At 36.3% G+C, this 125,860-nt stretch overlaps 7 protein-coding genes across 9 annotated transcripts; 1 reads left to right on the top strand and 6 right to left on the bottom strand.

The window, feature by feature from the left end:
- Positions 1-15,325: 15,325 nt before the first annotated feature.
- Positions 15,326-22,965, bottom strand: LOC137006257 (axoneme-associated protein mst101(2)-like). The gene is made up of 35 exons (XM_067366892.1): positions 22,902-22,965; positions 22,751-22,798; positions 21,914-21,961; positions 21,724-21,771; positions 21,591-21,638; positions 21,350-21,394; positions 21,078-21,122; positions 20,921-20,968; positions 20,783-20,830; positions 19,625-19,687; positions 19,496-19,543; positions 19,350-19,397; positions 19,201-19,248; positions 19,052-19,081; positions 18,915-18,962; positions 18,747-18,794; positions 18,608-18,655; positions 18,462-18,518; positions 18,052-18,096; positions 17,904-17,951; positions 17,769-17,810; positions 17,596-17,640; positions 17,421-17,468; positions 17,283-17,330; positions 17,096-17,143; positions 16,958-17,002; positions 16,795-16,842; positions 16,656-16,703; positions 16,475-16,522; positions 16,305-16,352; positions 16,160-16,204; positions 15,911-15,958; positions 15,772-15,819; positions 15,492-15,666; positions 15,326-15,373 (listed from the first exon to the last, which is right to left on the bottom strand). The coding sequence occupies exons 1-34, from the start codon at positions 22,963-22,965 to the stop codon at positions 15,593-15,595; spliced, it is 1,656 nt and encodes a 551-aa protein (XP_067222993.1). The 3' UTR covers positions 15,326-15,373; positions 15,492-15,592.
- A 1,837-nt stretch (positions 22,966-24,802) lies between these two features.
- On the bottom strand, positions 24,803-49,835 carry si:ch211-266g18.10 (axoneme-associated protein mst101(2)). The gene is made up of 64 exons (XM_067366891.1): positions 49,527-49,835; positions 48,085-48,285; positions 47,882-47,986; positions 47,033-47,128; positions 46,826-46,930; positions 46,537-46,653; positions 46,243-46,347; positions 45,947-46,057; positions 45,372-45,491; positions 45,160-45,279; positions 45,040-45,069; positions 42,678-42,704; positions 38,560-38,625; positions 38,275-38,442; positions 37,953-38,036; positions 37,365-37,397; positions 37,209-37,256; positions 36,978-37,010; positions 36,741-36,788; positions 36,615-36,659; positions 36,299-36,346; positions 36,173-36,220; positions 34,122-34,169; positions 33,222-33,260; positions 33,088-33,129; positions 32,942-32,989; positions 32,660-32,698; positions 32,404-32,442; positions 32,242-32,289; positions 32,102-32,149; positions 31,909-31,956; positions 31,773-31,811; positions 31,442-31,471; positions 31,214-31,261; positions 31,085-31,129; positions 30,708-30,755; positions 30,537-30,584; positions 30,414-30,461; positions 30,274-30,321; positions 29,974-30,009; positions 29,844-29,885; positions 29,574-29,615; positions 29,396-29,437; positions 29,111-29,161; positions 28,917-28,964; positions 27,767-27,808; positions 27,563-27,610; positions 27,416-27,463; positions 27,271-27,315; positions 27,107-27,145; positions 26,813-26,854; positions 26,640-26,684; positions 26,459-26,503; positions 26,309-26,356; positions 26,164-26,211; positions 26,057-26,089; positions 25,915-25,971; positions 25,747-25,791; positions 25,578-25,625; positions 25,406-25,453; positions 25,274-25,306; positions 25,149-25,193; positions 24,983-25,030; positions 24,803-24,879 (listed from the first exon to the last, which is right to left on the bottom strand). Exons 1-64 carry the CDS (start codon positions 49,543-49,545, stop codon positions 24,803-24,805), a joined length of 3,675 nt encoding a protein of 1,224 aa, XP_067222992.1. The 5' UTR covers positions 49,546-49,835.
- Positions 49,836-52,562: 2,727 nt separating this feature from the next.
- fyna (FYN proto-oncogene, Src family tyrosine kinase a) lies at positions 52,563-69,664 on the bottom strand. The gene is made up of 13 exons (XM_067366505.1): positions 69,563-69,664; positions 68,406-68,493; positions 66,828-67,084; positions 66,209-66,305; positions 64,734-64,832; positions 64,449-64,552; positions 61,477-61,626; positions 61,219-61,383; positions 60,832-61,011; positions 60,470-60,546; positions 60,205-60,358; positions 59,096-59,227; positions 52,563-54,010 (listed from the first exon to the last, which is right to left on the bottom strand). The coding sequence occupies exons 3-13, from the start codon at positions 67,072-67,074 to the stop codon at positions 53,802-53,804; spliced, it is 1,614 nt and encodes a 537-aa protein (XP_067222606.1). The 5' UTR covers positions 67,075-67,084; positions 68,406-68,493; positions 69,563-69,664; the 3' UTR covers positions 52,563-53,801.
- Positions 69,665-74,691: 5,027 nt separating this feature from the next.
- On the top strand, positions 74,692-77,392 carry marcksb (myristoylated alanine-rich protein kinase C substrate b). The gene is made up of 2 exons (XM_067368019.1): positions 74,692-74,992; positions 75,815-77,392. Exons 1-2 carry the CDS (start codon positions 74,906-74,908, stop codon positions 76,424-76,426), a joined length of 699 nt encoding a protein of 232 aa, XP_067224120.1. The 5' UTR covers positions 74,692-74,905; the 3' UTR covers positions 76,427-77,392.
- Positions 77,393-78,955: 1,563 nt separating this feature from the next.
- Positions 78,956-83,270, bottom strand: col10a1a (collagen, type X, alpha 1a). 2 transcript variants are annotated; one of them, XM_067367960.1, is made up of 2 exons: positions 83,129-83,270; positions 78,956-80,796 (listed from the first exon to the last, which is right to left on the bottom strand). In XM_067367960.1, exons 1-2 carry the CDS (start codon positions 83,253-83,255, stop codon positions 78,956-78,958), a joined length of 1,968 nt encoding a protein of 655 aa, XP_067224061.1. In that variant the 5' UTR covers positions 83,256-83,270. The 2 variants fall into 2 exon arrangements, with proteins under 2 accessions (XP_067224061.1, XP_067224060.1); XM_067367959.1 differs by having other exon boundaries at positions 78,956-80,784; positions 83,123-83,255.
- Positions 83,271-106,178: 22,908 nt separating this feature from the next.
- si:ch211-266g18.9 (transforming growth factor-beta receptor-associated protein 1) lies at positions 106,179-117,087 on the bottom strand. Of its 2 annotated transcripts, XM_067367315.1 has the most exons (14): positions 116,960-117,087; positions 116,766-116,874; positions 116,051-116,176; positions 115,161-115,885; positions 114,651-114,845; positions 113,081-113,235; positions 111,719-111,801; positions 111,082-111,426; positions 110,937-110,994; positions 110,711-110,854; positions 110,177-110,317; positions 107,564-107,723; positions 106,908-107,329; positions 106,179-106,805 (listed from the first exon to the last, which is right to left on the bottom strand). In XM_067367315.1, exons 4-14 carry the CDS (start codon positions 115,822-115,824, stop codon positions 106,659-106,661), a joined length of 2,514 nt encoding a protein of 837 aa, XP_067223416.1. In that variant the 5' UTR covers positions 115,825-115,885; positions 116,051-116,176; positions 116,766-116,874; positions 116,960-117,087; the 3' UTR covers positions 106,179-106,658. The 2 variants fall into 2 exon arrangements, with proteins under 2 accessions (XP_067223416.1, XP_067223417.1); XM_067367316.1 differs by having other exon boundaries at positions 115,161-116,176.
- Positions 117,088-121,788: 4,701 nt separating this feature from the next.
- On the bottom strand, positions 121,789-124,563 carry fhl5 (four and a half LIM domains 5). Its single transcript, XM_067367191.1, has 5 exons — positions 124,405-124,563; positions 124,035-124,209; positions 123,746-123,915; positions 122,149-122,335; positions 121,789-122,036 (listed from the first exon to the last, which is right to left on the bottom strand). The coding sequence occupies exons 1-5, from the start codon at positions 124,561-124,563 to the stop codon at positions 121,885-121,887; spliced, it is 843 nt and encodes a 280-aa protein (XP_067223292.1). The 3' UTR covers positions 121,789-121,884.
- Positions 124,564-125,860: the final 1,297 nt, after the last annotated feature.

The following is a 125,860-nucleotide window of genomic DNA, read 5'->3' as shown; positions in this document are numbered from 1 at the left end:
CACCCGCCAGCTCCTTGCTGATGTCACAGTCTTGTTGGAACGTGGTGGCCACTCAACAACCATCCAGAAATCCATCCACTGGGGTACGGCTTTCGACAGTGAATAAAATGATTTAAAAAGGAGTCTATTTAAAACCATTTAAAACATTTATTTCTAAACCTACTGAAAACATTTCTGTGAACTTTGGTTAGAGATGGTTGAAATGCAACTTTACACACAACAGCCAGCCTGGAGAGCTTCTTGAGACACCAGCAGATTTCAAATACTTGTTTGTTGCTCAACAGTGGGCTTTTTTTTTTATAGCTGTCCTTTTTATGGACAGGAACTTTCCTTAATAAGCATTATCTGAGTGAGTTCTCTTGTGCAGTAAATCACTCACAAATTTTATGATGGACATTATCGTACTTTTCAGTTTTCACACAATATTACTTGTTTTCATGCCATTTCCATTCATCCTAATTCATCTTCAGAAAGATCTTTCTTCCTCCCCAATATGCATGAGAACAGTGATTTGCTTAATAATGTGAAACAACCTCTTTAAATAGGGTTTCCATCCTGGGAAACTACAGTAGTCAACATTTGAAGTGGATCAAAACATTTCATCACAGTTGTCCTAAAACCTTCTTCTTAGGACAACTTTTTTGACTTCAACATTTACTATATTTAACAAACCTGTCTGAGATTGATACCGGTTATCTAAAAAGATATGGAGAAATAAAGCAAAGACTTTCTTTGAAAAACTAAAATCGGAATGTTTATTGTACTGAAATCCTACTGATATGTCACTTCTATAATAATTTGGAACAGTATATATAAAATAAAATGCACAACTTATCCTTGCAAAGGGGATTTTAGGATAGGCTCAGTTAGGAATAGCCTCTGTTGGCATGGAGATATTTAAGGTTTTTTTTTGGATGCTTGAATAGCTCTGGCAGAAACCTTGAATAGCACAAAGCAGGGTGTGCATACCAATGCAGTTAACACACAGAACTATTGGCAGCTTTTTGTAGGAAAGATTACAAAAACTGGCATATTTCTGAATCCTTAATCTTTTAGAATCATCTCAATTATTTGAAATAGCTATTCAAATGTAGTCATTTCATTATACATTTACAAATCAGTCATTTAAATGTAATTTGTGGTATCACGTAATACTGTGAAACATTGTTTAATGTGAATACACTTATTAACATGATATGTTATTAATGAGTAACTGAATTTAGATGCTTACATTTTAACTTGCCTTTATAGGAAAATTACAAAAGGACCAGAAAGGTAACATGAGAGCCTATTGCAGTAATGCCACCTACTGGTGATAGTGGATGTTGACATAATGGCCTGGGATTTATTGAAATGACCTGACCAAAGAAAAGATAAAACAAACATGTGAATAACAAAAAGCCTGTAAGTAGTTCTTTTTAATAATAAATAAGGAATTCTGTAAATAATAAATAAATAAAACTGCAAACAGTTGGTTTGATTATTGCAAACATTTATTTAGAGTCTTAGAGTCTGTATTACCGTTAGAGTTGCATTACAGTTCCATTGGCATTACAGTTGGCTCTTTTTTTTCTTTTCAAAAAACCTTTTTTGACCAGTGACCATATTGTTGATTCTTTTGATAGCTTTATACATCTGATTTCAGTTTATGGCTATAACTTTTACAGAGAATATACATATTAATACAGTTAATTTTCTTTGCATTTTGAATATCTGACCACAAAACCATGCAAAAGACAAAAAGAACCCCCACAATATTACATAAGAAATTATATAATTCCAATTACAAAAACAAATTAAATATGGTCTGGTTTAGATACGTGTTTTTAAACAATAAAATTCATAAAAACATCATGCAAAACTATCATCTTTAAGGAGCATTAATAAACTGAATTAGATTTAAAAGTATCACTATGCAAAGAAGTATTTGAACTATGGAAAATTGCAAGTTATTCATTGCTGCAGAGTCTGACACGCCATTATCTATGGTTAAAGTGAGTCTAAAAGAGACCCATTTCTGCTACAATTGAGCACTGCTGTAATATGCATTTGTACAGGTTAATGTACATCAGAGAAAAAAAGAAAAAAAAAAAAAATCACATACTTGTGAAGATCTTTGTACAGACATGAGTTTATCCTCTATGGAGCCACATGCTGAACTCCTGGAGGAAAGATCGTGGCAGTAAAAGAAATGGCTCCAGGGCGGCCTACTGGCACAGCACACTTTAGGAGTCTCATTAGTTCACACTATTAAACACTCACTAACACATTAAATCAAGTAAAGGAGAGCTCTGCTAATGAGCTGATGACAATCAGGTGCAGTGCCAGGGATCCACCAGGGGCAGTGCTGAGAAACATGCAACACATTTCATCTGGCGCAGAATTTTATCCCATATACTGAAAATAATCTTCTGTATGCGTATAATGTGAAATACAGACTATTTTTATACACAATTAGAATGCCATTTCATTGGCTCTTCTTTATTAGGTAGGTCTATCCATGTAATATTGCAAAAAACACCCACATTTTTACTTACATAAACTAATAATGTTCTGTGAAGAAATGCGGTAGTGTTTGCAATTGTAAAAAGAAAAAGACGTGCATTCGCTTGGATTAAAACAATGCAGTTTCTTTGATGTTTAATCCATTTTCCTGGATTTAGCACCAATGATTAGTTTCATTTCTTTATGCAAAATCCAGTGTGTTCATTTTATACAGAGCACTGAACAAAACATTTGTTTCATAGAGCCTGAAGTATAGATTTATAAACATGTTTGGCAAATGATATTAAATAAAATGTACGGAAAAATAAAAATAAGAAAAATAAATAAGAAAAATAAATAAAATTATCTATACATTCAGAGGAACTGAGCTTACTGTCCAACGCCCTTATTTCTCAGTGCAGTTGTTCCATCTGTAAACGGTTTAGTAAACGGTATTACTAAGAAAATATATATGAAATATTTGTTTCCATATCTATTCCTCCCTTCCTGACAGAAAACACAGTGGAATGCTTTGAATTAGCACCCCATCAAAATGAGGTAAATGTACCTTCTATATAAAAGATTGTATGATCCTGAACCCCACTGCAGTGTTCAGACAGGAAGAAAGTTGTTTCATTACTTCCTGTCAGTGATGTTTGGACAAACTATACTCAAATCCACGGTATCAATTAAAAGATGGATAGCCTCAAGATAATTTGAGAAGGAAGTTTTCCAGTTTTGAAATCCAGGAAGTAACTCAAATCTCTTTCAGTTTTCTAGGTCGTTGTTGGTGTAATGTTGTAGGACCTACTGTGAACCTCTACGCTGCATTGCATTAGCAGGTTCCTCGTTCTTCAGAGGTCTTCTTCAACTGGCTTTGCCATGTTGTTTAGCGTCAGACTCCGAGGTTTGGCAGGACTCACCACAGCGGTGGTGAAAAGGGGAAGAACGGATACTGAGTATCATCCTCATCCACAAAGAAACACTGGAAGTAGGGAATGTCCTCTGTAGTGGAAAAGAAATTAGTTGTTTTTTGGATTATTTTTTAGGAACAACACATACAAAGAAAAAGTACAGTGAACAGACTTGTCATTTGACCTTTGTCACTGACTTTGAAATATTTCTGTTGTCAAGATAGTTTATAAATAAAAACAAGACTGCTTTTTTAAAAAAAACAGGCATATGCTGTATTTATTTTATATATGGCTTGATCATAATTCAGTTTGGAGTCCAAACAAGTGACAAAAACTTACCCTCCTCTATCTCTGGAATATCTTTGGTGACATCAGGTTCTTCTCCTACAGAGAAAAATACATATTTTTCATTTTAATCTTAATGTAACTATTTTACACTTCACACACACGTTTGGGTTTTATTGTTTTATGGACTTTCCATAGACATAATTATTTTTATACTTTACAAACTGCATGTATATCCCCTAACCCTAAGCCCAACCCTCACAGAAAACTTTATGCATTTTTACATTTTCCAAAAAAAACATCATTATATATGATTTACAAGCTGTTTTCCTCATATACACACAAATACATACAAAGGCAGTCATGGCCTAATGGTTAGAGACTGGTAACCCAAAGATTGTGTGATTGATTCGAGCCTGATCACACAAAAATGCGTATCAATAGTACGAGTTTGTAATCTCGTAGAATATATACGCCAAAATGAGTTTTGGTGTGCTTAGGGTACGCATTTTTTCGCGTGCATATGATACGCACTTTAAGGCGTATTATACATACGAACCCCCCACCCCCATCCTAACCAAGAGCGTATCATATACACGCCATAAAGTGCGTATCATATGCACGCGAAAAACTGTGTACCATAAGCACGCCAAAACTCATTTTGGCGTATATATTCTACGAGATTACAAACTCGTACTAATGATACGCATTCTCATGTGATCCTGTTGTTGATTCTCAATGCTGGCAGGAAATGACTTGAGCAAGGCACCTAACCCCCAATCACTCCCTGGGCACCACAGCAAAAATGGCTGCTGCTCCAGGTGTGTGTGTCTACGGTTTGCAGTGTGTGTGTGTGTGTGTGTGTTCACTACTCACTGCTCCTGACGTGCATGCACTAACTTGGATGGTCAAATAGTATGGTTTACCGTACTACCGTCTTAATGTCTTACCTTTTACTTCCTTGTCTATGACAGCTTCCTTCTCAGTTGGCTGGACTACTGATTACAGAACATTAAAAAAAAAAAAATTAGGTAAAATGCACTTTTTACATTTGGGTTGTAAATAGTACAATATGTTGGCCATAATCTGAATACGTGGACTGCACAACTATTAACTATTAAATTGAAAAGAAAAAAGCAAATACAAAAAGCACACATTAAAAACATATAAGGCCGAGGCAGTCAAGGATTAAGAAAATATAAAAGGACTCTATTCACTCATGGCTAAAAAAGCATACCTTTTTCTTTGACCTTCTCAGGTTCTAAAAAAAAAAAAAAAAAGAAAAGAAAGAAAAAAGTACCTTAAAAATGTTGACATGTACTAAAGCATGAAGTATGCATTCGTTGTTTTATTGAGAAGGTCTGCTAAGCAGATTCCTGTACATTCTGTGCTGGATTGTTCAGTGGGAATAATGCTTTCAATGTTTCTTCTCAAGGAATATTTGATTGCAATTCATGTCTACAATTTAGCAAGTATGTAGAAGAAAAGATTTCTATACTCCTAAGTCAACTATTATATACTAGCCAGCTATCAGCTATCATATGGTCAACTATAAATGTTACATCTGTTAATGAATATTATTCTTAGAGTGTAAAAATACAGAACTATTGCTGAAATGAAGAATGACATTGTTAAAATTCTGTTAGAAAATAATCTTTCTGTGCAATCAGCCATAGTACCTTTCTGTAAAGGTTCCTTTACTTCTTTGACTTTTTCAAGGGTGATTTCTAGCATCAGGAGAGAGATTTTTAATCAAACAAACACTGATACAACAACTTATCTGTTTACTTAGTATCCCTTACAAAACTAAAAGTCAATGTGGCAGATGCAACAAAATTCATCAGTCTTTCAGAGTAAATAAAAATGTACCTTTCTTTTTGGGCTCTGGTCTGATCTTAGCTTTTGGAGCCTCTTTGTCTAGCATAGAAAAGTTAATAATTTATGTCCCAGATAGCACACGTACGTCTGCAAGACGTCTGTTAAAGATCACTTCATCTGGAAAGCATCTGCTGTTTACAAACATCTGATAGACGTCTTTAAGATGTCAGTTTTACATACATTCTAAATCATAAACATCTTAAAGACATCTTCTAAACGTCTATTTGACATCTGACAGGATACGTCCTATAGACGTATTCCAGATGAGCAAACAACCTAAATAATACGTCTTCCAGACGTAAACACACACATCAAATAGACGTCTCTGAGATGTATGTGTGCTATCAGGGGTGTATATAAATAATTAGTTTTAATAATGTTTCAACTAAATAATAGTTTAAGTGCTTTACAAAGAAATTAGAATAACTAGAATAGCTTTCTAACATAGAATTAGAATAGCTTTCTAACATACCTTTCTTTGCAGGTGCTGGTTTAGTGATGTTTTTCAATGCAGTGCGTTCTGTGTTGTGAAGAAGAAAAACTGGTTCAGCTGCATGCAAGCTTCAATTTCATAACTGAACTGGATATAATTATACATCTTGTACTGTATATATGCAAAATACAGTGCTGATGTAAAGACAGTTACATAAAAAAGCAGCAGAGCCAATATGATTGGAAGTGCAACATTGTAATATTTCATTAACAAATTGTCTCTGGCAACTTCCATAAGAAAAAAACATTCCTGAGAATAAACAAGTAAAATAATAGGCTGGATAAGAGAATGATTGCCCATTACCTGTTTTAATATGTGCTGCCTTAGTAATGTTCATCAGAGCATCACGATCTATAAAAGAACAAGTTTCACTCACTCACATGTGAACACTGCAGTTGGAATCGCACTTTATAGAAAAACTTGTACAGTCTGGTTCCTGTTTAGTTGTAGCTTGATGACTATAATTCATGACCATCTTGTGAAATTAAGACATTTTGATACCTTTTTTGGATCTTTCCTTGGAGACCATTGGTTTTACTTTCACACCGACAGTCTCCGGTTCTGTAAGAGATACAAGCAGCATGCATGTCAAATATTATTTGTACTGTTAGCTTTACTTTGAATTATAACTGATGGAAATACAAGTCTATTTGCAGCCTGATAATGTAAAAATTCAAAATATTTCTAACATAGACCAAATACCTTTGATTGTTCTGTTGTCCATCCGTAAAAGTGTAATTTGATTTTGAGTGGACTCCAGATCACTTCTCATTTCACCAATGTCCTTCCTCAGTAAATCCAGAAGAGACAGTTTTTGGTTGATGGAGTTCAGGAGCTCCACATCCAGACCGATAAGACCAACATCATCTGTGTGTTCACAAGTGTTTTGAAATGATCAGTGGCCATTCAGACAGACTCTTATCAGTCACACTTTATTCTGATAGACCACTTTAGACATCTTTCTAAATATAAGTAACTACATGTCAAATAACTCTCATTAATTTGCGACTAGATGTCAGATATTTCATTGTATAATGACAAAACAGGAAAATTCTGTAAAAAATAAATAAATAAATAAATAAATACTGACCATTACCTGTTAATAGAATGTCTAAAGTGGGCGATCAAAGTGTGACTTCTGTGCATTTGATAATGTGCAGGGTAACATGAAAATAAATTGTGCAAATAAGCTTTAATTATGCAGTAGCACTATTACAAAAAATAGTATAATTTCAACATTTCCTAAAAGACATCTTTTTTTTGGGGTTCTGGTGCCTTTTCTTTAGCAACTTCAGGCTCTATTCAAAGGTACTTTTTCATGTGATAATTTTATACAAAAATTATATTGCAGAAATATTTCATTTGCATCCATACCTTTCTTTACAGGAGGGCGCTTAACTTTCTCCTTGATGACTTCAGCCTCTGAAAAGCAAATGATGTGAAAATATTTGAAGAATTACAATAAATAAATTTAAAGGTGCCCTAGAATTAAAAATTGAATTTACCTTGGCATAGTTGAATAACAAGAGTTCAGTACATGGAAATGACATACAGTGAGTCTCAAACACCATTGTTTCCTCCTTCTTATATAAATCTCATTTGTTTAAAAGACCTCAGAAGAACAGGCAAATCTCAACATAACACAGACTGTGACGTAACAGTCGGGATCATTAATATGTACGCCCCCAATATTTGCATATGTCAGCCCATGATCGAGGCATTACACAAGTCAGGCAGTATTAACGTCTGGATCTGTGCACAGCTGAATCATCAGACTAGGTAAGCAAGCAAGGACAACAGCGAAAAATGGCAGATGGAGCAATAATAACTGACATGATCCATGATATTTGATATTTTTAGTGATATTTGTAAATTGTCTTGCTAAATGTTTCGTTAGCATGTTGCTAATGTACTGTTAAATGTGGTTAAAGTTACCATCGTTTCTTACTGTATTCACGGAGACAAGACTGTCATTATTTTCATTTTTAAACACTTGCAGTCTGTATAATTCATAAACACAACTTCATTCTTTATAAATCTCTCCAACAGTATGTAATGTTAGCTTTAGCCACGGAGCACTATCAAACTCATTCAGAATCAAATGTAAACATCCAAATAAATACCATACTTATGCGAATAAACATGCTGCATAACGAACACTTTGTAAAGATCCATTTTGAGGGTTATATTAGCTGCGTGAACTTTGTTTATGCTGTTTAAGGCAAGCGTGAGCTCCGGGGGCGGGGAGCATGAGAATTTAAAGGGGCCGCAACCTGAATCGGTGCATATTTAATGATGCCCCAAAATAGGCAGTTAAAAAAAATGAATAAAAAAAAAAATCTATGGGGTATTTTGAGTTGAAACTTCACAGACACATTCAGGGGACACCTTAGACCAGGGGTCTCAAACTCAAATTGGCGGGGGGCCGTTTCTGTGATTGACACCTCATAGGAGGGCCATATTAACATTCAAGCGCAAGAAAGTGCAACATTTCAGAAAATTTACTTTCCTTTGCATTATTTCTCATTTACATCAAATTTGCCTACTAAAATATCTTTATACCTATTATATAAATATTTTATTTACCATACTAAATGTAAACAGTAGTATATCTCTCATTGTTACAGAGTGTAACATAGGCTTATTATATTAATAATATAATATTACTAATATACCAATATAATACTACTAATATACTATTAATTGCAATAGTCTGGTGCAACGTCTCACATCCAACAAGGTGCATGGAATAAAAAAATTAGTAATTTAGGAACAAAACCATCAACACTTGTGGCATGGAGGGGTCAGAAATAAACAAAAAACTATCAACTTTATTTTGCCAAAAAATAAAAATCTCTCATTGTTACATACATTATTAGTTTTTAATATTTAGTGGAATTATTTTCCCTTACTTTATGTAAGCTTAAATAACATTAATTTTTTGCACTGACCAACACTGTAGGCTACTGAACAAATACAATCCCAGAATACATTTGTACACTCTTCTGTTTCTTGACAGACACCTGGCAGTGTATTTGTCCAAGATGCCGTTTGAGCATCGGTAACGTTTAATGGCTGCATCGGACGCGTTTCGGTGGTTTAAATCGATGCTCGTGACTTAAAGTCGAGTGCTTTTACTGTAATTTAGGCAAGCGCGCTCATAATAGAAGTGACGAGGTTGAGAGCGTGGCTCATGGTTGCATAGCAACGACAGACGCCACTGGAGCAAAAGCGCATTGGAAAGGAGAATGCGGCGCGGCCGCTTATGTGACGTGATATGTGAATGCCCCTTAGAACCGGATTGTGTTTTATTTTTGAAATCATTTGCGGGCCGGGTAGAGGGGGAGGGCGGGCCGTAAATGGCCCGCGGGCCGGCAGTTTGAGACCACTGCCTTAGACTTATATTACATCTTTTGAAAAGACGTTCTACGGCACCTTTAAAATAAATAAATACATTTTCTATAGATTGGAGGTAAAATGTTGGTAATGGTAACCTTTTTTCTCAGGAGCTGGTTTAGCTTTCTCCTTGATGACTTCAGCCTCTATGATGTAGATAAAATAAAAAAATACAGAGTAAATACAGAGTAAATAAAAAATAATGTAGCATAATATAAAATTCTGCTTGGAAATAATGTTAATTTGATTGTTACGGTAAATCAAACCTTTCTTCTTGGGGGCTGGTTTCACTTTCTCTTTGATGATTACAGCCTCTAAAACAGCAATAATAATAATAAAACAGAAAAAAGGCACAAAAAAATGATAACTGAAATAACCTTATTATTTCAGGAAACCTGATTTGCTGAAATCACACTATGCAGTATATCACACTAAAAATGAAAGCATATGAACTCTTACCTTCCTTCAGGGGGGCTGGTTTAGCCTTTTCTTTGATGACTACAGCTTCTGAATTAGTGATGATGGAAAAACATATTTAGAAAATGTAAAACAGAGCTAAGGAAAGTTGTTGATTTAACATTATTTTTGACAGATTATTAAATAGCTGTAGTTTAATAAACATTAAAGTTCATTCTAACATTCAAATGGCATTCATCTCACAAAAATACCTTTCTTTGGTGCTGGCTTTGGCTTTTCTTTTATTTCAGGTTCTGTAATGGAACATGGAAGTAGAACTTTATGATAGGAAAAGAAATAAATGGACAGTTGTGTTTTTGTGTTTTGTGATTTTGAATTAAAACGTCAAGTAGACAGGTACCCTTTTCTTCAGGGACTGGTATTGCCTTTTCCTTGGGAACCTTGACTGAAAAAGAGAGAGAGGAAAAAAAGGATTTGTTTCTGAGAAAACCTTGAAATATGAAAACATGCATATGGTATTCAGTTTTGTATTTGCAAATTTTAAAATACAAACATAGATTACACTATATATTAACACCTTTCTTTGTAGGTTCTGGCACTGGTTCAGGTGCCTTTTCCTTATGAACTACAGGCTCTGTAAAACAGCATTGTTTCATGTGATGAATGACCGTACAGTGGGAAGCAACATCATTACAGGATGATTTCATTGACATCTATACCTTTCTTTAGAGGAGCTGGTTTAACTTGCTTGATGATTTCAGCCTCTACAGTGATGATAATATAAACATTTTTAGATAAAGAACACATTTTAGCTTAGGGATAATGTAAATTTGGTAACAGTAACTCAAACCTTTTTTCTCAGGGGCTGGTTTGATGACTTCAGCCTCTAAAATGATAATAAAAAATATTTAAAATATTAACATCAACTTAAAACTGGCCAAAACAGAAATTTGTTTTGACATTGTTCCCTTTCGAAGTGGAACTTCAATGCTGCATCTGACGCTATGGGGAATGCCATCAGCATGACCGGTGTCTGAAGCACGTGTGAGAAACACGGCAATTTATTGGCTGACATGATGTCACAATTGGAGTGCCCGTAAGTATAAAAGACCATTTGTAATACACGTCATCAGATTTTTTGTCTTCAGGAGCCACTTGTTTGTTTGTGATTGTAAGATAACACTCTGTTGGAGTGCGTTTGACTCCCGAGGGTGCTTGAAGTGCTCATTATCATGCATTACTGGTAAGAAGAGCTGTTCTTGATTGATTCTCTCATGAGTGTTTCAACAAGGACGTTAGAGGCGAGCGTCTACACCTCGTGTTTCGGGTCCCGCAGTCGCAGAGGTGGAGTGGCGGGTTCAATCAAAGGGATTGTAGGCGGAGGTGTGGGAGGAGCCTGGAAAGACATTTTTCTCTTTTTTGGGCTTCTCCTGCTAGCTCAGTTGCTTTCATGTTGGTTTAGGAAGCCGCTCTGTGGCAGATTCCAACCTGACTGATTAATGTGGCATTCTGAGGAATTAGATACAGAGTTGAGGCGGTGCTGTTAATAATCAGCCTCCTCCACTGTCCCACATATAAGTTGGGGCATATAAGGTGAGCATTTTTATTCCTCCTAGATCTCCACATTGAAGTGTCAAGATAATGGAGAGCTGCATGCGAGCCATTCTCCCCTGGTGCTACATCCTTTTGAAGGGTCCTGCCTTGCCAATGAAGCGAGCGTCTTTGGCTCTCAAAAATGCATACCGGCGCATTTTTGGCAAAGGTATTTCAGATGAGGTTATAGCATAGGCATATGTCTGAGGACATCCTGCCCCCTTCACATGCCCTCCAAGATGATAGTGGCATTGAACAGTGGTTGTGGGCAGAGGTTGATTGTCTCTGGCATCTCTTTTTCTCCGCTCTGATATGTATCTTTTCCAGGGTTGAGCTATATTCTCTCCTATGTTAGCATCTAACGTAGAATTATACACTCCCCTATGGATGGTTACTTGGTAGTTACCCCCTTAGGGCTGATGCAGGGTAAACGGAGTTATGTAGGGCAGTATAACTCTACTTCGTTCACCTCCCTCCCCAATTACTGTTGGGTCTTGAAGTAGGATGTATGCTCCAATTTGGATGGGTGGTTTATAGGCTTCTCTAGTGTGACCCAGGTTCAAAAACCTGACAAGTAGAGGCAGACTGCCTGCGGGGTGTCCCTCCTGGTTATCTATTGCATGCTATAGTTAGTGCTGGAGTAAAGTGCTTGCAATAGCAGGTACCGGAGAGGCCTATATTTAAGTCAGGGTTGAGCTGCTCTCCTCCATTGTACTTGGGTTTTTATGTAGGGTATATGCTCCCCTGCGGCCTCCTTGGGGTTGGCGTATGCTGAATGAGAGTTATTGGCAAACTAAAGAAAAAGCTGACTGCCTTTTTCTTGTCTGGGACATATCTCCCCTTTCGATAGCCCTAAGGGTCAATGTTAGATGAATGGAGTTATGTAGGGTGATTAGATTCCCTCTACTTCATTTACCTCCCTCCCCAACTGCTGTCAGACCTTCAAGTAGGTATGTCGCTCCCCTTTGATGGGTGCTGTACTGTGGCTTGGTTTGACAATGCTAACATGCAGATGAAATTTGTCAGCAGGGCGTTCCTCCTCGTTTTGTGTCACATACTATGGTATAGTGCTAAAAGAAAAACACAAAGTGCTAGGTATAGCGGGTCTTTGGTAGCGGGCCTTTACTCAAGGCAGGGTATGAGCTGTTCTCCCCCAGTGTTCTGGAGCCTTTAAGTAGGGCCTGAGCTCACCTTTGGGTCCCCTAGGGTTTAGAGCCGGGGTGATGAGAGTTACTGGGCACACTGCGTTATACCCTGCTCTCATTTTCCTCCCTTTCCTGAGTACGAGCAGGGATATAGGCCCCTTGAAGGAATGGAGTGGCAACATTGAAGGTTGTAGCCTGAAGGGCCAATAACTGAGGTTTTAGCACCTTGCATGCTCTCTTTGGTAAGCTTCTCTTTAGGATTTAGGTTCATTCAGACTCTGATGAACCCAAGGTGCTACATGTACTTTGTCACTGCAATGCTGCAATAAACTTCTTCATCAAGATCTTCAACATCCACATCATTTTTCTTACTTTTCTTACTCTTTAGGATATCCCTTAGGGTTGAGTAAGGTGAACTGAAATACGGTGGGCACTTTATATTCCCGTTTAATTGAACTCCCTCTCGAACTGTTAAATAGGGTATTTTACTCTCCTTTAGTTAGGATCTGCGTGAAGCCTCTCCCGTATGATCCATGTTCAAAGAACCTGATAAGTAGAGGTAGTTTGCCTGGTAGCATTCCACGTCATGGAGTCTTTTTTGGATCCAGGAGATGTACAAACAGGATGTGAGCACTCTCCCCTAATTGTTCCAGTGTATTTAAGTAGACTTGAAGCTCTCCTACAGTTTTCCTAGGGGTTGAGTTTTAATGGCGAGAGTCTTTGGCAATTATATTATGCTGCTCACTTATTTGAATGCTTGAAGTTGAGGATTGCATCCCCCCTTGGAAGTAGTGGTAATATCGAAGGTCATAGGTGACACTTTGGTCAGATACTCCCTAACGGCTTTGACAAGGTAAAAGAATCTGATATAGCTGAGTCATTTTTTTCTTTGAGCTCTGCTCTTGGGGCCTTATAATGCTGACGCCTGTCCTGTAAGGGAGGGAGGAAGGTTGTAAAGGCCAGGACTTCCTTTGCTATATAACATAGAAGCTTTGGTATATAATATTGGAAGATATTGACTTAGGGAGTAGTGCCACTATGTAGTCTATATGAGTCATTTTGGATGCGCCCTAGGGGTTGACATGCTCTGACTCCGGCTAAGTAATCTGTACAGTCAATTTATGCTATGCCCATTATGTTTGTGCATATTCACAGCTTAGTGAGACAGGCATTTCCGCAGCAAGGCGTAGTGGGTATTGGTTCTCCATAGTGTCGATATCAGACACGGCGACAAAGTTTCACTTTGAAAGGGAACATCTAGGTTACATATGTAACCTTGGTTCCCAGTGAAGTTGAACAAGACGCTGCATCTCATTACCATGCCTAGGGCTTGCTTGCGTGTCTCTTTTAGACAAAAGAGTTGCTGATGTGCCTTTTTATACTTGTACCTTTTATAATTAGTGTCAATATCAGACGCCCCGTCTCATTCCCCTTCTCAGGGAACCAGGGTTACATACGTAACCTAGACATTTATCAAATATAAATTGCAGTACCTTTCTTTGGTGCTGGCTTTGGCTTTTCTTTAGGTATCTCAGGTGCTGCAAAATATGGGGGTTTAACTTTAAAATATTTCTGAATATCAGGCAGATATTTCAGTTTCAAGAATGCCTAACAATGGAGTCTAACACATTACCCTCATGTTTGCCATGGGGAAATCTCACCTATTTTTGGTGTGGTTTCAGGGGCCTTTTCTTTAGCAACTTCAGGCTCTACAAAACAGTTTTAATTCATAATATGAATAATCAACATAAAGCATAAAAACAACAGCACATGCAGGATGATTTCAATGACATCCATACCCTTTTTTACAGGAGCTGGTTTAACTTTCTTTTTGATGACTTCAGATTCTGAAATATTAAACATATTTAGAAAATGTGAAAAACTTGATTTATTTTGAGATTAAAATTTGAGATTGGTCTTTAACTTGAAAGCACACATCAAGCTACATTAAGTAACTCGGTAACACTACAATAAGGCTCATTAGTTAAACATTAGTTAATGTATTAACTAACATGAACTAACCACGAGCAATACATTTGTTACTGTATTTACTAATCTTCGTTAACGTTAGTTAGTTAGTTAGTTAGTTCACAGTACCTTAACTAATGTTAACAACACTTTAATAATGTATTTGTAAATGTTGAAATTAACATTAACAAAGATTAATAAATGCTGTATAAATGCAGTTCATTATTAGTTTATGTTAACTAATGTAGTCAAATAATGAACCTTATTGTAAAGTGTTACCAGTTACTCTTACCTTTCTTCACAAGAGCTGGCTTAGGTTTCTCCATGATGATTTCAGCCTCTGAAGAGTTGATAATATTAATAAAAAGTTTTTTTTATTATGATTTTATATTTTATAAAAGAAAAATTGCTACATTTGAAAGTAAATCAAACCTTTCTTCTCGGGGGCTGGTTTTACTTTCTCTTTGATGACTCCAGCTTCTGAAATTGTGAAAATGTAAACATATTTAGATGTAACTAAATATATATAATAGAGTATTAAATTACTACTCAATTTACACATTTGCATTAAAGCACAATTATTTGCTAGTGTTTAGAAAAAAAAAAATCTCACCTTTTTTGGGTTTTGGTTCGGGAGCCTTTTCTTTAGAAACTCCAGGTTCTATAAAACAGTATTTTTTCATGTGATATTTGAATCATTATACAGTGGGAAGGCAACAGTACACACATTAAGATTTCATTAACATCCATACCTTTCTTTACAGGAGCTGGTTTAACTTTCTCCTTGATGACTTCAGCCTCTGAAATGGCAATGATACTAATTAGAGATTGTAAAATATCTTCATTTCATGAGAACAGAATCTTAACTTTATCCTTAATAAAAAATAAAATCATGCAATGAAAAAAACAACAACTTGCCTTTCTTCTCAGGGGCTGGTTTAGCTTTCTCCTTGACTTCAACCTCTGAAAAGATCATTTTGTTTATTGTAAAAAGTTTTTTTACAACTTGTAATGTTAATTCAGTAATTAACACAGTAAATCAACCCTTTCTTTTCAGGGGCTGGTTTTACTTTCTCTTTTAAGATTTCAGATTCTAGATTCAAAAGAAAATACATATATTAGAGTACTATTCTAATCTACAAGGGAACAGTTTAAAGCACATATTATCTGCTTGTGTTGGGATAAAAAAAAAAAAGACCTCTTTTTAGTTTTGGTTCGGAAACCTTTTCTTTAGAAACTCCAGGCTCTATAAAACAGTATTTTTTCATGTGATATTTGAACCATTATACAGTAGGAAGGCAACAGTACACACATGGTGATTTCATTGTCATCCATACCTTTCTTTACAGGAGCTGGTTTAACTTTCTCCTTGATGACTTCAGCCTCTGAAATGGCAATGATAATATTTAGAGACTGTAAAATGTCTTAAATTTATGAGAACAGAATCTTAACTACATCTTTAACACAGAAAAAAATCACATTGAAAAAAGCTAATATCTTCAATTTATGAGAACAGAATCTTAACTTTATCCTTAATATAAAATAAAAAAATCACACAATGAAAAAAAGAAAAAAAAAACCCATACCTTTCTTCTCAGGGGCTGGTTTAGCTTTCTCCTTGACTTCAGCCACTGAAAAGATAATTCAGTTTACTGTAAAAGTTTTTGTTTGTTTGTTTGTTTTTTTTCAAACTGATAATGTTAATTCAATAATTAACACAGTAAATCAAACCTTTCTTCTCAGCGGTTGGTTTTACTTTCTCTTTGATGACTCCAGCTTCTGAAATGGCAATGATAATAATTAGTAAAAATTTAAAAATTACTGTAAAAGGTTTTTTTTTTTTTCCAACTGATAATACTTTTTTTCCAACTTAATTAAATAATTAACACAGTAAATCAAACCTTTCTTTTCAGGGGCTGGTTTTACTTTCTCTTTGACGACTTCAGCTACTATAATATTGAAAATATAAACATATTTACAGAAAAGAAAATACATATATTAGAATACTGCTTTAATCTACAAGGGAAAAAGCTTTCTTTAAAGCACATATTATCTGCTTGTGTTGGGATAAAAAAAACGCACCTCTTTTTGGTTTTGGTTCGGGAGCCTTTTCTTTAGAAACTCCAGGCTCTATAAAACAGTATTTTTTCATGTGATATTTGAACCATTATACAGTGGGAAGGCAACAGTACACACATGGTGATTTCATTGTCATCCATACCTTTCTTTACAGGAGCTGGTTTAACTTTCTCCTTGATGACTTCAGCCTCTGAAATGACAATGATAATATTTAGAGACTGTAAAATATCTTAAAATTTATAAGAACAGAATCTTTATCCTTAATATAAAATAAAATCACACAATGAAAAAAAACCAAAACTTACCTTTCTTCTCAGGTGCTGGTTTAGCTTTCTCCTTGACTTCAGCCTCTGAAAAGAAAATAATGTAAATCTTTCTTAAGCATAATTTTAGTCTTTTTTCTTAAATAAAGTTAATTTAACAGATAAAACAGTAAATCAAACCTTTTTTCACAAGGGCTGGTTTTACTTTTTCTTTGATGACTTCAGCTTCTAAAATGTTGAAAATATAAACATATTTACAGAAAAGAAAATACATATATTAGAATACTACTCTAATCTACAAGGGCAAAAATCTTTCTTTAAAGTACATATTATCTGCTTGTGTTGGGATAAAAAAAAAAAAACGCACCTCTTTTTGGTTTTGGTTCGGGAGCCTTTTCTTTAGAAACTCCAGGCTCTATAAAACAGTATTTTTCATGTGATATTTGAACCATTATACAGTGGGAAGGCAACAGTACACACATGGTGATTTCATTGTCATCCATACCTTTCTTTACAGGAGCTGGTTTAACTTTCTCCTTGATGACTTCAGCCTCTGAAATGGCAATGATAATATTTAGAGACTGTAAAATATCTTAAAATTTTGAGAACAAAATCTAAACATTATCCTTAATATAAAATAAAAACAAACAATGAAAAAAAAAAAACAAAAAAAAACTTACCTTTCTTCTCAGGTGCTGGTTTAGCTTTCTCCTTGACTTCAGCCTCTGAAAAGATAATAATGTAAAATTATTTTGTGGGGAAAAGACTTTCTTTAGCATAATTTAAAATGTAATGTAAACGTTTTTTTTCCACCCCCAACTGATAATGTTAATTCAATAATTAACAATCAAACCTTTCTTCTCAGGGGCTGGTTTTACTTTAATGACTTCAGCCTCTGAAAAGAAAATAATGTATATCTTTCTTTAGCATAATTTTAGTCTTTTTTCTTAAATAAAGTTAATTTAACAGATAAAACAGTAAATCAAACCTTTTTTCACAAGGGCTGGTTTTACTTTTTCTTTGACGACTTCAGCTTCTAAAATGAAAGAATGATATAAAAGCATTAGCATTATCTTAAAACTGACCAGGGACTTTTTCTTTTCTTTTTTTCCCTTCTTATTAATAAATTGCCATACCTTTCTTTGGTGCTGGCTTTGGTTTTTCTTTAGATTTCTCAAGTACTGCAAAACATGAGAGTTTAACTTAAGAACTTTAACTTTAAAATAGCAGCTGTAATGTTAGCTAAGTTAACATGTAAGTTGTCATCCTGTAATAAACATATGGGTAATATTAGCAAAGCAAGCATAGTCATAATTGTCAACATTTGCTCATGTGCTTATCAATCATCAATATTAGGTCATATACTAGATATGTACATTTTTCTTTAGAGACTAGTTTTGCTTTTCTTTTTTTTTGGAACTTCAACTGAAAGGGATTAGAAGATAAATAGATATGTTTCAGAGCAAAACTTACCAAATGAAAACATGTATATGATATTCAGGTATTCAAAACTGCACAAGTCACAAGAAAAACACACATATAATACCTATCTTTACAGGTTCAGGTGTTGGCTCAGGTGCCTTTCCTTTAGGAACCTCCGGCTCTATATAAATCGTACGGTTTGGTGTGATAAATGATCATTATACATTATGAAAGTAACTTTATATGCTGATTATTTCATTCATTGTATACCTTTCTTTATGGGAGCTGGCTGAACCTTTTCCTTGATGATTTCAGCCTCTGCAATGATGATAACATATACATGTTTAGAGAAAGTATAACATTTTGCTTATAAAAAAGTGAAATTGATCATTAACACAGCAAATCAAACCTTTCTTCTTAGGGGCAGGTTTAGCTTTCTCCTTGACAGCTTCAGGCTCTACAAAACAGAAAACAAAAGGATTATTAGTTTCATCATGTCAAACTATGAAGCCTTTTTGCTATTAATAGACTGATCATATTTTTTTAAAATGTTTTAAAAGGGCTGAGAGGAAAACACCTTTTTTTGGTTTTGGTTCAGATGCCTTTTCTTTAGCAACTTCAGGCTCTATAAAAAACAGAATTTGTGATAAATGTGATAAATTATCATAATAACGTGGAAACCAGCAATTCCAGATGATTTCATTGACATCATACCTTTCTTTACAGGAGCTGGTTTAACTTCCTCTGAAAGGAAATTATGTGAGAATATTAGGGAAAAAATAATAGCTTATCTTTTTTTGTGGGAAAATATTAACTTCATCTTTAACCTGGGGGTAATTGCACATATGAAATAATAACTTTACCTTTTTTCTCAGGGGCAGGTTTGGCTTTTTCCTTAATGACTTCAGCCTCTAAAATGTTGATAAAATAAAAACATTTTAACATAATAGTAGCATGATATAACATTTTGTTTAGGCATAGTTATTTTGATTGTTGACACAGTAAAACAAACCTTTCAACTTAGGGGCTGGTTTAGCTTTCTCTTTGACAGCTTCAGGCTCTACAAAACAGAAAACAGAAAGATATTTCAGTTTCATCATGTCAAACAATTTTAATAGAAATTTAAAATGTTCTAGAAGGCCTATGTGGAAAACTCACCTCTTTTGGGTTTCGGTTCAGGAGCCTTTTCTTTAGCAACTTCAGGCTCTATAAAACAGTATTTTATGCATGTGATAAATGATCATAATAATGTCAAAATCAGCAATACAATATCAATGACATCCATACCTTTCTTTATAGGAGCTGGTTTAACCTTCTCCTTGATGACTTCAGCATCTGAAGAAGGTAATCCTGTGAAAATATTAAGAGAATGTATATATACACTGTATACACATACATACATGTATATATGAGTGTATATATATATATATACATATACACACACACACACACACACACACATATATATATATACAGTACAGTCCAAAAGTTTGGAACCACTAAGATTTTTAATGTTTTTAAAAAAAGTTTCGTCTGCTCACCAAGGCTACATTTATTTGATTAAAAATACAGTAAAAAACAGTAATATTGTGAAATATTATTACAATTTAAAATAACTGTGTACTATTTAAATATATTTGACAAAGTAATTTATTCCTGTGATGCAAAGCTGAATTTTCAGCATCATTACTCCAGTCTTCAGTGTCACATGAGCCTTCAGAAATCATTCTAATATGCTGATTTGCTGCTCAAGAAACATTTATTATTATTTTCAATGTTGAAAACAGTTGTGTACTTTTTTTTTTCCAGGATTCCTTGATGAATAGAAAGTTCAAAAGAACAGCATTTATCTGAAATACAAAGCTTCTGTAGCATTATACACTACCATTCAAAAGTTTGGGGTCAGTAAGAATTTTTATTTTTATTTTTTTGAAAAGAAATTAAAGAAATGAATACTTTTATTCAGCAAGGATGCATTAAATCAATCTAAAGTGGCAGTAAAGACATTTATAATGTTACAAACACTAGATTTCAGATAAACACTGCTCTTTTGAACTTTCTATTCATCAAATAATCCTGAAAAAAATATTGTACACAAATATTTTGTACAATTGTACACATTAAATGTTTCTTGAGCAGCAGATCAGCATATTAGAATGATTTCTGAAGGATCATGTGACACTGAAGACTGGAGTAATGATGCTGAAAATTCAGCTTTGCATCACAGGAATAAATTACTTTGTGAAATATATTCAAATAGAAAACAGTTATTTTAAATTGTAATAATATTTCACAATATTACTGTTTTTACTGTATTTTTAATTAAATAAATGTAGCCTTGGTGAGCAGACGAAACTTCTTTTAAAAACATTAAAAATCTTAGTGGTTCCAAACTTTTGGACTGTACTGTATATAATATATATATATATACACGATAAGTTCTACCTTTCTTCTCAGGGGCTGGTTTAGCCTTTTCCTTGATGACTTCAGCCTCTAAAATGTTGATAATATAAAAACATTTTAAAATCACATTATATTTTGCTTAAGGATTGTGTTAATTTCATAAGTGGCAGTAAATCAAACCTTTCTTCTCAGGGGCTGGTTTAGCTTTCTCCTTAATAACTTCAGCCACTACATTTTTATGACATAAAATATGAAGAGAAAGCAAAATGTTAACATTACATTATCGTATTATCAACAAAAATGGTCATTTCTCACAAATAAATGCAAGTAGACACACCTTTCTTTGGTGTTGGCTTGAGTTTTTCTTTAATTATCTCAGGTTCTACAAAGCATAGAAGAGTTTAATGTTTAAAAAACAAAACAGATTTTTGTGAATTGTGTTACAACTTCTCTCATGACATTATTGGTCATAATGTTCTTTGTAATATTTATAAACAGCAGTCCCACGTGGCTACAGTCAGACAAATGGCAGAACTTGCTATGCATCAAGTCAAATCAAATCAATAGGTCATATAAGATGCAAATCTGAATTTTGAACTAGATTAGCACCTTTTATTTCAAGAACTGGTTTTGTCTTTTCTTTTGCAACTTTGACTAAAAGGGATGACAACAAAAATTATGATTTGTTTCAAACATGTGGAATATAGCATAAATTGTAAAGTAAATGAATACTATACTTTGTTGATACAGGTGCCTTTTCTTTAGAAATTTCACGCTTTATAAAACAGCATTGTGTTGTGTTATGAATAAACATCATACAATGGAGAACAGATGATTTGTTTGACCTCACCTTTCTTTACAGGAGCTGGTTTAACTTTCTCCTTGATGAAATCAGCCTCTGAAATGATAATATTTTAAATATGTTTAGAGAAAGAATAACATTTTGATAATGACAAATCAGAAGTCAACACAGAAAGTCAAACCTTTCTTCTCAGGGGCTGGTTTAGCTTTCTCTTTAGCAACTTCAGGCTCTACAAAACAAAACAGGAATTTCAATCATGTCAAATAATACAGTTAAATGCACATATGAAATAATAACAAGCACAATCTTTAATTTTTGATATAATTTGATTGACCAATGTCCGAAAAAGGGACTGTGGGGAGACATTTCACCTTTTTTGGGTTTTGGTTCAGGAGCCTTTTCTATTGCAACTTCAGGCTCTATAAAACAAAATAAAATTGATCTGATGTGATTAGGGTTGTAAATCGCACAGAAATCGCAAGCACAGAAAACGTTATTTTAATGCGATTTTAAACCATTCAAGTGCAAGAAGACTTGCAAGCTGTAGAGACTGCACATACATCCAAAACGTGTGCACAGACAGCTACCTATCATGCTGAATAGTGTGCGATACTGTTCTCTTCAGTGTCTTTTTGCACTTAAACGGACAAATACACACAAAAAATGTCAAAATATTCTCATAAACGCAGTCGGTTATGTCTTAAGTGAATGTAAACAGTTGAGAAAGAAAACACATGTGTAGAAGTATATTGGATCCGTGCAGCTCTTAAAGTGACAGCAGCCTAAAATTCCTGCTGCCGTCTCTGTAATAACGTTAATAAAACAACAAATGACACAGAGAAAATTCAGTCGCTGTTCTTGACTGAATAACTTCTGTAATTATATTTGTAATGTATATTTTATTTATAAAGTGCAGTGTTATTTTACATTTGATTTCAGTTTCTGTAACTGAATACCTGAAAATCTTAAAACGCTGTTTATTTCAATCGTATCTTTGTTTATTTGTCTTTATTTGTGCAATTGCTTATTTTTTATTCATTCTTTTTAAATTTAAGAGTGCTTAATTGTCTTTAATAATGCTTGAAATTTATATTAGTTAGGCTAGTTGTTTTTGTTATGGTATTTTTAAATAATATATAGTCAAAAGTTCATTGTACAGCAGAAAGCTACAGCATGTGCAGGATATGATTTCATTTCATTTCATTCACCTTTCTTTACAGGAGCTGGTTTAACTTTCTCCTTGATGACTTCAGCCTCTGAAATAAGATTGATTTAAAAAATATTTAGAGATTGTTGATGTCTTCTTTGCATTATCACAAAGTGAAATCATTCATGATGCAAAGTAATGGTAACTCTTACCTTTCTTCTCAGGGGCTGGTTTAGCTTTCTCCTTAACAACTTCAGCCACTGAAATGATGATCATGCAAAAATACTTAGAGGAAGCCAAAGAAATCCTTTCACATAATATTACATTTTGCTTGAAGGAAATGTTTTAAATATTAACATAGTAAATCAAACCTTTCTTCTCAGGGGCTGGTTTAGCTTTCTCCTTGATGACTTCAGCCTCTAAAATGATGATAATATAAAATATTAAGACAAACCAGCTCTAATTTTTTAGAAGGCTTATGACCATATAATAGTCATTATTATTATAAAAATTAAACTTAATGTTGTGTGCAAAATACACAGTACAAGCACACAAACTCCTACTTTTCAACCTTTCTTTAGAGGAACTGGTTAAGCTTTTATTTCTTTGATGAAAAAAAATGAAGAGAAATCATTAAATCAGTATTATATTAAAAACTAGCTAAAAGAAAACATTAAAGGTCCCGTTCTTCGTGATCCCATGTTTCAAACTTTAGTTAGTGTGTAATGTTGTTGTTAGAGTATAAATAAAATCTGTAAAATTGTAAAGCTCAAAGTTCAATGCCAAGCAATATTTCATTTAACAGAAGTCACCTACATCGAACGGCCAGTTTGGACTACATCCCTCTTCTTCCTTCTTTAATGACGTCACTAAAACAGTTTTTTGACTAACCTCCGCCCACAGGAATACACAAAAAAGGAGGCGTGGTCTTGTTGCGCTCCCACGGAGAAGAGCAAGAGTTGCGTTTGTAGAGTGTGTTTGTCACCATGTCGTCAAAACGGTGTTATTTTCATCCCGCAGTCCAATCACCTTTGTTTGGCCTTCCCAGGGACGCTGTACTTACAGATCAATGGTTACAATTTATGTTTAACTCGGTTCCCGAAAATTATAATTGTGGTATCCTTACTGCAATAGTTAATGTTGGACTGCAGTGCACATAATGGCCACAAGAGGGGACTATGTTTATGTATATGGCTGTTTTCCATATGAGGTACTCTTCTGAGTGAGTGCTAACGTTGTACATTTTCTGTCGCTGCTTGTGGAGATTAAAGAGTTCAGTCTCTCGGGAATTATTGTCTTTTGTGTTCATTCGGCACAACACCACAATAATCCACATGTAAAACTATGTGCAGCACACCTTATGGTAAGAGGCGTGACCTTTCCGGGCAAGGAGCCCTAAGCTGCTGTCGAATCACAACACAGGAACCGCTGGTACAATCAGAACTCGTTACGTATTTCTGAAGGATGGACTTCATAGAACAAGGAATCAGCCCATTTTTATGACAGTGGAAACAGCGGCATACAGATAAGTAAATTATGTGAAAAATACTGTGTTTTTTTACACGCGAAACATGAACACATGTTATATTGCACACTATAAACACAATCAAAGCTTCAAAAAAACACGAAAAACGGGACCTTTAACTCTCATTGATAACTATTCCTTTCTTTACAGGAGTTCTAAGTTTTCTCCTTGATGAATTCAGTCTCTGAAATGGCAATGATGTAAAAAAAATTTAAAGGGTTTTAAAAAATGTATTATCTTTATAGGTTTAGGTGCTGCATTAGCTTTTTCTGATTACTTCATCTAAGATTACTTCAACATTTAGGGGAAAAATGTAGATTACTTCAACATTTAGAGGAAAAATTAACATTATTCTAAACTAGTTTGGCAAAAATCTGGGTACTTTCAGTACATTAATACACAAAATAGAGTATAAAACGATGATAGGATAGATGATAGTCATGAAAATTCATACCCAGATTTTTAGTTCTAATTTCTGATTTGAATACACTACCTGGAAAAAGATAGTTGTGGGATAATGTATTTTAGGAAAAGAATCTTCAGGTGCCTATTCCTTAGTAACATCAGGCTATTTCATGTGATGTATAATCACACAAGCATTTCATTCACATCCATACCTTTCTTTACAGGAGCTGGTTTAACTTTCTCCTTGATGACTTCAGCCTCTGAAATTGTGATGATTATAAAATGTTTAGAGGTTTTGATGTACAGTATTTTCTTAAATATTAAGAGTTTGTAGAGAAAGTTTCTCAAAACATTCAATCAAACCTTTCTTCTCAGGGGCTGGTTTGGCTTTTTCTTTGATGACTTCAGTTTCTGAAATACGTGAAAATATAAAATAAAGAAACAAAAGTCATGAAACTTTAGGTTCCATAAGAAAGTAATTTTAATATGATGAATAATCATAAAACAAAAGCAATTTATTGACATCCACCTTTCTTTACAGGAGCTGGTTTTGCTTTCTCCTTGACTTCAACCTCTGGAATGGCAATGATTGTAGAAGGTATTTTAAATATTATCTTTTGAATTTGTCTAGATAAAATATTAACATAAACTCACCTTTTTTCTCAGGTTTAACCTTTTCCTTGACTTCTAAGATCATAAAAATGCAAAACATATTTAGATTTTTTTTAGTTTAATCATAAATGCTGTTGAAAATGGTAATTTAATTCTTAATACAGTAACTCAAACCTTTCTTCTCAGGGGCTGGTTTAGCTTTCTCTTTAATGACTTCAGCCACTAAAATAAAAAATAAAAAAATTTGAAAAATGCAAACAATTAGCATTATCTTACAGAAAATCTTACAAGGCCAGTGGAAAAAACATTTAAGCATTCTTCTCACTAATAGATTGAAACAGTTTACCCTTCTTTGGTACAAGCTTGGGTTTTTCTTTAGTTATTTCAGGTGCCGCTGCAAGCATGACATGAGGGTTTAACTTTAGAATTTGCTGATGTACAGATAAATCAACAAGGCACTGTATTACATAATTTGTAAAAGTGATTTTTAATTGACAGGTAAACTCGATATGTACCTTTCTTTTCAGGGAATGTTTTTTCCTTTTCCTTTAGAACCTCAGCTGAAAAGACATCACAAGTCAAATTGATATTTGTTTCTAAAAGTTCATATGAAAATATGTGTAAGGCATGCATTCAAAATTGCTCATTTTAAAAGATAAAAAGCAACTATAGAATATTAACACCTTTCTTAGTGGGTTCTGGTTTTGGTTCAGTTGCCTTTTCTTTAGCAGCTTCAGACTCTATGAGACAGTATCACATGATGAATGATCATCATACAGTAGAAATCAAAAGTATATGATAATCTCATTCACATTCACACAGTACCTTTCTTAACAGGAGCTGCTTTAACTTCAGCCTCTGAAATAAAAACATTTAGTGATTGCAGATAAAATTGATAAAATATAAAACGTTAAAATAATAGTAACTCTTACCTTTCTTCTCAGGGGCTGGTTTAGTTTTCTCCTTTATGACTTCAGCCTCTAAAGATATTAAAATATACAAAAAAGGTAGATTTTTAGCATTATCATTTTTGCATGGGGATAATAATAATGATTTAATTGTTAAAGTAAATCAAACCTTTCTTTTCAGGGGCTGGTTTAGCTTTCTCTTTGATGGCTTCAGCCTCTAAAATGATGATAACAAAATATTTTAAGCATTAGCTTTTGTCTTAAAGCTGGCTAGGGAAAATGTTTGGCATTGAACAAATGAACAAATTAACCAATTAACCTTTCTTTGGTGCTGGCTTTGGTTTTTCTTTGGTTATTTCTGGTGCTGGAAAACAGCAGTAATTGAAAAGTCCTTCATAATTGACTTTTTAAAGTATTGTCAACATTTGCAGATATGTTATTTAATCAATGATACAGTATCTCATAATAAATAAAGGTGCTTTTCTGTTTAAAAGTAATACCTTCCTTTTCAGGAACTGGTTTGGCCTTTTCCTTCAGAACCTCGACTGTAAGGGTTACAAGGTAATTAATGTTTTCAAGAAAAACGTGTCTGTATAAATATCTGTATGAAATTCAGTCTTATCCAGTATTCACTGTTGCAAATGTAGATAAAGAAATTAAAGTATCTCACTACCTTTCTTTGAAGGTGCTGGTTTCTCTTTGAAAACGTCAGGCTCTAAAAAACAGATGGATATTTCACCTTCAATAATGTCAAGCAATGCAACTTCAATACAGCTTCAACTTCTAAAATAGTAGGATAAAGTCTCTCTCTCTATGGAAAAATATTTAAAATGTTCCGTAAATGATTTTAAACATTCAAGAACTGGGTTTCGGTTCAGGTACCTTTTCTTTAGTAAGTCTCTATAAAATAGTGGAAAGCGAGTGGAAAGCGTCAGCATATGCAGGATGATTTCATTGTCATCCATACCTTTCTTTACTGGAGCTGGTTTCTCCTTGACTTCAGCATCTGAAATGAAAATGATGTGAAAATATTTAGAGATTGTGTTTAAATGTCCTTGGCTATTTTTTTTATTTATATTTAACAGCATAAAAGCACACATCAAGCTAAAATAAAGATAAAATAATGAAAACCTTTCTTCTCAGGGGCTGGTTTAACCTCTTTGATGACTTCAGCCTCTGCAATGATAATAATATAAAAGTGCAAGGGATATATAATCTTTTTTTAGCATTCATTTTCTTATGTTTTGCTTGGGGAAATATTGATTGATACACATACCTTTCTTTACAGGAACTGGTTTAGCTTTTTCCTTGATGACTTTAGACTCTGAAATGGCAATTATGAGAAATACTTTTAATACTGTAAATGGTTTACTTGAGCATTCTCTTAAGCTGTGATTTTGATTGTTAATGTTGTAAATGAAACCTTTCTTCTCAGGGGCTGGTTTAGCTTCCTCCTTGATGACTTCAGCCACTACATTGTGATGAAGAAAACATCAAGAAGGCGAAATATTAGAATTATCATAAAACTGGGTAGGAAAAGATGTTAGATTGCCATTAGCAGCACATAAAATTGTAATAGTTTACTTCACTGTAAAATGTCATTATTCTCACAAATAATTTTATGTACCTTTCTTTGTTGGCTTGGGTTTTTCTTTAGTTATCTGAGGTTCTGTTAAATAAGGGATTAATTAAACATAAAAAATCTGGGAATATAACACATGCATGAGTGTTGTCTAGTAGGGGTGTAATAGTACATGTATTCGTCCCGAAACGTTACGGTACGGCCGTCACGATTCGGTGCATACAGTCAGACAAAGTCAGTCACAGGCGATCTACACTCCAATCCAGAAGGGGGCGTACTCAGTAATGCAATGCTGTTTGCTAACCACCACAACAGGAAAAAGAGCAGAAGAAGAAGAGACTATCTATGCACCAACCCAAAACAAGAGTTCAGATGACACGCAAGAACTTGCTAGTAGCCTATATGCTGAGTTTCGATTAATTTTTATGTGATGCTCCACAAGCTTCACAGAAATGAAACTGGGACTGCAGAAAGTGGCATCCTGTTTGTTTTCTTTATTTTAAAAAAGCACAATGTTTTGTTTTTATTGTTAGTGTAGAGTGAAAAACAAATAAAAACAGAACCTTTACAGTTTCAAATAATGTATTACGCTGATCTGTATGGCCTTAAGTGATGGAGTATTTTAAGTTGTTTCCGCTGTTGTAATGACACAAAATCATTTGGCATTGTGCTGATTTGTGTCGTGGCTCGTGGAAGTTTCACTACTACAGTCCAGTGATGAAATATGTGTCTCCTGAAAATAGGAAGCCTCAAATGCCACTTCACTCACTGTCTCCTTGTGGAAAGGTGAAGTAGGCTTTTGTTCGCCTTCTCGCTCATCTTTCCATGATTTCTTGATAAAGCGTAATATTGAACTTTGAGCATCAACCATTGTCACCACGTTAATGAACTCTCATTAACAAAGAAAATGAGAGAACAGGCTACACACAACACGTTAACCAAACCAATAAATTTGAAAACAGCCGTCACATTTTACCACCCAGCATTTGTCAATCTATCAATTAGAGTGCAAATCAACAATTCCTTAATTATTTATTTTAAGCAATCAGGAATCTGGAGAGGGGGCAGACATGTAAATGTAGCGAACTTGTATCGAACCTTGACTTCTGTGTACCATTACATCCCTATTGTCTAGTATTTATTTTTAAATGTTTGCTAAATTTAACATATCATATACTGCATACTAATGTAATACCTTTCTGTGGAGGTTCTGCTTTAGCCTTCTCTTTGGTAATTTCAGTCTCTATAAACAGAATGATATTTCATTTTTTAAACAGTTGAGTAAATAGATTTCTTTATAGCAGCTTCAGGATCGGAAACTGTACTTAGAAAAATTGCTGTTGCAACTTTGCAGTTGTGTCATAAGACCTTTACAAAGAATATCTCTACCTTTCTTTGGTGCAGGTTTTGCTTTTGCCTTTTCAACTGGAACAGAAGGTTCTGCAAAATGTTGAAATATAATATCATAAGATTATGTTTGCTTGAATATATAATGGTTACTGATATATTACATTGTAAAAATTATTATTTAAATGATCAATTATTTATTAAAATAGTTTTCCCAGATTGCCAGGTTCGGTTTAACATTTACTGTTGTCTTTTAATCTTGTATAGCAATTATACTGCATAATATAATATAATTTAATTATAACATAATGAAAGACTCATTCATACCTTTCTTCACAGCGACAGGTTTACGTTTGTCCTTGGCAACTTCTGCATATGAAATATATAATATTATTTAGAATATATTATTTACAACATTAAAATAGAAAAAAAGAAAACACTGTACTTAAAATAAAACACTGACCCCAATTTTAATTTCAAAAACATTATAAACTAGACAGTTAACCTTTTTTGGAAGGTACAGGTTTTTCTTTCTCTGTTGGAACTTCTGTGAATGGATGGAAAAATCAACAGCATATTCAGTGTTGTGTTTCATGTACAATAGGTGTTCATATTCAGATAAAACATAATTATTAATTATTATTAATTATTAAATAATTATTATAAAACTTTAATAATAATTAAAGGTCACTACTTTCTCTTGATATCAACAGATAAAGTTTTAACTTATGAACTAGCAAGAAACAAACAAACACTTGTTATGTATTATAAATACCTTTCTTTACAGAAGTAGGTTTAGGTTTTTCTTTTACAGCTTCTAAAAAAATATTAAAAAATATAACATCAAAAATAACATGAACACAAGAATTGTACTTTGTGCTGGTTTAACATTTGCAATGAATTACCCTTTTTTGGAGGTTTCTCTTTAGTAATTTCAGGCTCTGAAAATCAATTCAAATCATATGGTTAAACATTTATGTAGAGCTAATGTACATGCTTAAGTAATGTAAAATATTCAGAAATTCAGGAAGTTTTCTTCTCCATAGAACCTGCATTAGGATTAGGATTTACAGAATAATACTTCAGAAAATCAACTATCTTATTGATGAGTGCATTAAAAATACATTTATAATGCATTATAAGGCTTTAAGCAAAGTTTTACCGGAAAAATATTAGTTCTTGAATACAGAGCTTGAGTACTGTACCTTTTTTAGTCAGTGTTGGTTTTACCTTCTCCTCAACAGCTTCAACCTCTGTGCAAGATTCAATAATTTTTCTAATGTGACAACCAATTCATAATATGCATGTACTGTTGAACGATTAAAAACAATTGCATTCATTTTACCTTTCTTTGAAGGCTCTGGCACAGCTTTTTCTTTAGAAACCTCAGGCTCTGTACATCAGTGGATGCAGTTAGCATCATATAAACATTGCAAAAATGTACAATTGCAATAAAATCAAACTGTACCTTTCTTAACTGGGGCTAATTTCATTTTCTCCTTAGTAGCTTCAGTATCTGAAATTATTATAATTGCATGCCTTAGAAAGTGACATAATATTCAAAAACCTAATGTCTGATAGGTATTTATGTTCTATCTTCAGGATATTTTGCCTCTGAATAACATTTAACAGTTTTTACCTTTCTTTGAAGGTACCAGTTTGACTTTCTCATCTGCAACTGCAGGCTCTACAATTCAAGGAAAAATAGGTGTAAGATGGACCAATGCAGTGATCAATACATTTAAGAAAGAAAAATTACAAATGTCCTTTTTTTACAGGAGTGGTTGTTGGCTGATGCAATGGTTGATGCACGTACATATATATTTAATAAATTATATATATATCTATATATATATATATCTATATATATATATATATCTTTATTTATATATCTATATATATATATCTATCTAATTATTTATATCTATATATATATTTTTTTTTTTTTTTTTTTTTAATATACAATATATGAGACTGATTTTGAGACTTAAATTGATCAAGAAAAGTCCACATTACCTTTCTTGGCAGTTGGTGTTTTTTTCTCCTTAGAAACATCAGGCTCTGAAAATGAGTCAGCAGGCTCAGTTAATGTCATTGAAAAAATACTTTTAAACAAAATGCTATGTTACTGTATGTGCACCATACCTTTCTTCAAAAGGGCCGGTTTAGTTTTGTCCTTGGGAGCTTTAGCCTCTGAATTATTCAAATAATGAAAGAGAGAAACATTTAAAATTGCTGATGTGCACTGTCCTTTTCAAACAAAACTACAAGCTTTTTAACTGACTGTGGATATGGGAAGTTAATACTATGAACATTTTTTTCTAGTAAAAATAAAAATTTCTAGTATATCATTTCGAGTTAAAAAAGTGATACCTTTAGCTTTCTCCTTGGGGGCTTCATCCTCTAAAAGTATGACATGATATGTTTTGTTAAGATTTGAACCACAGGTTTAATCCACAGTTGTCTAAAATCAAGCACCTTTGTTTTCTGGTGCTGATTTTCAGTCTATGTAAATCCATATTTTTACATAAATGTACACTGACAGTTCAAAACAAAATACTTGTCTTTTTTTTTTTTTTTGTGAATCTATATGCGTAAGAGCAGGACTGTAGGAACGTTTTGAAACAACACATTATACTATAGACACGCAAATGTGTCTTTGAAAAAATTATTAATGTAAGATATTTAATAGCAGGACTTATACCTTTTTTCACAGGGACAGGTTTTTCTTTCTGTTTAGCTGCTAAAAGTTATCAATAGATTAAGTTATTGTTCTCTTCAAAATTTGATGGTAGTTGAAATAGTAGATAATACAATAATAAAAGAAATAAAATGAATACCTTTTTTAACCTGAGCTGGTATTGCTTTTTCTTTAACTTCTACAGTATCTGAATGAAATAAATATGAAATTAAATAAAAACAAAAATTAAAATTGCTGCAAATATATACACCTTCACATATCTACAGTGTGTGATATATAAATGAGAGTGATAGAAAAACACTTCTTGAAAGAGTTGGTTTTGGTCTTTTTACCTTTCTTTGAGGGCTCTGGTTTGGCCTTCACTTTGGAAATCTCTGGCTCTGTAATTTTATTAACATCAGCAGTTTATGCCACATTGAAAAAACACTGCATTGTGTTTAGAATGCCATTTATTGTCTGTGGAATGCCATACCTTTCTTTAAGGGAGCTGGTTTTACTTTTTCAACAGGAACTTTAGCTACTAAAAGTGAACAAAATTAAAATACATAAGAAAAAATACATCAAACAAGCATTTTTTTCAATTGAAAACAATTTTATTACTTTTTTGAATTTGAAAAGCACTGCCATTAAATACCTTTTTTAACAGGTGCTGGTGGTTTATCTTTGACTTCAGCTTTTGAAAGAAGTGAAAAATGTATGTACTTTAAATGAATATTTCTTTTTCAAACAAACAAAAAAAAAACTTAATAAAAATAACACTTTTTGCTTTAAGGTTTTTTTTTTTGCAACTTCAGGTTGCAATACTGCATGACATGTTATATCATACAATAAAACTGATTCCAAGAAAATATTTAAAGAGAAACAGAAAAAATGTTGAATTAAAAACACACCTTTTTTCACAGGTTTAGCTTTTTCCTTAGGAACTTCAGCTGTGATATGAAATAAGAAGGCAAAACACCTGAGTGAATCTTAAAATGTATTATAAGAGAAATTTATGTTTTTTGGCTTGCTTAATCCACATAATCCGTATGGATTTTAAAATTGAATAAGCATGGGTAAGGTGAGGAAAGTTGTGATCATTAACCCCAAAGTTATAAAGAAGGGGATCTCTAACTCGTAAAGGACATATTTCAGCCAAAATATGTTTACAGGAGAACATGCAAGCCTGGTACCTTTCTTTGAAGGTGCAGACTGGACCTTTTCTTTAGTAACCTCAGGTTCTGGGAAGCATTTGAAACAAACTGTTCATATAATCTGTTCATTTACGCAAAACATTATATATGGTAACATATTAATAAATAAACATGCAACAAACTACCTTTCTTTACTGGCTTAGCTTTTTCCTTGACAGTCTCAGCAACTAAACAGACAAAATATGTTATCTCTAATTAAAGAATATGGATTTATCAATGAATTATAAAGTTTATTTTACTTTTAGCAGGTCAAGCATACATTTTTCTTTTGGAGCTGCTTTTGCCTTTTCCTTGATATCTTCAATTTTTTTGAAAGAAAAAATTCAATTTTATACCGTTGTCTGAGCAAACATCAACACACACCATCATTACACAGAACTGTACCCAAGTAAAAACCAAAAAAAAAAAAAAAAAACCTATACCAAAATCTATTTAAAATGCAATTTCATACTCAGTACACTTCAAATCCATTAACATATTTATTTACATATCACTTAAGACTTTCTGATATAAAATTAAAATTAAATTTATTTGGAGCATTTCTTTATTCCACAATGCACGTTTCTTAATATTATGCCCAAAAAGGGTTTTAATATCACTATTAATTTAAAGTATACCTAAAGTATATTTGAAATAGTTCCACTTCAATCAAATATACTTAAGTATGTTTAGTTAGACCTCAGCACTACTTCCACACAATAAAAGTGCATTGTACAAAATTAGTTGTTCCAATTTAGCAGACTTTAAGTATACCAGTTTAGTATACCAAAAGTACAATTGCAGGGTATTTTTATTTAGCACATAAATATGTAAATGTATTTGTAGTATACTTAGCACAAAATAAATGTATTTCAAATACATTTAGTATATATATTTTTCACTAGGGTAACAGTGATTGCTTAAAGCAATTGTTCCCCTAAAAATAAACGTTTTATCATCATTCAGTCCTACATTATTTACTTTATTCCTTGAAACACAAAATTATATTACACAGAATGTAAAAGCTGCTCTTTCTGACATAAAGAAAACACAAAATACCATAAAAGTAGCATAAATGTATAAACTCAATTTGGGTTAACTGTTGCATTAAGTGCATTTATAATAGTTTGAGTTTTGTACTTTATTTTATAAAATGTGAATATTTCAGACTGGAAAATACCTTTCTTTCCAGGATGTGGTTTAGGTTTCTCCTTCACAACTTTAGCCTCTGCAAAAGACAAATACAAAAGTGGCAAATAATTAAATTTATTACGCTTGCAGCAAAAAAACACTTTAGTTCCCTGATGCTGTGTCAGAACGGTACTTTGGGAAATGCTTCCAGCGTGAGTGTCTGAAGTACGCATTGAACTATCTTGATTGGTGTTGCGTCATGACGTCACATGTGACGACGTATACGGAAGCTACAAAGGGGAGCGGACACACAACAGTGTTAGCTTCTGCTCTTCAGCAAGCGTTCTGTGTTGCTATTGTCTGCCAAGGCAGTCGCAGATGGAGCTGGTGGAGGATGTTGAGTGGCCCTTTCTCAGCTTTCAGAAACCAGCTCCAGTGTTCTCATTCAGTGGTCAGAAGCCCGCTCTGCGGCTTCTTCTGCCCAGGATGAGGACCCGGTGCTAGAACTATCTGGTTCTGAGGAATTAGATGTTCTAAGCATCAAGGCAGGTGAAATTGATGACTTGCCAACTCATTCTCCTGCTGTTGAGGAGCTGCTGGGTATTGTGACCACAGCAGTGGCCAGAGTAAACACTGAGTAGCCAACAGAGAAGTAGGAAGCGCAAAAGAAAACCTAATTTATTTACGCTTCCTTTAGTCTTGGTCGCAGCCTTCACGTCGGAGTCTGCCATTTTCGAGGTGTCGAGATCGTGGAACAAGCTGTTCACGTCCAGATTATGAAGCCCTACTATCCATTTTAATTCCTTCATACTGGGCTCAAGAGAGAACGGCTATGGGGTGACGCTGTGGGTTTGGCCTCATATCTCACGCCTGACGCTGCGTCATCCCTTAAGGCTCAGACGCTGCCCACCAAACCCTGCCGCACTACATCTTCGTTGGTTTGTAAGTCATATAAGGCGGCAGGTCAGGCTGGTGCATGCCTGCACACGATGGGCATCATGCAGGCATACCAGGCTGACCTTTCTAGTGTGGGGCTACTAGTCAGTCTACTCCTAATATTCCAAGCCAGGGTTCCTGTTTGGGACCTGGCAGTGGTTCTTGAGGGGTTATCCCTGGCACCCTTCTAACCCATTGATGAGGTAGCAGAGAAGTTTCTCTCTTTCAAAGTGGCCTTCCTGCTGGCTATTACATCCCTTAAAAGAGTTGGGGACCTGCAGGCTCTTTCTGTTGCTTCCTCTTGCCTTGAGTTCACTCCTGGGAGGGTCAAGGCTATTCTCCACCCTAGGCCGGGCTACGTGCCCAAGGTGCATCGAATGTGGCTCGGTCTGTTATTCTGCAGGCTTTTCATCCTCCACCACATGTGTCGGCTGATCATGAGAAGTTACATTTATTATGCCCTGTTAGAGCCTTGGAGGCCTATGTACGTAAGTCCCCAGGTTGGAGTAAGTCAGCCTCCACAAAGCACAGCCAAAGCACACAAGTAGCTGGTCTATATCTTGAGCATATGAGGCGTATAATTTGCCCTTGCCTCTCCTGACCAAAACCCACTCGACTAGAGGAGTGGCATCCTCCAAGGCCCTGCTATCGGGGGTTTCACTTCAAGAGGTGATGCAGCTGGCTGGGCCTCCCCGCACACCTTCTTAAGTCCTCACGTCCTGATTTGTGCCTGACAAGCTTCACACCAGGATAGGCTCTAGTCGGTGTGTCGCAGTGAGTATTTCGTTCCCCAAAGTGACATTCAGATGCAGCGTGAGTTCCCTTGAAAGGGAACGTCTCGGGTTACGACTGTAACCCTTGTTCCCTGAGAAGGGAACAAGACACTGCGTCCCTTTGCCACACCTCCTGAATACCTGAGAACGACTTGCTTCGACCTTTCAGAAGCTAACACTGTTGTGTGCCGGCTCCCCTTTGTAGCTTCCGTGTACACCATGATGCAACACCAATCAAAATTGGATTAGTTCAATACGTACTTCAGACACTGTCATGGTGGAGGCATTCCCCAAAGAGTCATTCCAACGCAGCGTCTCGTTCCTTTCTCAGGGAAGAAGGGTTACAGTCGTAACCCGAGACATTTTCATACAAGAGTGTGCATTGTGATACCTTTCTTTGAAAGAGCTGTTTTGGCTTTTTCTTTTGTAACTTTAGGCTCTGCAAATGAGTGAAGAACAATTAAGAGTACTTAAATTATAGCAAATATGAAAAATAGAATATGGGTGTAAATCATACCTTTCTTAACAGGGGCTGCTTCATCCTTTTCTTTAGCAACAACAACCGCTGGAATGGAAATAAAACATATTTTTAAAAAATGCAATTTAGTGACTTGCTAATTGAAAGGATTCTCTGATGAATAGAAAGTTCAGAAGAACAGCATTAATTTGTTACTTTAGATCAATTTAATGAATCCTTGCTGAATAAAAGTATCAATTTCTTTTTAAAAAATTACTTAATGAACCCAAACTGTACAATGGAAGTGTACTGTACATAATACTGTTCAATTATGAATTTTCTTTGTGTGTTTAGTGAAGCAAGAACAACACAATACCTTTCTTAGATGGTGCTGGCTTGGTCTCTTTTTTGGTTTCAGCTTCTGTAAATAAACACTTACATTTATTTCCTGTTAATTTAGATTTAACCAAACAGAAAGTCACTTACCACACAAGTTACATACCTGTCTTTACATGGACTGCTTTGGTTTTGTCCTTGGCAATCTCAACATCTATGATACAATAGATATTAATGCAGCTGTGGATGAACTGGCTTGTTACACATACACATGAATAAAATACTTCCCAGATCTGCAAAGATATGTCAACCACTAGAACTGAGCCTTCAGTTCACCACTTGGTTACTGTCAGTTAGTAGCTGTTATGGAAATACTATGACTGATGCTTTGAATCTTTTTTACCTTCAGCTTTGGCCACCTTCTTAGTAACATCCTCTGAAAGACAACAGAGGGATTGAGGGTATGAAAGCAACAACAGATTGATTTTGTTGAAGCATTTGCTTTGCATTTAGACATGTAATCATCAGATTTTGGAGTTGTTTAGTTAATATAAAAATATACTTGTACCATTGTACAGAATTACATTCACATGTATGGGTGCATGACACATGTTGGCATGTACTTCAGTGTTACCTTTAGAAATTTTCACAGCCTTCACTTTTTGTTTCACAGGTTCGGCTTCTGTATTAAATGGAATTTAGGAATGTTACTTCATAGAAATCATTAAAAAACTGAAAGATATTGGCCATGAACAGGAGATTTATCATAATCACAGGATGTGTGGATTACCTTTCTTTGCTGGTTTAACCTTTTTCTCAGGTCCTGTGCAGATGAAATTGTACACATTACATAGAATTTTGTGATATTACATTTTGTAAGCATGCTTGAATTTTTTTTCTCTTTAGAATCAGACGGTTTTGTAAAGGACAATTCAAACTGGACCAACAGACACCAACCAAAGGCAACAGACACTTGTTGGGTTTTGTCGGATCAGTGTGTCAACCCTATCGCCGTCTGTTGCCAACGCTTGGCATTTATTTTTCATGGATTGAACATGTTAAATCAGCATTTGTTGGGTCTTGGAACATCTGAGAAGTGACATACTGTAATCTGCTGATTGTCCATGTTAGTCAGCATCTGTCTGTGCAATGTGAATTGGCCTCAAAAGTGACTTTTAATGATCATGACATTCCATATAAAAACTACTGCAGCAATATATCCTATAATTATAAAAAAAAGATCAAATATTGAAAATATAATGGGCTATAGCTGCAATAAATAGTTTTTTTTTAACTTAACATTAACCCTCAGACAGTGTAATGAAGAAAGAGAGCTTTATTTATCTATTCTACTGGTGTTAATGCATTATTTATGTACCAGACTTCTTCTTTTTTAGAGGGGGTTCCTCATGCACTTTAGTCACCTTGACCTTTTTGTCAGGTTTTTTCTTGGCATCTTTTTCTAGAACACATAATAACAGTACAAATTCATTATCTTTTGAAAGAGAGTTGCAGGGTTTTACATCTAATCTATAAAAAGCAACTGTATTGGAGTACGTCTTGACCACAGCCTTCAACCTTCCCCTTGAGGAATAGAGCATAATCTAGAGTTTGTGTACAATCTAGATGTGGTAGTTGAGCTTTTTACATATGAGAAATTAGATAAATGAAATAAGTTAAATATGTTTTACCAGTCTTACCTGTTGGTTCTTGAGTCTTGACCACTTTGGATTTTTCTTTTCTTTTAACCTTTTCTATCTCCTTTTTGTCATGTTCTTTTACTTTTTTCCTGACTTTTTCTACTGTTATGTTTATTTGTTGTAGCGTTATCTCTTCCTCTTCACCTTCGCCCTTCTTTTCCCGCATATCTGGAATAACAGAAAAGATCATGCGTCACATTTTTCTCATAAATGCAGTTTACATTCTGCACAAGCCCTTTATTTTCTACAGTTTGCAAGCACTGATGAAAATAACAAACCATTCACCTTGAATGATTTTGTATATCTCCTCTCTAGCTTTTTTCTCTTTGGCTTCTTTCACTTGTTCAAGAACTGAAATCATGAGTAAATGTTAAATGAGAGTTACATGTTTTAACATCCATATGATTAATGATTAACAATGGGAATTAGTGCACTATAAGTGTGTTAACATTAATAGTACTACTAAGCAGGTTGTCAGCCATGTCATTGTGTTAGATGTCAAAATGAAATTAATAATGTATAATGGATGAATTAAATCATTAATTGTCTTAATGGAGCCATTTAGGTAAGCAAAATAAACGGCTTCACAATAATTATATGCAGCTTTTTTGAGTTATAGTTGCATTTTTCTGCCATCAACGTTAACACATAAAGACTACCAGATACTTCACAATACTTAATAAACAAGACTGTAATTCTTTAGAAATATTTTTTCCCTAATGATTTGATTTGAGAAATTAAAGTCATTCTAAATTACACAAAAAATTTATTCAATCAAAAAAAAAAAAAGAACAGAAAAAAATGGCCAATAAAACTAATCTATAAGCAACCAATTACAACAGCAGAGCCCATTAGAGAATCCTCCAGCTGTGTTTTGCTCCTCTTTTAAGTATCTTTCCAGAAGCAGAGGTGAAGTAAAAGCATCAGTGAATGAAACTTCATCTTCATCCATCAATTTGTTGTTCTTCCCAGTCAAAATTGTAAGATACTAGAGATAACACAGTGTTCTTCAGAATGTATGCAATATTAAACAGGCAAGAGTGCTATTGCACTGATTATCACTCAAAAATACAGACATATAGCCTACAACTATTTGTGTTCTATAGAAAATAAAGAGTAGCTGACATTTTTAGATGCGTTATGGCAACCTATTTAGTTAATTTGTATTTGGCCAACAAAAATAGTTCAGTTACAATGATGTGAACCATAGAATTTAAACAAGAATTTGCTTAGCCAACTATTAAAGGGATGGTTCACCCAAAAATGAAAATTCTGTCATCATTTACTCACCCTCAAATTGTTCCAAACCTGTATGAATTTCTTTCTTTTGCTGAACAACTATGAAAGTCAGTGGGATCCATCAACTGTTTGGTTACCTACATTTTTTCCAAAATATCTTCTTTTGTGTTCAGCAGAAGAAAGAAATTGATGACTGAATTTTCATTTTTGGGTGAACTATCCCTTTAAATATCACATTATTTATACAGCTGTAATTAATAAATTATTTTCAAGTGCAATTATAAGAGTCATAGGAAAGCATATTTTTTAAAAAGTTAGCTATGTTAAGATATTTTTATAAAAAATAAAAATAAAATTATTAATCAGTTAACAATGATTTTAAACAAACAAAATAATAATAATGAACAGTGTATTTATTTTAGTGATTAATTTTCCCATGGTCAGTGAATTATAATGTGTTATTAAGGTCATTTATTGAGACATTGGTTGCCACCGGTCAACTATCACTTTTTCCTATTTGTTAATTATACAAAATGTTGCTATACCTTTGTCAGACTCTTCATGAAGATCCATGTGCGCTTCTTGGTCGTCTGTTTCAATGGAATGACTATCAGATTTTTTTCTCCTGCTCAGGCCTCTTTTTATGGCATCTCTCTTCCTGTCGTTGTTATTGTTATTTTCATCATCTTTGTCATGTTGGACAGTAAGAAGGACAATCTCCTCTTTTTCATCATGGTCATCTTCACCAGCAGTGGTTACCAAGATAGTTTGATCAGACTCTTCAATCTCCTCCTTTAAAACCTCAACCTCATCTTCATCTACCTCACTCTCCAGGTCCTTTGTGCTCTTTTCATGATCAGCAATTGCAACGTCTTCCTTCTCCTCCTTGGCTTCTACTTCTAAACCATCCTTACTGTTGACTATGTCATAATCATCAAGTTCTGCCGCTTCCTCTTTTTCCTTCACACAGATGGTATCTGGAGTAGCTTCACCCAATTCAGGTGGCTGATCTTCATCTTCTTGTGCTTCTTGTGCAATTTCAGCTGATTCATCTGTTATGATGCTTTCTTCATCTGTTTCAGATTCTTCATCCTCCTCTGTAACACTGGGGACATCTTCAACTTCCTTTTCATCTGTATTATCGGATTCAGTTTTGGTTGTAACATCGGAACTATCTTCCGCTGTTTTGATTGCGGGTTCTTCAATTGTTTCTTTCTCCTCTGTAACTGCATCATCTGAGGAAACATCAATGTTTTCCATCACATCTGTGGCATCAGAGGTTACTTCAGTTGATTCATCCTCTGCAAAATCAGAGATATCTTCTAACTTTTGAGTTGCCATTTCCACATCTAAGACATCTGTCATATCAGAAGGCTCCACCTCTGTAACATCTACAATATCTTCAATAGTTACAGTTACTTCCTCCTCCTCTGTAACAGCATCTGAGCTATCGTTGATGTCTTTCACATCTGTAACATCAGAGGTAATTTCAGTTGATTCATCCTCTGCAAAATCAGAGATATCTTCTAACTTTTGAGTTGCCATTTCCACATCTAAGACATCTGTCATATCAGAAGGCTCCACCTCTGTAACATCTACAATATCTTCAATAGTTTCAGTTACTTCCTCCTCCTCTGTAACAGCATCTGAGCTATCGTTGATGTCTTTCACATCTGTAGCATCAGAGGTAATTTCAGTTGATTCATCCTCTACAATATCTTCAATTGCGGTTTCCTCATCTATAACTTCTGGCATATAAGGTTTCTCGTCTGTAATATCTGCAATATCTTCAACTGTTCCAGCAGTTTTTCCTTCCTCCATGACATCGGAGGACATTTCCGTGTCTTCAACTGTGATGTCCGTGTAGTCTTCAGCCGTTTTATCCTCCTCCTCAGCAGCTTCGACCTCATCAAGTTCCTCCTCAACCTCTTTATTGCTGTCGGTCTCCTTCACTGTGGATCTCACAGCAATGTTGGCAGCATAGGTAGGGTCCTGTTTTTTGCCTAGTATTTCTGCAACTGTTTCATGAAGTCATTTTTCAATTCAGGTTTATGACAGAACTGAGCTCAATTTGCAGATAAAAACAAATTTACCAGTTTATGTATGAGACATTACAGTTTGTTCTGATTGGAAATTCGGTTACACATTACATCACATTGATGACCTGAACAGTATGCACATGTTGCACCCTGACAAAAAACTTCAGTTGAACTGTTTTAACTCTTTAAGATCTTGATTTCTTGTGTGTACATTTAGATACAAGCATTTAGCAGACGCTTTTATTTAAAGTGACTTGCATTGCATTCAAGGTATACATTTTTTCAGTTCAAGAATTACCTTGTTGGCAAAAATCTCTAGTGTTTGAGCTACAGGAAACATGCATCTAAAGCGCAGCAAAACCAACTGAAAATTCTTTCTTTCCACAACCTCAGCTTAAAATCTCAGGGCATTAATATTGTGAATGTCACAATATTCTTGCAACATGTGCGATACCCGTGAACTCCTACATGCTTTATGTTTGTGAATATCAACTGACGAATGTTTCAGAGAAGGTTAGACGTTGCACTACACCGCAAGAAGGGGGCAGGAAATCAAACAGCAAGAAATGCATTTGACATAAACTTTTTATTACAGTACTTGGGAAATCTGTCATGCACCTTTTAAAACATTCTGGAAAAAGAAATGCAAGCACTTTTACATAATATGAAGTATGAACATGATATGAAGTATTGTATGAGAGAAAGTGCAGGACATTAACATTCACACTATAGTACAGACAGGAAATAGAAATGACAATCATCCCTGTATGCAGTCATGCAGGACCTTTTCATGCACCATATTACATAACCTATAACACTGTTTTGTAAATCTTCTAATTACTGGGCTGAAACATGGTAAAACACAACAGTATATGGGATGACAACGAGTCAGGAAACTTTTAGGAAATTTTAGTCAATTCAAGATCTTGCATCATATGTTACATAAAAACATCTTTTTCACATGCTCTCGTTCCTTTCCAAGTTAAAAACAACACATTTGAAGACTAAGTCCTGTTTATTAAGTTTGTCAATGCTGTTTTAGTAGTAATCAGGTTTGAGTACTAATGTTAGTTTTGGTGTTAATCTATAGCTTTTATGTAAATGAAAGTATGTGCAGTTACTAACCTTTTTCCATAGGTGGCAGAAATTCTCCTGAAGAAGATTTAGAAATATTGTTAGTTTAAGGATCATGAAACCCCAGAACACATTTTTTGAGCTGTGAACAGATATGTATAGGCTGCACAGCAAAATCCCCAAAGTTAAATCAACTCTGCTCAGAGTACATATACTGTAGTCCCTCTCTAAATAGTGTTAAAGGGATAGTTCACCCAAAAATGAAAATTTGATGTTTATCTGCTTACCCCCAGGGCATCCAAGATGTAGATTACTTTTTTCTTCAGTCGAACGCAAATTATGATTTTTAACTGCAACCGCTGCCGTCTGTCAGTCAAATAATAGCAGTGATTGGGAACTTGAACAATAAGAGTCGAAAAAACTTCCATAGACAAATCCAAATTAAACCCTGCGGCTCGTGACGGCACACTGATGTCCTAAGACACGAAACGATTGGTTTGTGCGAGAAACCGAACAGTATTTATACAATTTTTTACCTCTAATACACCACTATGTCCAACTTCGTTCAGCTTCCGGTTAGTGAGGTCTGATCGCGCTCTGACAACGGAAGTGATGTCTCACGCTCATTGAAGTATATGGGCGAGACATCACTTCTTTCTTCAGAACGCGTTTTTTGACCTCACTAACAGGAAGCTGAACGAAGTTGGACATAGTGGTGTATTAGAGGTAAAAATTATATAAATAATGTTCGGTTTCTCGCACAAACCGATCGTTTCGTGTCTTAGGACATTAATGTGTCGTCACGAGCCGCAGGTTTTAATTTTGATTTGTCTAAGCAAGTTTTATTTACTGTTATAGTTGAAGTTCCCATCTACTGCTATTATTTGACTGACAGACGGCAGCGGTTGCAGTTAAAAATCATAATTTGCGTTCGACTGAAGAAAAAAAGTCACCTACATCTTGGATGCACTGGGGGTAAGCAGATAAACCTCAAATTTTCATTTTTGGGTGAACTATCCCTTTAAAATAACACTGAAGCAGAGTTAAATTTAATGAGATAATAAAGTAATTAAGTGATGATTGTGCATTAGTGATGAACACCTGCTGTAAACAAGCAGAATCACTGAAGAAATAAGAACACAAGAACTACAAGTGACAAGTCATAGCCTTATTAATTGCTTAATTATCTCATTAACTTTAACTCTGCTTCAGTGTTACTTTAACACTATTTAGAGAGGGACCATATGTACTCTGAGCAGAGTTGATTTAACTCTGGGGATTTTGCTGTGTGCACATCATTGAAAACACTTAAGGTACTCATTAATTTTATTTAAATTTGAAATTAGTTATTTTTGCATTTTTGCATTTTTCAGAGCAATTTCTGTCTTCCGGTTTGAAAAGCAAAGTCGGAGCAACGTCACAAAATCTGACGTCATCATGTAATACAGGCAAGATCTGGAGTGATGATTGGCTCCAGTATGGGCTGGTCGAATATGCTGACGTCAACAGTTTCAAGTGGTTCTCTGCATTTATTCATGATATAAAGCTCATGCAATCCAATCACTGCACTGTAGTATGCATAAGATTATAATTGCGGTATTATGCATGAGGAAGTATCACTTCTCTTGCCTCTGTCTCTATTGTTGTCATTCAGAGACATGGGTCGGAGGTGCTTGTTTCCAACACAAAAATGCATTTTCCTGCGACGCAACCAAAGCAGAAGTTTGGGGGCATGTGGATTGTTTTGCTGTAATCTACCAGCACAAATGGAAAATATGTTCGCATGAGATCGCATTACAGCGTTGAATTCAAATGTCTCAAAAGTGCAGCTCATTCACCTCTGCGTTCGGACACACGAGCCGTGTGTATGTTTCCCCCAGCACAGCTAGCACACGAGTGTTGTCTGTATTTTGCCCGCAATGCGGTCAGAACTGGAGTTTGAATACGAACAGATCAAAAATAGAATTGTTATGATATACATGCGGAGCGCGCATATGATCGGTTTCAGAGCGGAGCTCAGCAATGAGTTTAACAACACTAGCCACGTGGATCATAGATCATATACAGAATAAAGTATCCATGTTTAAAGTTTTTATAGACACATTTCACATATTATCCTGCACCAAACATGAACCAGGGTAAAACAGGGGGGTTTCATGACCCTCTAAGACAGACAGACAGATAGATACAGTAGATAGATAGATAGATAGATAGATAGATAGATAGATAGATAGATAGATAGATAGATAGATAGATAGATAGATAGATAGATAGATAGATAGATAGATAGATAGATAGATAGATAGATAGATAGATCGATATGCAACATGCAACTTTATGTTTCAACAGAAAAGATGGCAATAGAGAGGCCGAAGTTTCGTAGTGTCTCAAATTAATGAACACTGACACAAACCTTTTCGTCTTATTACTTGTGGTGTGTCTTCTGAAACAGAGAACAATAGGGATAGTTAAAGATATAAATGTATTTTAAGATGCAAGAATACAATTGTGATATACTTGATATTATGGATACTTTTGTCTTCCATGAGCATGTTTGAGAGGTAGGCCAAGAACATATCCCTCCTGTCAACAAACTCCTCAACAGTGTCTGTGACAACTTTCATGGGATCAAAGCTAATGTCAGAAATACCACCTGGAGAAACGAAATAATATAACACAAATTAAAATTGTGTGGGCAAATGCACAGATCAAACACAATGTTTCGAGCTGATAAATGAACAATACCTTCATCCCCTGAAAATAGACTGGAAAGGTAATTAGAGACAGTGGTCTTTACGTCTGTGACCTCCTCTACAACAATTTCAGCCAGTTCCGTGGGATCAGTGCTCATTTTGGGAAACCAAGCTGAAATATTGACAAGGTGCATTTAATATATAGAGATATTTTTTGATATACATACACTACCATTCAAAAGTTTGGGGTCAGTAAGAGTTTTTAATGTTAAGTCTCTTATGCTCACCAAGACTGCATTTATTTGATTAAAATAGTAAAACACTAATATGGTGAAATATTATTACAATTTAAAATAACTTCATATTTTAAAATGTTATTTATCCTGTGACAGCAAAGCTGAATTTTCGGCATCATTACACCATTATTCAGTGTTAAATGTATGATCCTTTGGAAATCATTAAAATATGCTGAATTGGTGTTCAGGAAACATTTTTTTTTATCATCATCACAGTTTAAAACAGTTGTGCTGCTTATGCAAAAAAAAAAAAAAAAATCTTACTGACCCCAAACTTACAGTAGTGTAAATTATACCAATGAATGTCTAAAATAATATGAGAAATCAATACCTTCAAGGTACCCGAATATGGTTGAAGAAATGGTCTTGATCCAACTTAAAATTTGCAGACCTGCTTCACTCGCCATGTCTGCTGGATAAATGATCACTATATCCAGGATGTCTATGTAGCATGGAAAGCATTAAACAGAAATCAGTGACTTCAATGAAACGCCCAAATATGATTAATTATTTCTTTATGCATGGAAATCAGTGGCAATTTCAAATGTTGATTGAAACATGTACTGAGTTAGAGCACATTGTGAGACTCTGATTGCATGTCAGCCCTCAGAACAGCAATGTTAGTACCTTCAAATAAGAGGAATAAGTAACCCACTGGGAATCTTATCCATTCTGTAACCTCATCCAATACAGTGCCACCAAGTTTCACTGTTTCAGTGATGCCTGTATCCCCTGATAAAAAACAAATGCAAGTCAGAATAAAAAAAAATAATAATAATAATCTGACCAAATGCAGAGGATCGGTGCTTATTTTGAGAATTCACGCTGGAATATTGACAAGATGCACCTTATAGATGATATAGATATTATGAGTGTATATATAAAATTCTGAGAAGAATCAATGTTGGTGGTTAGCAGTACCTTCAATGGCCCCGAACATGGTTGAAAAGTATTGTATAACGGTCTTGATCCCACTTAAAATTTGCACAACAGCTTCGCTGAGCATATCCACTGGAGTAATCACTATATCCAGGATATCTATGCAGCATGGAGAGTATTAACAGACATTAGTGCATCTGGCATGCACTCAAATGTGACTAATAATTTCTTTTTACCATGTTAAGAGTTATTGTACATGAGTCTCTGATTGCATGTGAGCTCGCAAAACAACAATGGGCACATATTTAAGTAAGGTCAGTAATGCAAGTACCTTCAAATAAGTGGAATAAGTAGCCCACTGGGGATCTGATCCATTCTGTAACCTCATCCATCACAGTGCCACCATATTTCACTGTTTCAGTGATTCCTGTATCACCTGTAAGGAAAACAACATATTTATACAGCATAAGCCTATAGATACTAAATAAACAAATAGTGTTTAAGCTTTTAAAGGCCATAAATTAATACATTTACATACCATCAGCACTAAATATTCCTGTCAGATAAGACACAGATGAATCTGCTGCTAAATTAACAGCTTCCCTCGGATTATATATTATTTCAGTGATGTACTCTGTATTCAAAATGGAAGAGAATATATATTAATGGCATATAAAATACACTTTTAGAAATCATCAACAAATACAAAATACTTATCAAAGGATTGGCTTAGTAAAAAAAAAAAGAAGATTCTGTCATTGTTTACTCACCTCATGTCTTCAAACCCCGATTTTATTCTTCCACAAAACACAAGTTTACTCTTTCGCATGCAATTACAATGAAATTGTCTTTCAAACATGAGGCAAAAGCCTCATAAAAGTAGTCAATATTACTCCCACGCTACATTTCAAGCCACATCATATTTTTGTGAGAGGAAAAGTTCAAAATCAAAGTTATTATTCTCTGGCTTCCGCCTCATTTCGCTCTCATTGGCGCGTTCATGTGAGAAGTAGCGTTGACCGATTCATAAATGGATCATTCTTTTGAGTTGAATCTTTTCAGCGAATCGGTTGATACGGTCCGAATCGTTCGCGAATCGAATTGATCTGATTCTCGTGTTAAAGATTAGGCTATATGTCTGAACAATGACATGGTCTTCACACAAAGCTACTGTACAAATTTAGATGACTTTAAATATAGCACATTTGTCTTTTAGACTACTTGTATGACAGGCTTTATTTGTTTTGTACCCTTTTTGAGGACTGAAAGCTTCAGCCACTGTAATAGCACTGAATAGAATAGGCTAAACTATTCATTCAGCAACAAATGACATAATTTGAAAATTATATCTACTAAAAGAAACTTTTTTTTTGCTAAGAAATCATACCATGAGCATCATTAAACATATTGTTCATGTGGTTTATCTTGTTTTCAATCCCTTCAATGGCCTTGTTCACTGCTAGCACTGGGTCAGAACCAAAATCCTGGATGCCTGCAGGAAAACAGTTCAGAGTGAACCCAACAAATCAAATAACAGCACAAGTAGGCCTATAAATAAAGTAGGAACTGTGAATATTATTTAAAACTTACTTGCAATCTGATCGTCACTGACAAAGTCGAACATGACAACACCTGCTATTGACCAAGAGATCAGAAGTGTGATGATGACCACCCATTGTGCCGGGCGATTCATGATTCGTAAAAATCCATGGGTCCCAGCCATATGAGAGACTGAATGCAGAGCCCTAGCCGGAGCATCTACAGCAGTGGGAGGGATGGACTTCACTGGACCTGGAATCACATGCATGGTCTATAGTAAATCTTGGAAAAACTTGCTCCTAAATGTCACACAAGAGAAAATATTACCCATAGGTTGCTTACTAAATAGCTATAGGCCTACTATGTCTACATATTTTTTTTGTATTTCTATATAAATACAGCACCATAGAGACATGTACTGATATTTGTTGCAGCTGTTCTCTTGTGTTAAGTGCAGTCTAGATACATACTTCACTGACTTCACACTTGCAAGAATAAACTGTATCTCCATCTTGTGTTATTTTCTCCCTGCTGCTTGAGTTTACTGACATCATGAACTAAATAAAGAAACTAATTACTAACAAAAAGTCTTAATATTGTACTTGTCGTTGCAAATATCAACCATGTTTGCTAGGTTCACCAAAATTTTGAAAAGTCTGCAGTCAGTAATATTTTTGAAAGATGTGTCTTATGCTCACCAAGGCTGTATTTATTTGATGATAAAAAAAAAAAAAATCAATAAAACAGTAATAATGTCAAATATTATTATTAATTTTAAATAGCTGTTTTTTCAGCATCATTATCCAGTCTTCAGTGTCACATGATCCTTCAGATTCTGATTTGGGGATTCGGTGCTCAAGAAAAATTTCTTATTAGTATCAATGTTGAAAACAGTTGTGCTGCTTGATATTTTTGAGAAAATATTTTTTAAGTTTGAAAAAACAGCATTTATTTGAAATAGAAATCTTTTATGGTATTAAATATGTCCTTACTGTCACTTTTGATCATTTCATGCACCCTTGCTGAATAAATTGTATTTCTTTTTTAAAAATATCTATATATCTATATATAGAGAGAGAGAGGGTTCATAAATCTAAAAAAAATCTATACACATCAAAGGATATGAATTATTTTAAGTTAATTATGGACTTTTCTGTATTAGTCTTATAATGTTCTAAGCTACATAAATGTCATGAGTACAGCATATAATTTTTCTCACCAGATTAAAATTAATTTTAGTTCAGTTTTATATAGCATATAGCAGCATTTATTATAATTCAGTGTTTTATTATTATAATGTTTTATTATTATAAAATATTATATGTATTTTTATCTATCTATCTATCTATCTATCTATCTATCTATCTATCTATCTATCTATCTATCTATCTATCTATCTATCTATCTATCTATCTATCTATCTATCTATCTATCTATCTAATTTGTTAGGCTCTGTCTGTCAATCAAATGCATGAGTAGAAAACCTGCAGTACCTTTAGTTGCCTGAGCCATGGTGTAGTTCTGGTGGTTCTTCGGCTGAATGCCCTTTGATTTTGCTTGTGTAATCTTATTTTGCTGGTTTCACCCAGTTGATGTTAAATCCCACTCAGGAAATGATGTTCCTCTTTGTCGTCCCCATCCAACCCGGGGGTGAAACCTCACAATCTTGTGAAAAAAGTGGGATGAGGGTTTTCAAAGTGCCGGATTTGGGATCATGGCTGTGGGAGAATGGGATGTTAGGTCAGGGACGTAAACAGGGGAGTTCAGGCTCAGGCAGGGGACGCAGCAAATAGGTGCTGGTAATTTAGCCCATGTTATTGGTGCCTCACATGGGTGTGGGACGGGAAAAGTGCTGCGGTGCTTCAAGGTAACCTTATCCATTGCAAGCCTGGTTTATTCTTAGACAGTGTAGAGTTTACCAGCTGCACTCTCTCTTGCCTTTTTAGGTGGTAGGGGGTGTGAACTATTGGAAGCAAAAGAAACGTTGACAGCTGCATGTTCATAGACATACTGTCAATGGTTTGTGTTATTTCACATCATATCATGCATGTACCATCAATAACACAGCATGCATCATATTATGTAATATTGCATCTCTACAGTAATTTATTCAACAATTTCGTTTCCAAAATTAAGTGTCTATTTAATTTATACTAAATGGTATCAGGAATTACACTTTATTTAAAGTTTATTAATCGTTTTTTATTCAAATCTCACTGCATACGGTTTCATTGGTGATTTCGTAGAACATATCTGAAATATAGAAGCATGACTCCTATTTTTAACAAGGGAACAAACTAGCTGAGACGTGGATCTATGAGACACGGATGGTCTTGTTTTGGCTGGAATGCAGTGGCCCTCCTCTGGACATGAAGGGAATTACAGAACTGTATTGCTGAAGGTGGCAGCAATTTTGAAGATGAGCACAGAACGTGTTGCTGCCTGCTTGCAAACACACACACACACACACACACACACACACACACACACACACACACACACACACACACACACTAAACAAATTAAGATTTCTATTCAGGACGGATGTATTAAATTGATAAAAAGTGACTTTTACAAAGTTAAACAATTCTATTTCAAACAAATGTGGTTCTTCTGAACTTTGTTCATTAATATTCATAACAAAAATAGTAAGCAGCACAACTGTTTTCAACACTGATAATAAGAAATGTTTCTTGAGCAAAAAATCCAATATTATAATGATTTCTGAAGGATCATGTGACATTGAAGTCTAATATTTCACAGTATTACTTTTTTTTTTTTTTTTTTTACTGCATTTTTGATCAAGTAAATGCAACCTTTGTGAGCATAAGAGACTTCTTTCAAAAACATTAATAAATCTTACCATCCCGAAACTTTTAAACGATAGTGCTGCTCAAAAACATTAAAGGAACACTTTGAAAACACATCAGATCTCAATGGGGAAAATATCATGCTGGATATTTATACTGTTATGGAGTGGGTAATGTATTAGGAATTTCATCGTTTGATGAAAATGAAAATTATCAACCTACAGAGGAGTGAATTCAAAGACACCACGAAAATCAAAGTGAAATAATGATGCAGCAAGCTAGTCCATTTTGCTGAAATTTCATTGCAGCAACACAAAATGGTACTCAGTAGTTTGTTTGTCCCCCACGTGCTTGTATGCATGCTGGACAACGTTGAGGCATTCTCCTAATGAGATGACGGATGGTGTCCTGGGGTATTTAATCCCAGATCTGGACCAGGGCATCACAAAGCTCCTGGACAGTCTGAGGTGCAACCTGGCAGCGTCAGATGGACAAAAACACATGTCCCAGAGGTGGTCTATTGGATTTAGGTCAGGTGAGCGTGGGGGCCATTCAATGGTATCAATACCTTCATCCTCCAGAAACTGCCTGAATACTCTCGCCACATGAGGCCGGGCATTGTCATGCACCAGGAGGAACCCAGGACCCACTGCACCAGTGTAGGGTCTGACAATGGGTTCAAGTTCTTCATCCCGATACCTAATGGCAGTCAGGGTGCCATCATCATCTAGTCTGTAGAGGTCTGTGTGTCCCTCCATGGATATACCTCCCCAAATCGTCACTGACCAACCACCAAACTGGTCATTCTGAACAATGTTACAGGCAGCATAACGTTCTCCATGGTTTCTCCAGAACCTTTCATGTGTCAAATGCTCACGGTGAACCGCCAGTGACGGACCTGCCAATTCTGGTGTTCAATGGCAAATGCCAATGGAGCTACAAGGTGTCGGGCAGTGATCACAGGGTCCACTAGAGGACGTTGGGCCCTCAGGCCACCCTCATGAAGTCTGTTTCTGATTGTTTGGTCAGAGACATTCACACCAGTGGCCTGCTGGAGGTCATTTTGTAGGGGTCTGGCAGTGCTCAACCTGTTCCTCCTTGCACAAAGGAGCAGATACCTGTCCTGCTGATGGGTTAAGGACCTTCTACGAATGTCAATGGCCTCCACCTGTAAAACCACTCCTGTTTTGAGGGTCGTCTTGTTGTTGCCCATCTACAGTAGTTCACCTGTAGTTACTTTCATTAACACCAAAGCAGCTGAAACTGATTAACAACCCCCTCTGCTACTTAACTGACCAGATCAATATCCCAGGAGTTTAACTTACTTTTTGAGCAGTGTATTAAATATCAAAGTGGTCACTAATGTTTGACAACCAGAAAGTGTCCAAATACATTAACATTTACTGTTTTATCATCGAAAATCGAACATGTTTGTTAATGCATCAGTAGGAATGTGTTTTAAGACCACTTTTTCTCATAAATATCAAATTGTGACTAAATAAAAAAAGTTAAATCTTGAGAATTTTAAATCTTGAAGAACCTGCCAAACTTAACAAAAAAGATATTCAATTATAATCCGATGTCAGGTGGAAAAAAGAAAGGTTGATAGAAATGGATTTGAATGACACTTTATTCTAAAAGTGTTTGTGCATAAATGAAACAAAGAAATTAAATAAACACAATATTTATGAATTAATCCAAATATAGATGGTACAAAAATAAATGTGGAAATTATAAGGTTGGATTTTAACACAAATGCAGCACATAATTTAAATGATAGGCCCTGATAAAAGCAACCCTCAATTGAACCCCTTATTCTACCCAAAACATTGGCTGAAATCATGAAGAGTGGGTGAATAACTGCTCTTGGAAAATGGCTCATGACTTACAGAGAGGTCTGTCACTTCTTAAAAGCGAAAAAAGTAAAGAATGACCCAATAATGAATATTCAGACATACGTATCATTTTATCATGAAAGACAAAACGAGGGGCAAAAACAAACCAGCAATGAGTTATCTTGAGTGAAATTCTACCATTTCATAATATTTCTCTACGTATTTAGTCGTGTTATTTTATAATGCATGATATTGTGAGATACATTTAATGGACTCCTTTTATTTTCTCTCACAACAGTAAGGATGTTAGCAGTCATTTTATCTCATTTGCAGGAGAGATGCAAGTATGGTCAAGCATAATGCCCACTTGGTCTCATACTATTCTGATACATACATTGCTCTATTGTTAATCCAAAGTGACTAAATAGAAAATGCACTCGTTCTAAGAAGCAGAAAACAAAAGAGAGACACTGAGCGCTTGCTAAAAGCAGGTGCAAAATAATTAGGCCCAGCAAACTCACTAAAACCAGTGCAGACATCATTACCCTCTGTGAAAGTCACAATAATGTGTCAGAAATGCTACCTATGCACTGCTGTATGTCTCGGCTAAAAGGGAATGTTTTGACATGTACAGTTAATTTAATATACAATTGACAGAATTCCCTTAATATTTAAAAGAGGCTGGTCAACATCCTACTGGAAGTGTCTAAGAATGATTTCCAGAATCATTGTAAATTTTTAAAATGTTCGATTTCGCCTCTGTCGATCATGCTTTCCTCACAGCGTCGATTCTTTCCCGGCCTGGATAAGAACGCAAAACAGCATTATAAAAGTAATAAAACAAGCCAAATACAAGGGAAAACTAAACACACTATTTACACTACATACAAACAAGCCATTCTTATCATTAATCATGACTGATGTCTCTCCACAGAACACTATTTTTGGCTTTACTGACAGATATAATGCGATTGCATGTCCTTTGTTCAATGGAAGATGGATTGTGTCAGATATTGGGTCGAGATGGCACAAAACCTGGAAGCTTTTCTCATCAAACGCTCTTTTGATCAGTCTTTTGAAGGGCAGTCTGTTGTGGCACTCTCTGTACTCTGGAGCTCTGTGTTTAGAGGTTGTCCCCGGGTTGATACTGTGGTTCAGTGGCAGTGAAGTAATCCTCCAGGAAGGCTTGCAGATACTCAAAGGTGGGCCGCTCCTCGGGGTCCCTCTTCCAGCATTGGAGCATGAGCTCATGCAGGGAGCTGGGACAGTCCTGGGGGCAGGGCATCCTGTAACCACGCTCTACTTGCTCCAAGACTTCCCGGTTGTTCATGCCTGAGGGACAAATGCAAAGCATGTGTTCTTTAACTGAGAAAAAAGTTGTAGGGCCGTTAAATTCCTGTGTGATGCTATGTTGTACTTCATACGTGGCGCAGTTGTGGCCTAATGGTTAGAGAGTCAGAGCAGGGCTCCCACTCTAAGCCAAATTCCCTAACTTTTCCTTGGCTTTCACTGACTAATAAGCTGAATTTCCATGACCTATAATGAACGGAAAAACAAGCCTGAGCAGACAAAAATCCGCCACAGACAGTATTTTAAATCCATCCATTTGCAAGCTTTATTTATTTGTTCACAGACATTTTTAGTACAAAACTAAGTTAAACATGCACTTTTATGTTTTTCTGTACTATTTCTGCAGAAATTAATTTATAGTTTTATGCTTTCAGGGGTTAAACGCTTTAGAGGATTTTCTGATCTTTTGATTTCTTCACATTTAGTTTTTGCAGACCATCTTAGACTGTTTAATTAATAACTAATTAATAATTATTAAATAAGTAAGTCCCATAATAGTTTTCCTTCAGAAGTACTGTTGGTAGTTTATCCAATGTGCATTTATTAATTTATTCATATTTATTCATTCTACCATGTTGAATAAACGAAGGTAACGGCTACGCACGACCAATTTGAAAATTCTGCGCGACTGCCACTAGGGGGCGAAATGCAACAATTGTGCAGTGAAATATAGAATGCCAATTGTGCCAAAATTAAAAATAAATAAATAAATAAATATACATAGAAAAGCAAAAAAAAAAAATAAATAAATAAATAATTATTTATACATTTATTTCCTTATTTATGTATATATACATTTTTTTCCACATTTATTAATTTCGATTTTAATTTTTTCCACATTTATTTATGTATTTATTTATGCATTTATTTCCAAATTTATTCATTTCTACATTTCTTTATTTCTACATTTCTTTTTCCTTAGAGTAATGTGGAGGGCGTGGTTTACTCAGACATATCAATCAAGCTCAGAGTAGTGTTGTCAAAAGTACCGACTTCGTTACCTATCGGTACTGAAATTTTAAAAACGTGACGCTTTGAGCGCTGTTGAGCGGATTCATAAACATCTCTGATTGGCCATTGTGTTGACGCGCTCATCGGATATGCCTGTGATTGGCTACAATGATCAACGCGTGGGAGCATTTGAAAGCACACGGAAGTGTTTGAATTTGAAAACGTTTTGAAAGTGGGAGCGCGAGCGACTGAAAGCAGGTGTCTAACAGTGGACCGATAGACGCCTGCTTTCAAACGCTCCCGTGTGTATCTGTGTAAGCGCTTAGTGAAGAGATTAATTGATGACTATTTACAACGTTTTTACAGCGTTGATCATTGAAGCCTATCACAGACATATCCGATGAGCCGTGAAAACAACGGCCAATCAGAGATGTTTACGAATCCACTCAACAGTGCTCAAAGCGTCACGTTTTTAAAATTTCAGTACCGACAAGGTACCGAAGTCGGTACTTTTGACAACACTAGCTTAGAGTAGGCGAGGGCGAAACCTAACCCCCAATCGCTCCCCGGGCGCCGCAGCAAAAAAGGCCCACTGCTCCGGGTGCGTGTTCACGCTGTGTGAGTGTGTGTGCACTTGGATTGGTGAAATGAGTCTTTTAAAGAGATAGTTCACCCAAAACATTACAAAATTTCTAGCTTCTGCGAAACACAAAAGAAGATATTTTGAATGTTTTAGCTGTTACTGTCCATACAATGCAAGTCTATGGGGTCCAACATTTACATGCACTAGGGCTGCATGATTAATTAAAAATAAACTGCACACGATTTGGCAACTGGCTGTGATTTTTTTATGCACAGCTTGCCAGTGAAGTACTGCTAAATGCTACTCCATCTGAAAGCCAGAGGGCGCTCTCGCTCAGAAACTCCAAATATGCCCCTAAGAAGAAAGATAATGCACATAGTTCCAGGAAATCCCTATGGGTTATCATACTATCACTGTAGCTGAATAGATGATTGAAGCTCTGATTAAACACGACTAATAAACACATGACTACAACAATATATGGTTTATCTGAGTTCTTTAAGTCTTCTTTGGTATTTTCATGAAAATAAAGTATATTTACAATGCAAAGCTAATCGACATAGCCTTTACCAGTATCACTGTATAGAATACTATGAAACAAATAATATTATTTTATTCCTTGTTCTGAGTAAGAAGCCATACCATCTCACAGAAGGATGTTGTTTCAAACACTCGACTGACATTATGAAGTGAGTTTAGAGTAAAAACATGCTATTAAATGTTGTCTTTTGTTGGAAAAGAGGTTCATAAATGCTTCTCATGTTTGGAAAGATGTTTGATGCATGTTGCTTTTTTCAAAAGCACATTATAAGCGAATCAAACTCACAGTGCTTTCAGATGGAGCAGCATTTACTACTGATCACAGAGGTGCGATTCACTGACAAGCTGCGCATAAAAAAATATTCGCAGCCTTTGCAATTTCATAATCGCACTAAGCCAAGCGGTTTAAGCACGATTTCAGGTTAATTGCAATTAATCGTGCAGCCCTAACACGCACCTAAATAATTAGTTAGTAATCAGAGTGATGGCTCAATCGGATTAAAATGGCTTCATCTAAACACCAAGTGTGCCGCACACTTCCTGAAAAGTGAAGCCAAAGCATTTCGATCGCCCACTGGTGGCTGGCTGCAGTATAGGTCATAAACCTCACCCACTCCCTGCAGTCGAATGGGACGTGAGCCAAACTAAAAAATCCAATTACACTTCAAATAATTGTTTTTTTCCAAACAACATTTCTGTCATTTTAGGTAGTTCTTATCATGCAAACATATGTTCAAATGTTTGTTTTTCCAAGTAAGTTTGGTTTTAGTTATTTGATGTAGTGATTGACCGATATTGACTTTTTAGGACCGATACCAATAATTTGTGTGTTTATGTGCCCGATAACTGATATGCAGAACCGATATGTATTTACTGTTATACTTCTGTTTTTGACACGATTACAACACCACTGAACAAACCATTTTATTTATTACAGTCACTCCCTCCTTGCACGGAAAACAAAACAAATCTGAAACTGCAAAAAATAAAAAAAGTGCACTGATACTAAACTGTTTTTGTTGAAAATTAGTAGTCTTTCATGTTAATTGTAATATTCATATTACAAAAATTATTTTATTTATAAAAAGCATCAGCAGCAACACTAATGTTAACAATAAGCAAAATTTAAAAATTTAGAATGTCTAATGTTTTCAAATGGAGAAAATAACTTAAAGACAGGAGTCATATCAACTTTGCAGAAATGTAATGCTTCATTTTAAACTACAGTTTTAGTAGATTTATAAGCTGTTTAATGGGCTAAAGAGTGAAGAATAATTTGCTGGATAATGTTAAATAACTGAATAATATTCTCTGGAATATTGGAATATAACAAACAAAACATCGTATTTTACTGCATTTCTCAACTGGTATGTTATATCAGAATTATTAATAATGTTTTTGTCATTCTAGATTATGAAATATCTGCAGACAAAGTGCTGTTTATCAATGCATTTACTCAGATCTATACTCGATTGGTTGCGGAGATAATAAATAATTAATTTCCATAGAGTTGTTTACTTGGATATTTATTAGCATATTAATGTAAATGGTTATATAATTACGGTGTTTTAAACAAGTGAATCTTGTTAAAAGTTACATTCTTAGAGATAAGCTGCATAAACTAGCTACATTTCAGGCATTTATGTAACACATCTAATTTGTGCATTAATGGCTGTTATGTTAAATAAAGTTTACTAATTACAGCAAAGCAGGTATTATGCGTTACATGTGCACGCCGTTGTCTCGTCTCCCCTCAGATGCGCTGTAATGGCGATCTTGCGCGCAATTCTCAAAACACCCACAAGATGGCAGCGTTTATCAGTAAATCCGATATAAAAAACGATATCCGATTATGGTAAAATGCTTAAATATCGGGAAAATATCGGTAAATCGATATATCGGTCGATCTCTAATTTGATGCTATAAAACGGGTTGAAACATTATGATTGACAGCTGTGCTTCCGATTGAAGCTGCGGAAACGGGAGGGACCTTGATACCGCAGCTCCACCTCAGGATCACTACTGCACAGACTCAGCCTTTGAATGATGTAATCGGCAACGACTGTTTCTGGGATATTTTGGCTTCATTTTTCTACAGTAGAAGGAAGCGGAGAGCCGGAGACACATCATCCATCTTTTTTACACTCTATGGAAAACACCTCAATCGACCCGACTGAGCTTTATCTGAAAAAATTTTCAATCGGATTAAAGGGGTGATGTAGACCTTAAATAATCTACTCAATAGGACAAAAATAAGCTTGTAAATGCTTGAATTCATATATTCTCTCAATCGGATTCAAAAATACCTTGCTCAGTACTGTATGTTTACCATAGCACTTTTATAATAAGATCTCTGAGGTTTACATATGTTTTACATGTTATGAACCTGAATTTGTTTATTTATTTCTTACGAACTGGTCAGAGGAGGAGACTGAATATTTGACTTTCATTATAAACATGTCATCAAGGCAAAAACGACAAACAAATATATACTCATGGTAGCTCCGGTGACTTTATCACAGTGGCTTTATTGTTCTGAACGCAGCGACTGAGCAATGCGCATATGCTGAAGTTTTGTTCAGAATACATGTAATGCATGTATTCTGAACAAAATTTAGGGTTCATATAAACACAACTTTCAGAATCTGAAATCAGACTGGAATCATTTGGATTGACAAAAGTTAATGAATAACTAAGGAGACATTGAGACATACATATATATATATATATATATATATATATATATATATATATATATATATATATATATATATATATATATATATATATATATATAAAGGTTTGTATTGTATTGACTTGACAGTGAGTAAATGATGATAGAATACTAATTTTTGAGTTAATTGTCCCTTTAAGAATTCATATTGTATCAAATGGCAAACTTTCAATAAAAATGAATGGATTTTTGGTCTTTTTTTGTCAGCTGCCGTCAGTGATAACAATCTAAGAATGTTCCTTCCACCATTAGATCTCACCTGGATAGGGCACGCGTCCTTTGGTGACCAGCTCTGTGAGTAGTATTCCAAACGACCACACATCAGACTTGATAGTAAACCTTCCATAGAGTGCTGCCTCTGGAGCCGTCCACTTGATTGGGAACTTGGCACCTACAACGGAACACTGGATTTATGGATCTGATCTCGAAATGTGGCCTACTTGTGAACTGGGCAATGTTCCCAGGGAAATTGCAGATTTAACTCTGTTGAATACGTGCATAAGGAAACAAACATTAGTAGATAAAACACAGCTTAGTCATAAATTATATGACCTATATGGCCACGTCATCTAAACTACTTTTGAGATGTTGCCATTCTGAAAATGTTGCCACATGGCAACTAACTATGGTTAAAAAACAAGTTTCTCATATGAATTAATATATTTATTCATTTGGAACCCCTACAAACAAATTATTTAAAAATATATATTAATTATATTCTTCAATGAACACATGAAATATTTGTATGCATAAAAACAATTGTATCACTATAAACACATAACCACAGTAATACAAGTGATGCAAATATGTATAAAAATGCCTGGTAAGTAAATGGATTATTGCAATTATATTAAACACTTGTCATATGTTAACATTAATATTTTCTCAGTTTACTGTAAAACTATGTTAGACTGTGAACTAAAATATCTATTTTCATAATACAAAATGCAGCAAAATATCCAGCTGTAGTAGGAAATTTGAATTTTGCATCTTGCAGTATCATATGACTTAAAAACAGCATATTAATTGTTTTTATAAACTCTGATCTTTTAACTCCAATAATACAGTTTGTTGTTCTTTTTTTTTTCCTGAATGGTAAGTGTTAAGTGTAAAGTGAGGGAAAATAATGTCACCATATGGCAACATTTTGGATGTCTCTCTCATCTAACACACCTGATTCAAACTCATCAGCTCATTAGTAAAGACTGCAAGACCTGAAGTACTGTAGGTGTGTCAGATAAGGGCAACATACAAAATGTGAAAGTTCTGGGGGTCCTTCAGGACAGGTTTGGGAACCACTGCCATAGAGGGATAACTAAGTCTATAAAGACAGAGTAGATAAGCCTGATTTGGAATCGCATCCCTCACCTTGTCGAGCTGTGTATTCATTGTCCTCTATTAGTCTGGCCAGTCCAAAATCTGCAATCTTGCACACTAAACTATCACCAACAAGTATATTGGCAGACCGCAGATCTCTGTGGATGTAGTTCATCCTTTCAATGTAAGCCATGCCTGCAGCAACCTAAAAAAGGAGTGTGCAAGCAATTAAATATTTAAATGTCCCGTGGTCAGGTAAGTGCTTACTGATACCAGATACCTTTAACGATTATGGGTTTCAAAACATTTGACTAACCTGAGCAGCCATGTCCACTAAATTTGGCAATTTAAGCCCACGTCCTTCACCATCCTTCAAGAAATCCAGCAGGCTTCCTAAAAGACCATTAGAATATGTGTGAACAAACCTATGTGACTTCTTTGGAGGAGTAAATATAAATATATATATATAATAATATATTCCTATGATGGCAAAGCTAGATTCTCAGCATCATTACTCCAGTCTTCAGTGTCACTATGATCTTACAATGATCAATGTTGAAAACAGATATGCTGCTTAATATATTTGTGGAAACTGTGATGATTTTTTAAGGATTCTTTGATTAACAGAAAGTTCAAAAGAACTGCCTTTATTTAGCAATTCTGTTTGTAAAATCCTACCTTTGCTCATATATTCTGTCACAATGTAGATGGGTTCTTCAGAGACGACCGCATAGAGCTGCACTAGCTTGTCATGCCTCAGTTTCTTCATTATCTGAGCCTCCTCCAGGAACGACTCTGGAGACATTGTGCCTGGTTTCAAGGTCTTCACTGCCACTTTAGTATTGCCATTCCAAGTGCCTGCCATTCAGAGACAAGACTTCATAGTGAGTCACACAGCCCTTGAAAGGAACCACACATAAATCCTTCCAAGACAGCTGGCTTTCTTTTGACAAGAGGAAATGTTCTCTGCCTCCCTGACAGGCCTAGATTTATACCCCTAGAATTATAAGTAATGCATGAATATCAAACTCTTTTATTGGGCATGTGGTTAAGCTAATCACTTACCCATCCAGACCTCTCCGAACTGTCCATTCCCCAATCGTTTGATGAGCTGAAGTGACTCCCGTGGGATCTCCCATACATCTTTGGTTTTGACGGACAGGTCGGCGAGGCGGGGCATGCCTTTATGGCATGGGACTATTAAACGGCAACAGAGTCCTGCAGCCCGGGCTGAATGCAGAGATATTAATAGCATGTACTTGTACTGTCGTTTTATCATCAAGATCAACTCATTTTCGTATTTAGAGTTTAATACAGACTTACCAGAATAATGATGCACAAGCTGCTGCAGAGTTTCAAATTGAGCTCTAGTGGTGATGTAATATCCTCCATTGTCTAACTTGCGTATCTTGTAGTGCTTCACATGATCGCCCTTAGTTTCATCCCAATCCTGTATGGACAATGAATATGCTCCTGGAATAAACATGAGAGAACAGAAAATTAGATAGTACAGGAGTCTGAAATATCAGTTAATATTTTAGAGAAAAAGATGTAAAGTTTGCAAAACTTTCAACTAATATACACTACTGTTCAAATGTTTAGAGTCCGAAATTTTTCGTATTCGTGATCCTAAAAATTTGTCACGCAGAGACCTTGCACACTGAGACCGATGCGTATTAATGAACCCATTGCGAAAAAATTTGCAAAACATTACAAAATGGAGTCTTCAAGCAGTGAGCATGATTTAGTTGTCCTCTCTCTTCTTAAAAAGAGAAAAAGAAAGAGGAAATATTGGATCCATCCAATCCCGAGACTGCGTAGAGAGGAAGGAGAGTTCCACCTCATCAAGGAGCTGCGTGATTATCCTGAGCGTTTCAAAGTTTACTTCAGGATGTCCGTGGCTCAGTTTGATGCTTTGCTAGCGATACAGGCACATTCTTTCTTTATATTCTGTCTCTTTGTATTCCGCACTTTGTCATACAGTGCTGCTGCTTTGTGCTGTAGACGGCATGGATTAACTTGTCAAATGGCATTCGGTATTTTGGCGTTCGCTTGTACGGTGGCTCTGAATTGTCTCTCAAAAACGCAGAAATTTTTATGATGGACGAAAGCTTCGGAGGCAGTGTGTAAACGTGATTGACACAACGTGAGGTCGTATTTATTTTTCAACCTGCGAAAATTTTGGATGCGAATTTCGGACTCAGTGTGCAAAGACCTTAAAGCAGGGGTCTCAAACTCAAATTGGCGGGGGGCCATTTCTGTGATTGACACCTCATAGGAGGGCCATTAACATTCAAGCGCAAGAAAGCGCAGCATTTCAGAAAATTTACTTTCCTTTGCATTGTTTCTCATTTACTTCAAATTTCATTAGGCCTACTAAAATATTTACATATAGCTATGCTATAAATATTTTATTTACTATACTAAATGTAAACAGCAGTGTCTCTCTTATTGTTACAGAGTGTAAAAATTATATAATATTACTAATATACTAATATAAGACTACTAATATAATACTATTAATTGCAATGGTGCAACTTCTCACATCCAACAAAGTGCATGGAATAAAAAATAAAAAAATAGTAATTTAGGAACAAAACCAACACTTGTGGCATGGACTCCTGGTCAGAAATAAACAAAAAACTGGAGCTATATATATCAACTTTATTTTGCCAAAAAATAAAAATCTCTCATTGTTGCATACATTACTAGTTTTAAACATTTAGTGGAAGTATTTTCCCTTACTCTATTTTAGCCTAAATGCATTAAAATCTTGCACTGAACAACACTGTACTGAACAAATACAATCCCTGAATACATGTGTACACTCTTATGTCTCTTGACAGACACCTGCAACGCTTGTGCTCACACAGCTGAGACACGTTTGTCCAAGATGCCGTTTGAACATCGGTAACATTTAATGGTTGCATCGGACGCGTTTCGGTGGTTTAAATCGATGCTCGTGACTTAAAGTCAAGAGCTTTTACTGTAATTTAGGCAAGCGCGCTCATAATAGAAGTGACGCGGTTGAGAGCGCAGCTCATGGTTGCATAGCAACGACAGACGCCACGGGAGCAGAAGCGCAATGGAAAGAAGGAGAATGCGGCGCGGCCGCTTATGTGACGCGATATGTGAATGCCCCTTAGAACGGCGACTTTTTCTTTGCATATCAGACAAGTAGCAACTAGAGAAAAATTTTGCGGGCCGGATTATGTTTTATTTTTAAGATCAGTTGCGGGCCGGATGGAGGGCGAGGGCGGGCCGGCAGTTTGAGACCACTGCCTTAAAGGATTAGTTCACTTTCAAATTAAAATTTCATGATAATTTACTCACCCTCATGTCATCCAAGATGTTCATGTCTTTCTTTCTTCAGTCGAAAAGAAATTAAGGTTTTTGATGAAAACATTCATGTATTTTTCTCCATAAAGTGGACTTCTATGTACTCCAAATGGTTGAAGGTCAAAATTACAATTTCAGTGCAGCTTAAAAGGGCTTTACACGATCCCAGGCAAGGAATAAGGGTCTTATCTAGCGAAACGATCAGTCATGTTCTAATAAAATAAAAAAAATAAAAAAACACTCGTCTTGAACTAGCTCTCTTCTTCTTCTCTATTCGAATTCCAGCAGTGTAGACACTGCTAAATGTATTACTGCCCTCCACAGGTCAAAGTTTGAACTAATTGTTATATACTTGCACTAACATATCGTTAGCATCATAGCATAATTGCCCAGATCATATTTCAATAGGCAGATATCACAATTTGGCCAAAAAAAGACTTATGCTATGAGGCTAACGATATTGTATATGACAATTTAGTTAGATAGATAAGACCCTTATTCCTCGTCTGGGATCATTTAAAGCCCTTTGAAGCTGCATTGAAACTGTAATTTTGACCTTCAACCATTTGGAGTCCATTGAAGTCCACTATAAGGAGAAAAATCCTGGAATGTTTTCATCAAAAACCTTAATTTCTTTTCGACTGAAGAAGGAAAGAAAGACATGAACATCCTGGATGACAAGAGGGTGAGTAAATTATCATGAAATTTTAATTTGAAAGTGATCTAATCCTTTAACACATTTTTTTCTGAGAGAAATTAATATTTTTGTTACATTTTTTGTGTTAAACAAATAAATGTTCTTTTGAAATGTTTATTCATCAAATAATCCTAAAAAGATGCATCACGGTTTCCACAAAAATATTAAGTACCACACATGTTTCCAACATTTTAAAATATATTAAAATATACAGTTATTTAAAATGATCTGTGAATGGGTTTGTGCAAATGCGAATTACCTTTCGTGGTCTCACTCTCCCTTATAAGGAATGTGCCTCTGGGATTTCCATTCGACAACAGTTGCCTTTCTGCATCTTTACGGCCTAGTTTTCCAAAATACCAACTACAAAGGAATACAAAGTGTTTGGTTTAGTTAACAGTGTGACCACATGACAAAGTTAAGTTATTGTGCTTGCCCCAATGAAAACACATAAGAGTAATGCAAAAAACAGACGTAGTTCTTCTAGACAGTCCTACTATTTATATTTCACTTTTGTCTATTTTAGTACTAAAACGGAACTTACTCTTCTGCCTGTATGGAGTCGACTGGAGCCACATAATTACTGGGTATGTATCCTGTTCCACCTGTAGTGAGAGAGCGGGCCTCCCACCAGTCTCCTTCCCTGATATATGGCAACAGGTGCAAGGGAACAAATAAACAATGAATACATTTCTAATGGGTCAAGTTTCAATTATTTAGAAGAAAACTGGCTGCTCTATAATGCACATATAAACCTCCCCTTTTTTTTGTTCCCAAAAGATAATGTACACAAACACTACTGTTCAAAGGTTTGGGGTAAGATTTTGTGACAGACATTTATAATCTAATAAATTATTTATATTTCAAATAGAAAGTTAAATAGAACAGAATTTATTACTGATCAAAGAATCCAGACAACCCAGTGAAAATCATGGTTTCCACAAAAATTTTAAGCTATGTTTTCAACATTGAGAATAATAAGAAATGTTTCTTGAACAGCAAATCAGCATATTAGAATGATTTCTGAAGGATCATGTGACGCTGAAGACTGGAGTAATGATTCTGAAGCTTGCCATCACAGGAATAAATTACATTTTCAAATATATTAGAAGTAGAAAACAGTTGCTTTTATTAATTCCACAATTTTACTGCTTTTTGGTCAAATAAATTCAGCCTTGCAGAGAATAAGAGACTTCTTTGAAAACATTAAAAAATTACCAGGGAAAAAAATCTTACCAACCCCAAACTTTTAAACAGCAGTGTATATTAAAAGTACTTTATAAGGTTGGTTCACCCCAAAATGAAAATTATCCCATAATTTACTCACCCTCAAGCCATCCTAGGTGTATATGGCTGTCTTCTTTCAGTCAAACACAAAGCGATACATTTTTGTAAGAAACATATCCATATACTATATATATATATATATATATATATATATATATATATATATATATACATATTTATACTTTCACGGTTCAAACAAGTAAGCTCCTCTGATATTTCTCTTTAAAAATTCTCAATTTAGACTTCTAATTCGTGACCGGTGTTTTGTTTTGCTCTCTCCTCTGCGCTTCCGCGTTCGTCAGTACGTCATGTGTCGGGTCATAGTTCACTATTCCGCCGGAATCAACCCGCTTATGGAAGCCAGTGATTCTAGTTTATAAAGTTATAAATATGGATATTTTTCTTACAAAAACACACCACTTCACTTCAGAAGACATTTATTAACCCCCTAGAGCTGTATGAATTAGTTTTATGATGGATGGATGCGCTTTTTGGGGATTCAATATCTCGGTTACCATTCACTCCCATTATAAAGCTTGAAAGAGAGAGAATATTTTTTAATATAACTCTGATTGTGTTCATCTGAAAGAAGAAAGTCATATACACCTAGGATGGCAAGAATGAATTGTTAATTCGTGGCCACTATATATACTTTATTACCTCATGTCATATGCGGGGCTCCAAATTATTATTTTTTTTTAAATAATATGTTAATATGACCAATAAACTCACGTGCTATTTAGAATCTGGAACTTTTCCCCTTTCCTGAAGCTGAGGTCATCTTCTGACCTTGCCTCATAATCATAAAGTGCTACAAAGAGTGTTACTCCTGCAAAGTAAATGACAAATGACATCAGCATACTGACTAAAAAAAGACTAAAACAATACATAGTTTTATAGAAATACTACAATGTCTCAAAAATGTGCTCCGAAGTAGAAATATTTGGGATATTTTTAAAAAGGGATATGTTATTTTAAACAGTCAACATTAAGCAGTATTCACAACTCATTTTACAACTCATTTCCAAATAAAACAAGATATTCAATGAGAAAAAACTTGATTTTAGCCAATAAATTTGATTGGATCACCAAAAACGTGCATGCTTGATACCAGAATGGAGGCTGGAGCTGAAAAATTAGAGGCCTTGGTGATGTCAGCCAAAAAGACAAGTTGTTTTAACAAGGAAGACAAACATTTTTTTATTTGGAATGATGTGGACCAATCCAGCAGGCACAATAAAACTAAGAAAGAGTAGGCTAATAAATAAGGATGATTTTTATGTCATGTTGACTTCAACATTCAGGACAGTTTGAAGATGAAGTGCCAGAACAGCAAAGTGCCTCATTTTACCTGTTCCACCCCGGGATCGCAACGTTCCTGAGTGTGAAGAAGAGTTCACTCCACCAAACACAGTCACTCCTTGACTGACAGGCGCATGGAAGTTGTTATAGTTGGGTATGGTGGTGACTCCGAAGCTGGGGTAGTGCTGAGGTGTCGGATCAGCCCCATATCGATATCCTGCATGCTGTGAGACACTAGTTTCTCTGTCATCCGTGAGTTTGGTTGCCTCTTTGTCCTTACATTGCACACAGCCCATTATCTATATTCTTTGAGGTGAAGAAAATGAACATTCATTTACAGACATGTTGACATATACACTTCTGCTTGGACATTTTATTGGTTTGAATCTAATCAAATGAGCCATATTAAAGACGAGGTTCAGATTCATATTCAGAACAACTGACTGGAAGTAAACAAATACCCCTAAGTATTAATTACTTGAAAGAGACATAAATCAATAATAAATTCGACAAGTGATTCAGCAAGACCTCTTGCTTTTTAGCACTAAAAAAAGGTCTGTAATTACAGAGAAAACAAATAAATGTGTCATTCACTGAATTTGTGATTCATTTAATCTTATTTGCATCAAATAGCATAATGATTTGGATAAGTGAGTCAATTGTTAATGTGACGCCAACTTCACTTTTACTAATAACTATTATGCTACCATAGCCAGTTTTCCATTCTGTTGATTGAACATCATGATTAACAAATGTTAAAGGGTTAGTTCACCCAAATCTTCATCTTCAGTTCATCTTCAGAGCACAAATTAAGATATTTTTGATCAAATCCGATGGCTTAGTGAGGTCTGCATTGCCAGCAAGATAATTAACACTTTCAGATGCCCAGAAATCTACTAAAGACATATTTAAAACATGTGACTACAGTGGTTCAACCTTAATGTTATGAAGTGACAAGAATACTTTTTATGTGCCAAAAAAACAAAATAACGACTTTATTCAACAATATCTACTATTGAATGATTTCAAAACACAGCTTCATGAAGCTTCAAAGCTTTACGAATCTTGTTTCTAATCAGTGGTTTGGAGCGCCAAAGTCACGTGATTTCTGTAAATGAAGCTTCGTTACGTCATAAATGTTTCGAAATTTCAATGGTTCACGTGATTTTGGCAGTTTAATACGTGCTCAGAACCACTGATTCGACACAAAAGATTCGTAAAGCTTCAAAGCTTCATGAAGCAGTGTTTTGATCACTAGATATTGTTGAATAAAGTCGTTTTTTTTGTTTTTTTGGCATACAAAAAGTATTCTTGTTGCTTCATAATATAAAGGTACTCACATGAACTGATTTAAATACTTTAAATACATCTTTAGTAGCTTTCTGGGTATTAAAAGTGTTAATTGTCTTGCTGGCAATGCAGGCCGCACTGAGATTTCATCAAAAATATCTTAATTTGTGTTCTGAAGATGAAGGAAGGTCTTACAGGTGTAGAACGACATGAGGGTGAGTAATTAATGCCAGAATTTTCATTTTTGGGTGAACTAACCCTTTAATATGAGTAGCTTGTTTGACAGAAATGTAACACATGCAGGAAGTAAACGAAAACATACATTCAATAAACATACCAAGGCGAGCACTGGGCTACCACAGTGGAGTATTCGCATTCCATTCAATTAAAGATGGGGTGAAAACATCTACGATTTACTCCTTTGCCTGAGTGGGCAAAACAAAAGCCAGAGACAACGTTATATTCGCAAACAACTTCTGGGTAACTATATAGAATACTTGAGGTCTTATGTCAGTATGTTTTATAATCTGCAGAAAACAAGGAAAAGTGTCTTGAGTCTCACCCACAGAGATTATTCATAGTCAAAGAACTATTATCTCCCTAAAAAAACAAAGTTATATACGTTTATACTCATCACAACATGAGACCCTAGGATATATATTTAGTCTGTAATAAAATTACATCCATGGTTTTTATCAATGAATTTGCAAGACATTTTGTTCATGATGACTGGCCAAATATATAGATATTGCTGTGAGGATTTCAGGTACCAATCCTTTAAATTAAGAAATTTAAACTATAAGAAGGATTTGACTTTCTGAGACTCAAAGCAAAACCACAGAAACATAATGTACACTAGAAACAATTCCATGATGGTTTATTACTTTCCCAGACTACTTTAAAATACCCAGATTTTTCCCAGGTTTTCCATGACCATGGTTACCCTGTATTTATAATTCTGCATGCATAAAGAAAGCAATAAGAGGGGAAAAGGGCTTTTTGTGCCTGATGTCCACTGCATATATACATTCGAACAGACATAAAACAACCAAAAAAATCAATAGACAGATTGTACTAAAAATAAAAAATCTTTAAGTCACACAAATACTTTTCTGTTGAGATTGTAAACCCCGATAAAGGGTATTGTTTGATTTCATTCTATCATAAGATGACTACTGTCCAGTGACAGAGGCCTTATTCTTCCATTCAATTGTGTACGTAAGGCTTTTTCTGCTGCGCATCAATCTTGCTGCCACAGACGAGCGCCTCGGAGCAAAAGCATCACACCATCCCTACACAAAACACATTCGTTCTCGATATTAAACATCCCTAAACACCAAGCGGCTGATAAAGCGAATGCATTGTGGTTAGTCGGCTCGCACTGGCATTATAGTGCCTCCATCTCCCATCATTTTCATTAACCACAATATCCATTGGAAACACATCGGCTGCACCAAGTGTATCAAAAACGCCAGACCATCAAAAAATGCTTACCAAGAGAGGGGTTGCCCGAAGTGTTTTGTATTTCACCGCAAAGAGAGAATCGAAAATAGGTCATTTGCAGACAGCTTTTCCTATTAATAAAATCTCGGTGAATTATGAAAATAACAACATTGGCCCTGACGGCTCAGGCTGCTCCTGTCGCCGAGTGTAACAGATGATGGCGTTGCTGAGGCGGATTCTCTCTGGGGACCGAGGGTGTGATTGACAGGGCCTTCAGCCAATCGGGTGGCGCAGAAGACGCCTGCGTGCGTGCGCGCGCATATTTTGCCTCCTCTATGGTCCTTTCTTGCTCCTACTATGCAGCGTGGGCACAGCTGTGTGGTTACTATAGGAAAACAAGGACTGTCTGGTCATGCTCCACAAATCTCTCTGTAATCGTCGACAGCCTGTGACACCAATAATTTTGGTGTGAGTTTAAAAAAAAAAAAATTCTAATCCATGCATGTTGTGAGGTACACCTGCTTTTCTAGACACTCTCTGTTAGATTAGAAACGGTATGGGTGTGAAACGTTTCCTTTCATATCGCCTGCCACAAGTAGGCTCAGTCTAGTGTTCATCCTAGTCGGGTGAACCAGACACCTTATTTTTTTCTCCTGACCATAGATGGCACAAAATCTTATCTCAGCACTTTTGATGAACGGCTATGCTATTTTTAATTTTGTTTTATATGTATGAAGACTTCAGATGCAAAAGCCTCCAAGTGCCGTCTGAAATGTTCTTCTAAAATGAGCATTTTTATCAAGCTTTTATGTTTATGTTCTTATTTCACTTCACTTTAAAGGCAATGAAAATGACCTATTAAAGGTGATAGAGAGGATTTTTTCGTCGACTGAGAAACCAAAGACTGTTACTGAGTTTTTCAAATGAGCGCATGCGTAAGAACAGCCCCCCTCCTTCACAGCTCACTTCAAAGGAACGCCTCCCAAAAATCATGCACGAGTATTGGAACACGAGTGTTTACCACCGGCATTCGCTGTGTCATGTTTTTTGGATTCATTATGTCGGACTCACCGCAGGTAACTCATAATCTGCAGTTGTTACTCCTGTCTCCTGACAAAAACATGCATGCGGCGCCTGTGGAGTGTGGAAAGTTACTGGAGCGCGCAGCCGCGCTCGTCTCTCACAAGGAACGTCACGGCAGTGATTGACAAGCCAGAGGGCCAATCGTTTACACGATGATCGCGTAAACGATTGGCTGATGGTTTTAAGGCCCTACCTCGTGCACAGATGATGTATATTAATATTATTCCTTTCAGTGCACCTAATAAATAGTCTTTTATCAGTTAGTAAAGACAGTTTCAAGTAATATTGCAAAAATGTATAAAACAAAAATCCTCTGTAGCACCTTTAATTGCCATTAAAGTGAAATAGTGAAATTACTGAACCTAAACATACAAGCTTGATAAAAATGCTCATTTTAGAAGAACATTTCATATGGCACTCAGAGGCTTTTGCATTTTATTTTCTAATTGTGTTTTTCTGGAAAATAGTGCTCTATGACACTGTATTATGTTGAATATCAAAGTTTTTTGTGTCTATTTGTTAGTGAAGGATTTGTGGACACATCAGTGTTTTTACTTGTGGAGTAAAAGTTACAGTTTTTATTTTTAAGTAAAAAGATTGAGAATTGGCACAGGCCCCGAGTGCGTGTTGTTAGTGTTACTATTTTTAAATGTAATAATTGGCTATTGTAATTAATTAAAGTTATTATTAAGTATTTCAATGAATTAGATGTACATTTCAGACATCTTCATTTTCATTAAAACCTATAGATTAGTTGAGTGAAATCATTACATTTATATTCATAGTGTTGTTTTATGACATATCTTCAATTAAAATATCGGCAATAAATAAGTAAATATTAAAATGCCTGGATATAAGTCATAGAATAATTCCACCTTTCAGATTGATCTCTTTTACTGCATTCTGCTTTGTCTCAGTTATTCAACTAAATTGTCAAAATAAAATTTTGATTTTAATAAAATACAATAGTTTATTTAGTATTTTACATTGATGACACTTATATATTTATACATTCTCCACAGCTGCTGTTGTCTATTCTGTAAAAGTTTATCCAGGGGGGCCATCTAATCCTTCTTTTAATATCTGACATATGGTGCTATAACAACTAGCAAATGTTTCTATTTATTTGCTATAATAACATATTTGCTGATGCATCATCATCCTGCACATTCTAAACTTAAAGGTTCCCTAGAACTTTTTTTTTTTAAAAGATGTAATATAAGTCTAAGGTGTCCCCTGAATGTGTCTGTGAAGTTTCAGCTCAAAATACCCTATATTCATTTTTTTAACTGCCTATTTTGGGGCATAATTAGAAATTAGCCGATTCAAGCTGTGTGGCCCTTTAAATCTCGTGCTCCACGCCCCAAGAGCTCGCACTTGCCTTAAACAACATAAAAAAAGTTCAAACAGCTAATATAACCCTCAAAATGGATCTTTACAAAGTGTTCGTCATGCAGCATGTCTAATCGTGTAAGTACAGTGTTTATTTAGATGTTTACATTTGATTCTGTATGAGTTTGAGGCTGTGCTCCATGGCTAACGGCTAATGCTACACTGTTGGAGAGTTTTATAAAGAATGAAGTTGTGTTTATGCATTATACAGACTGCAAGTGTTTAAAAATGAAAATAGCGACGGCTCTCTTGTCTCCGTGAATACAGTAAGAAACGATGGTAACTTTAACCACATTTAACAGTACATTAGCAACATGCTTACAAAACATTTAGAAAGACAATTTACAAATATCACTAAAAATATCATGTTATCATGGATCATGTCAGTTATTATCGCTCCATCTGCCATTTTTTGCTATTGTCCTTGCTTGCTTACCTAGTCTGTTGATTCACCTGTGCAGATCCAGACGTTAATACTGGCTGCCCTTGTGTAATGCCTTTAATAATGTTGGGACCATGGGCTGGCATATGCAAATATTGGGGGCGTACACCCCGACTGTTACGTAACAGTCGGTGTAATGTTGAGATTCGCCTGTTCTTCGGTGGTCTTTTAAACAAATGAGATTTATATAAGAAAGACGAATCAATGGAGTTTGAGAATCACTGTATGTCATTTCCATGTACTGAACTCTTGTTATTCAACTATGCCGAGGTAAATTCAATTTTTGAATCTAGGGCACCTTTAAATCTAAATATGTTACAGTTTAAAGTAAATCCACATTGTTCCTAAGGGAGGCATCTCCCCCATCCTACCCTTTATAAATGCACGCTTTTGCAAATCATTTAACTGAAAGGTTGCAATGTGTTCTATTGTTCTAATGCGTTTCATAGATGTCAGGCTGGAGCATTACATGTTTCATTAAATATAATATTCACTGACCTATAGGTTTGACATTGTACCTTCTTTTGCTGTTTCATGAATTGTTTACCTGAAAAGCCAACAATGGGCATTTAAAGTTACGTTCCATTATGATAACACACAATCATAAATATTAGCACAATGTATTCAATGCAATCTTTTTTTTTATCAGGCAATAATGTTGAAATCACTTAAAAAGGATTGTTTGCCGTAAATTTCAATTCTGTGAATGATATTCTTTCTTCTGTGAAAAACAAAAGGATATGTTTGACAGAATGACAGCCTCGATCTACAATTCTCCCCAACATCTTCTTTTGTGTTTCACAGAGTAAAGAAACTCATACAGGTTTAGAAGAACAAGAATAAATGATGATTTTATGGGTATGTGATTGCATAAAATTGACTTTTGTTACCTGACTTGACTACAAGGAGACCTTTATCTGAATGATCATAATTTGGTACATCTAAAAAGCCAATGGTACTACCATGTCTCAAAAATATCCCTAATATCCCAAAGAAATGGCAATGTGTGCATATGACTTACAGTGTTACAGATGTAGGCCTATTCGTTATCAGTAATCAGCAAAGATCAAGGTTTGGGCTGACTTTCAAGCATTTTCGATATTATTAGTTTTAATCTTAGGAAATGAAACTCTGCCAGAGGACTCTCGCCTTAAATCAACATCTGTTGCTGCAGAGTCAGCCAACCGTAGTGAGATTTTGAAATATTTTTATACATTTTATAATCATGAGCATTTTGTTGAGTCACTTCATGCAGAGAGCTGACTTTTCAAAATGTTTTTGTGATGTTTCACTGGTTAAATTATAGATGATTATAAATATGGTGTGTTTTTTTAACCTCTGAAAGATCGTTGTTGATCAAATGCCATAAATATGTACATATTACACAGTATGAAATCTGTTTTGTCCTGTTAGGTTGCTTTAATTCTATGATACATTTAAGTTTTTTAAAGATAAATGTCCAGTTTGCACAAACCAGTTTGGTGTCGTGAATAGGTTTAATGATTTAGTTTGCAATCTATATCTCTCCTTACTGTTTCTTGGATTACTCAGACAGATCATTCACGCATTCAGAGGTAAACACATATTTCAACATTGCACATTGACAATATTATTATTGTTTGTGAGCAATCTGCTGTGACGTTGAGCAGTTGCCATGGTGACGTGAGTTAGTATGGTGTGTGAAAGTGCGCTTTAGACTATTTCAGTGCATTGAAAACAGCTCCGTCTGGGCTGACAATAAACTGTGTCTGAATCTAGGTCACCAGGATTCCTCAGAATGAATTCATCAGGCATGCAATATGTGACTTCGATGTTTATATTGGAAAAATGTAATCCAAGGTTGGAGCGTTGGGAGTGAAATGATCACATAGGCCTATGTAGTGTCTATTTAGATAAAGCGCCCTATAGTGAATACCCAGCCATTTAAATCTCTGATTTTTGCTATCTCCCTTCAGTTTTGAGAAACCAAAAGATTTTTTAAAAGACAGGTTTGCGGAGAAAAAACATAAAAGCAACTCCCCCAAAAAAGAAATAAATAAAAATAGCAAGAAAAAAAGCCCTTTGTGACTGGATTCATTTGTACCGAATCACCAGTTGCTGGTTGCGCGCCCTTCCTCCCCCTCCAGTCAGTGAGTGTAGCCCCTCCCCTCAGCTTCACGGAGGCGTCTGATTGGCTCACACAGCTCTTCTGTGACGTCAGGGGTATTTGGGCGTTGTATCCCGCATCTCATTATCAAAAGAGAACAATTTCATTATCTCCATCTCGTATCCCAAAATAATATATTTTATTTGAGAGAGAGCTATATTTATTATTTTTTTCTGATCAGTTGATCACATCTTTGCCTCTCGTTATCTCTTTTCCGCGGTTTTATTTGAAAACAGACGCTCTTGAGAGCGAGCACGCGACGCGTCTGAGGGAGAAGCTCGCGCTCTTTGTTCATTCATTTGATCTGCGATTCTTTGTTGCGTGTGAAAGCATGGGAGCGCAAATCTCCAAAAACGGAGCAAAAGAGGAGACTGCTGCCGAAAAACCAGCCGAGGCTGCGAATAAATCAAATGGACAGGTAATAACTTTAATTATTATCTTTGTACAGGCGTGTGATGTTTTGAGGGGGTGTGCAGTACCAAAAATCAAGTCGGTTCAAATGAACAATGAGCCGATCAACAAAGGGGGCTCTCCACTTTCCACAGAAAATCAACACTTTGTGTTAAATATCGACGTTATTATTGAATAAATATTGAAAACGTGAGCATAAATGGGTTATGTTTGGTGTAAATTGCATTTTTCTCATTTGAACGTTGATTATAATAACGTTAGACCCCCCGTGGTAAAAAGTGCGTTTAAACGCCGAGTTAATTTTTATTTTTAAATCATAAAATTACAATCACGTTGAATTCGGTGATTCCGTTCCGATTTTTTTTAAAAATGGGAAAATTTTCGTATCTTTATCAAGCTTTTCCGTCGTGCAAAGCCATTTCGGTAAAATCACCACGCCTTTTATTGCATCTTGTTGATAAAATGGAAGTACAAATAAGCCACGAGACAAAATCCATATATTTAATAAGAGAAATGGCTTTAATATGAGAAGTATATCCTTGCAAGACCGCTTATGTACTCAACACGATGATCTCCTCGGCTTGATCAGCGCTGGTGGATCTACTCGTCCATCTTGCAACGCTTTCACTTAGATGGCAACAGCATCAGCCAGACAAAGTGCATGAGACTTCACCCACGTGGCGAACCTATAGACTCCAGACAGTGTTTTCATATAGCCTTTGCTATTTTATAGATTGAAAATACGCTAAGTAAATGCAAACAATTGTATTTAAAATTTTTACACCATGCAAAAACACAGCTTATATGAAGCATTTTCTTATTCCCACAGGAAAATGGCCATGCTAAAACCAATGGGAATGCCTCTCCAAATGCAGAAGCAGCCACGGAGGACGTGCAGGCCAATGGAAAGCACTCTGCTGATGGGGAGGTAAAAGCAGAGGAGGGAAAGGCCGAGGAAGGAGGCGCAGAGAAGGCCGCTCCAGAGGGGGATGCGGAAAGTTCCGCCGTTGCGAATGGCGAAGACTCGGCCAAGACAGAAGAAAACGGTTCTACCCCTGCGAGCGCTGAGCCTGCCAAAACCAAAAAGCGCTTCTCCTTTAAGAAACCATTCAAACTTAGTGGTTTCTCCTTTAAGAAGAGTGCCAAAAAAGATGCCGAAGGTGGAGAGGCGGCGGCGGCAGCAGCCGTGGAGAATGGAGAGCAGAAGAAGGATGCTGAACCTGAATCTGAGGAGGCCAAGCCTGAGGCCTCCAGTGAAGAGGCCAAGACGGAGGCTCCAACTGAGGAACCGAAAGCTGACCAACCAGCCGAAAGCAATGAGGAAAAACCATCCAGTGAGGTAGCCGAAGAGAAGCCAGCTGAGGAGAAGCAAGCAGAAGCTGCTCCTCAGGAACCAGCAGCCGCAGAGAGCTCAGATGCCCCAGCCGCTGCCACAGAGTAAGATGGAGGTGAAAAGCCCATTTTTAGATGAAGTCCGAGGAGCACAAACATGGAAAATTTGTACAAAACCAATGACATTTCAAACCTTCTGTTTTCTCCCATACTTTCATCCATTCTTGTTCCATCCACTACATTGTATATGGCATTTTTGAAGAAAGGAAGTTGGATGGAATGATTGGAAGCGAAAGGCACATTTTTCCCATGTTTTTCATAATTTTTTTGTAGCAGTTTTGTAAGTTGTGTGGGTGTGTGTGCGCATGAGTGAGATTAATAGAGCATTGCTTGTTTCATTTTTTTTTTTTTTTTTTCATTTGTTTTCTTTTGTAGATGAAGTTACATTAGTGTCGTAAGGACATTGAGTTGAAATGTTAGTTGAAGGTACTGGTGCCATTCTATTGGGTAAATCAAGCGTGTGGAAAAAGGAGCTATCAGAAACAACATCATTGAACTATTTACAGATGCTATTGGTCCGGTTGTTTTTTTTTACATCAATCATTAAAATAGGTGCTCAAAACCTCAGCAGCTGCGTTGTGCAATTCCCCGCAGCATTATGTATTGGTATTGGCTTTTGTCATTGCTGGATTTCACAATGTTGAAAATGGCTTTATCTTGTTTGTTTTTTCTTTATATCAGTGGTATCAATTGAAGTTTTTTTTTTTTTTTTCTCTCTCTCTTTATGGAAAACTCCTGTTTCATTGAGAATCATGTTCTGAAATGTTTAAGATCACAACATTTGGCCTGTCATGTGTAATGCAGTCAAAGTGGTTTTTATTCCAGCAGATTTCCACAAATGTTTGAAAAAAATGCCGGTGCAATCGTCAAGTAGATTTTTCTTTTTTTCCTGTAAATACTTCAGCACCATCTCTACTTGATTTTTAAATGGAATGTAACTGCGTGCAAATCGTTCACAATGCTTCTTTTACCCCTTCATTTTAGGGGCACTCAAAACAAAAATAAAGGATTTAGACAGACAATATACGAGTGGTTTTGTTTGAGCATTGGTTGTCTTTGTAATGCCTTCGCATTTATGTGATAGAGCAATTTTGCGAATTTTACAAGAGAATAATGCAAAACGTTTCTAACTTTACTTTCATGTTATTTTGGTTGAGGTCTTCCAAAACTGAGTATTTCTATCCTCAAACCCATTGTGCCAACTCCTACTGAACAACAGTACCATGGTAAAACACCTAATTATGTAACTATATAAGGGTTTGTAGGTTTTACTCCTCTTTCTCATATCAAGTAGACCTTGAAGTATGAAAAACTTTTCATTATGTTTTGTGTATTTACCCTCAGCACTTGTAAATGCCGTTCTTCTAAGTCCCAAGAAAAGTCAAATACCTTCCAAGTATAAGATAAATGTTAACAGACACTACTCGGATGTTTTTAGCCTACCACAGAAGCTAAAGATAATTTAGAACCATGCATTTTCTGTGCTCCAGGATGAACTCCACCACTAATCTAGCAACCACATGATGGGTGTGTTTTCACCCAATATTCCTGTTCCTAGTTTAGTTTCTGGATATTCATGTTGAATACCAATGTTAAACTTGTGGCTCCCACCCTCTGCACTCACAGATGGTAACGACTTTACCCTCCAGGTGCTCTTGTCTTCTTTTTTTTTTTATTCAACCACATCCCTCAAATCTTCCAAATGCAGTGCCTGCCTGTGGCTTGTGGCTCCTTAGCTTCTGATTGCCTCCACCCAGCGGCTTGTGTTTGACTTGTCCCTCCACCTAACCCACATCTTTTTGGTTGACTGGTTAACTTAACAGTTATCAAAGCATACTCCTTTACTTCCCTAATCTGTTTTAAAAGACACTACTCTTGGAACTAAAGGTTTTTGGTTTATTTATAAGGAGCATTTTAAATATGTGTACTGTTGTAATTCTGTTGCATTGTATTGTTAGAAAGAAAAAAAAGCAAGTGAAAAAATTACTCAGCACACTCAAAAACACAAACACAGACAAAACTTTAGGATTTAGGAAATATTTTATTTTTAGCCATTATGTTTTGCAGATAAAAATTAATATTTTGGGATAACATTTAAAGATGTTTATTTGTTTGCTTGTGAGTTTGTTTTTCACCATTTTCACCATCTCACAATATTCAAGTCAGAAATAAGGATGTCAGGAAGAGCATTCTCTGTTTAATCAGTAAGGATACAAGAACAACAATAAAAACAAGACACAAAGATTTGAATTAGCCACTTTGATCAGAAACAAAAATACAAAAAAACAAAAAAAAGGACAATTCAGGAAAAGGTGAGAAATTATCAGAACACAACTTCACATGCTTTCTCCACACACAAAAATTGAAATAGTTAAGGTTTTAACTGTCTTGCTATCCCTGATAACATATTACATAACTTATTTCCTTCTTATAAGCACCACTGCTTGGAATTTTCAAGTTGAGATGCTTGTATTTCTCAGAACAATAGCACAGTCTGTTGTGCATTGAGGTTTGCAGAACAGGATATTTTGTTTGAGAAATAGTGATGTTTTAGAAGTGACATGGTTTGATCACCTTATCACGTGGAGGCAATCAGGAACCCAGAGAAAGAGCAATGGACATTATCGGCAGCAAAAACACCATTAGCCTCATCATCAGGGATCTGAATATAAACAGTGTCCTGCTCATTGAGCTGAAGGACAGAACTACCAGACATCTGATCCACAAATCCCTTGTTGTACTCATCATAGGTAAACATGACTGGATCACTATTTTTATAAAGTGCCACTAAAGCATTAGCTCCATTCACATGCATGGTATAGGAGAAGTAATAAATTCCTGGAATCTGGCAGGTGAACAGACCTGTCTCGGGATCATAGTGCTGCTCTGCATTATACACAATCTGATCAAACTTAATTGGGGTACCAGATGGGGGATAAGGTGTCACAGTTGCAACAGTGAATGCAGACACAGGACTTTTGACAAGAACTGGGAATGCAGTTTCACCATGGGCCTTCTCAAACATGACCTCACCAGGAGGACCAGGAGGGCCGGGAGGTCCAGCAGGACCTGGAAGTCCAGCAGGCCCATCAGATCCAGGAAGTCCAGGTGGACCCTGAGGTCCAGGAATTCCCTTGGCAGCCAAACCAGCTGGGCCAGGTGGTCCAGGAAGACCTGGGTGGCCTTTAAGGCCAGGTAAGCCGGCAGGACCTGCTGGGCCAACGGGGCCTCTTGCTCCAGGAGCTCCTTCCTCTCCTTTTTCACCAGCTGCTCCAGGATATCCTGGAAGACCCTTTGGTCCAGCAGGTCCTGGTGATCCTGGGGTACCAGGAGCACCTGTGTTTCCAGCATCTCCTTTGTTACCAGGAGCACCTGTAGCTCCTCTTGGACCAGGTTGTCCTGTTGCTCCTGGATATCCCTGCTTGCCCTCAATACCTTGGGCTCCCTGTTCTCCCCTGTGCCCCTTCAGCCCTGGAGGTCCCATTGGTCCTTGATCTCCCTTATCGCCTGTTGCCCCCCTCTCACCTGGGAAACCTCTTGCACCTTGAGGACCAGCAGGACCCACAGGCCCGGTAGCACCTGGATATCCAGTGTGCCCTTTAGCACCTGGCTCACCTTTCTGACCTGTTGTACCTGGGCTACCAGCTACTCCTCTCTCACCTTTTACACCAGGTTCACCTGGTTTACCATAACCTGGAGAACCAGGAGAACCAGGAGCACCAGCTGCGCCTTGTGGACCTTTGGGGCCAGTAGGGCCAGGCATACCTGGGGCACCATTGTCACCTGGCTTGCCAGGCATTCCAATTCCAGGAGCACCCGTTTGACCTTTTGGACCTGGTGCACCCATTGGTCCAGGTTCTCCATCACGGCCAGGTGAGCCTGATTTACCTGGTTCACCAGGAGATCCAGATTTGCCTGGTCTTCCAACACCAGGCTCACCAGGCTTCCCTGTAGGACCCATTGCTCCTGCTGGACCTCTCTCACCTGGTGGCCCCTGAACCCCAAAACCTCTTTCTCCTTTTTGTCCTGGCAGACCAGGAATACCTGGATGTCCTTTAAGACCTGGCTCTCCCCGTGGTCCCATTGCTCCTGGAAGACCTGCTGCTCCAGGTTTGCCTGTTGAAGAAATGCCTGCAGGTCCAGGGCTACCAACAGGACCAGGCATGCCTCTGGGGCCTTGAGGACCAGTTGCACCAGTATCTCCTTTAGGTCCAGGTGCACCTGTGGCTCCAGGTTTGCCAGGTCCACCTGGAGAACCAGGTTTTCCAGGTGATGAGTAACCAGCAGGACCAGGTGGTCCAGGGGGTCCCTGTGGTCCTGGTAGTCCTTCACCATCTTCTCCTGCAGGTCCAGGGGGACCAGGAGGTCCAGGTGGGCCTGGCTCACCAGGGATACCTGGTTCTCCTGCTACGGATACCACTGGAATAAAACAAGAAGTTTATCAGAGGCAATACTCATAATCAGTATGTATGGCAGTGGCAATAACTGTATTCATTCAATAATTAGTTATAGGTGGAATTGGCATTTTGGAATTTACTTAATGTAATTAAATGTTTTTCATGTAATTCTATAGTGTATGTTAAAGAAATTACATTGACTGTATATACTAAATGATCTGAAAAGTATAATATACTACAAGTACAATATACCAGTAAAAAAAAAATGTTAGAGGACCATACCAGATAAAATTTAGACAGACCTCAGAAATGTATGACTAAAATTTGTTCCTGTAAACAAATGGTGCCTTTCAAACAATTTCTGCATTGCTAGAAATTGTTTTATTGAAGAAGAGTTCATACAGGTTTTTTCCAATAGATCTGTTTTCTAAAACAACAGGAAGTCAATATCTTCAATTATGTTGAGTATGAGTATATGAGTATGCACTCAGAGGATGCTCTACAGATCTTATATCAGATTTTATCCAAGTCCCTTTTATCAAAACAGTGTTCAGACATCAGAATTAATACATTTGAAACTTCAAACCTTGTGTATCACTGATGCATAACAAATCTATACATATACATTTGTGTCAAGTAAAATATTTTTTCTTATCTTTTTGTCATTTTTGTGCTTGCCTCAAATGTTTAGGTTTTAACTTAAAATGTTATATCTGTGATTCTATTTTATTCTATTCTCTGAAGCCTTCAGAATAATTTCATTCCTACTACAATTACAGTTGTAATCTTTATTGTTTTTGCTTTATTGTTGATAAATAAACTTGACTTGACAAAGGCCTCCCAGAATATCTATCCGAAGACTTAGTGGGTGTAACTCTTTCCAAATATTGTTTGTGAGTTTAACTTAAAAGCTGAGGTACTTTAGTATTATATGTAATTTATATATTTCTATTCATACTATACAAATTCAGAACCATTCATTTTCAGGATTGCATTACAATATAATTTTTTTGTGCATTGTATAATTCCACTATAACAGGGATTAGATTCTCCAGAGAGAATTATAAAATGCACAAAAATAATTTATATTGTAATGCAATCCTGAAAATGGATGGTTCTGAATTTGTATAATATGAATATATAAATGCGGCTAGGGCTCCGGGACTCCAGTTTTATAATTGCCTTCATGTGGTCAAATCTATTGGTTTATAAACTACATCATACCAAAGGTCATTCCTGGAGGCACAGCTTTAATGAACCAAAACAGATGTGTCTAGATTTTATTCTGACACACCCAGACAAATCACTTTTCAACATGTCTCTAGAGACTAATTCCAAATAGCTGTTCATAACCTACAAAAGTTTGTTGGTTTTAACATTTAAAAGCTAAAACAACACTGAATCACCTCTTCTCAAATCATATTAATCTGTGTAGTATTTTGTTGTACAATATCACCAATCAAATGATTATATTTGAACTTTGAATATTTCATCAAACCATGCAGTTAAAGGGATAGTTCACCCAAAACTGAAAATTCTGTCATTTACTCCCCCTCAAGTTGTTCCAAACCTGTATAAAGTTCTTGGTTCTACACAGAGGAATATATTTAGAAGAATGTTTGTAACCAAGCAGATCTCTTCCCTCATTGACTGCCATAGTATTTTTTTTCTACTATGGTAGTCAATGGGGGGTGAGATCTGCTTGGGTACAAACATTCTTCCAAATATCTTCCTTTTTGTAAAGCAGAACAAAGAAACTCATACAGGTTTGGGACAAATCAAATTCAGGGGAAGTAAATGATGACAGAATTTTCATTTTTGGGTGAACTATCCCTTTAAGCATGATATAAGAAAATGATACAAGATTTAACATATCGAATCTTTCATACATCCTTCAACTTATTGTTCCGTACTCCAAACTGGATTAGGTTGAAGGATGTGTGGAGAAAGATTACAGATGCACTAAAAAAGATGCACTAAAAGATCTTTGCTATGTAAAATGCATTTTTACTAACTAAACTAAAAGAAACAATGTCTAATATGTAATCAGAGACAGCAAAACAGACTTTATAGCACAATGCATCTGTAGAGGCATGACATGAATCTACAATTTGAATATTCAAAAGCTTAGACAGGTTGCATTGTACTATTGGAGGAAGCACTGTGTATCAGTAACCAATCAGTGTGCTGGACTACCCATGAGACTTTTTTATGTGCATATCTAATTGTTTAGTATTTCCTACATTTAAACTGAGTATGTGTTAATCTAATACGTTTTTAGATTAAACATCAACACAGATCTTCAGTACACTGCAGAAAGCAAAGAAAAGCATTTTACATTTTTAAACACATACCATGGCTTTTCACTGAGTAAGGCTGGTACTGGGGGGCCTTCATCACCTTCTTGACAACATATCTCTCACCATGGGCGGCCGTCAAGGCAACCAGGAGAAGAAGAATGCTTGATGCTCGTAGTTCCATTTTCTGAGGTCAAATCTGCAATGGAATTGAAAGAGTTAGATGTGATGATGTAAAGAAAACTGCTGCTGATGAAGGCTGAAACATTCTAATGGAACAATTAGTTCATTAGTCCATTTTTTAAGTGACAGCTAAACTATGATTTCAACTTCCATTCTATTATTATAATATTGTTTAAGCCATAACTCAAAGTAGTATACAAGAGCAGCCTCCCATTTGCACCTGCTGATAGATGTCCCTCAATATCAAGGCCTTGTTTCTCAAAAAAAAAAAAAAAAACAAAGGAGAAGAAAAAATGGACACCTACCGGCATACTTGGGTTCCAAATAAATAAGAAGTTTAACACAGCCGCAGCTCCCACTTCTGAATATCCTTGTGGTAGGAGCCAGACAGAATCTGCTGCTGCCTAGCACAATGATGAGGGTTTTTATACCATATCTGGCCCTTGCATCATTAAAAAAGCACCTACCACACTAGTACCTCCCCTCTCATTGCAAGGCTGTAATTACCAAGCAGATTTTGCCCACTGTTGGCATGTCACTTCAGGATGGCTTTTGCTTTGAGTGTTTAGACCCATGATTAGATCTTGTTAAGCTCCCCTCAAAGCTGCAAAAGATGCATTTTAGTCCTAAATTTGGGTAGAAAATGTCATTTTTAGAGTATGGATGGCCTGTATGATGTGTACTTCCCTATGTAATGTTTTTTATCTTTAGAAACATGATGTAAACAATAATTGACATAGAAGTTAGTCACTTTTTTAAGTTTTGCATTGTATTTAGCATTGCATTGCAAATGGGATATTTGGGATACAAATCTGGATATTTGAAAGAATTAATGCTGTACTTCTTTGAAATATACACAAATATTATATTATATTATATTATATTATATTATATTATATTATATTATATTATATTATATTATATTATATTATACACAAATATATATTTGTGAGTATCTATCTATCTATCTACACTGTAAAAAGTAATTGTTAGTTTAACTTAAAAAAAAGTAAGTGAGTCCACTGAAATTAAAAATTTGAGTTAATACAATGAAGATGATTGGTTTAATCAACAGAAACTCAAAATATGATGTTTTATGAACCACATTAATTATTTAAGTTGATTTGACAAAAGAAAATATGATGTGATAATAAATCATGAAAATAAATTTATCTATCTATCTATCTATCTATCTATCTATCTATCTATCTATCTATCTATCTATCTATCTATCTATCTATCTATCTATCTATCTATCTGCACTTTTTATCTTTTTAAAAATGTTTGCTATTAAAAGCTATTGAAAATTGTTTGAACAATTTCTGCTTTGTCTTTCTGGTTGTCTTTCCAAATACCTCACTTTTTTTGGACTGTCTGGTGAATTTGAATTTCTCCCAGAAAAACATATACAAAAACATAAGGGGGAAGACAGATTCAGCAGGTTGGTGTGGGAATTGAAAACCTCCTGCTGTCCATGACAACAAACACGATGGATCCAAATGTGTCTGACCATTAGAGAACACATTTAACTCTTTTCCTTGAGAAATGCTCATACAGGAGCCACTTTGACTCTGTTTGTTCAGCGTGTCTGTTCTGAGAGTGTGTGAGGCTTTCATAAAATTTACTATTTCAGGCCAAACAAGTTTATGGTTCTTTACGTGTGTATTTTTGTAAGTGCTTCACCCAGAAACAGCTAATAAAGAATATATAAAAAGACGTTCTGGAAAATACATCTGACTTTGACTTTTTTACCCTCTTGTGTGAGGGAGAGATGATGATAATTTCTCACAGCGTCCAGAAGGTGGCACATTTTACAGTACAGTACAGCACGTCTTTGAGTGTTTCTGGATTTGTCAGCATCTTCCTCACTAAGCATTTCTTGCCATTATAGTCCTTTCATCATGTTTTATTTCCTTAAATTGGGTCTTCTCACACAGTTCTCCCTCACTTTCTGAGGCTGCTGCTGGGTTTTTTCTCCAATTTATTTTTGGGCGCATGGGAAACGTGCACACCCAATTAATCATACCCTCTACAACACAAGAGTGGTCTTGAGGTAAGATCATGATCAGCTATGTGCAACAGCTCCTAAATCTTTACATAATAACATATACCGTATGGTTCTGCCCTTATGATTCCATATACCGTATGATGTAGGCCTACTCCTGTTCACTGAAGCGGAAAGACTAGGTTAAATGGAAGATCCCTTTTGCACACATGATGGAAGATTTATGCCACATAGTGTATCATTAAGTGTTCCCTGAACATGAAGTTTGTTTCAACATCTCCAATTTTCTGAATTAGTCTCAATCAAGTATAATTTTCCAAAGTGGTGCCTAAATACTTTAGAATAATAATTGCATTTGACAGGCATTGTTTTAACATGTTCTGCTCCTGAAAAACCAAATTCTTTGACTTGGTAAAATACCGCATTGCTGAGAATTGGAAGACATGCTGTTTTATAGAAATGGCATGACATCTAAAAGAAAGATCACAATATCAGCTGTCTGCAGCAGGTGTTTGATTACAACCTACACTCAGACACTTAATTTTTTTCCAAAGACATGATTTTTTCTCTTTCTTTTTATTCTGATGTGATCAACGGTGTTTTATTTAAAGGGATAGTTCACCTAAAAATGAAGATTGTGTGACCATTTAGTCACTTTCATATCACTTTACACCTGTATGTTAAAAGCAAAAGGTGAAAGGTTAATTACAATGAAGGTTCTTACCATTCAAAGTTTGGGGTCGGTAAGATTTTTTATTTTTTTTTTTAAAGAAGTGTCTTATGACCAAGGCTGCATTTATTTAATTGAAAATTCAGTAAAATATTGTTATATATTATTACAATTAAAAAAAAAAAGAAAGGTTTTTATTCCTGGAATAAATGTATTCCTTTTATGACAAAGCTGAATTTTCAGCATCATTTCTCCAGTCTTCAGTGTCACATGATCCTTCAGAAATCATTCTAATAAGCTGATTTGATGCTCAAGAAACATTTCTTATATTAACAATGTTGAAAACAGTTGTGCTGCTTAATATTTTTGTGGAAACTGAGATTTTTTTTTTTTTTTTAGGATTCTTTGATGATTCTATAAAAAGCAACAGCATTTATCTGATATTTATTTGACGTTTTTTTTTTTTTTTTTTGCCACAATGTAATGCTGCGTCCCAATTCGCCTACTTATACTACGTCCTAAAAGTATGTACTGTTTTTGTAAAGAAAAAGTACATACTTTTGAGTGTGTAGCAGAAAAGTATGCAAGCTTTGGGACATACTTCCTCGTCATAATTGCGTCATTAACGGACGTTCTGTCGCTTAGTTACGCAACCTGTAACTGTTTAAACTGTCCTGTCAATCATCTTGTCACAGATAAAATCCTCAACATTCAATTAAATTTAATTTCCTACCGTTTCGGAGAGAAATGTAGTCGCACGTTTATCTGCCAGTCATGGGTCTTTCATGCAGAGAACTCTCCTCATCTTAGCATAATAATGCAATTAAAATGACCAAACGCATCGTTATAAAAGTTCACAATGCTGTTGCAGATGAAATATAATGTGGATAACATTTCATAAATATCTTTTCGTCAGGTTATACTGATTATTAAACATTCAAGCCCCTTTATCTTAACCGCTCTGCTTAACCCATAGACAGTAAAAGAAACCGTCGGTCTCGCATATCCGTCATGTTTGTAGTTTTTTGACACTTTTTATTCGTATTTGTAGTTCTAATCGAATCCTCGTCCACAGCGCAATGTGTTATGGGCAATATTAGCCGTTAGAAGTGTGCACGGATCTGCACTTCGAATTCTAACCGGAAAAAGTAGACCATCCGGGTATCTTTGGAATACTCATTTCAACATACTACGATTTGGGACATACTAATTCTTTTTTCGAATACTATTTAGGACGGATAGTATGCGAATTGGGACGCAGCATAAGTCTTTACTTTCACCTTAGATCAAATTATAAAATGGTTAGTTCCTGTCCGTGATTCTGATTGGTCAATAGCTGTTCTTTATTCACAATAAAACATGGCTACGCTTCACCCAACAGGTCTGTGTATCTACACAACACCCTTAGCAACCACTCTTAGCAACGTAAACTGTTTGTTCTCAATTGATATTGTTCATTGAAGCTTACTGTATTATGTAAAAGAGTGTTGTAAGAAAGAGATCGAGTGAACGAGTTTATTACCTGCATTCAGATTTAGCATTTTCCTTCAGGTCAGTCCTATGTTCATAATAAAAAATCTGTTTAAATGTCCGATGTATTATCGTGTCCTTTTAACAGTTAATGGGGTTTTCCGTGACTGACAGCGCTAGACAAAGCATTTGTCAGTTGCGTCTTGTTCCGTGTTCACATAAATTCAGTCTTTTCAATGTAAAAGTCTTTGCGACTGAGTGAATCAAAGACAGTCTTTGCTGCCATCTAATGGCATAGTAATGTAACTTCTGTTGCTGTTCACGGTCAGGGACTATTTTTTCCGGTGGAAGCAAGGCTTTTAGTGATTTTACTTCATGAAAGTTGCATTAATACATATATTTGGCTTTAATGTTTGTATTGTGTGATAACCCTTTTATAAAAGCACTAAAGTATTCGAGGCTAGTGCTGTATTATGAATAAGTCTCGGCTGAATGGGTTGCAGGCACTTGAGCCTAACAACGCCCTTCAGCCGTGACATAATGAATTCTTGCTGAATAAAAAGTAATAAAATATTAGTATTTAATTAAAGTAATAATAATAAAAGTATTTAAAAAAAATCTTACTGACTTCAAACTTTCGAGCGGCAGTATATGTAATGCTAAATAGCTTTATAGCTTTGTGTTATGAACAAGCTAAAATTTAATTGACTAAATAAAAGTCACTGAGTTCAACTGAAGAACCAGATCATAAGTGGACTGGAACTGGTTCACTGAAAAATCATGCCAAAAACAACCTTTTTAAAAATGTAGTTTATTGTAAACTTGGCATCGCATATGAATATTGTTGGCTCTTTGACATTTGTAAGTCTCTTTGGATAAAAGCATCTGCTAAATGAACAAATGTGAATGTAAGAGAATTATTCATTAATGAACTGATCTGGTTCTTGAGTTGAACTCAGTGATCACATTCTCTCTGGAAGACAAGATTATTAGTGAAAAACATCATGGAATTTCTCCTTCTGTGTTCCACATGCAGATAAAATAACATCATATGGATTATGAATGACATGAGCATGGAGAAATTTACATTTATGGGTGATCTATGCCTTTAAGTGTGTGCTAACTCCATGAACACTTTCCTCTGCTGACAAACTGTTCTTTCTAAATGTGTCGTTGCACCTCCTGCAGTGAAGTCTCCAGAAAACATTAATTTTTTTTTCAAACTATGTTTGTGTTTGTGTACAACCCACTAAGGAGGCGAGTGACTCAAAATGCTACTGACATTTAGTTTAATGACAGAGCAAGTATGGGTGGAGTCTGTCTTTTTGTTACATTTTCAGGTTTTGTTAATTTATGTCTTTTGAAAACTGTCAAAGTGAAGAGCATGGACGGTTTTTCAACACTCAGCTCACAACCTGAGATCTCGAGACGTGTCCATCTGATGAAACCATGCTTTTGTTTGCTGTATAGGTCATTAAAAGTCTATACTGAGTGATTTAGCTTTCTTTTTATGAGCTGTGTCATAGGCCCATAAAATGACACAGCACTTAGGTTACGGTGACTTCACTTTGCAGTAACAGAGGAAAAGATAGGAAATGAAAGAAATACATTGCCCTTCAGCCATGTAGGACTCTGTTAAACTCATTACCCTCTCTGACACTCTTGTTGTGGTTACCATCTTACTTTATAATAACCATTATGGTCTGCATTGTAGGCATTAATAAAATTAACAAGATACTGTACATCTGAATTAAGTGTCTACCTTCAGAAAGCTATTGTTTAAAAAGTGAATTCATTGTCATTGCAGACACTAATATTCTACTATAATGATTTCTTAAAGGGACAGTTCACCTAAAAATTCAAATTCTGTCACAGATTTACCACCCTCATGTTGTTCTAAACCAGTATGGCTTGCTTTCTTTTGTGGAACACAAAAAAATTGGACTCCATCAACTTTCATTATGGAGAAAAAAAAATGCTGACTTTTTTTTTTCTCAAAATATATTCTTTTGTGTTCTAAAGAAGAAAGTCATACAGGTTTAAAACTGAGTGAGTAAATGATGAGATTTTTTTGTCTGGTGGGGGGGTGATACTTTTGGTGGATACTGTTACAAAAAAGTATGTAATGGTGATTCAAAAGACGAAAAAAAAATATGTACACCGATCAGACATAACATTATGACTACTGGCAGGTGAAGTGAATAACACTGATTATCTCTTCATCACGGCACCTGTTAGTGGGTGGGATATATTAGGCAGCAAGTGAACATTTTGTCCTCAAAGTTGAAGTGTTAGAAGCAGGAAAACTGGGTAAGTGTTAAATGGGTAAATTTGAGTTTGACAGGGCCAAACTGTGATAGAAGACTGGGTCAGAGCATCTCAAAAACCGCAGCTCTTATATGTCTGCAGTGGTCAGTATCTATCAAAAATGTCTACTGACTGATCTGATAGATACTGATAGATACAAAAGTGAAAACAAAAAGCTAACATAAAGCAAAACTTATTTTGTTAAATAATTTTGTCATTCGAAAGACAAATACAGTGCCTGGACCATAAAAATCACAACCTATACTCTTAGAACAATTGCCTCGGAGCAAGGTGGGGTCAAGTGTTTTACTGAGGGGTCACAATGGTGGTAGTACAGGTTTGAACCTACAACCTTCATCAGCTTACTAATCTCTTATTTAAAGATACATGAGAAGATGTTTCTGGTTCACCTCCCTTTGACCAGAGCACTTCCTCACCCAGGAGGAGAACATGCTATATAATAATTATTGGTTGATGCAGCAGGGATCTGCCTTTGAGTGAGAGCTAAAGATACCCCATCTAGACTGGGACACAAATTTAAGATTTCAATAAACTAACTGTACCACTAAAAGCTACTCTGAGTTTTATGAATGGAAGGGTGGATGGGAACTACTCAAGTAGATTGGCGGTGAAATTATAGGGTCTTGGAAATAGACACTCTGTAACTGGTCTCTGGGATGTTATTCATCAAGCATGAAACGTCAAACAAACGCTGGTACCATCATTGTTGGCATTAGAAAGATCACAGGTACTAAAATGTGAAAGTGAAAGGTGTGTTGACAGTGTCAAGTGCTCAGCTCTGAGTTAAACACATTATTGACTTCACTTGCTTTTCATCTCCATCTATAGGTGGATCTTCTAAAAGCATCAGCAACAAAGAGACTCTTTCTTTGGGGTTGGTATGTCTGATCCTCTACCTTTCAGACATGTCTCGCCTTTCACTCTTTCATGTCAGCATGGGAGGAAAAATATATCCCTCACTTCAGGGAATCAGAATCACTTAAAGAAATCGGTTAAATAAAGCTACCTAATGGGTTTTTCAGAGCATAAATTTTGGTGGTTAAGTCCTGTATTTAAAGATAATAACTGATCCAAGAGTGTCTTCCAAAGATAATTGCAGGTTCTCTGTCTGCAAGAAACAATTTAAGCGGTTTTAGAATAAAACACGACAAACATCTAAAAGGCCTAAAGAACGCGCTGGAGTTTAGGGAAGTGTTCTGCAATGCAGTAGTCAAAGCAAAAAAGTACAGAGGCTGTGTTATAATGTATAATTATAAATGTCAATGAATAAAATCTATATTAAAGTTGTGATGAAATGCAAGTAGCAACAGATTATTTCTTCTGTATTGTGACTTACAGTGTACAGTGTAGGCCAAACGGACTATGAAAAACAAAAAGAAAAAATGTAGGATGGGGACTTGGTTTTATTCCATCCATTGGTTCTCGATTGGATTTGGAAATGTGGGCGTTGCAGTCAGTTGTGAAGGGGTGGGGTTTAAGCAGACTAAATGTTTGCAGAGAGATTCCAACATGGAGTTTGATTAAACATTATTATGCGTGCATCTCAATCAGCTCTCTAGTTCAGTAGTCAGGACACTGATCAGGGAGTCAGCGATTTTAAAGGGATAGTTCACCCAAAAATGAAAATTGTCCCATAATTTATTCACCCTCAAGTCAACTTGGAGTAAAAAAAAAAAAAAAAATGCATCCATCCTTAAAAAAAATAGTAATCCATACTGCTCCAGGGGGTTAATAAATACCTTCTGAAATGAATCGATGCATTTTTGTAAGAAATATATCCTTATATAAAACTTTATAAATTCAAATAACTAGCTTCTGGACAAATAACTAGTGGACGACCGTACGCATACTGCCCAAGTCGGCATGCGCCAAAAGAGTATCAGATAGGAGTATGTATCATAAGCTTAGACGCCTCTCATGGTTCAAATAAATAGGGCTGTACAACAAAATCAAGCGCCTTCTCTTTTATATCAAAATCCTCCAACATTTCTCTTTAAAAATTATAGTTTTAGACTTCTAGTTCGTGACCGGTGTTTTGTTTTGCTCTATCCTCTGCGCTTCCGCCTTCGTCGTTACGTCATGCGTTAGGTCAGAGGTCACTCTTCCTCCTCAAATCGATGTGTACGGCCATCTACCGAAAGCTAGTTACTATAGTTAATAAAGTTTTAAATATGGATATTTTTCTTACAAAAACCCAACGCTTTGCTTCAGAAGACCTTTATTAACCCCCTGGGGTCGTATGGATAACTTTTTTTATTGATGGATGCATTATTTTTTTTTGCCTTCAAAATGTGGCTCCCGTTCACTACCATTATAAACCTTGGTGGAGCAAGGATATATCTCCGATTGTGTTCGTCTGAAAGAAGATATTCCTTTACACCTAGGATGGCTTGAGAGTGATTAAATCATCTATAATTTTCATTTTGGGGTGAACTAACCCTTTAAGGGCTGTCTCAATCACAATATTCTGCAGTGCACTGATTCACTATCTAAAAAGTCCCACAATACATAGTGAAAACTAGGGAACATTGATGCCCACTGTTCAAATTCTGAAGTGTGAAACATATATAGTGCGAGCCAACTTAATACACATCATGGCATGTGATAGCATGTGACAAAAAACAGTTGACGTACAGTAGCCATTGACTTCCGTAGTACTTTTTCCTACAATGGCAATCAATGGCTACCGTCAACTATTATTACCGTCAACTATTATTACAACATTCCTCAAAACATCTTCCTTTGTCTTCAACAGAAGAAAGAAACTCATACAGGTTTGGAACAACTTGAGGGTGAGTAAATGATGGCATAATTATAATTTTTGGTAGAACTATCCCTTTAACATAATAAGTGAAAAGGAACATTAAAATAATAACCCCCTGACCCCCTTTAAATGGTTAAATATTCATAGTTTTACTTTGGGTTGGGAAGTAATAGGATAGAACAGAATCCTATAATAGGATAGAACAGGATAGGACAGAATAAAACTAATTCTATGTGTCTGGTTAATGTGAAAATGGAGAGATGCAGGTATTTGGTGCTGATTTTACCTTCCTCTGCAGGCCTTAAAGGAACACTCCACTTTTTTTGAAAATAGGCTCATTTTCCAACTCCCCTAGAGCTAAACATTTGAGTTTTACCGTTTTCGAATCCATTCAGCCGATCTCCGGTTCTGGCGGTACCACTTTTAGCATAGCTTAGCATAGTTCATTGAATCCGATTAGACCGTTAGCATCGCGCTTAAAAATGACCAAAGAGTTTTGATATTTTTCCTATTTAAAACTTGACTCTTCTGTATTTAAATCGTGTACTAAGACCGACAGAAAATGAAAAGTTGTGATTTTCTAGGCTGATATGGCTAGGAACTATACTCTCATTCAGGCGTAATAATCAAGGAACTTTGCTGTCGTATCATGGCTGCAGCAGTGCAATGATATTACGCAGCGTCTCTCACAAACGTCTCCATGGTTGCAAGGCACGTTCCCTGTGCAAGCAAGGGCTCACAGGCGCTGCGTAATATCATTGCACTGCTGCAGCCATGGAACGGCAGCAAAGTTCCTTGATTATTACGCCTGAATGAGAGTATAGTTCCTAGCCATATCAGCCTAGAAAATCACAACTTTTCATTTTCTGTTGGTCTAAGTACACGATTTAACTACAGAAGAGTCGAGTTTAAAATAGGAAAAATATCAAAACTCTTTGGTCATTTTTAAGCGCGATGCTAACGGTCTAATCAGATTCAATGAATTATGCTAAGCTATGCTAAAAGTGGTACCGCCAGAACCGGAGATCGGCTGAATGGATTCGAAAACGGTAAAACTCAACTGTTTAACTCTAGGGGAGTTGGAAAATGAGCCTATTTTCAAAAAAAGTGGAGTGTTCCTTTAAAGATATAGGCATACACACCTTTTGAGATGTGAAAATATCCATGATTATTATTAACTGGTTAATGGAGTCTGTAGTTATTCCAAAGACATGGTGCAATATTCTTTTTGAAATGATCCTTAAACAATGTGTAAAAACTTACAACTTGCATTTCCTCTTTTAATAAACACAAGATGTCATTTAAATAACCATGCTGAATCAAGACCTACACTACCAGACAGTTTTTAGAAACATATATTTGTGGGCTAATGCATTTATAAACTATGCCAGTCATAAACAGCTGGAGTCCGGATGAGTAGACGGGTCCTCAGCGGAAAGTCTGGGCTAATATAGGAGCTTGGCACCAAACTATGAGACAACCTCAAGAGTATTTGACTGTGAGAGCTGCAGTGATCTCTGTAATTTCAGCATGTGCCAAAGTTGCTCTTCAGGAACCACAACTGATGACCTGTTGACTTTTAAGAACCACATGTAAGATGGTCTCCTCTCCCCCACATAATGATCTCTTCTGAGGTTTTTCCTCAATAGCAACATTCTGGCCTCAAAACAGAAGTGAACAACACTATGAAGTTTAGTGTTCCAGAACGGGACGTTAAATTTTTCACGTATCGCACTGTAGTCCTGTGTTGTGCGATAAGACATTCTTGAGAATTAAATTAATTAAGTTCATTTTTAGTAGCTTTGAGATGCAGTATACTTTGTAAGGAGTGATGCACTTTTAAAGGAGTCGCTTTTAAGGTGTTTATGTTGATTTAAGGGGACACCTAAACTATTTGTAGTGATATATGAATAAATTCAGAGAGGGCAGTTTGTGGTTTTATGGTGCACAAATAGAACAGCTGAAACCACAGGGCTAAACTTGCCAGAAACGTGGGTTTAGAGCCTTTGGTAAGTTTTGTTTGGTCAAAATTCAGCTATTAGTGGTAGAAATAAAACTTCAAATTTCCTCTTCTACAGATGTTCCAACTTAGAACTGACAATTGCAGACAAATTACCTTCAGAAGATTTTCTTACTCGGTTTGATTTGCTTTTGCTTAAAGATATGTTACTCCATTAAAATATCCGCTCATTCATCCACAAACCAGAGCAGGTGGCCAAGATCCAAACATTTTCATCAGGTTTTCTTTATCCTTCATCACCACTTAAGAGGCAATTTTGCTTGGAAATAAACTTCTTTGCTTGGTTTCTAAACATGGCAGCCTTGCATAAACTACCTAATGTTGTATGTTATATAAATATGATGCTTTTGGAGGAATTCAGAAATGATCTTCTTATTTGGCAGAAGAAGAAAAACAAGCATCTCTTTAAAGGAGTTAAGTGCCTTTTGTTTTTTTGAGCAAAGTTGAACATTTAAAGTCAACTGAAGATTTTTATCAGTGTTAAACTACGTATACAGGTTTCCGCCTGTGGGTTTGTTCCATTGAAATTAGCCAAATTATATCGTTGGACCTTGGAAATCCACTGTAATCTATACATTTACCCTCCATTATCTTTCTAAGTTCCGTGACATTTCTGAAACGCCCTTTCCAAATTAAAGGACAGAAATGCGCCAGAGCCCAACATTATGAGCCATGTGCTTTTTAAAGCAGCGCCTACTCAATCTCTATCTATCTGAATGTGAGATATAAGCGGCTGACGGTTAACTTCACACCATGTGCTCGTTATTGTGAATATACAATAGCTATTTTTGATATTCCTAAACTGTGACAGGTTACTTAGGTTGAAACTTTGCATACTTGCAAATAAAAAGACATAATCCAGCACTCGTATGCTTGGATAAAGAAGTGCACCGTTTTTATGCTAATAAATCATGATAGTGCCTCTGACATTTATATAGAGATGTACCTTGCTTTTTATAAGGTCACATCTCTTCTCAGCCAACAAACTCTTTACAGTAGCGCAGTTCAATTAAAACACACTCGCCCACTGTGCATTATTAGTAAATGTTGAAATTAACATTAACAAAGATTAATAAATGCTGTAGAAATGCAGTTCATTATTAAGTCATGTTAACTAATGTTAACCAATGAACCGTATTGTAAAGTGTTACCCATAAAATGGGTACATTTCAGTTTAAAGCTTGGGTGTAAAACTTTTGATTGTGCCAGGATTCAACAGATGTGTCTTCATGGGAACTTTATGAAAATTGATGACATGCTTGAATATTACTGTGTGGCTGGGGTCTCATAATTTCTCAGCATGTGCCGCTGGGAATTACTTGTGCGTAGTTCCTCTGCCACTATGCTGTGTTTTGTTAGGGTGTGTTCATTTGTGGAAAGTGATGTTGCTGAATTTCTAATTACTGTATGGCTGATGCTGTTTGTAGGTTCTTAAGTGTATGTCAAGGAATGTTCAGCCTTTAATCAACAGCGTTATATTTCGGATGAATCCGCAGAGTTGCTGTAAAAGAGTTTAAGAGTAAATTTTGTTGGTCAGAATATGTTAAATGATTGATTCTCTTCTTTTTTCCTCATAAAGAGTACACAATAAAAAAAACACAAAAAAAAAACCAATGATTATCATAATCATAATAGTAATCTATTGTCTGAACTATAATAAATTTGTTTTGCACCAGATTTTGCTCTTTAGAATAAAGGGTTCGTTCACCGAAAAATTAAATTTCTGTCATTAATTACTCACCCTCATGTCGTTTCAAAAGACCTTTGTTAATCTTCAGAACACAAATTAAAAATTTTTTGGAGGAAATCTGAGTTTTTTTTTTAATCCCCCATAGAAAGCAAAGAAATTACCACATTCAAGGTCCAGAAAGGTAGTAAAGACATCGTTAAAATAGTCCACATGACTACAGTGGTTCAGCCATGTTATGAAGCAATGAGAATACGTTTTGTTTACATTGTTTACGTTGAAGACACGTTGTAGAGCTTCCGTGTTTACGTCAGAACACCGGCTCTGTGTTGGCCAGCTCCTGCGCCATCATCACACGCATACGTTGTCCTGCTCACGTGAACAGAGTCGGCCAACAATTCGGACGTAAACACGGAAGCACTGCACTGCATTCACTGCGTCAACTGCGTAAGAGACTGACAGGGTAGAGATTAAATTGTTGAATAAATTCTTTATCTTTGTTTTGTTTTTGTGCACAAAGAGTATTCTTGACACTTCAAAACATTAGTCACGTTGACTATTTTAACTATGACATTTAGACGTAGGCTATAAGTAAATTACTTCGACAGCTTTTTTATTTTTTTAACAATTTGTACTTAATAAGGCCCCCATTTTAGACTGGGTAAACCCAGCCTGATCTGCCGGCGATTTGATTTCGTCCGGCAACTCGGTCTGGAGACCCGTACATTCATTTCTGCTGCATCTGTTACACTTTTGCGGGAACCAATCACAGACTGGCTTATCCACCTTGCTCGCTATTGGCGGGTACAGAGCTCTTTCTATGGCTCTGGGCGGGTATAACACGATGACGTCTCTCGTACGACCGTCAATCCAATTCCTTTTAACCTCTCGACGATGCTGAATGACTTCTTTAGTTTAGCAAACAAATCGCTCGAGTGGGTGTAAATACCACTCACTTTCATGTTTTTTTGCACAACCGTTGCTGCTTCTGCAAACCGCTGATCAACGCTACAAACCAAAACAAACTAAGCCTGTCTGGAGTTTTTGCATCGCTCTGGAAAAGTTAGTCACCAGGATCGTTGATCTGATTGGTTGAAGGACTATCCAATTGCGTGAATAATACTCGTTGATCACACCTCTTGTGCAGTAGGAAATACATAACAAACTCCCCAGACCAATGTTCAATTTTAAATTGAGTTTGGTCTGGTGATAGCCAGACAACCCCCATTTAAAGGGATAGTTCACCCAAAAATGAAAATTTGATGTTTATCTGCTTACCCCCAGTGCATCCAAGATGTAGGTGACTTTTTTTCTTCAGTCAAACGCAAATTATGATTTTTAACTGCAACCGCTGCCGTCTGTCAGTCAAATAATAGCAGTGATTGCGAACTTGAACAATAAGAGTCGAAAAAACTTCCATAGACAAATCCAAATTAAACCCTGCAGCTCGTGACGGCACATTGATGTCCTAAGACACGAAACGATCGGTTTGTGTGCGAAACCGAACAGTATTTCTATAATTTTTTACCTCTAATACACCACTATGTCCAACTTCGTTCAACTTCCGGTTAGTGAGGTCTGATCGCGCTCTGACAACGGAAGTGATGTCTCGCGCTCATTGAAGTATATGGGCGAGAAATCACTTCCGTCTTCAGAACGCGTTTTTTGACCTCAGTAACCGGAAGCTGAACGAAGTTGGACATAGTGGTGTATTAGAGGTAAAAATTATATAAATAATGTTTGGTTTCTCGCACAAACCAATCGTTTCGTCTCTTAGGACATTAATGTGTCGTCACGAGCCGCAGGGTTTAATTTTGATTTGTCTAAGCAAGTTTTATTTACTGTTATAGTTGAGGTTCCCATCTACTGCTATTATTTGACTGACAGACGGCAGCGGTTGCAGTTAAAAATCATAATTTGCGTTCGACTGAAGAAAAAAAGTCACCTACATCTTGGATGCACTGGGGGTAAGCAGATAAACATCAAATTTTCATTTTTGGGTGAACTATCCCTTTAATTTGTTATTAGTAAAAGCACTCTGAACTAACACAAACAACACTAAAAAATACTGGTTTGTTTTAACCCATGTTGGGGTCAAATATGGACAAACCCAACCCTTGGTTTAAAGTTTTAAACTAAATTTTTAAACTCAATGGTTGGTTTAGTGCATATTTGACCCCAACATGAGTTGAAACGACCCAGCATTTTTTTAGAGTGAATGAACAATTGTTTTCTTACTAAAATTAATAATGCTAAAAATGCTTTTAAATGTATTGCTTATTGTTAGTTCATGTTAGCTAATGCATTAACTATTGTAAAGTGTTACCAGAATTATTCCTTAGATCCTACTCTATTGATCATTCTAGATATACACAAGTACTTTCATCAGCCATCCTGAATTTGTCTTACATTATAGAAAAGAAAAAAAAAAATACAATGACATACAAAGTAGAAAAACATATGAAATTATAGGTATGGGAAAATGATGGTGGGTTTAACCACCCTGAATGGTTAAAAATGACCTTTAACTGTAGTGGAGCATCAGAGGGCCAAAAACAAGGATAACAATGCCACAATGTGAACTTTCATGAGTCAGCAAAAGCAATTGCTTTCCTTTCCAGAAGCTGGGATAGGGTTAGGAAAACTATTTTAAATGTATATTACACTCAGGTCCTCAAGTTCAAAAGCCAATCAAAGGAACCACCCTTGAGCATACACTCAGTTCAGTGCCAGCATGGCAATATTGTTTTACGATTTCAAGATTTGTAAATTTCCTGGCCTATTATATAATATTTAAACTCAATATCTTCATTTTCCCTTAATTAACACATTTTAGCCAAGAGTTTTTTATGGACAGCAACCAATCTCATGGAGTCATTAGTCCTCATAGTTGCGCTCATTATGTTAATAACCCATAAGTAGAAGATAAACAGGTTTCAGTTGAGTATAAAAGTATGGCGTGTTCATGAATCTATATTTATTTCTCAAAAACATCTGCATGCAAAAGGCCCCATTTAGTGCAAGTTTAAAGCCAATTCACCTTGCCAGCTTGCATAGCTCTTCTGCATACTAAACAAAATTCGTTTTAGCCTTTAAATAGCACTCTGATGACAAATTGGCAGGCAGCTAAAGTTTGACATTGCCATTGTTACATGTTAATTAGACTGATTGCATGGCCGTCAAACATGCTAACAATGTGCATTCAGTCCATTGTGCGAGGGCACGACGGCTAGACAAAGCAGAGAAGGGATGTGTGCCGGGAATGAACAAATCCCATATGCCTTGCTGTGGGATTATTCTACACGCCACACTACAGGCCATGTCTGGGAGCCAGGATGCATGGTAGGAGCCTGTGGTCTTCGCCTCTCCCCCGGTGTCTCCAGTGGTCTAAGCTGTGACTATCCCCTGGTGGCCTGGCTCCAAAACCGAAGGTAAAGAAAGCTAGGGAAATGACAGCGTTGCTTATAGAGGTTGAAAAATAGATATGTTTTGATCATCCTTTGGGCTATTTATTCTCGTATGTACTCACTATAGCATTAGCTTCTTCAAGGAAACTGCAAATTAGAGATGGTTCTATCTTTATGTTTCTTTGGTACCTTACCATTATTGCTATCCAAAGGTTGCAAATTAAGATTCCCCTTGTGTTTCAGCAACCACTGAGGCCATAAAAATGCGTCATAAAGAATATGTTGCAATCATTTGTGGCGTATTTGCTAAAAGTGTCCAAGATGCACTTCCTCTTATATACAGTACTTGTTCCCATGGTTGTATTTAAGCAGCTACCTGATGCTACCAGTATGCGCTCACAGTGTGATGTGTTTTTGTTAAGATGCCCAAAAGATGTCTCAGGATTATTGCTTGTTGGCATCGCTGGCACTAACAGCTGACTCTGTGTTTGTCTTAAAGAGATAGTTCATCCATAGTCATTATTAACTCACCCTCATGCAATTCAAAACCTTTATGTTGGTAAATTTCACTGTAAACCCTAATGCTCAAAATAATAAATTGGTTTGAGTAGGGCAAACTCAAATTAGACAAATTAGTTCAATCAAATTAAATTTGATGAGTATTTAGGATTTTATGTTTTTTTTTGAGTCCACGAAACTGACACATTTAAAGTAATCTCAATTGTTTAATTGTTTTGGGTTTTATGAACTTGTTTCTTTTAATTTAGACAAACTTAAATTAAAAACCGGGTTTGGATTTCTATTTCCCTGCATGCTTTCCATGACACTCGAAAGGAAGAATAAAGGATAAAAAGGGTTTAGTTATCCCAAATTAGAAAAGTTTCTGTTATGTGGATGTTTTTTTTGTTTTTTTACCATCATGGTGACAAGTGGAGCATGGGCATAGTTTGAGAACAGGTACATGAATTGCCATACTCTTTCAGCAATTGCTATGCTATTACCAATTAGCATTTGCTAGTTATAGCTAGCTAAATTTCCACTAGGAAACATATGTTGAAATTTCATAATTTTAAGTTTAATATATAAATTAACTTACTCAATAATTTCAAGTTAGTAATTAAAATGTATAAGTATAGAATTGAAATCTGCCAGTTCTGCTTACCTAAACTTTGAATTTCTTAACTTAAAAAAGATGTAACTGATTACCTCAGTTTTGCCAACTTATTTGGGTTTACAGTGTTCCAGAGGAATGCAAAAACCAGAGTTCATGATGTTGAGGAGCTGTCAAGATCCAAAAAGAAAAGAAAAAGTAGTTGACTTGTCTTCTGAGGCCAAATACTGAAAGTTAGAAATTTAAAATGGATAATTTTTACCTTGCCAAAACTTGGATTTGGCTTGTGTTCATGCCTAGAATAAAAAAAAAAAAAAATAGAGCATTGATATCATTAACGATAAACATATTTTTTTTTTTTTTTTTAGAAATACATTATGTAGTTTTAATTAGTTTTTTTTTTTTTTATTGTGTGGGTTAGTTTTACTATATATACACATAAAGTCTGTCACAGCACATTTCATTGTGTATCTTAAAGGGTTAGTTCACCCAAAAATTAAAATTCTGTCATTAATTACTGACCCTCATGTCGTTCCAAACCTGTTCATCTTCAGAACACAAATTCAAATCTTTTTATGAAATTTAAGAACTTTCTGCTACGCAACTGACACTTTGACGCTTCAAAAAGTTCATAAAGAGATCGTAAAACTAATCCTTATGAATTTAGTTGTTTAGTTCAAAGTTTCTGAAGAGACACGATTGCTTTATATAATGAACAGATTGAAATTAGGCTAATATTCACATATAAACATTCATCAATGCACACATCAAATATGGTAAACTGAAGCTCAAGCATGACATGCGAGAACCAATGAGGTTCATTCTCGCATTATGCAGCACGTTTGAACTTTCAGAAGAGGTTTGCTCAAGTTCGGTTGAGCTTCTGTTTATGTTTACTTATCAATGTTTATATGTGAATTATACAATGGCACCACTCATTAAATTCAGCCATCAACAAACACAAGTTATAAAACTGATTCCGTTTTAAAATGCAGGGTATGTTTCCAATGCATTGCGAAATGTCTATTAAAATAAAAATGTTTTGAAGTAAACACCAGCATTTTAAATGTCTACTTTTATATTTAGAAGCATGAAAGGAAAATGTTTTTGTTTTTTCCTCTTTTCCTCTGTCTGTGGTGTAGATATTTATAAAGAGGGACCACTGCCTGGTTCTCTACCACAATTTGTTCTGTAACTGTTGATTTTTGCATCCATCCTGTTTCCTCATGTGTAAAATGACCATCTGTGCAAAAGCCTTTAAAGATCCTGGGCTCCTCTCCAGGGGACATGCTGACCAGCCATATAAGCAAGTATCTGCACCAGATTGCTTTATTATTTGAGTATTGGTGAGCATAAATAACACCTGAAAGCTTTTAAATCAAACCTACTAAAACTGCAAGCTTGTGGGTTTATAGTCTCCTTAGCCCTGAACAGTGTTTGAGTTAGTTACTTCAAAAAAGTAATTAATTTCTAATTGCATCATCAATGTTGTATTTAAAATACTTTTCTAATTACTCTGTCTAAAAAGTAATTGAATTACTCAATAAGTAATTCAACTAATTACATCTTAAAATCCCTATAAACCTTGACCGAATAGACAATAGAAAGGAAACTCTCTTAATTATTTAAATGTGAGTCAAACATGGAATAGTTTAAACTTTTATAGCTTTTTAAAACATTTTAGCTTTATTAAAACATACTATAATACTTATAATACTATAATACCACCAAATAGCAAAGTCGATTTGGTTGAGAGCGCACTGACTGAAGAGCGTCTCTCAGAGTTTTTTCTCTCGAAGACATAGCTTACATTTTTCCATAATGTTCTTCCCTACCTGTGTCAAAAAAGTGAAGTAATTGGAATATTTCCATTCTGCAAAACAGCCACTGGCTTCTGCTGACATCTTCAGACAGCGACTACGCAGCCAATTGGTTCGTAGTTGCGAACTCACGCAACTGCACCACAGCTAACGATTTTAAAGAGGCAGCGTTGACTTTTACCTTTTAGATTTTACCTTTTACAAATTTAGATTTTAAATTCTATATTGATTTAAACAGAACCGTTGAACTAATTTACAGTATGTAACGCAAGTACATTATAAGTAACTGTAACTAAATTACCTAAAAATGAACAGTAATCCCTTACTTTACTTTTTCAGTGGATAAGTAATTTAATTACAGTAACACCCAACACTGGCCCTGAAATGTCAAAACATTGAAGGCCTCAAGAGGCAGCTATCAAAGAAGGGAGGGATCCTAAAGTAAACTCAGAGTCCACCCAAATGACCAGTCCCAGCCCTGTACACAAATGGACAGCTTTAACTGGGGGCAGAATGAGTCACATTCAGTGTGGTCAACACATAAATACAGTGCATATTGAATATTATACACTCTTTGTTGAACATGCACACATATTTGACCCCAACATGGGTTAAAACAACCCAGTATTTTTTAGTGTTGTTTGTGTTAGTTCAGAGTGCATTTACTAATAACAAATTAAAGGGATAGTTCACCCAAAAATGAAAATTTGATGTTTATCTGCTTACCCCCAGGGCATCCAAGATGTAGGTGACTTTGTTTCTTCAGCAGAACACAAATTATGATTTTTAACTCCAACCGTTGCGGTCTGTCAGTCAAATAATGTGTGTCAATGATAACACAATCTATAAGAGTAAAAAAAAAAACATGCACAGACAAATCCAATTTAAACCCTGTGGCTGGTGACGACACATTGATGTCCTAAGACACGAAACGATCGGTTTATGCGAGAAACCGAACAGTATTTATATCATTTTTTACCTCTAATACACCACTATGTCCAACTGCATTGAGTGCGCGCACGGCATCCATTGCATGAGGTGTGTACGTGCTCTGACGTAGTTTACGCAAGTGCCGGAAGTGATCTTTCGCGCGTATTCGTCACTCATTGTTTACACAGTGCACAAATAGTTTTTTTTTTTTTATATATATATATATATATATATATATATATATATATATATATATATATATATATATATATATATATTTATATAAATATTTATATATATATTTATTTATATTTTTTTTTTTTTTTTTTTTTTATTATTATTATTCTGAAATGGGTAAACTCTGGTTCACACTCCAATACAGTAGGTGGCGATAATGAACCTTAACGTTGGTGCCACCCGCCATAAAAAAAAAAAGAAAGAAAGAAAGAAGAAAGACAGTGCACAAACATATGACGGCTAATCAAAATGGTACTTGAGCTTATCCGGATTGTTCAAACCAACTTAAAACTAAAAGATTACGTTCTCTTGCGCGAACTCATTCAGGAGTAGTGACTTTCCACGTATTCCCAACTTCTGAGCCTCCTCGTCTGAAGTTATGATTGATTGCTCTTCGGCTGGATATCAACACATCCATTAACGTATTAAAGTTGTTGAGGGTCTGCAGCGACCATTTTTCCCCTGATGATTTTACATACCCAGGAGAGGATCACTTACAACTTAAACCATCAGCTGTGCCTATGGTTTTTCCACATCCAACTGAGGTATGTGAACAAGATCTTTGTATGTGTCCTTTTTATTTGTAAAGCTGCCCTTATGAAAAGTAACAAAATGAAATTAAGTTTTGATGTAATAAAACCATGTTTTTAGTGGTTTACTTCCATTTGTATAACAACTGTTGTACTACAAGCTCCATGTTTAAACAACGCCGGAGCACGTACACACCTCACGCACCGGATGCCATGTGTGCGCTCAATGCAGTTGGTGTATTAGACATAAAAAATTATATAAATACTGTTCGGTTTCTCGCACAAACCGATCGTTTCGTGTCTTAGGACATCAATGTGTCGTCACGAGCTGCAGGGTTTAATTTGGATTTGTCTGTGCATGTTTTTTTTACTCTCATAGATTTTGTTGCCATTATACAACTGACAGACGGCCACGGTTGGAGCTGAAAATTATCATTTGTGTTCTACTGAAGAAACAAAGTCACCTACATCTTAGATACCCTGGGGGTAAGCAGATAAATATCAAATTTTCATTTTTGGGTGAACTATCCCTTTAATCACTTTGTTTGCCCTAATGCACAATTGCACACTAAACCATGTGTGCACTGTTTGCATCATACTTCATACATAGTAAATGAATCACATCCGGTCTGGTGTAGGTTTTACCTCAGTTTTTAACATTTTTATATATTTTACTTAAAAAACGGATGCCTATTTATTTTGGAACCTTTACGATTTTTTGCATTGTGACAGTTTAGCACATTTCCCAACATTATCATTACTCATTCACCAATGTGAAAATCCTTTTTTATATAAATTAAAAATTTAAAATATTTATATATCAGAGATATTTGTTCTATTGCTTTTTATGCTGATTAAATTTAAAAAACACAATTGAACACCATTAGAATCACTATTGAAATTATATATATATATGTATATGTATATGTATATGTATATGTGTGTGTGTGTGTGTGTTAACTAGACATGATTTTGTGAGATTTGACTAGTAAGTTGCATAATGTAAAATTACACACATGCTCTCAAAATGCATCTGTTCGGCTAATTTGACCTATGAATAAAGCTATGAATACTCCATAGACCCTAGATATATATTTATATACAAATAGATTGCCACATCAATCTATCTTTAAGCTTAGTTTAAACACCACCGAAAGCCATCAATGCAATAGGAATAGAGTGGCAAGACATTTATTCAAAACAGGAATGGAAGCAGAAGACTTAATGCAACAGTAATTCACATTGACATATCACAGTCTGTTCGGTATATTTTATGATTCATGTGGATAACATATTTGAGGTGTTTTGTGATTTATTTTTTCATGTCCACAAACTAAACAGTCTGGTCTGAGAATTTGTCCACATAAGGTGGCTTGTCTGGAGAGCACCATGTCCTGAAGTGGTGTGGAGCCTGGGTTTGTCAGGCTGCCAGTTCCGCACCATGCTTGGGCTAGAAGCAGACAACACTGAGCCAACCCAGTCCAGTGGGTGTAAAAGAGATGTCGACTTGTTTATTATATAGTTTGTTCTCTGGCACCCTTCGCGAGGACTATAGTATGCAAAGGTCATTTCAGCCAAGTCATAAGACATACAGCCTCAATGAATCTATATGAAGCATGAATGAACATGGCTGAAAAGAATAGTTTATTATTATTTATACTGGCATGCCAAGGCTTTGGCTTGGACTTGAATGCTGTTACTTGCAGATAAAGTACAACATATTTCAAAAACCAAACAAATAACATTAATGCAAAAAAAGATTTTATTTGAAATCTGATATTAAATGCATTAAATTGATCATTTAAATCGATTTTTTTTTTTTTTTTTTTTTTTAAATAAATGCTGTTCTTTTGAACTTTTCATTAATCAAAGAATCCTGAAAAAAAAAGCTCATGGGCTCCTCAAAAATATAAGCAGCACATTATTAAGAATAATAAGAAATGTTTATTTATCAGCAAATCAGCATATTTGAATGATCATGTGACACTAAAGACTGGAGTAATGATGCTGAAAATTCAGCTTTGCCATCACAGGAATAAACTACATTATAAAATCTATTGAAATAGAAAACTTTAAAATAAAAAAAGGTATTTTAAATTGTAATAATATTATATAATAATACAAATGACTTGTGCACATTGCCATCTGTCCTTTACAGGTATTTATTAAATGTAACAGTATCATCCCAGCTATACTGTGTAGTAGAAGTACATTGTAGGCCTATATATGTACAGTTGTTGTGGTTTCCAGTTGGTGTTTCTGGCTAGCTTTGCATGTGTCATATTCTCAGCAATTTGTCCTAGTAATTGCCTTGCTGTCCAAGTAATTACAGTCTTTATTGTAAGCAACCTAGTAAGACAGCATCTGCTAGGAGTATAAATGTAGTGTAAATGGGAATAGGTGTGAATAATAGTGTCTCTGTTATTCATTGACTGCTTTCACCACCATGACAGGATATGTGTGTTAGCTCTCCTGTCGGCCTGCGCAGGAACTCGGGCCCTGTAAGACGTTTCTGGCAGGAATAGCAAACACATCCTCTGTCAACTCGGATTTTTTCATGAGTTGCTTCCACCTGGGAGCATAAAGAATAACATTAGGATTGCTGTTTGGGTTTACTGAATATTTGGGATGCTCTTTTTGCATGTTAACTGGCTCCATTTATAGTGTGTCTCACCCAGGCATGCTTGTGTCTTAGAGTTTCCACCTTGGCTAGGCTCATCTCCAGACCTCTCATTCTTTTGTCATGCACCGTTCCTCTCAGTGATTCAGAAAGGAACCGCAACACCAGTTTCATAGACCAGGAGCCCGGCAGCACCCTCAACACACTGACTAAATCAAAAGACGCTGCATTTTTGTTCAGCAGGTCCACTGCTGCGATCACATGATGAGTGGACTCGAGGTAGATTTGAAGCAGGGTGAGGAATATTCCCTGGGTGAACTTCCTGTCTCGTCCAGCAGAGGTCCTCCAACAGTAGCTTTCAGCAGCCTGCTGGTCTTTTTCTTCATAGACCAAAACCTGCAGGGCCTTTTTGTGTTTACCAGATTTCCCAAGCAAAATTGCTTTCTCCACATGAAGAAACGAGGATGTTATTTGGTCTGTGACAATAAAGGGTATAGCAGTTTGTTTCATTCATGGACAGTCCACAAGGAACTGAAAACAATTTAATCTACACTCTCGGAAAAAAAAGGTACAAAAGCTGTCACTGGGGAGTACACCTTTGTAGCTTATTTACCCCTAAAGGGTATATATCATTAGCTTTTAAATGAGTACCGCTCCGGAGACGGCTTTTGTACCTTTTTTCTGACAGTGTATCCACATGCTGTGCTCACCATATATAGTATCAGCATTGTAGAAAGAAGACTGCCAGAGTAACTTCTGTAGTTTATGTCTCATCTCCTCCCTGCTTGTTTCATTGCTGTAGTCACCTTCGATTGACTGCAGTATCCATTTGATGTATGATTTGATGAGTGTGGTATGATGCTTTTCCTCCTGTAAATAGACAATGTGCTTCTTAAATGGAAGGGGTCATGTCATTGATTTTTACATACATTTTGTCACTGAGATCCACTAAATAATGTTTTTTGCATTGTAATTTAGTTTTTTTTTTACAATTATTTCCCACCCCCTCTCTGGAGCTTGTGTAAGGCTGGGCAAGGCTTAGACTCTGCTCCAAATAGCACTAAACACTTGCGGTCTTCCTACAAGTCCACACTTTCGTGACATAACACTGCTTTGACTGTTGGGAAGAAGTCTGCTATGGAGCTTGCTTCAGTGCGGATCAAGGGCACATATCGACTGCAAAGGGTCCGCATCCCAATGGGGTCTTGTGGACTTAATGGACACGCGCAAGCCACGGCCAACAAGTCCACAAGACCACAAGTGCACAAGTGTGCCATTTGGGACAGGGCCTAGCCTTCCCATGGCCATAGACTTAAAGAGTCAGTTCACCCAAAAATGAAAATACTGTCATATATTACTCACCCTCATGCCGAACAACAGATTCAACACTCTGATTCATTATGCTCTGATGCTTCCTGAAGCAGTGTTTTGAAATCGGCCATCACTATAGAAGTCATTATTTTGTTTTTTTGGTGCACCAAAAATATTCTTGTCACTTTATAATATTAATATTGAACCACTGTACTCACATGAACTGATTTAAATATGTTTTTAGTACCTTTATGGATCTTGAGAGAGGAATATGGAGGCCTCACGGAGCCATCGGATTTCATGAAAATATCTTAATTTGTGTTCTGAAGATTAACGAAGGTCTTACGGGTGTGGAATGGCATGAGGGTGAGTAATTAATTCCAGAATTTTCATTTTTGGGTGAACTAACCCTTTAAAACTAGTGGAATTTTCTCACTCAAACCACTGACTGCTTCTGACTGATTTTAGAAGAAAAAGTTGACCATAACTGCTGGTCTAGGATCAGTTTTCTTCATAATAATAGCATATTGGCGAAACATATTTGGCAAACGATCCAGTGCGTATCTGTGTTTGCGCTTTGGAGAACGTCAAAGGTTTCTAATTACAACGTGATTTTGCAGTGTTGTGCAGTGTAGACAATCAGAGACATATCTGTTGATTTCTTGAACGCAATGGCCAATCAGATGTGTTCAAGTTAGCACTGAACAAAAACTCTGGTGTTTTGAGCGGTGAATGTTCTGCACGCTTGCTGATTCCTCTCATTATAACAAAACATTATGTAAATAAGAGATTTATTGTGTGCAGTCAGCTTCACTGATTATAACCGAACTTTGTGAGTTGGCGATGAACTAAGATGAGCGAGAGCTTTTTAGTGACAAATCCTACAGTGTGCGTGCTTTTCTGTTAAAATTGATTTGTGAACAAATAACAAATCATTTATCGGGAGCGTTTATGCTGGGATGTGTAGGTGGTTGCTAGGCAACATGTAACTTAAAATTATTTAAAGGAAATCTATTTAAATGTGTTTTTAAAAGGGGAAGCGCATCTCCTTGGCCTCTCACTGTAGATGGCTCACTAACAATTTCTAAATTGTCCATATTTTGCTGCTGTTTTTGTTATATAATCAGAAAAATTTTGCTCTTAAGGCCCATTCACACCAAGAACGATAACTATAAAGATAGATATAATGATAATTTTATTGGCGTCCACACCAATGCACGATATTATTCTGTTTATTATAAGCACATTCTGCGATTCTGTCGTCTGCCGCTTTAAATGTGTGAGCTCTTTAAAGCAGGATAAATTCTGTCAATGTTTTTATCAACATAGTTATCGTCCTTGGTTTGAACAGGCCTTTATCTTTGTTTCTTCTGGGACCATACTTCAGAAACATACAAATTTTAGAGTCTTATCTGTTTAGTAACCATGGTGATTTCTGTTTGAAACTTGTTAGGTCTTTAATTTAAGACTTAACTTTCTGTAATATGTTCCTGAGACTTAGAAATAATAGCATTTATCCTGCTTTCTCCTTATTACGTCACTGTGAATGACGGGGTGAAGTTTCCGATCGCCCAGTACTGATGTGTAAACGTGGGCGGTCATGTGTTGATGCCATGCCACATTAAATTTCAGAAGTTCAAGTTTTTTGCAACTTAGTTTCAGTAAATCTCTTTTTAGACTGAGGAGGAAGCATTTGGTTATCAAAATTATACCAGTGTTGATATCTTTAATTAAAACTAATTTCTGTTAAGTAAAATAAAACTGAAACAAAATAAAAATATTGTATTAAAAAACAAAAGCACACAGCAAAATTACAAAAAATTAAACTGAAATTAAAATTAAAACTGAAAATATAAACATATGATATTAATATAATAATATAAAATATGAATAGGTAGTATGTAAATACTAAAATTACATACATATAAGCTTTTTGTATCTCAAAAGATCAATGTAAATTGAATTCCTCATGGCCTTACAAATTCCTTATAAGGCTGCAGATAGAATAATACCTTGCTGTGTAATTCAGTGACTAAAAATTCCAAGTAAAGAATCATGGCAACTGAGTAGTTGGTGAGAACGGTAAGGACTTCTTCTGGTGCAAATATAATGTGGCTGCTTGCATGCATCTTTGTAAAGATCAGTATTCCAGCCTATATTAAAATAAAGAACATGATTTAGATGCATTTCGAACAAATTGCTGGCAATGCAATAAATCAAATGCAATACTGTTAAAAATACTGTTTGGGGTCAGTAAGATTTTTTTTTTCTTTAAGAAATCAATACTTTTATTCAGCCATGATGCACTCAACTGATCAAAACTGACAGTAAAGACTTTTTTTACATTGTTACCAAAAAAAAAAAAAAAAAAAAAACATTTCAGATAAATTGCTGTTGTGCAGTTTGTTTGTTCAAATTCTAGAAACATAATGTTATTTCTTTTATATTGCTATGCCAGGGGCAAAAGAGTAAACTGAACTAAATGAAATCTGTGTAACTCTGCCCTCTGCTGTTGATAAATAGTATATGATCGTTAAAATACTTGCCTCTTGGTCTCTCTGAAGAACCCAATTTGCAAATTTCAAGACGATGGATTTGTGCTTCAGATTTGAAAGAGTATTAACTATATGCTGGACTACACTGATGTCTGAGGGCTCTTCGCTCTCATCCTCCACAATTTTAACCCAGGTCTGAAAAAAAGAAGAAGCTTACTTTCCTTCCTGATTCATCTTTATTCATTGCTTTGGATCTTTCAGTATGATTCAAAGATACCTGAATTGCATTGACATGCTGGCCTTGGCTTTGATAGAGCAATCCAAGTGTGAAAAACCTGAAATGGCAGAAAATGAGTTTACTCTTGAGTGCACTAGAAAATAACCTGTAAACGCTGAAGTAGCTTCAAATGATGAGCACAAACCTTTTGTGCTGCTCCAAGTCAGGCACACACATTTGGAGGTTACAGTTATTCTGCGATGACACAAGCTGGTCCAGTTTTCCATATTCTCCTTGTTCCAAATACAGCTTAAAAAGTGCAGAGTCAATGTCCTGCGGACACATTTGGCCCTGTCCTGTTGGCCTGACTTCTCTCAGGAAGTCATCCAAAAAGCTTAGGTATTGCTGAAATGTCGGCCAGTCGTCTCGACTTAACGTCCGCAGGTCCTTGGCATTGCTGACTGCTTTTGTCTGAGGTGTAAAGTCTTCACTCACAACAGGCATAGCTGGATAAAGGCTAATGATTTCCCTTGGGTCTAGTTCACCTTTACTGGAAGATAAAAGATTACACTAAAAAAAATTGGTTTAGGATTTACAGCACTTGCAGTGATCACTCAGAAATTGATTCACAAGTAATTACAAAGAAACAGCGACACATTGAATTATATGTGAAATGTGAATGACTGAAATTGTATTTTCTTGTAAATGTAGTCCAATAATCTGAACTTAGAAATCATGTCTTACAGTGTAACTGGGTGGTCGTTGTAGCATTCATTTATTTTTAAAGTGAAAGCTGTCAAATTGGTTTCCCAAATACCATTAAATGTTAAAGCATTACTTACATAAAAAGCTCTTTTGCTTCCACAAAATCCTCTCTGTAGAACTTAATCATTCCAGATGTGCAGATGACATTTTTATGTAGATCCTAAAAGTAAAGTGATGGATGGCATGAAGGATTGAGATAAATGAGTATATCATAGCTGAGCTATTGTTTTATCATAACCATGTATCAGCGTCTACTCCAATATAAATGTTAAATAGTAAACTTAGAGCACATTTAATACTAAAATCTTGTAGCGTATTTGATGTGAGCTCAGACATTAAGTCCTTGAACTAATGCATCTTTGATCTTTGCTTAATACCATTGTAAGATGATTTTCATCTTGATGGAATGACATCTGTGCATCCGGTTCAAGTGCTCATATGAATTACCTTGCTCAGTGTGTCTAAGACGCTCAGACACAGACAGACCTACTTATTTTCACTGACCCCGTGACTCCATTAAAAGGTATTATGTGTAGTTTCTATGCTTTAAGCATTTACTCTCATTCTCATATGAACATACCTACTAAACAAAATCCATGTGTTAGCAGGTATTATTGACACCAATAGGTCAGAGCATGGTCTGTAACCTCCTACTGGTAGATGCTGTAACTACACCATTAATCTGTGTTGTTTCTTTATTGATGATCATTCAAAAGTAGCAGTGTATGCTGACAATACGTATGTGTAACAGAAGCCAGCTGGTAAAAAAGCTGTGCAGGTGAATCTCACTCCCCTGGCCTCAAGAGACACACTAGTGACTGATGCTAGAGCACACGTGTCAAACTCCGCTCCTCGAGTGCTACTGTCCTGAAGAGTGTAGCATCAACCAGCTGCAAAACACCTGCCTGGAAGTTTTTAATATTCCTGATAACCTTGATTTGTGTTTAATTATGGTTGGAGCTAAACTCTGCAGGACAGTGGCCCTCCATGAACTGAGTTTGACACCCCTGCACTAAAGGCTGTGGTCTTTAGCGCTGTTGTTAGCTTGCCCACCTCCCATGCCAGGGACACTGGTTCAAATCCTGCTCAGAGCAGGTACATATAGGACCACTTACATATGTGTGTGCTTGTCTGTCTATCTATATCTATCTATCTATCTATCTATCTATCTATCTATCTATCTATCTATCTATCTATCTATCTATCTATCTATCTATCTATCTATCTATCTATCTATCTATCTATCTATCTATCTATCTATCTATCTATCTATCAGTTCATTATTATAATTATTATTATTATTTAGTGCCATTGAAATGAATGGGGGGTATTGTACACTTCCTTGATTTACACTGGCTTAATATATTACATCTTTCTAATGTGTTAAAGGAAGATAAGACATAAATCCAATTTGTTTAGTACTTTATCATCAGTCTTACCTTATAGGAATCCTTTGGCAGGAAATCTTGAACCCTGTCCAGCAGCGTCAGGGCTTCATCAACTCTCTGTCTCTTAACCAGCTCTTGAATCTGATCCTCCAGCGGAACTGGTGACAGCCGATGAATCTCTTTGTCAGCAACAACGAAAACACTTTCTATAAAGTGAAAGAGAAGTAAATTAGAAAGAGTTAGAAATTATTATTAAAGGGATAGTTCACCCAAAAATGAAAATTTGATGTTTATCCAACGCTATCTCACGACCAATTCGTACTTATTCTACGAGGTGGCTATTTCGTATAAATTCATACGACCTCACTCGTGCAAATTCGTACGATTTGTCTAAACCCCAGTGACGGTTAGGTTTAGGGGCGGGGTTTGGGGTAGGTCATTCGTATGAATTCATACGAATTTGTCAACTCGTAAAATACATACGATTTAGCAAAAAACATATGAATTAGTACGAGTGAGGTCGTATGAATTCATACGATTTAGCCACCTCGTAAAATACGTATGAATTGCCGTGAGATCGGGTTGGTTTATCTGCTTACAGATTGATGTCCTAAGACACGAAACCATTGGTTTGTGCGAGAAATCGAACAGTATTTATATAATTTTTTACCTCTAAAACACCACTATGTCCAACTGCCTTGGTCTGAAAACACGCTCTGATGCCGGAAGTGATCTCTTGCGCATATATGTAAATGAGTGCGAGACATCACTTCCGGCGCTTGCGTAACCTACACCAGAGCACGTACACACCTCACGCACCGGATGCCGTGCGCGTGCTCAAGGCAGTTGGACATAGGTAAAAAATAATATAAATACTGTTCGGTTTCTCGCGCAAACCGATCGTTTCGTGTCTTAGGACATCATTGTGTCATCACAAGCCGCAGGGTTTAATTTGGATTTGTCTGTGCATGTTGTTTTTGGGATTCCCATTGACATGCATTATACGACTGACAGACCACAACGGTTGGAGTTAAAAATCATCATTTGTGTTCTGCTGAAGAAACAAAGTCACCTACATCTTGGATGCCCTGGGGGTAAGCAGATAAACATCAAATTTTCATTTTTGGGTGAACTATCCCTTTAAGGGTCGTTTTCAACTAAAAAAGGAAACCTTTTGCAAGTTGCAAGTTTTTGAAAATTATATCATTTTCATCTCTGTGTAAACTACAAAAACGTGAATTTGTGAAAACGGTGACGTCATGCGTATTACATGTCACAATAGGCGTGTAGTGTTTCTTTACAAAGTGACATCGCCAACTATTGGCCTGGCAGCATAATACAGCCGTTTCCGTGAAATTATGGCATCAATCAACAACTGCAACAAGCTCAAATTGCATATTCAAATCTAAATATTAGTCAATAGAAGCAACCCATTTTACTTTTGTGTGAAACAGTATAATTAGACTATTTGATTTTAGATTTTATTTTAAAAATGTAGCAGAACTAAAAAATACAATAAAAATAAAAAATACAATATACGAGCAATCAAGAGTGATTATGACGCCTCTGAATTGACTGTTGAATGATTTGTGAAAGATTGATGCTGGATTGTAAAATGAACCTTCTGTTGAGATGACAGATTTGGCACTTTGTAAAGGGAGAGTTTGCTTCAGCTGTTGGTCCAGAATGCTGTAGATATGAACAGTCTGATTTTGTAGAACAAGCACATATGGGAAATGCACTACAGCGTCCACCACTCCATCAGGCCACTGTACAGGAGGATGCTGAGAAGTACCATTCTTCATCACAAACATGCCTGCGTAACATATAGGCTACTGTTACATTTTAAAGCAAATAATTAATTTAATTACATTCATTAAAAAATTATTCAGAAGTTATTCAGTTATGTGTCAAATAAGTAGTACGAGTTATTTATTCTAAAATGCCTTTAGATTAAATAATTGAAAATAAAAGGGTATAAAAACAAATACATTTAAATACAGATATATAATTGCTAAAAAAAAAGAGCTCAGATCATTTGGGCTCAGAAAAATGTAATGATAAATGTTTGAGTTTATATTTTTTGAGCTCTTTTGTGTTTGACTCATATGAGATTAGGGAAAATTCTTACCCAAACTTCCAGGCCCATTTAAAATGAATCCTCCTTTTCCATATTTGTTGGCAATGATATTTTGTTTTGCCAGGTTATGTGGGAAAAGATCTAGGGTGGTTTGGCTATGATAATCATGGAGAAAATATCTGTCACAAGTGGCCACACACAGACACGCCCCATGCGCAGCCAGAACCACAGGCTCCTGCGGCAGAGCCACCTGCCTTACACACTCCCATCTGTCCACACACACCTTATAAATGCTCACTATTTTCCTCTTGGTCGACGCTGCAATGAGCTCCACGGAATCAGTCTGAACCGCCGACTCACAGACACAGAAGAGTGACACATTCTGGATTTTCTTCAGGGCAGGAATAGGTTCCAGGGAGAACATGTTGAGCACAGTGACCGAACCATCCCAGAGAACTAAGAGGTGGTTCAGAACAGGGACCGCTGTCAGCTGGCTGATTGCTCCGCTTCGGCCCATCTGTCTCTTCCCCACCTCCCGCACTGAAAGGCTTTCTTCACCGCTCACGCTATTTACAGTGAGGTGCTCGACGACTCCCTCTTTGGTCCCAATATAGAGGTTTTTACCAAAACACTCCAAACATTGAATGCTGGATTTGTCTCTGCCTTTCCCTGAGGGCATTTTTTGAAAGACTAGCACAGGAGTAAAGACTTTCATGGTTATTTACTCTTAATTTAGCTCTCAGTGGCACCTAAAAATAAATGAGAAACCTAGTAAACTGGGTAGAGAAAGAAAACCGCCTTCATTAGCTCAGAAATCTACATGCTGGAAAGCAAACAATTAGGTTAAATAATAAAAACACAACCAATTCAAATAATATTTTCAAGATATACAGCGTTTGTTAGCCACAATGCTAAATGAAACGAGTTAAGAACAGTCTCACCTCATTAGCGTAGAAGCTGTCAGCGCTTCATTTTTACTCAAGTGTATTTTGACCTTGCCATGTGACTCTCATCCTGAGAGGAAGTTGGTGTCAGCAGTTTTACTGCTTTTACTCTCGTGGCTCTGACTGAATGGTTGGTTGCACAATGCCAAATATCCAAGAAAGAGACATAGAGACATAAAACCTTTGGTTAAATATTTCTTGTATACCCTACACTGTAAACATTTTTAAGCCTGTACAATAACAACAAAAAAAATCTTAGTAGTAATTTCCCCTAGCTTTTTCGGTAACACTTTACAATACGGTTCATTTGTTAAACATTAGTTAATGGATTAACTAACATGAACTTACAATGAGCAATACATTTGTAACTGTATTTACTAATCTTCGTTAGTGTTAGTTAATGAGAATACAGTTGTTCATTCATTGTTCATGTTAGTTCACAGTGCATTAACTAATGTTAACAAGCTTTTAATAATGTATTAGTAAATGTTGAAATTAACATTAACAAAGATTAATAAATGCTGTATAAGTGCAGTTCATTATTAGTTCATGTTAACTAATGTAGTTAACTAATGTTAACTAATGAACCGTGTTGTAAAGTGTTACCGCTTTTTCTTGTTTACTCAACTTTTGTAAATAACGTACGTTAGTAGTAGTGTATCTGTGTGATATGATGTCTGATGTCTGTAGGAAAAAATAAAAGGAATCATACCTGCTTATCAAAATAGACCTGGATAGTTTACATCTCATCTGCAAGGCCTTTCTATATGTTTGTTAAAAGAGGTCATGAAAGCCATTTTGCTGCTTTGAGGTCCACAAACCTGAGTGAAAGAGAAAAAAATCAATGAAAACTAGTCTATAAACAATCAGTACAAACTTTTGTACAACAGACAACATGTAACTTACTTGTCGTACGAGACAAAACCCACTACCTCTCCAACTTTCATGGAATCCTGCTAAGCCATGTGCCCCAAGATTGTCTGGAGACTGTCACAAACTGATTTTGGACTTCATGCAAACCCTCTCTTGCAAGTGTCTGTAAATCATTATTGGTTCAAAAACATGCCGTAGCCACATTCTCTTATGTCGCTTATCTTTCCCAACAAGGCTAGTTGCATAGTGTGCAAATTTGCTCTGAACTGGGATGACCAGAATTTGAGTGGACCCTATGTAGATGAGTCACTCTCATGGTATGGCGTAACAATCGGCCTGGGTGCCAATGCCATACTGGCGCAGGTGTATTCACAGTACCTACAGTACACTGCATGAAGTGTGTGCTCAATGTAGATCTGTATAAGAAAATAAACAATGTGAATGATCAGGTTAATAAAGTAATGAAATAGATAATGAATTGTATTATTTTTAGTTTATAGCTACTGCTGCACAGCTTTGAAAGAATTATCAATAAACATTATTTCAGAACTTTCCATAAAGCATTCTACAACTGTAAGGGCAGTTAATCAGAATTCTCAGTTGCCCTCAGTACAGTATAGATGCAGCTTGATTTAATCATTCAGTTCAAAAGTTGAGAATGTGACTGAACGAAACAACACCGATGTCAAAAATGCACTATCATTAAGCACAATCACCATAAAGTTCCTCTGGATAATAATCTTGCTGTCTTTTCTTTCATAAACTACAGTTGCCAACTACTTTGAGCATGTAACTCTCTGACCTCTCATTTCTCCAGTATTGGAACCTAAAACAAATTTAAAAAATGAACACATTCAGAACACGCATTGGTTTTAACTGCATAACTGCTGTTTTTTATCAGCTACATATTTTATTTTAAATACAAAAATCCCTGTGCCCCAGTTCACAGTGGTTTTACTATGAACACATGGTTTTACCAACAGGTGTGTTTAATCAGGGTTGGTGTTTGATAGGGTTGGAGCTAAACTCTGCAGGACAGCGGCTCTCCAGGACTGACATTACCTACCCCTGCTGTAGCCTATGTAATTTTAATTCCATTCAATACTTCACTCGTACTGTGTAGCTAGATGCAGTGGGGAAAACTCCTTTTTCTCAGACTACTGAAGCCTATAGCCTTTACTGAAGCAGTTAAAGTAAAAACAAAACAATGACGAGGCAGCGGTGCTGCACGAGCCTATGGTGATGAAGCCCACGAGAGCCCACCGAAATGGGCGGGATCATTTGGCTAAAAAAGTAGGCATTCAGCTTGTGGCCACCTTCATAGTTGGAGCCTCTCTACCTCTCAGAGTGTTTTAGAGAATGCTGGGCCTCATGGCCTCTGCATGCAGTCATGCAGCCCTTTGCATGCAGCCCCTACAGTACTGGCTGAAACCGCAAGTTCCGTCCCAATGCTTGGCAGCACGGACGCTTATGTATTAAGGTGGACCAAGCTTGCGTTGCAGCCCTGGCCCCTTGGAAGAACCGTTGCTGGTTTGAGCAGGGCGTGGCTTTGGGGATGACATGCAGGAGGAAGGTCATATCGACAGATGCGCCCAACATGGGTTGGAGAGCTCTGTGTGAAGGCAGACCAGCCTTCAGTGCTTGGTCAAATGAGGAAAACAGGCTGCACATCAGCTGCCTGGAAATGCTGGCAGTTCATCAAGACTTTCAGATTTTCCTGCCAGACCTGGAAGGGCACCACATCCTGGTCCGCTCGGACAGCATGACAGTGATGTCCTACATAAATCGCCAAGAAGGGGTCTCCTCGAAACATCTCTTCACTTTGGTGAAGAGCCTCTTGGAATGGGCACATTGCAACCTGCGTTCACTGAGGGCAGCGCATGTGCCGGGCAAACTGAACCAGGGAGCAGACACGCTGTCCCGGAACAATGTCTCCTCAGAAGAGTGGATGCTCCATCCTCAAACAGTTCATAGAATCTGGGAGATCTTCGAAAGGGCAGAGGTTGACCTCTTCGCCTCAGAAGACAACTTTCACAGCCCAATTTACTTTTCACAGAACAGGGATGCGTTGGCCCATGACTGGCCCAGCCTTCTCCTTTATGTTCTCCCCTGATCCCCCAGGTGATCAGGTGAATCAGAAAGCATGATCACAAGGTTCTCCTAGTGGCTCCGCTGTAGAGAAACTGACATTGGCTCTCGGAGCTTTCTCAACTGCTCATAGCAGCCCCTTGGCCCATTCCCCTGAGATGGGACCTCCTCTCTCAGGCGAACAGGATGATCTGGCACCCCCGGCCCAAGCTGTGCACTTACGGCGTCTCGATGGGAGCCTGCAGACCTCCCCAAGAACATCCTAAATATGATTTTACAGGCTAGAGCCCCGTCTACAAGACGCTTCTATGCCCTTAAATGGTTGGTCTTCTCCGCATGGTACACAGCCTGCGGCGAAAACCCATCTTCCTGCGACATATCTTTGATATTGTCCTTGTTCCAAGAATTGTTGGATAAGGGTTGTACCACCTCCACTCTCAAGGTCTATGTGGCGGTTATAGCAGCTTTTCATGCTCCTGTATGGCCTCCTGTATGGCATGGCTTCATCCTGGGCATGGTCCAGTGGTGTGTCCATTGCAGAAATCTGTGCGGCAGCCGGCTGGGCCTCACTGTCCCCCTTCTCCAGGTTGTACAACCTGGACATCCCTGCCCTGCAGGCTCGGGTCCTTTCTGCATAGCTGGCCTCTTGGAGCTTGATCCACTGGGAACCCACAATCCTGTTCTGAGGCAGGACCTGTTCTAATCAGAGCTTAACCTTAGCTCAAACTTGCTAGAATTCCCGGCGACTCCGATTAGATCCGGGTCATTGGCTTCAGGCATTTGCCATAGCTTCTTGTATGCTCTTGGCCCTCTTAAGTGTCTAGACTGTACGAAATTTTAAGAATGATTATTCAGGGCTGGGCTTGACCTCTATGAGTTTAACCCACTTTGCCTTCTGTAGGGCCCATGACTTAGGTCTGAGTCACTAACTAATAGCTTTGCCCTGCTGTATTTGGTCCCCCTGGGCCCTCAGGACTAATTACTTATCAGTCATTCCTCTATCATAGCATGGTGTAATTGTACTGGTTCCCCACCACTCGCAGTACGAGTGAAGTATCGAAAGGGAATGTACTCTGTTACTAACGTAACCTCGGTTCTCTGAGATACGGGAATGAGTACTGCGTTGCTAGCCATGCTATGTCACTGCACAACTCAGTGTCGTCGCTTTAGTCAAATAAACTAGAGGTCCTATGTTAGAATGCCGGTTATATAGCCAGATGACCCCGCATTTCGGCGGGCTCTGGCGGGCTTCATTGCCATAGGCTCGTGCAGCTCCGCTTCTTCGTCATTGGTTTGTTTTGCTCTAACTGCACAAATCAATGGCCGTGCAGTTTCACTGTTTTATTAAAAAAGGCCACAGTAATTGGAGAAAAGGTAGTTTTCCCCATCGCGTCTAGCGACACAGTACTCGTTCCTGTATCTCAGGGAACTGAGGTTACATTAGTAACCGAGTACATTTAGCACGACAAAAAAATATTTTTAAATGTACGGTTTATTTAAATATAACAATTCAATAAAACAGAACAGTCCATTTGTTTTATAAACACTTTTTATACTGGTTCATCCAGTCATTGCATTTGGTCCAAGTCCCGCAAACAAACAGTAGCAGCCTTTTACAGTTCCTCCTGAACTAAAACAATAAGATGCAGTGTTCAAGGTATATTGTAAACATAATTAGGTGATGGCCACTCGTGACGTTCTACCCGTAGCTGTTCACGTCCTCAGACTTTTTCAACGGCGAAATGAATCTGCAGCAGTCGGGTGGTACAAGTAAGAGCTCTGTAAGTTGTTTGCATTCATTATTATTGTAATGTTGTGTAGTTTGAGACATGAGGTAATTTATTGTCGTCTCTCGTGACGCTTTGCAAAATCATGTGTTTCAAAGGAGGCGTGGCTTTGGACAGCGCTCAAGTGTGGGACTCTAAACTGTATTTTATGTCTGGTTATTTTCAGATTAATTTTGCATTACTAACAGTCAATTATGGGAATTACATCAAAAATATACGATATAACAAGCTTCTTCACTAATTTGAAGCCGCAGGCATGACATTGCAGCAGTCAGATACAAGACAGCTCTCAAATAATTCGGAGTTTACAAGTTGTAATTACAGGACATGAATTCTTTTTACAAGTCATAATTTCGTAATTACAGTAATTCTGACATGAACGCACCTCTTCTCACTTTATTTCACTTGTGAAACCTTAAAAGAAAAGTTCCCCTTTAAACAACCTCATGGAATCAAACAGGGTTTTGTGTCCTTTACGTAATGCTTGTTAATATAATTATGCCTTAACAAAATAGCAGTTTTATGCATTTAAATGTAGTCTTTCTATCAGAGGAAAATGAACCAAAAATATCAATGACTGATATTGTTCCCAGAGACATACAAGTTTTGGTAAGCTTAGTTGCTCACTATATACAGTAGATCCCTGAGAATCATTCCCACCATTCACCTAATTCATAGTGACCATTAATGTATGCATTGTAGTTGTAGAATGGGGAAGTGCATGTTTACGTATCTTTAGACTTTAAAAAACAGCCAGTAGACAAGAAGAAAACACAAGTTTATTGACTAAAAGTACACTTTGTGTGTGCTTGAACTTTTGAACTTTTCAAACATTTTCAATATATTTCCATGCTTTATGAGGACAATTGTTTCCAAATTTATAGCGAACTTATTAAACAAAACATTAAGCATCTTAATCAGCAGGCGACATAGATAATTAATCTATTCATTGTTCATGTTTATTCATCATTCCACTTGTGTGAGCAGAAATCCAAATCTGAATCTATTTTGCCCTCAACAGCTTTCCTGCAACAGTTGGACAACTGTGCTGCTCTTGAGGTTGTCTGACCCTGTCAGATGAGCTCACTTCTCCCTTCCACAGTCAGTGCACAGGATGTCATCCCGCTGGGTGAGGAATCCACGGCCCACCAGAGACACAGAGCACTGCATACACGTGAAACACTCACTGTGCCACTGCCGCTCTTCAAACGAGATGTACTTAGCACCTGCCAAGCCTGGACACACACACATCGTTGTTTTACAGTCAAGTACGATGCTGATGAAATTCTTAATTTTATTTTAGAGGCGTATAAAAATAGCCGCGAGATGTAAAGAATGAAAACATACTAGTAATTGGCTTAGTGCAGCCCACGCATTTCTTGGCATACAGATTGCTGAAGCAATCCAGGCAGTATGGGTAGTTTTCTCTCGAGGTAAAGCGCTGGCCTGCCAGTTGTCTCTTGCATCCAATGCAAGTGAAACACTCGCGGTGCCAGGGCTTATCTTGATACGTGACACCGCCGGTTGTAATGGCCTACAGAATTGAAAGTGGATTTCAGTACAGCACAATAAGTGTTGGACAATATTGCACATTTAAAGCAATAGTTCACTCAAAAAATAAAATTCCAAGAAACGAGAAACTATTTTGAGGTGGCGATTTCATATGAATTTGAATGATGTGTGTAATATGGAAATGTATGATTTAAAAAAAAAAAAAAAAAAAAGTAAGCATGAAGATTCACCCCTAATTGTCAATGTGGCATAAATGGATTGACCAAAAGTCTAAGAATAAGATTATACAAATTCATATGAGTTAACCACCAATTTGCCAAAACATAAAATAGTTATTAATTATGTTTTCATCCAAAGTTGCGAATTTAACTTATGTGCAAAATTGGAATGGTGCATAACATATTTGCGAATAAAGCACCATTTTCATTCCATGTGTTCAGGAGAACAAAATAGTCGCTTCCTGGGAAATTGGCAGAAAATATCTGTAATAAAAATTGAAGTTGCTGTAGAAGCCACTGTGGCTCAATAAACGCTGTCATGTTATTTTGTGTTTGGAGGTGGATGCCTGTTTGGAAACGCAATCATGTCAGACAGTTCTGGAAGATTAAAATATACCCAACCAGCATATCTTCTTATCGGATAAAAAGTTACCTGCTTCAATTGAGTGCATGCTTTTTAAAAAATGCTGTGTTTTTGCAAAAATGCAACCTATTTTGGGTTCATTTTAAGCCAGCCATAAAGTAATTTTTAAACAATAGTTGGTTTGGATAAAACTGCCTAGAACATTGGGCAAACATTTAACCCAACCGCAGGGTTTGTCCATTTCCAACACAACTTGGGTTGTTTTTACCTTAGCATGTTTGAGAGTGTACGTTTTTTTTTTTTATGCAAACTTTTTGAATTTATGCACATCTTAGCATCTAGTATTTTTTCTAACTGCAATATCTTAAAATTCACATAAAAATAGTTGGATGGAAACTATTTTTTACTCATCTTCATTTGTTCCAAACCTATATGTACTGCTTTTTCCATGCAATTGCTATGAATGAAGGACAGAGCTATCATATTTGAAAAATTATGCAAAAGAAATATAAAATATCATAGAAGTACAGTAGTCAATACATTTCATGCACTGTATTCCATGTCTTTGGTGCTAAATGATGGCTTTGTGTGAGAATTTGGATTTGTTTGTGGTGCTTTTGCATGCTTTTTGAATCTCAAAATCACTAGTTGCATGAAAAAAATGACCAGTGCATTTTTCCTTTTTTCCCCAAAAATGTTTCATTTCTTTTTGTATTCCACATTAGAAATAAAGCCATACAGGTTTGGAACAACATGAGGGTTAGTAGGTGTGTTATTTTGGGGTGAACCACTTTAATGAACAGTAATATTGTTTTTCAAATGTCTGATTCCTTGCAAGCATGCAACTTACTTTTTTACAAGCACAGCATTGGTAGGCGAATTGCTTCTCAAAACAAGGGACACAGAAGTAATTGTTATCTTTAGGGATGAAAGACTTGGTTCCTATTGGCTGCTGACAGCGTTGACACAGAAAGCATGTCTCATGCCAGCTGTTCCCTTTGTACTCCATTTTTCGTGCTCCTAACACATGAGCAGAACACCACCTTTATACACTGAGATCCTTAACATTTCATTCCTCATTTTATAAAGTAAATAACTGAATATATTTTTCAAAAAATATAAAATACAAAGCATCCTACCTGGCATGATAGTCTTCTTGCAGGTGCTACACTTGGACGAATACTCATGAGAATAGCACTCGGTGCAAAGCATAAGGTCATCTTTAGCAGCAAATGGTTTTTCCACCAATGATCGACTGCATTTGGCACACTTGAAGCAGTTTTCATGCCAGTGCCGGTCCTTGTAGGAAAGGTCCTTCGTTATGCATGCAGAGAAAGTCTAGTTAGAAGCTTGCAAATCTGTTCTGACTTTCTGTCACTCATTTTAAGTCTTCATTAATTGCTCTCACAAACTTTGTTTTTGATTCAGTTGCATTAAAAAAGAATTAAAGAATTAAATGTACTGTAAATGTGTGAATCATGATGGCAGTAAATGTGTTCTTATGCCTACCTTACAGTTGCATCCAATTGGCAAAGAACACACCTCACAGCAGTTAGCAAACAGATTCTCATAGCATTTTGTGCAATATTGAGTGTCCTCTTTCAGGATGTATTTCTTTCCGAGCAAAGTGTCCTTGCAGTAATGGCAGTCAAATCGTTCTGCAGACATCGTTGTTTATGTCTTAAAAGCAGTAAACAGAACCATAAAAATGTTACAACATACTAGGCTAAAGCAATCAGAAAGGTGTCATCCTCGAAATACGAACTCCTCTTAAAATAGACACAACACGCTAAAATGATGGTCTCTGCAAACTAGGTCCCTTCTGTAGCATCTTAAACCACCTTGAAGATATCAGAAGAGCAGACTGCCATTTGCAATAGTGAGCAAAACTCACCTTCAGTGACTCAGTGGGCTTCTGAGGGGCTGCAGGGTGAGACGGCCAGTGATTGAGTGGATGCATTAAAATGACCCTCTATAAATACGATTGCTCTTATTAGCTGAAATCCCTGGGGAGATTGGTCCAGTTGCTTATCTCTGCACCTTTTATGGGAGTCCAATCACAACGCGTGCCTTATGGTCAAGATGATAAGTGAATGGTGCCACTGAAATGCTATTCCCTTTGTGTGCTCTTAAATCAGTGATTGGACTCCGAGGCCTTTGGACAAGTACTTTTCTTTACTTTTTTCTACTACTTTTCGTATTATTCCTGTAAGAGTTACAGAAATCATAATTTTAGCCAAATTAATTTGTGTCAAATGAATCTTTAACACATTATCTTCATAGTTACAATAGTTTGAGTCTCAAATATCAGTGAAATTAGCAATTATTCTGACCTCAGATATCTGATATCTTACTGTATCCACATCTGAGCCCTCAAGCAACTGCTGCAGGCTTAGAGAGAGTTGAAGCAAATGTTACAGTGGATGCCAAGCTTCTCTGTGACCACTAAAATTACTTTGAGTTGATTGGACCTATATTTACAAGAAATATGTAGCAATTTCCAAAGCTTAACAGGTTTCAAATAGGGGTTTCCGTTTCTGTTAAATGGCTAACTGTAAATGTCATCTAGAGTTGGTTCTTGTGTTGGGGCCGGGGTATACAGAATATGTATATGAAGAGTTCAGATGCAAAAGCCGCTAAACGTCATCTCTGTCAAAAATGAGATAATGACATGACAACGAATGCTTACGGCACGTAGTACACGTTCAACAAATCACGTGCTTCAAATCCTCTAAATCGCAGCGTCAGCCCATTCAGAAATATCGGTTTGTTGGCAAATGCCTCTAGACGCCACTTCCCTTTGGCAGCACAAGCCGCTATATTCCGAGAACCAATCAGAAGGCGCGAATCGAATCATATGATTCCGAGCGGTTTCGATACAGTGGCGTGCTGAGGATATTTTTTTAGAGTCAGATTCAGATTGAGATTTTTAAAATAAAAGATGGAGTACGATGAAATGGATCAG

This window comes from Chanodichthys erythropterus, chromosome 18, assembly GCF_024489055.1.
Source record: "Chanodichthys erythropterus isolate Z2021 chromosome 18, ASM2448905v1, whole genome shotgun sequence".
Classification (NCBI taxonomy): Eukaryota; Metazoa; Chordata; class Actinopteri; order Cypriniformes; family Xenocyprididae; genus Chanodichthys; species Chanodichthys erythropterus.
The sequence above is the reverse complement of the archived record's forward strand: the minus strand, read 5'-3'. Positions and strand labels throughout refer to the sequence as shown.

What these genes read in the sequence shown, in the direction of transcription:
- LOC137006257 (XM_067366892.1), bottom strand. Translation starts at nt 22,965, where the DNA reads ATGATCATCATTTCAGTGGCTGAAGTTGTTAAGGAGAAAGCTAAACCA. An exon ending in ACCAGTTCTTGAAATAAAAG is followed by an intron (nt 21,123 to 21,349) that starts GTGCTAATCTAG and finishes TATGCTTTGTAG; the next exon opens with AACCTGAGATAATTAAAGAA. An exon ending in ACCAGCCCCTGAGAAGAAAG is followed by an intron (nt 17,641 to 17,768) that starts GTTTGATTGTTA and finishes TTATCTTTTCAG; the next exon opens with AGGCTGAAGTCAAGGAGAAA.
- si:ch211-266g18.10 (XM_067366891.1), bottom strand. An exon ending in ACCAGCCCCTGAGAAGAAAG is followed by an intron (nt 27,464 to 27,562) that starts GTTTCATTTACA and finishes TTGCCATTTCAG; the next exon opens with AGTCTAAAGTCATCAAGGAA. An exon ending in ACCAGCCCCTGAGAAGAAAG is followed by an intron (nt 24,880 to 24,982) that starts GTTTGATTGAAT and finishes TCACAATTTCAG; the next exon opens with AGGCTGAAGTCATCAAGGAG.
- fyna (XM_067366505.1), bottom strand. Translation starts at nt 67,074, where the DNA reads ATGGGCTGTGTGCAATGTAAGGACAAAGAGGCAACCAAACTCACGGAT. An exon ending in GCGATCCCGGGGTGGAACAG is followed by an intron (nt 66,306 to 66,827) that starts GTAAAATGAGGC and finishes TTTACTTTGCAG; the next exon opens with GAGTAACACTCTTTGTAGCA. An exon ending in TAGTGGACATGGCTGCTCAG is followed by an intron (nt 60,359 to 60,469) that starts GTTAGTCAAATG and finishes CTCCTTTTTTAG; the next exon opens with GTTGCTGCAGGCATGGCTTA.
- marcksb (XM_067368019.1), top strand. Translation starts at nt 74,906, where the DNA reads ATGGGAGCGCAAATCTCCAAAAACGGAGCAAAAGAGGAGACTGCTGCC. An exon ending in CGAATAAATCAAATGGACAG is followed by an intron (nt 74,993 to 75,814) that starts GTAATAACTTTA and finishes TTATTCCCACAG; the next exon opens with GAAAATGGCCATGCTAAAAC.
- col10a1a (XM_067367960.1), bottom strand. Translation starts at nt 83,255, where the DNA reads ATGGAACTACGAGCATCAAGCATTCTTCTTCTCCTGGTTGCCTTGACG. An exon ending in TTACTCAGTGAAAAGCCATG is followed by an intron (nt 80,797 to 83,128) that starts GTATGTGTTTAA and finishes GTTTTATTCCAG; the next exon opens with TGGTATCCGTAGCAGGAGAA.
- si:ch211-266g18.9 (XM_067367316.1), bottom strand. Translation starts at nt 115,824, where the DNA reads ATGAAAGTCTTTACTCCTGTGCTAGTCTTTCAAAAAATGCCCTCAGGG. An exon ending in TGCCAAAGGATTCCTATAAG is followed by an intron (nt 111,802 to 113,080) that starts GTAAGACTGATG and finishes CTTTACTTTTAG; the next exon opens with GATCTACATAAAAATGTCAT. An exon ending in TCACTGAATTACACAGCAAG is followed by an intron (nt 107,724 to 110,176) that starts GTATTATTCTAT and finishes GTCTATTTACAG; the next exon opens with GAGGAAAAGCATCATACCAC.
- fhl5 (XM_067367191.1), bottom strand. Translation starts at nt 124,563, where the DNA reads ATGTCTGCAGAACGATTTGACTGCCATTACTGCAAGGACACTTTGCTC. An exon ending in CAAGAAGACTATCATGCCAG is followed by an intron (nt 123,916 to 124,034) that starts GTAGGATGCTTT and finishes CTCATGTGTTAG; the next exon opens with GAGCACGAAAAATGGAGTAC. An exon ending in AATGCTGTGCTTGTAAAAAA is followed by an intron (nt 122,336 to 123,745) that starts GTAAGTTGCATG and finishes TCAATTCTGTAG; the next exon opens with GCCATTACAACCGGCGGTGT.